This window comes from Pongo pygmaeus, chromosome 12, assembly GCF_028885625.2.
Source record: "Pongo pygmaeus isolate AG05252 chromosome 12, NHGRI_mPonPyg2-v2.0_pri, whole genome shotgun sequence".
In the NCBI taxonomy this organism is placed as follows: Eukaryota; Metazoa; Chordata; class Mammalia; order Primates; family Hominidae; genus Pongo; species Pongo pygmaeus.
This window is the reverse complement of record NC_072385.2, coordinates 95,430,276-95,574,454: the sequence shown is the minus strand read 5'-3', so window position 1 is coordinate 95,574,454 and position 144,179 is coordinate 95,430,276. Positions and strand designations below refer to the sequence as shown.

At 40.8% G+C, this 144,179-nt stretch overlaps 1 protein-coding gene and 1 pseudogene across 5 annotated transcripts; one reads left to right on the top strand and one right to left on the bottom strand.

The window, feature by feature from the left end:
- Positions 1 to 34,631: 34,631 nt before the first annotated feature.
- LOC129030230 (glyceraldehyde-3-phosphate dehydrogenase-like) lies at positions 34,632 to 35,634 on the top strand (annotated as a pseudogene).
- Positions 35,635 to 44,080: 8,446 nt separating this feature from the next.
- Positions 44,081 to 125,270, bottom strand: ATL2 (atlastin GTPase 2). 5 transcript variants are annotated; one of them, XM_054475335.2, is made up of 14 exons: positions 124,969 to 125,147; positions 91,973 to 92,217; positions 67,643 to 67,777; positions 67,293 to 67,397; positions 64,519 to 64,569; positions 63,844 to 63,900; positions 62,374 to 62,466; positions 59,546 to 59,684; positions 58,614 to 58,741; positions 49,478 to 49,534; positions 48,456 to 48,527; positions 47,343 to 47,774; positions 45,877 to 45,891; positions 45,310 to 45,781 (listed from the first exon to the last, which is right to left on the bottom strand). In XM_054475335.2, the coding sequence occupies exons 1-14, from the start codon at positions 125,084 to 125,086 to the stop codon at positions 45,674 to 45,676; spliced, it is 1,755 nt and encodes a 584-aa protein (XP_054331310.1). In that variant the 5' UTR covers positions 125,087 to 125,147; the 3' UTR covers positions 45,310 to 45,673. The 5 variants fall into 5 exon arrangements, with proteins under 5 accessions (XP_054331311.1, XP_054331314.1, XP_063504873.1 ...); XM_054475338.2 differs by lacking the exon at positions 124,969 to 125,147 and adding an exon at positions 123,884 to 123,962; XM_054475336.2 differs by lacking the exons at positions 45,310 to 45,781; positions 45,877 to 45,891 and adding an exon at positions 44,081 to 45,303 and having other exon boundaries at positions 124,969 to 125,270.
- Positions 125,271 to 144,179: the final 18,909 nt, after the last annotated feature.

The window sequence follows — 144,179 nt, the reverse complement described above, 5'->3', positions numbered from 1 at the left end:
CTGATTTTATAGCTTATGTTAAAGGAAGTGCAACAATGAGCACATAACCATGGGATCCACTGGTACATTCTGAACCATGCAGAAGCTGCCAGCCTGGTATGACGACGGAATGACCTTTTTAAAGTGCAGCAGATGTACAAGCTTGGAGATGCTCCCTGGGAAACTGGAGTGGCATTCTCCAGGACTCAGCATGTGCCCTAAATCAGTAGCCATTATATTGTGCTGTGTTTGCAAAAGATAGAATACATGGTTATGGAAATTAAAGGGAGGAAGGAGCCCCAATTACAATCATCTCCAGTGACCTACTTAGAGAATTAGTGTTTTCCATCCTCCAACTCTAGGCTCTGTAGACCTAGAGGTCCCAGTTCCCAGAAGGGCAACATCTCCACCAAAGGTGACAGTAAGAGTCAAGTTAAACTTTAAACTACAAATAGCCTCCCTGTCACACTAGCCTCCTTATGTTAAGAGATGACCAGGAAGGAAAGGAGGTGTTATTCTCACAAGGGTAATCGACTCTTACCATGAAGAGATAGGCTACTTTCACACAGTGAGGACAGAGAAGAATGTGTTTGACATTCAAGTGATCCACTGGGTGGCTCTTGGTACCCACTTTTCCAATTTTAATAATAAATGGGCAAGTGCAACAGCCACAGCCTGAAGAGGGCATGGTGACCTGGAGTTTGGAGCTCTCAAGAGTGAGAGTCTGGGTCACCTCACCAAATAAGCCACCTAGATGAGGAAAGAAGCAGACCAAGGCCGAGGGGCATCTACAATGGGTGGTAGAGAAAGGAGACAATGAGCACCTCTGCAGGTGTGAGACCAGCCACAGCTGCAGGGCATGTTGTTTGTCCTTTTAACCTTCTTATCATAATTTTCCCCAAAAAAAGAGATTAAACAGGTTCCTGGGCGAACTTTCCCAGGTGGAGCAGACTTACTATGCAGAGCAAACGGATCCAAACAACCAAAAGACAGACTCTAGTGGATGATGTGGTAGACCACTCAGATGTCCCTGTCAGGACCAAGACACTCATTCCATCATCTTCCAGGAAAGTCAGCTGCTGATGGCTTATAGGAATTGCGTTGGCCAAGGGGGTCCCCTCCCCAGGATTTGTGCCAGGCCAAAGGTTATGTTCTTTCCCCACTGGAGTTCACATATAATGATTGTTGGCTGCAAAGGTATGAAGGCATGGCCCCTTTGACTCAGTTCCGGACATGTTTAAAGGGTCATCCCAGCTGCAAAGCTCCCTGCAGATTGGCTGAGACCTCTGTTACTACTGCATCACAGTTCACTTCCTCTTCCTGCCCAGCCTTGGGTGCCTCAAGGCTCATAGCTGTTGCTCCTCAAAAAGTACCTAAGTGCAAATGTCTGTCTCAGAGGGCAATTCCTAGGGAAACCAATCTAGGAATCCTAACATTTTCGGAAAAAAAAATCACAATGATCATAATAAAATATTTCACTTTTTAAGCCTTATCTGGTTTGTACACAGTTAAATACACCATAGTTTCTGAAAGGCTGAAAAACAGTGCCTAGGAATATCACTTTTGGGAAGTAGGCTTGAATTCTTTAATTTACATAAGCAACACATGCACAGGGTTTGTGAAAATCTATTCAGATTTGTATGTATTATATTGAGTTCTGTGGTTACATGCGTCATCCAATATTTGGCTTGTAATAAATTCTCAAAATGATAGCTAATTCCATTTTCATCATCGTCTACATCACCATCACTTGGCATCTTTTTTGCTTGCCACGTTACCTGATCCTCACCACCTTCTCTACTCTTCTGCTGCCACACAGCATTCAACTGGGCATTCTGCTCCTACTCCAGCTATCCCAAGGGTCACATCTAACCACCTACCCCGTGCTCATAGTTCGCCTCAATCCCACTTTACCCTGCAAATAAGATGAGGCATTTTGCCTTGCTGAGATGACATAATTGCCTCCGTTAGTGCCACAAAATATAAACCCCCCAAAAAAGCTTAACATGATTTTAAAAAACAAAACCCAAGTAAGCAGTGATTTGCCAAGAAGAATGCGAAGTTTTAAATTTATTTAGTTTCCACAACTCTTTGTAAATCTCATTTGTAAACTTTCAAAAAAAATATAGTCGTCCCTTGGTTTGCAGAGGATGGTTCCATGAACCCCATGTATACCAAAATCTGAGTCTCGCAGCCTGGCCCAGCAGAACCCACATATAAGAAAAATTGGCCCTCTTGATAGGTGGGTTTCACTACCCAAGAATACTATATTTTCCATCCACATTTGGTTTAGAAAAACCCAAGTATAAGTGGACTCTTGCAGTTCAAATCCATGTTGTTCAAGGGTCAGCTCTAGTTTATTACTTTATTGCAGGTTTTGTGGGTTTTTTTTTGTTTTGGGTTTTTTTTTTTTTTTTTTTTTTGAGACAGAGTCTTGCTCTGTTGCCCAGGCTGGAGTGAAGTGGTGTGGTCTCGGCTCGCCGCAACCTCCGTCTCCCAGATTCAAGCAATTCTCCTGCCTCAGCCTCCCGAGTAGCTGGGATTACAGGCGCCCGCCACCATACCTGGCTAATTTTAGTATTTTCAGTAGAGACAGGGTTTCACCATGTTGGCCAGGCTGTTCTGGAACTCCTGACCTCAGGTGATCCACCTGCCTTGGCCTCCCAAAGTGCTGGAATTACAGGCGTGAGCCACTGCTCCTGGCCTGTTGCAGTTTCTTAAAAGAAATTCATTTTAAGATAGAGCTATAGTTAATAATATGGAAATATCTTTAATACATATTAAGTGAAAAAGCAGATTGGAGAACAGTATGTTTAGTATAATTCCATTATGTATATCTTTTACATTGTTTACATCTGTCATACCCATATTTATTTTTGTTCATTTGCTCTTTCAGAGACCTACATATATAAGTTAAAATGGCCTAGTATTAAAATGCTTTTTCCCATTTCTCCTTATTTTTTTTGCTTGAAAATGTTGATGTTATGCTTTTTGGCATATTTTAAATTTATATAAATTTAAGATATTCTGGGTGCCAAAAAGCAGAGAGTCAAAGCGTGAAATTCGATCTTTGACAATATAAATATTCTTATTCTTCTTTATCTCGTTTAATGCATTTTGGCCTGAATTCAGCCTTGTCTGAAGTTAATCATACCACTGATATTTTCCGTTCGGCATTTTGCCATTCTTTTACAGTCAATCTTCCCGAATTTTTAAATTTTAGTTATGCTCTTATATATGTCATAAAATTGGGTTTTGTCTTGTGATATATCTAAAAGTCTTTTTGTCTAATCGATAAAAGCAATGTGTCTCATTTTTATGTTTTTGTTTTTATTGCCTTTGTAAATATTTTATCATATAGAATCTGCTGTATTTTTGTTGTATGTTTCTTCTCATAATTAAAAACATGTGTGTTTTTATCCTAGCGGCTACCTTTATAATTCAAACTTCATCCGATACCCTATAACTCTATATTCGTAAGATCTATCAATTCCCTACTGTGATCAGTAAAAATAATGACACAGGATTTTTGTCTTGGTCAGTTTGCAAGCCAGGGACCTCTAGCCAGTGACACCCTGCCCGGGCCTTGCTTAACCACACTAGCTGCTGCAGGAGATGGCCCTCCCACTTGGCCTGCCTGGGGCCAGTCCTGGCTTGCACAGTTCTTGAGTTCTCCAGTTCTTGTCCTCTGCTAAGAAGAATGAGGATGTGCTGACAATCAGAGTGAGCAAGGTGGGGAGTTTTATTGAGTGATGAAACAGTTTTCAGTGGAGAGGGGACATGGGGGGGGTCTCCCTACCTGAAGGCAAGAGAGTCCCCTCAATGTGGCTGAGTCCGGGGCTGTTATGGGTTCAGAATGGGGGAGGGGCAGGCCATAGGTAGTATTGGACAAGGCAACATTTGATTGGTTAAAAGGCATTGTTCAGAAAGAATCAATCAGGAAAGGGAGAGCAAACAAGAACAGAAGTTCTCACTCTGGGTCGTGGGTTTCATCCTGGACCAGCAGTCCAGTCTTTCAGCCCTCAGGCTGTTTTTGGCTTGAAGGTTGGGTTTCACTGGGGACCCACCCTTGTCTGCCTAGGCATTTGACTGCCTCCTGTTGCTGCTATCAATAATCGTTCTCTTTCCTCCATTTCTCCACTCCTGATCACTCTTTTATTAGTGTTTTGTTTGTTTGTTTTGTTTCTTGCTTTTTTTTCCAGACAGGGTCTCCTTATGTCACCCAGGTTGGAGTACAGTGGCACAATCACGGCTCACTGCAGCTTCCATCTCCAGGACTCAAGCGATCCTCCCACCTCAGGCTTCCGGAAAGCTGGGGCTACAGGCACATACCACTACGCCTGACTAGTTTTTGTATTTTTTGTAGAGACAGGGTTTCGCCACGTTGCCCAGGCTGGTCTGGAACTCCTAGGCTCAAGCAATCCGCCTACCTCAGCCTCCCAAGGTTTTGGGATTATACATGTGAACCACTACACCTGGCACTCTTTTAGCGTTTACCTTACAATTGTTACATACACTTTTATTACTTAATTTGTCAGTTTTAAATAGCATCCTTTATCCCAGGGGATCAACAAATTTATTTCGTAAAAGATTAAATAGTAAATATTTTAGGCTTTGTGATTCAATCTTTATCACGACAACTTAACTGCCATTATAGCATGAAAGCAGCCATAAACAATCTGTAACAAATGAACATGGCTGTGTTCCAATAAAACTTTATTTATACAAAAACAGGTGGTGGGCTAGATTAAGCCTGTGAGCGGTAACTTGCCCATCCCTGCTTTAATGTAGCAATTATAGTAAGCACTTATATAACTTTTCACCTTCTTTCTCTTGTTACTTTCCAACTTTTGTAGTTACATATGGTTCATATCATCAAGGAAAATAATATTTACATTCTCTTATGTCACCCTAATTTCCATATTTACCTAGGTCTAGGTTCTACAGTTCGATGGATTCATTCAATGTTCACCACCAATGTTTTTATCAGTTTTCCAGGCTTCTTGCAGTTGAATATACTCTTTTATCTAGTAAATTACTTAAGAACAGTTCATGGGAACTATATTCCCTGAGTTCTTGGATGTTCAAATGGTAAGTTGCCTCTATAACTGAATAAAAGATTGGCTGGATATAAAATCTGCAAATCAAACTTTCTTTCTGGGAGGATTTTGGAGTCACAGCTGTTTTTTGTTTGTTTTTTGAGACAGAGTCTCGCTCTGTAGCCCAGGCTAGAGTGCAATGGCACAATCTCCACTCACTGCAACCTGTCTCCCAGGTTCAAGTGATCCTCCTGCCTCAGCCTCCCAAGTAGCTGGGATTACAGATGCCCACCACCACACCTGGCTAATTTTTATATTTTTAGTAGAGACAGGGTTTCGCCATATTGGCCAGGCTGGTCTTGAACTCCTGACCTCAGGTGATCCACCCACCCTGGCCTCCCAAAGTGCTGGGATTACAGGCATGAGCCACCGTGCCCAGCCTGTTTTCTAGCACTGAATGTTGCTGTGAAGAAACCAAAGATCAGTCTGCTTATGCTTTATACATGACTTGATCTTATTGCCTGGATGATAAAACATAGCAAAGCATCTATACAGTGAAATATTTACAGAAGTGATCAAAACAAAAACACGACATGAAATAACAGACCTATTTCTTGTGTAAATTAAAGAAAAAGACTTCCAGACAATCTCACAAAACAAAATCTAATTCCATCTATTGTTCATTTTGTTTATAAGAAAATAACTAAAATGTTTAAAATTTTAGGAAGGTTGACTATAAAAGAATGGCAAAATGCCAAACAGAAAGAACATAGAGGTTACAATTATGAACTCAGACAATGCTCCCAGGAGTCTTTAAATAGAGTTGAATTGCAGTATATTTATTAAGATCTGTCTTCATGTGGATCATTCTTGGTCAATTTTCTCTGAGACCCTGTTTACTTTTCCATTAAGCACATTCAAGTCACTTATTGCAGGAAGTTGAGTTGAATTATATCAATAAATTTGTGTTCTGTCCCATTAATTTCATAATTTTTCTCTCGGTCCTTCACTTATTCATATTTCCTTTCCCTGTCTTCCCATTCCATCATTTTCTTTCAACCTTTTTCTTTTTCATTCTCAAATTTTTTGTCTTTTTTGTTTTTAAAGTATTTGCTTTTTACTTTTTAGAAATTTTGCCTTTTTTATATAAGCGTGCCTTTACTTTTTATACTTCAAATCCTTAATATAGTACTATAAATGAGACTATTTTTAAAAATCCATACATCAATTTGTAGAAGGATGAAACTCATTTTATGGAAGGTAAAAGTTAAGAGTCTGTTCTAAGAGCACACAGGCTAATAGTGTCTCCTAGCCTTTGAAATCCTTTTTTGTTTTGCTCAGATTTCTCATGTATATCCTCTACAATCAACAGTGTCGGTTTTCCTTCATTTTCCTTCCAACAGAGCCCTAATTTCAATTATAAGGTCTGTTTTTGTTTTTGTTTTAATTCTAGGCTCTGTGCTTGTTGGGGATGATAGATGTTTGACAGTTTTCTCGCTTTCTTCTAATGTAATTGGTCTATATAGATATGTTATCATCCCTTGAAACTTATTTGGTAAATTATATTATCCCTATTTATATATTAGCAACTTCTAATTCAACACATCTCTCCCTGATCTTTTTGTCTCTTTGCTTTGGGTCCTTGGTTTAATTACTTTTTAAATTAATTCTAAAATGTTTGTCTTTTTTTTTTTTTTTTTTTTTTTTCTGACAAGGTCTCACTCTGTGGCCCAGGCTGGAGTGCAGTAGCATGATCTTGGCTGACTGCAACCTTCATCTCCCAGGCTCAAGAGATCCACCAGGTGCGGTGGCTCATGCCTGTAATCCCAGTACTTTGGGAGGCTGAGGCCGGTAGATCACCTGAGGTCAGGAGTTTGAGACCAGCCAAGCCAACATGGCAAAACCCTGTCTCTACTAAAAATACAAAAATTAGCAATTTTTACAGGTGGCACGCCTGTAGCCCCAGCTACACTCGGGAGGCTGAGGCAGAACAATCACTTGAACCCAGGAGGTAGAGGTTGCGGTAAGCCGAGATTGCACCACTGCACTCCAGCCTGGGCCACAGAGTGAGACTCTGCCTTAAGAAAAGGAAAAAAAAGAGAGAGAGAGATCCTCCCACCACAGCCTCCAGGCATGCACCTCCATGCCTGGCTAATTTTTTTGTACTTTTAATACAGACAGAGTTTCACCATGTTGCCCAGGTAGGTCTTGAACTCCTGGGCTCAAATGATCCACCCACCTCGGCCTCCCAAAGTGCTGGGATTATGAGCCACTGTGCCCAGCCATAATTTTTTTTAAATAGACTTTATTTTTTAGAGCAGTTTTAGGTCCACAACAAAATTGAGCAGAAAATATAGTATTCATATATACTCCCTGACTGCATGCACATATAGCCCCCAGCCCACTATCAACATCCCCCACCAGAGGGATACACGTGTTATAAATGATGAGCCTACAATGACAAATCAATATCACCCAAAGCCATAGTTTACATTAGGCTTTACTTTTGAAGTTGTACATTCTATGGATTTGGACAGATATATAATGACATGTATCTACCATGATACTATCATAGAGAGTAGTTTCACTGCCCTAAAAATCCTCTGTGCCCTGCCAGTTCAGCCCTCCCACCCCCAAACCCCTGACCACCACAGATCTTATTACTGTCTCCATAGTTTTGTCTTGTCTAGAATGTCATATATCATATGAGGCCTTTTGATATCATATGATATCATATGAAGGTATCATATGAAGCCTTTTCAGATCGACTTCTTTCACTTAGTAATATTCATTTAAGGTTCCTCCATGTCTTTCTATGACTTGATCATTCATTTTAGTGCTGATTAATATTCCATTGTCTAAATGTACCACAGTTTGTTTATCCATTCACCTACTGAAGCATATCTTGGTTGCTTCCATGTTTTAAATAAAACTGCTATAAACATTTGTGTACAAGTTTTTGTTCACTTGGGTAAATACCAAGGAGCATGATTGCTGGATCATATGGTAAAGGTATGTTTAGTTTTGTAAGAAACTACCAAACTGCCTTGCAAAGTGGCTCTACCATTTTGCATTCCCACAGCAATGAATGAGAGTTCCTATTGCTCCATATCCTTGCCAGTATTTGGTGTTGGCAGTGTGTTGGATTTTGGCCATTTTAACAGGTATGTAGTGGTAACCCCTTTTTTTTTTTTTTTTTTTCGAAATGGAGTATGACTCTGTTGTCCAAGCTGGAGTGCAGTGGCACGATCTTGGCTCACTGCAACCTCCATCTCCCAGGTTCAAGCAATTCTCCTGCCTCAGTCTCCCCACATAGCTGGGATTATAGGTGCCTGCCACCATGCCTGGCTAATTTTTTGTATTTTTAGTAGAGATGGAGTTTCACCATGTTGGCCAGGCTGGTCTTGAACTCCTGACCTCAAGCAATCCACCCACCTCAGCCTCCCAAAGTGCTGGGATTACAGGCATGAGCCACCATGCCCAGCCTCATTCTTTTTTTAATGTCATAGTTTTATGACCTGGGCTGCAACATTCTTCTAGAGTCTGCACTTCATTTGATATTTGTTTTTCCTGCTACTTTCCTTCTTTCTTCTTGTAACATCTTCGTATATTACCAGATCCTGTGATGGATCTTTTTATTTTATTACTTTTTATAGAAACAGGTGATTTTTTTTTTCCTGTATCAGCTTTTTGCTTTCTTACTCATGTGATTTTCCTGTATTAGCCAACCAATTGTGCTGAAAATGGTGACACAGAAGGACAGGGGGAAATGGGGCAACTCATAGTTCCTTTTCCCTTCAGTTGTTCTTTTTTCTTTTCTTTTCTTTTCTTTCAAAAAAGAGACAGGGTCTTGCTCTGCTGCCCAGGATGGAGTGCAGTGTTGCAATCATGGCTCTCTACAGTCTTGAACTCCTGAGCTCAAGCGACCCTCCCAGCTCAGCCTCCAGGGTAGCTAAGACTACAGGCCTGCACCACACCACACCAAGCTAATTTTTAATCTTTTTGTGGAGATGGGGTCTCACTATGTTGCCCAGGGTGGTCTCAAATTCCTGGCCTCAAGTGATCCTCCCCTCTTAGCCTCCCAAAGAACTGGGATTACAGGTGTGAGCCTGTGCACCCAGCTCAGTTTTCCTTTACTCATCAGTAACTCGAAGGTACAGACTGTTGGTAAAAAGTCCGCATCCAAAAAAATGAAATGAAAACAATCTTAGCTCATTTTGTATAGCATTTCCATTGTTCTGGTAAACACAAAATATATATGAATATACAAACTAAGAAATATAAATTGTATAATTTTAGTGATTCTGCATAAAATTTAAATGTTCTTCTATTTACATTTAAAATTGCCATTTTATGCTAATATTATTAAATTGTAATTTTTTCTTTTCTTAGAACAACAATAAATTTTAAAAACTTCATGACAAGTCAAGAGAGAAAGCACAGAGGAAAGGAAGGAATTTTATATTTTAGTAATTTTCATGTCATTTTTCCTTGATTTTTGAAGGAGGGCCCTGCATTTTCAGGCCCTGCAAATTATGTAGCCAACCTTGCATAGGTGGTTAGTGCTGGAAAGACCTTAGAGATTATCTAGCTCAATCCATTCATCAGGCATGAAAGATGGACTGAGAAAGATGAAATGATATTTTACTTAGGAAATTAAAAGGGGAGAGTAGAATGGGAAAAACTTCCTCCATCTTCAGATCTTCAGGAGTGAACTGGGGTTTCACTGAAAGACACTAAGTCCACAGGGAGCCGCACCTCTCTGATCTGTCTCTTTCCAGGTTCTCTAACGCCCACTCCCTCCCATGTTGATCTGGGCTTCTCTCACATTAGAGGGCAATAGAGACAAGTACCCAGCATCCTTTGCAGCTGCTGCATATTTTGGACCCATGTCCACCATCCTGGGGTTCCCCCTGTGGGTGTCCTTCCCACACATTCAACATCCAAGCAAGATCCTACACCAACAACAGAGTCCCGCCAGCCCTGGGCACCTACGGGGACTTCCAGTGGACACGCGTTCTATTCTTGGGAACATTCGGTTTCTAAGAAGTCCACAAAGCCTTTAAAAGTTTGGAAAAAGAGTTGAAAAGAATTGTAAGAGGTAAGATTTAGAGGAGAATGTGGAGTCCCGATGCAACGCCCTGAGTCTTCCTCCCTTGACAACTTTTTCCTTCCTATGAAGACAGTATGCAAGGAAAAAACAGAGTGCTAGAACTGAATTGGGAACAACGTAATGTCTTTTTCTATTGCTCTGGCAAAATCCTTGCTGAGAAACTGAGAAGTGTTGATTCTGAAAGTTTTTTTAGAAATTCTTTCCAAGGCAACTTGATTCAATAACACATTTAACAAGAGTCTTTTGTCAGTCATCCTGTCCTCTGATATTTTAGAAAACACCACACACACACACACGCACATGCATGTATGCACACACACTTTATTTTCACTTTTCTTCCCTTCCAGCCCAAGGCATGCCCAGAGCACAGCAAAGCAACGCTTGCAGCTTTGAAAGGACACCATGTCCTTTCAAAATATGATTTTGAATTCCACCCTGCCTTCTCTCCACCTGCATGAAAACTCTTGAAGGACATTTTCTTCTAATGATATCCTTTTTGGGACTCTTTCGTGTTGCCTACAAATTATCTCTTTTCGAATCACAACGTTTTGGGCACAGACCATCACTGCCCACAGAGTGATGAAGCAGACTGGGGCTGTGGTTACAGAGTCAGAAAGAAGGGTCTCCTGCCCCAGGAACCACCACACCCTCTCCCAGCATTCAAGCTGCCCAAGCTTTCTCAGAAAACATCTTTCCAGGCCATCACCAGCAGCAGGTTTTACCAAAAAAGGCCCTCTCTCCGGCTTCCTTGCTGATCTGTGGGCCTTGCTGGATCCACCCGCTCACGCACGGCCCTCCCCACAGACCTCTGCCTTGGCTGGATTCTTCCCTTCCACTAGCTCTTACTTGCTGGACTTCTGGATTCTCATTTGCTTCCTGAATTTTGTCGCCAGGACTCAGAATTCAGTCCTCCTGTCCAGTTCTGCTCTTGCGAAAGCCAACTCACATGCAAGCCCTCAAATCCTTCCTCGTTGCTCTGAGGCTGGTTGTGGATCACTTGAGCAGGGCCTGTGTTCTAGCATAGTATCATAGTGCTTGCCTCCCCCACTAAACTGAAAATCAGGAACAATGACTCTTTCTCCAGGCCTCCTCTTCCACCCAAATGCCTAGTGCTGGACTGGTATGCCAGTACACATTAGATGCTCAGTAAATAATTGCTGTCTAAAACAGATGTTCTCCACTGCAAGCACAACATTCCTTGTTAACATACCTGCACAAAAACCCAAAAAGTAAATGTGGTTGTAACTTTGATTTCAGTTTGATAAACGTCTTTCAGTTGTGTTTCCAGAACGCCTCCTCCATCAACTTCAAAAGGCTGTGAACCGGGAGGTTGTCACACACATAAGATCCAAAAAGCCACGTGGACTGCTCTGCCCAGCTGCAGGGCACTAGGGGCTGTTGTTGAGCTCTGAACAGATCCTGGGATTATTTATAATTGAAAAATCAGACTCCGAGAGCCTTTAGAGTCATGAAGGAATTTATTATTCTCCTTCCCCACGTGCTTCTCCTCTGTTTTTCCCACCTCCCCCTCTGACCTGACATCCGACCACACTCACAGCAGGCTCTTCAGATCCCCTAGGCCTCAGAGCACCTGTGCTTGGCAAACAGCTGCCTTCCTGCTGGACTGAGACCCGCAGACCACCTGCACGCCCACACATACCCTTCTGACTGCAATGGAGCATCAAAGACTGAGAGCGAGGACCCGGTGGCCAGCTGAGGCGGAAACTCCGCCAGGGCTGACTTATTCCCAGGCTTATCTCAGCAGGGGCCTGCAGAAGTGGGGACAGGGAATTGAGGCCACTGTGAGTTTTCGGTGTAAGCTTAGTCCCATTTCCAATCCACATGATCACCTCCCTGCCCCCTCCCCCTCCACATTCTTGGCCTGAGCCAGTACCTCCCGTGAACACAGCAAAGGCCAGGTGACCAAGAAAGTGGAATAATAAAGGATTTTAGACTGGGGGGAGGCAACTAATGATCTTCTAAGCCAGTGAATTAAAAACTCTTCTAGCTGCCCAACGCTTTCTTTAAAAGAACATTATCGGAAAGTCAAAAAGGCAAAACCTATAAAAACCCAGAAAGAACAATCCACACTTCTGCTTTCTGGTTTTGCTTCTATCTGGCCATGATGTTTTCATCATTTTACTCTTATGCCTTAGTTCCCTTTCATTCCTGACAAGCAGAGGCCTCTGACATCTCTGAGCCCAAACATGGGTACAGCAGTGCCTCTAAAGCCAGCAGTGCCAGACCAGCAGCAGAACTTCTCTTGCCCATCTGGGAATGGTATTTACTGAAAACCAGAGAAAACAGGCACATTGATGAGTGCATCAGTTAGAATATTCTTTCTTGAGAGTGGCTGAAACCTGTATTAGTTTGTTCCCAGATTGCTATAAAGAAATACCTGAGACTGGGCAATTTATAAAGAAAAGAGGTTTAATGGGCTTATGGTTCTGCAGGCTGTACAGAAAGCATGGTAGCATCTGCTTCCAGGGAGGCGTCAGGAAGCTTCCAATCATGGCAGAAGGTGAATGGGGAGTAGGCATCTCACATAACAGGAGCAGAAGCAAGAGAAGGACATGGGGGAGGAGCCACCTACCTTTAAACAGCCAGATCTCAGGAGAACTCACTCAGTATCAAGAGAACAACACCAAGGGGATTGTGACAAACCATTCATGAGACATCTGTCCCCATGATCCAATTACCTCCCACCAGGCCCCACCTCCAGCACGGGAATTACAGCTCAACATGAGATGTAGTGAAGACACGGATCCAAACCATACCAAAGCCCAATACAAATAAGTTTAATTAAAATGGGGCTTTATTGGAAGGATAGTGGAACATCTACACACATACCTGGGCTCCCAGTACCTAGAATCCAGCCTCAGTGCCATGAGGACCCCTCTTTCTCTGTCTCTCCTCTCTCATTCTCTCCAGTAGAGATGGGTTTTCTCTGTGTGACTGCAGACATAGCCTCTGGGACCTCTAGATTCCCATCCCTCCAGATTCCCATCCTCCAGACTCCCTGAGCCAAAAAGCTCTCACCACTAACTTCTTTTAAAACAATCCTAGGAAAGCCTCTGATTGGTCCAGATTCCGCCATGTGCCCATCCCTGAACCAATCACTGTAGCCAGAGGGATGGACACATGTTCTCCCCACTGCAAGGATGCAGAGTTCTGGGATTGGCAGCTCCTTCCTGGCAACCAGCAAGGAGACCGGGAGGAAGTAGTTCCCTGAAGAAAGAAGGGCTTGTGTTAGATTGATGGCGAACGGCACAGGTTCTTAATACTTTGATAGAGACTCTCTTGGAAACTCCTATAACTGAAAAGATGCCTTAACCAAAAAGATTGTACCTTTGACTTCAGAATCAAAGTAACTGTAACTGAATTCCATAACTAAGAATTTAGTCCTCCTGTCCAGTTCTCTCTATCGCTCTTGCAAGAACCAGCTCAAATGCAACCCCTCAAGGCCTTTGTCATTGTTCTGAGGCCTGTTCTGGAGTATTTGAGCAGTGCCTATATTCTAACATAGTATCTGATCTAATTAATGTTTGCCTCCTCCACTAAACTCTAACTCAGGAACAATGAGTCCAACTCCAAACATTAGAGGCTGGGACAACAGAGCCTTGCAGAGCTCCTCAGGCCACCCGCAGAGGGAGCCCCCACACTCCTTCCCTACACACCAGAATTAAAAACCAAACATTAGCTGGGAATCCATGTGTTGCTTTTCTTTTCAGACTTGATTCAACTTGAAAGGACTCTTCGTCTTATCTTGTACAAGTGAGCAAGGGGAAGAGTGTTGGTTCTGTGGTGCAATAAATAACTTCTCATTATGAGAAATGCGATGCCCCTCTCCACTTAGCCATTTGGAAACCATAATCTGACATTACAGAAGCTTTTCTTGTGAGACCAGAGATATCTGAACCACTTCTCTTTTCAAGCAACTTCAGCTAATGGCTTTCCATGCTATTAGTGGAACAAGTCCAAGCTATCTTTGATTTGTGGTCGCTTGATTGGGTCCTGAAAGGAGAGGCTCTGCTTTGTGAGGAGGGATAATTGCCTGGGAATCCTGCAGAGTAATTTAATTCCTGTGCAGTTTAGAGGGACCACAAATTTGGGGAAACTTAACTCCTCTGGAGAGATGACAATATATGCGAAGGTTCCTCTCCACCATATGGGCCCTTCCTTTCCTCTGACAGCTCACTTCATCCCTTTCTGCCTCATCAATTTTCCTGACACTGGGAATGTTTTCCTAGAAAAGAGGAGGTTCTTCTCAGATCCTGCCACACAAAGCCTGAGGCCACTTAGAAAATGATCCAGCTGCACAGCCTGTCTAACAGGTCAAACCACCATATCCTTAGGCACAATGTCAGCACCTAAACTCTGTGAATTTCAAACTCACTCCAGCAACCGTAGGGCAGTCAGAGTGGGAGGGTAGTAGTGTATGAGGCCAAGAAATTGACCATCCTTTACTAATAGGAAGGGAGAGACCAAAGCTGCCTGAACCTGAGGGCCCACAGGCCCATTATAAGAGTCTTTGGTACCATTTGAACCAAAAGAGATGATAGATCACTGCTATGGATGTTCACAGGTTGAAGGAAAGATACCAATGAGATCGCACTTGTTTTGACGTTGGAAACCTAGCTTCATTTTCAGAACCATAACAACCAAAGGTTATCTCAGGCTAGGAAGGGACTTTTTCTTCTCAATAAACTTTCTGTTTTGGAATAATTTGAGAAGTACAGAAAAGTTGCAAATATAGTACAGAGAGTTCCCATATGCCTTTGACCCAGTTCCCACTAGTGTTAACATCTTTCATTACTATGCTACATTTGTCAAAACTAAGAAATGAACATTGGTACAGTACCATCAACTAAACTGCAGACGTGATTCAGATTTAATCAATTTTTCCACTAATGTTCCAGGATCTCATCCAGGATCCCACACTGAATTTAGTCAACATGTCTCTTTCATTTCCTCTGAGCTGTGATAGTTTTTTAGTTTTTCCTCATTTATCATGACCTTCACAATTTTGAAGGATACTAGTCAGATATTGTGTAGAATGTCCCTCAATTTGGGTTTGTCTCATGTTGTCTCCTGGTTAGACTAGGGTTATAGGGTTTGAGGAAGAAAAGCCAAAGGTGAAGTGCCTGGAAGGGATTTTTTAAAAGAAGAACAGGTAGATCAGAAGTTACAAGCTGACTTATCTTCAAGCCAAATCCTGTTTTGTTTGTTCCAACCTATGTTTCTTAGAAATGTTGTATTAATTTTGTACTGAATTTTTCTACTTCACATTTCCAGTGTCTCTTAAAAAATAGAAAGAGCTAGTGACTCCAGGCCTCTGAGGTAGTCAGAGGTGGGCACTGAGAAATGGTTGGCCCCTCCAGGGCTGTGTCTTCTTTGGGTCGCACCAGTCCTGTGGCCTACTCAGTGTGGAGGTCCAGCATCAGCTACCATTGATCACGTCCATAATGCTGGTTTTCTTACAGTAAAAAAGAATTCTCTATATGTCTATAACAGAAACAGACTCTGTATTACTCCGTTTTCATGCTGCCAATAAAGACATACCTAAGACTGGGTAATTTATAAAGAAAAGAGGTTTAATTGACTCACAGTTCCCATGACTGGGGAGGCTTCACAACGTGGCAGACAGTGAAGGAGCAAAGTCACGTCTTACATGGAGGCAGGCAAGAGAGCTTGTGCAGGGGAACTCCCACTTATATAACTATCAGATCTCATGAGACTTATTCACTACCACAAGAACAGTATGGGGGCAGCCACACCCATGATTCAATTATCTCCACCTGGCCCTGCCCTTGACATATGGGGATTATTACAGTTCAAGGTGAGATTTGGGTGACACAGCCAAACCATATCAGACCCAGATAATCTCACCCTGCAAGAGGAATAAGGCAAGAGCAAGAAATGTGGGGAGCTCAGTCTAAGGAAAGTGCATTTAACAGGAAGTGGTGTGGATGCGCTCTCTAAAACCTCCATGTGATTCCCTGTGACCACTGTCCATATGACATGGTCCTCGCCTCTTATTTGGCAACAGGAAAGAGAGATGTGGGTCAGGAGGGAAACCAGCTGTGCAGGAAGTGGACGGATGAAGGGAAAGGATGGTGAAACTTCTACCTGCCCTGACTTCCTCCCAAGACCTTTCTCTAGGCCAAATCCATATCACCTCCCAGGGACAGCCCTGTGGCCTGCCGGGACACAGCCATCTGGCAGGGTCCACATGGCTGGGCTTCCTCTGGGCAGGGATTTCCAGTGCTGCCAGTTCCACCTCAGAAGCCTGTTAGAGGCATGGTGAGGGTCTGCCTGAGGTCTCCCCTACTCTCCCGCCCATGCTGCCTGTGAATGAGATGTGCCCTGTCACAGGAGCTAGACTTCTGAGCCCCAGTCTCCCCTTCCCAGGAAAAATGGTGACAAAATCCCCAACTTCTCTTCTTCCTCGTCCTCCTCCCCTTTCCCATCCTGCCCCAACACCCTAGCCTTGAAAGCTTTAGGATCCGCCTAGAATGTGCCCACAGCGGGTGCCAAGGCAGTGACCAAGCCAAGTCTCCCAGCACCCACTCATGTGATAAGGCCTACCCAGTACACCACAAAAGCAGACCTGGGGCAGCATGGGGGGTGAGTGGGTGGGGCTGTACCTCAGGTGAAAGGAGTGAGCCCTGGACCAGGAGTCTGAGGATCTGGACCCCAGTCCTTGTTCCAGTGCTGTGTGGTGCTAGGCAAATCATTTAACCCCTCTGAGCCTGCGTTACCTCATCTCTCAAATCAGTTGACATTTTTACTTGCCTTGCCAACCTCCTGACTTCTGCAATATGTAAAGATGATCAAGCCTGACTCGTTCCCCTTACTCCCAAGCCCAAGTTATATCCTTCTCTATCTGTCCATAGCAGCCCAACTTTCTCCTTCACTGCACTTACATCACATTCCCGCTTACTTGTTAAACCTGCACCCCTGCCATTAATAGAATTGCCTTAGGGACAACATACACATATTTAGACATGGGGCCTAGTGCAGTGATACCTGTTCCAGGACTTGATATAGGACGTGCTCAAGAAATGTTAAATGAACAAATGAATTCAGCAAGCAAGTAAGTAACACAGTGTGTATAAACGTGTCTTTTCAACTATCAGGCTTGATCTAAATGTGAAGGACCAGGGATGAGACCTAACTAGTTCCTGGGTAGCTGACCTGCCCTGGCTCACAGCCAATGCCAATTACCTGCCCCTGCCCTCCGGTCAAAAACGATTGGATTTGAGGTTGACACCTAACTCAAATCTGTTCATCTATTGGCTGACAAACTGCCAACCAGACTCTTCCAGTATTTGAACTGTCACAGAAATGATAAATCATGAGATGGAAGTAGGTGATTGAACAGAAACATTATGTAGAGTCATGGCTGGGACAGCCATATTGGTCCATTACACTAGAAGCAACCAAAGAGAGAGAAGACAGAGAGACAGAGATGAGAGAGATCATCTGGGCCTTAGAATTAGAGAGGAGATCTCAGTTCCCAACATTCTAGTCACATTTCCAGTCTGACTGTACTTTGTGTCTTGTCTTTGGAAGTCTGAGAGATTTTCCCTTGACATTGTAGAAGAAATCCTTTGCTTAGGCTGGGGTTGGAATGGGGGTTGGAATATCTGTTCCTTACACTCAAATAATCTCTCATTAAAACACTGGGAAAACAAGATACAACCTCTTATTAACAGGTACAGTCTTATCTACAAGGAGAAGAAAAAGACACCCACAAGGGCTGAGGCACATGTACTCATCGGAGGCAGGAGTAAATATGAGGGCCCCCCTCTGGCCCAGGGCAAACTGAATCCCAAGGCTGATGGTGGGAGTGGTCATTCTCTGAGGATTTCAAAGATACTTCTCTTGGATGAGCAGAGGAGATTGAGCCAGAAACCAGGAAAAAGTTCCAAAGAAATAAAGCATCAGCCTGGCATGTTATTGCTGGAGCTGAGGGCCAACAGTTGGTGGCCAGTGCAGGCAGCCTCCCAGGACCCTCTGCAGAGATTGGCTGACTTGAAGGGCTGGGAAACCCATCAAACCAAGAGATGGCCAAGCTCACAGTAGGCCAAAATGCAAACAAATCATATGCACAAAGCAACATAACTAAGAGATGGAGACATGGCCAACTTTGGGCGTAATCACTGGGAGCCTGGTAAGACTAGATTCCTCATCCAGAGCTGTAAGTAACTCAGATGGTATTTGTCATAAGATTATGAAACACTGTGGGACTTGTGGTTTCTGTAATTTGTCTGCCTCAGAAGAGCTAATGTTTATTGATTTTCTTCTGTACAACGCAGAATCATCCATTTGGTTTGCCAGTGTTAAAAGTTCTCAGGTTTCTGGAAGAAGCATGAACCAAAAGAATTAAAATGAGTATCTCTATATCAGTTTTCTTCCTAGTTACAGAGAGTGAATATTGCTATAATGAAAGCTTTCACAAACATCCAATATTTAATTCTATTGCAAGTCCTCAAAAATTGAAAATGATGGAAGGAAATGAGCATTTACTGAATACCTGACATGTGTCAGGCAGTGAGCTGGGCCCTTTTGCAAATTCACAGCAGTGAATTTGATCCTTTTAAGACCTCCAAGAGTTATTGTACTATTTCACTGAAGAGAAAACCGAAGTTTACAGAAACTAAATAGCTTGTCCAATGCCCCACAGCTGTTATGGAGTCAGGCTGAGATTCTGACCCATGTCTGTCTGTCTCAAGTCCCTGATTTTTATGTCATCATACTGCCTTTCTATGACTGGCTTCCCCAGGGCCTTGGGAACCTAAAGAGCCCATGAAGTACTTAGGCTGCTTGCAGGATGCTCATTCTTGACTTACAGTTTCATGTGAAAGTCTTGGGGTAGAAAGGATGGGAAACATGGAAACTCCCTTTATTAATATCCTTTTTCTAATATGCTATTTTTATTTCTTTTTTTTTTTTCCGAAATGGAGTCTCACTCTGTTACCCAGGCTAGAGTGCAGTGGCGCAATCTCGGCTCACTGCAAACTCTGCCTCCTGGGTTCAAGGGATTCTCCTGCCTCAAGGGACTACAAGGCCATCACAATTGGCTAATTTTTGTATTTTTAGTGGAGACGGGGCTTCACCATATTGGCTAGGCTGGTCTTAAACTTCCGGCCTCAAGTGATCCACTTGCCTTGGCCTCCCAAAGTGCTGGGATTACAGGCATGAGCCACCACGCCCTAGATTCATATTTTTAATCCACCTGGAATTTATTTTTGAATGGGATCTGAATTAGGAGGGTTTTATTTTTGTCTTAAGGCCTACCAATGTATGGTAGTACAATTTGTTTTTTAAAGTATCCTTTTCCCATTGAATTGAATATGTTACCTTTGTCATTCATTATGTTTTTATATTCATTCACTCTACTCCTAGACTCTCTTCTTCTCTCCACTGGTCTATTTTAGCACCAGTTCCTTACTGTCTGAATCCTGTAGCTTAGTTTTAAATTTAACTACCTGGTAAAGCAAGTCACCACTCTTAACTCTTCTCAGACACTTGTTCTTCCATATCATCTTTAACATCTTTTCGTCTATTCCTCTCTACTCACTTTAAATAATCATTTTTATTCCAATTAAATTTAATTATATTTGTATATTAATATGGATTATAAACAAGAATTGGCATTGTAAATTAAATCTTACATTATAAAATTAGTGTATATATCTTCATTTATTCAATTTTGTCTCATGTCTTTTAACACAATTTTATGTTTTTTTCAAGTGTGTCTTTTACTCATCTTATTGGACTCACTCCTGAGTATTTTGTAGTTTTTGTTTCTATCAGGAATAAAATTTTTTCTTATTTTCATTTCTAACTGGACGTGCTCATTTAGAGAAAAGCTATTGATTTTTTATGTTTCTTGTATTCAGCCATCTTAATTCTCCTCTCCATCCTGCTAAGTTATTTAAGTCACTAAATTCTAACAGATTATCTAAGTAACTGAATTATGTTTATATTTTCTGCAAAAAAAAGATAATTTATTTTGTTTTTCTGCAATATTTTACACATTGTACTATTGCATTATTTAAAACTTCCAAAACAATACTAAATAATGGTTAAAAGGGTGGGCACCGTGGCTCACACCTATAATCCCAGCACTTTGGGAGGCCGAGGCGGTCGGATCACCTGAGGTCAAGAGTTCGAGACCAGCCTGGCCAACATGGCAAAACCCTGTCTCTACTAAAAATACAAAAATTAGCTGGGTGTGGTGGCACACACCTGTAGTCCTAGCTACTCAGGAGGCTGAGGCAGGAGAATCACTTGAACCCAGGAGGTGGAGGTTGCAGCAAGCCTAGATTGTGCCACTGCTCTCCAGCCTGGCCGACAGAACAAGACTCCATCTCCAAAAAAGAATAATAATAATGGTAATAGCAGGCAATCTCTTGTTCCTGATTTTAAAATGGCTTCAGTATTTCATAACTTGCTATAGTGATTATTATGTTTAAAAAGTTTTATGCTTCTCCTATTTTACATGAAGTTTTTATTAGTAATTTTTAAGTTTTATGAAATGCCTTTTATCATCTACTGTTATAATAGTTATTTTCTCTTTTCATCTGTTAACCTAGTAGATATATTTTGCTGATAAATACCCTAATTTTAAACTATCTTTACACACCTAAAATAAACTTGATTCAATTTCTATGTATTATTTTTACAATTTTCTATAGGATTTTATTGACTAATTTTTGCTTAGAATTTTTGCTTCTGTATTTGTAGATGAAGTTGCCTAGTTTTTTCTATCTTTATCATGCTTTAGTATTAATTATTCTAGCTTTATAAAATGAATTTGGAGCTATTTTCATATTTTCCTATGGCCTAGGATAGTTTAAATAATAGCCTGCTACTGTTTCATGGATACTGACACAACACTCCTAGATCAGAGACAAAAGACGATTTACTACTCATAGCAATAGCAGTAGTCAGATATCAGCATCTGTGCACCAATTTCCTAAGCCCTATCTCCCCAGGCAGATGTGAAGAGACACAGCTGACACCTGCACATATAGAAGGTTGGATTACAGGAGAGGCATCCTGAGCTTAGGAATCTGACTGTTTTATAATAAGCATGAAGCATAACTACTCTTTGCTCCAGAAAGAGACACTGTATCTTCCAAGGTTGTAAGCAAACCTACCCTTTACTCTGAAAAGAAACACTGTCTCCTTCTTCCAAAGTTATTTACTGTACTAACAACCTTGAAAAGATAGTCCAGGATAAGGGACAGTCGGTATTTCGCTCACAGATGCACAAAACGGTAAGAGACCCATGAATAATTATTTCTCAGCCATGTGTAGCTGAGGCTGAAAGGACAAAACATTAGTACTTATTAATTATTAGACAGTGGGCATATGAATGTCATTACACTATTTTCTGACTTCTGAAATAGTTTTAAAACATCTCCCCCTTGGCCGGGCGCGGTGGCTCACACCTGTAATCCCAGCGCTTTGGGAGGCCGAGTCACTAAATTTATTTAAGTCACTGATCTCAGGCAGATCACCTGAGATCAGGAGTTGGAGACCAGCCTGGCCAACATAGAGAAAACTCATCCCTACTAAAATACAAAAATCTGCTGGGCACGGTGGCTCATGCCTAAAATCCCAGCACTTTGGGAGGCCAAGGCAGACAGATCACGAGGTCAGGAGATCGACACCATCCTGGCTAACACAGTGAAACCCCGTCTCTGCTAAAAATACGAAAAATTAGCTGGGCGTGGTGGCAGGCACCTGTAGTCCCAGCTACTCGGGAGGCTCAGGAAGGAGAATGGTGTGAACCCAGGAGGCAGAGCTTGCAGTAAGCCTAGATTGCACCACTGCACTCCAGCCTGGGCGACAGAGCGAGACTCCATCTTAAAAAAAAAAAAAAAAAAAAAAAATTAGCCGAGCGTGGTGGCACATTCCTGTAATCTCAGCTGCTCGGGAGGCTGAGGCAGGAGAATCAATTGAACTGGGGAGGCGGAGGTTTCGGTGAGCGGAGATCGCGCCATTGCACTCCAGCATGGGCAACAAGAGCAGAAGTTAGTCTCAAAAAAATAAACAAATAAATCTCTCCTTTGTCCCCAAAAAGAAAAAGAAACGAGACTTGTCTAATAATGGAGTAGTTGCCTCAAGATTTAGTGGCTGTTCCAATAAAATATGGGTGACTTCCCTTCAGGAATATTGAATTTGATGGGTGGGGCAAGGTAAGGGCCTTTTAATTCAAAGAATCTGCAATGTTAGATGGTCAAGTTAGAAGGCATTCCAAAGAGTCCCTTAGCTGTTCCTACTTAGTGCCTCATTTCAACACATTCACAGGTGGATCAGGAACAGAGATTGGAAAACTCTCGGAAATATCTCTCTCTCACATACACACACACACACACACCACACACTACACAATTACCAAATAAATCATGCCTGGGATTATTCATGTTTCTTAATCTCTTTAGACTTTTTTAAATGAGGTTAATAGGAGGGCTGTTATTTGTGATCTTAAAGCACTGGTATATGGAAAACATAATGGACATAGGAAAGTCAATGGTGAGCAAAAGATAAATGACCCTGTTCCACAGAATTGACTAGGTAGTGGGAAAGATAAATAATTTGATAGAATAACAAGACGTGATTGGATCTGAGATCCACTAGAAATTGATTTAACCTCACCTTCCACATGTACTCAATCACTAGCTCCCTACGAAGTCATAATCCGAGAGAGTAAGTACAGTTTTCTTGTGATTGTTTCTAAGACAGTAATAGAACAGCAGGGCCAGGGAAACCTTAGATTAAAAAAAGACCCAGCAGGACACTGGTTAACAAAAGGTGTTGCTTAGGTGACTTCTCTCTCTAGCTCAGATTTTCCTTTACAAAAGAAATTCAAATATGTAGCTTCATACCTCAAATAAATACTTACTGCTTTAAAGCACCAAGCAAATCTAACATAGCATTAAAATTCCAAAATTAGAAATATTCTTTTGAGGTCTCTGCCCAAAATGCAAGACCAGCATCCCCAGGACCTTCCTCTCTCCAGCCCCTTCAAATATCATGCGGACAACATTCTTGTGGACATAACAATATATAAAACACACACACACGTTTACTTTCTCTATGTTTCTGAAAATTTCCCCTTATTCACTCAAAGTCTGAGAATGTAGAGGGGGGGCTCTTATTGCTGAAACAGACAAAAGATTTGCTAATGAGAATGATGGTTTCTTTATCCATCCTCTTAGCAACAATAAAAATGTGGCTACAGTTCAATTTAAGAAAACGCCTGAATAAAAATTTAGATTTATGTAAAGTATTAAATTAACATTAAATCAATTTAATAGTCTTTATTTTTTAAAAGAACCAGAGTAGGCCAGGCTGCGGTGGCTCACACCTGTAATCCCAGCACTTTGGGAAACTGAGGTGAGCAGATCACTTGAGGTCAGGAGTTTGAGACAAGCCTGGCCAACGTGGTGAAACCCTCATCTCTACTAAAAAATATAAAACGCCTGTAGTCCCAGCTACTCAGGAGGCTGAGGCTGGAGAATCACTTGAAACAGGGAGGCAGAGGTTGCAGTGAGCGGAGATTCCGCCACTGCACTCCAGCCTGGGCGACAGAGTGAGATCCTGTCTCAAGAAAAAAAAAAATCAGAGTAGAATTATTTTATTTAGCAACCTCTCCTAGCAACTGTTTCAGAAAAATATTTACTCTGAAAGATGAAATGTACCTGCAGTTCATTGTTTTTCCCCAGATTTGATCCCAGGGATACCTAAAATGAGATAATGAATGAGCATAAATGCAAAACCAGATCCTAGTTTCCTTTGAAAGCTGGACTAAGTAACAATTACAATCAGCTACATCAGATATGCTGAACTACCACAAATGATTTTGAAAGATGGGCTTCATCTGCCCCCTGCTGTACTCTAGGTAAATAACAGGACTTACTAATTTAGCATTGGTAGACAAGATTATTTGGCATCCCTCACTAAAACGTAAAGGCTACGGCAAAAAAGACAGCACGTGTTTCACCACTGTGTCCCCCACCATGTAGCATAGTACCTGGGATATAGTAGGCACTCAATAAATGTGTTGAACGAATGAGCATACAGGTAAGGAAAGTATGCTTACAGACTGAGTAGACATAATACCAAGTTTTACAGGCCCAAGAAAAAAATGCAAATGTTTTGCAATGTTCATATGTTTTTGAAAATAACTTGGTGCTCATCGAGTATGCATTGTCGGCAATTCAAACTTGCTATCCTCTAATAATTCCATTAGGCTGAAAAAAACTAATTAGAATATTCAGACTTAACGATATAGATAAATTTTCTAAATGTGACTGTCGAGAAATAACTTTTTGAGAGCTCAGAATCTGAAAGCCTTAAGGTAAAAAACCATCGAATTTTCTCCAAGATGGCAGAACTTGCAGAGATCATGCAAAGTTCCCTGTGCCATCTCCCATCCCTCGCTCCGGGTGACCCCTGCAGCTGCCAGTCCTCCAGTGATTATCTCTATCTCTCAAGGATTAGTGAAGGCACAGATTGGAAGATAGGCATCATATTTAATTGGGGGTACATTTATTGAATATGAAAGAAGTCATGCGAGGGCCAAGATTTCAACATTTCATATACAGGCATACCTTGGAGATATTGTGGGTTTAATTCCAGACAACTGAAATAAAGCAAATACCACAATAAAGCAAGTCACACAAATTTTTTTGTTTCCTAGTGCATATACAGTTATGTTTACGTGATACTGCAGTCTATTAAGTGAAATAGCATTATGTCTAAAAATGGATTTACCTTAATTAACAAATACTTTATTGCTAACAAGTGGTAACAATCATCTGCGCATTCAGTGAGTCTTTTTGCTGGTGGAGGGTCTTGCTTAATGTTGACGGCTGCTGACTGATCAGGGTGGTGGTTGCAGAAGGTTGAGGTGGCTGTGGCAATTTCTTAAAGACAGTGAAGTCTGTGGCATCAATGGATTCTCCCTTTAATGAAGGATTTCTCTGTCACATGTGATGTTATTTGATAACATTTACCCACAGCAAAACTACTTTCAAAATTGGAGTCAACCCTCTCAAATGCTACCACTGCTTTACCAACTAAGTGTATGTAATATTCTAAATCCTTTATTGTCATTTCAACAATGTTCACAGCCTCCTCACCAGGAATAGATTTCATCTCAAGAAACCGCTTTCTTTGTTTATCATCAAGACGCAACTCATCATCTGTTAAAGTTTTATAATGAGGTTGCAGCAATTCGATTACCTCTTCAAGCTTCATTTCTAATTCTAGTTATCTTGCTATTTCCACATCTGCAGCTACTTCCACCACTGAAGTCTTGAACTCCTCAAAGTCATCCAGGAGGACTGGAATCAACTTCTTCCAAATTCCTATTGATATACTGACCTCCTCCCATGAATCATGAATGTTCTTAATGGTATCTAGAATGATGAGTTCTTTCCAGAAGCTTTTCAATTTACTTTGCCCAGATCCATCAGAGGAATCATTATCTATGGCAGCTATACCTTACAAAGTATATTTCTTAAATAATAAGACTTGAAAGTCGAAATGACTCCTTGACCCATGGAATGCAGAATGGATGATGTGTTAGCAGACACGAAAACAATATTCATACATATTCTTATACACATCCATCACAGCTCACAGATGACCAGGTGCATTGTCAATGAGCAGTAATATTTTCAAAGGAATCTTTTTTCTGAGCAGTAATTCTCAAGAATGGGTTTAAAATATTGAGTAAATAATGCTGTAAACAGGGGTGCTGTCATCCAGGCTTTGTTGTTCCACTTACAGAAAACAAGCTGAATAGATTTAGCATAATTCTTAGAGGCCTTAGGTTTTTTGTTTTTTTTTTTTTTTTTTTTTAGACAGAGTCTCACTCTGTCACTCTGGAGTGCAATCGCACCATCTCGGCTCACTGCAACCTCCACCTCCCCGGTTCAAGCATTCTCCTGCCTCAGCCTGTAATCCCAAGTAGCTGGGATTACAGGCACCAACCACCACACCTGGCTAATTTTGTATTTTTAATAGAGACGGGGTTTCCCCACATTGGTCAGGCTGGTCTCAACCTCCTGACCTCAAGTGATCGCCCACCTCGGCCTCCCAAAGTGCTGGGATTACAAGCATGAGCCACTGCACCCGGCCAGGATTTTCATAATGGTAAATGAGCATTGGCTTCAACTTCAAGTTGCCGGCTGCATTAGACCCTAACGAGAAAGTCAGCCTGTCCTTTAAAGCTTTGAAGCCAGGGATTCATTTCTCTCTAGCTATGAAAGTCCTAGATGGCATCTTCTTCCAATATAAGACTATCTCATCTACACTGAAAGTCTGTCGTTTAGTGTAGCCACCTTCATCAGTGATCTTTGCTAGATCTCTTGGATAACCTGTTGCCACTTCTACTTTAGCACTTACTGCATCACCTTGATTTTATGTTATGTAATAGATATGGCTTCTTTCCTTAAATATCATCAACCAACTTTTGTTAGCTTCAAACTTTTCTTCTACAGCTTCTTCACCTCTTAGCTTTCACAGAATTGAAGAGAGTTGGGGCCTTGCTCTGGATTAGGCTTTGGCTTAAGAAAATGTTGTGACTGGTTTAATCTTCTATCGAGACTACTCAAACTTTCTCCGAATCAGCAGTAAGGCTCTGTTTTGCTTCTTATCATTTGTGTCTTCACTAGAGTAGCACTTTTTCTTTCCTTCAACAACTTTTTCCTTTGCATTCACAACTTGGCTAACTGGTGCAAGAGACCTACTTTTTGACAAATCTTAGCTTTCAACATGCCTTCCTTACTAGGCTTAATCATTTGTAGCTTGTGATTTAAAGTGAGAGACATGTGACACTTCCTCTCACTTTTTGGGGAAAAGAGAGAGAGATCAGACTGTTACTGTGTCTATGTAGAAAGAAGTAGACATAAGAGACTCCATTTTTTTCAGTACTAAGAAAAATTCTTCTGCCTTGAGATGCTGTTAATCTGTAACCCTACTCCCAACCCTGTGCAGAAACATGTGCTGTGTCGACTCAAGGTTTAATGGATTAAGGGCTCTGCAGGCTGTGCTTTGTTAAACAAATGCCTGAAGGCAGCATGCTTGTTAAAAGTCATCACCACTCCCTACTCTCAAGTACCCAGGGACACAATACACTGCAGAAGGCCGCAGGGACCTCTGCCTAGGAAAGCCAGGTATTGTCCAAAGTTTCTCCCCATGTGATAGTCTGAAATATGGCCTCGTGGGAAGGGAAAGAGCTGACTGTCCCCCAGCCCGACACCCGTAAAGGGTCTGTGCTGAGGAGGATTAGTAAAAAAGGAAGGCCTCTTTGCAGCTGAGATAAGGGGAAGGCATCTGTCTCCTGCTCGTCTCTGGGCAATGGATTGTCTCGGTGTAAAACCTGATTGTATATTCCATCTACTGAGATAGGAGAAAACCACCTTAAGGCTGGAGGTGGGACGTGCTGGCAGCAATACTGCTCTTTAAGGCATTGAGATGTTTATGTATATGCACATCAAAAGCACAGCACTTTTTTCTTTACCTTGTTTATGACACAGAGACATTTGTTCACATGTTTTCCTGCTGACCCTCTCTCCACTATTACTCTATTGTCCTGCCACATCCCCTTCTCCAAGAAACGCCCGATAATGATCAATAAATACTAAGGGAACTCACAGACTGGCGCTGGCGTGGGTCCTCTGTATGCTGAGCGCTGGTCCCCTGGACCCGCTTTTCTTTCTCTATACTTTGTCTCTGAGTCTCTTTCTTTTCTCAAGTCTCTCGTTCCACCTGATGAGAAACACCCACAGGTGTGGAGGGGCAGGCCACCCCTTCATCACTTGAACACTTAGAGGTCATTGTAGAGTTATTAATTGGCCTAATTTCAATGTCGTTGTGTCTCAGGGAGTAGGGAAGACTGAGGAGACGGAGAGTGATGGGGGAAGGCCAGTGGTTGGAACAGTCGGAACACACACAACATGTATCAATTAAGTTTGTCATCTTCTCTGGGCACAGTTTGTGGTACCACAATTACAATAGTAACATCAAATATCACTGACCACAGATCACCATAACTGATATAATAATAAAGAAGACATTTGAAATGCTGCAAGAATTACCAAAATGAAACAGACACAGACTGAGCACATGTTGCTGGAAGCATGATACTAATAGACTTGCTTGAGGCAGGGTTGCCACAAATTTTCCACTTTAAAAAAAGCATGATATATGCAAAGAACAATAAAGCAAGGCACAATGAGATGAGGGGTGCCTGCCCCTATCTACACACCTTCGTTGGAGCAGCCTAGGCTTCCCTGAGGAGTCAACACAATGTGCATGTGTGGGGCAATACTAAAGGGAATATAGGTAAGTAGCAATAGATGTGACATAGACAACGGCTAGAGGACTCCACACAAGGGAAATATCGAATGGGCCAGACCTCTCAGGCATGAAGAAGCTGAGCCTTGGGAAACATGGATATGAATCACCTATGCAGAAAGCGAGCATTTCACACTGGGGGAAGTGAATGAGTAGAGACAGATGGAGCACTGAGCATGCCCTGAGCTGCTCTGGAGAGAGAAGCGGCTTTTCTTCTGTTTGATAAAGTTGATCCCACCTCGCTTTTTTTTTTCTTTTCTTTTTTTTTTTTTTTTTTTTTTTTTTTGAGACAGGGCCTCTCTGTCGCCCAGCCTGGAATACAGTGGCCAGGTTGGTCTCAAACTCTTGGCCTCAAGTGATCCGCCCACCTCGGCCTCCCAAAGTGCTGGGAATCCAGGCAGGAGGCACCGCAACCAGCCCCACCTTGCTTAAAGACTCTGTAATAGCTACCCTAATGATATGCCAATTTTCCTCATGTCATTTCTATTGGACCTAAAACTATAATTATATCCATTTATCCCATGAGGCCAATTACAAAGTCGAACCCTAGAGAAAATACATACCAAAACCAAAAAAAAAAAAAAAAAAAGCGTTTCAAATTTTGCTTATTTACTCAGAAAACCTGAGTAATACTATTTGTGAGAAGGGATTCTGTGGATGATAGATCATGCTAGATTGGGCTACATTGTAACAAGAATTCACTTTAGAGGTTCCAAAGTTAAATGATTAGGCAAACTAGGAGAGGTTCTAATTGTTTGCCCTAGGACATAATTCTAATTATGTCCTAAAATCTGGACTCAATAGCGGCCTACACTAAATAAAGTTGAGATGTCAGGAATTCCTGAGTACAATGTAAAAGACTGTTTCCCCAGCCACTCCAGTGCCTGCTCGATAGCTTCAGGAACCCCATCATTATGGAAGGAGGAGTGGAGGGGACACTTGGGCTCAGCAAACAGACTTCACACAGAAGCTAATCTGCCTACGAGCATGGCTAAGAGCCCAATCTGTCAACTCTGAGCTTCCAGTACGGTGCAGGAACCCAAGGAGATTACTTTGGCATCTGGTTAGATTACAAAGAGCCGGGCGTGGTGGCTCACGCCTGTAATCCCAGCACTTTGGGAGGCCAAGGCAGGCGGATCACCTGAGGTCAGGAGATCGAGACCATCCTGGCCAACATAGTGAAACCCCATCTCTACTAAAAATAAAAAAAAGTAGCTGGCTGTGGTGGCGCGCGTCTGTAATCCCAGCTACTCAGGAGGCTGAGGCAGGAGAATTGCTTGAAACTGGGAGGCGGAGATTGCAGTGAGCCGAGATCATGCCGCTGCACTCCAGCCTGGCAAGAGACCGAGACTCTGTCCAAAAAAAAAAAAAGGTTACAAAGAACCGCTTTCATCACAGAAAGGCTGCAATTTGTCTCCACCAAGACACTCATTCTGGCTATGGATTAGATTCCCCTGCATGGTATCCTTTGCAGACATACTAAATACCTTAATCATGACCATAATATTCCACCCAAAGGTGCTTTTATTTTTTTATTTATTTATTTTTGAGACAGAGTCTCGTTCTTGTCGCACAGGCTGAAGTGCAATGGCATGATCTCAGCTCGCTGCAACCACTGCCTCCTGGGTTCGAGCAATTCTCCTGTCTTAGTCTCCCGAATAGCTGGGGTTACAGGCTCCTGCCACCACGCCTGGCTAATTTTTTTGTATTTTTAGTAGAGATGTGCTTTCACCATGCTGGGCAGGCTGGTCTCGAACTCCTGACCTCAGGTGATCTGCCTGCCTTGGCTTCCCAAAATGCTGGGATTACAGGCGTGAGCCCACTGCGCCAAGCCCCAAAGGTGCTTTTTATGAAGAAATTTATTTTACAACGAAAGTAATAATGCAATAAGCCAGTGCTCACAGGATATATGGCAAGACCAGTGAATGCTTTTGCTGTGAAGCAGGTAACTTTATCGAACGGCAGAATGGCCTTCTGAACTCTCCACTACCAGCCAAGAGACAGCACTTTGTAAAACTGGGTGTTGTCCTACCACGTGCAGGACATGCTCTTAACAGGAATCGAATGGTATTTCACCAACAGCCAGAATGTACGTCTGGGTATCAATAAATAAAAGTGAGTGTGACAACTTCCACTTTAAACCTTTTGATCCAATTGCAAAATGTTTGTTTGCCATCCCTGTGATTTTAGATTCTGCTAGTTTAGAAATATGAATGTCCAAGAGAGAAATGTTTTACCAGAGGAATGCTTCTACCAGTTGAGGCTGGCACTCACCATTTCAGGTTCCTTACACAAAATCACTAAACAAGCAAATAATGGGTAGGGGCAGTGGGGAGGGGCAGTGTTACCATTTTATCTGAGGTCATTGATCCTGAACATCAAGGGAAAATAGGATTTGTACTACATGAAACAGGCAGGTAGGAATGTCTGGAAATTAGGGGATCCTTTGAGGGCTCTTGTCATACTGCCTTGTTTAATGGTGAAAGTTACCAAAGGACTAGAGCAACCCCAGAGAAGTAGAGGACCATCAAGGGCTCCAATCCCTCAAGAATAGAGGTTTGGGTCACTCCACCAGGTAAAACCAAAGGTGTGGCTAAGGGCAATGGGAACAGGAGATAAGGTCAGCTATGGCCTTATTTTTCTCCTTCCTTGGTGGGTTTTAAATATATAAGTATATATACTAATTCTTTTTATTCCCCTTCATCCTTCTCCAATTATTCTATATAATTGGTCAGTTACTTTTACAATTTATATATAATTTTTGGGATATAAAGATGGAATGGTAAACATCAAACAAAAATCTTGAATTTAGAGCTAACTGCAATAAATTGGGATCTGGGGCTTCCTCTTTTGTGGAGGGAGTAGCACGTTTTGTATAAGGGATAGTTGCATGGCTGTTCAGGTTGGAGATGTGAAGATAGAGTAAGGGTCTATGTTGACCTTGCACAGCCAGAAAGTGAACTGCAGGGAACTCTGTCATTTGAGCCTACTTTGAGTCTTTCAAACACACTCTCCCCACTTTAATCACTCCCCAAGTATGAATCCTTCCTCCCTCATATAGAATAATTTTTATACAGTACATTGAAATTAGGCTATCAATAGGTGTATTAGCTTCTACCAATCAGAGTTACATATACAAGACTTTATTTTGAAAATGAGTTTTCTATGGCCAGGCGCAGTGGCTCATGCCTGTAATCCAGCACTTTGGGAGGCCGAGGCAGGCCAATCACCTGAGGTCAGAAGTTCGAGACCAGCCTGGCTAACATGGTGAAACCCTGTCTCTACTAAAAATACAAAAATTAGCTGGGCGTGGTGGCGGGCACCTGTAGTCCCAGCTACTTGGGAGGTTGAGGCAGGAGAATCGCTTAAACCCAGGAGGCAGAAGTTACCGTGAGCCAAGATTGTGCCACTGCACTCCAGCCTGGGTGACAGAGTGAGACTCTGTCTCAAAAAAAAAATGAAAATGAGTTGTCTGAGAAGGCCCAAGACAGGTATTTCGCTGGCTCAGGGGCAGCAAAGGCAGCTTGGTGATGAAGTCAGTGGTGATGGCATCTGTTTCCACCACCCACGGCAGAGGCTATGTTATGGCTCCAGTTCTTTTGCATGCTCAATTTTGAGGTATGGTTCTGGGAGCTTTCCAAGAAGGTCGGCCTAGCTTCTCTAAAACTTCTGTGAGTTTCAAATAGCCTTTGTGCTTCCCTTCCTACTTAAATTATCTAGCGTGGATTCCACTGTTAGAACAAGGAAGGCTTATGCATCTAGGAAAGTTTCATAGCTGTGTGCCTATGGACAATTGGCCCTCCCTCTCTCGGCCTCAGTTTCCTTATCTTTGAAAACTTTCAAGCACTGTTGTAAAAATTGGAAATGTTACAGGCAAAGTAACTTATACCTAGGAAATACTCACATCATGACTTCTCAATTCATCAAAATATATCCAAAGTCTACTTCTTTTCATGTGACCCAGGGTCATTATTATCTTGTGCCTGGATTATTTCTCTCACTTCTTAATCTTTTTCTACTCTACCCCCTCCTCACCCTCAAGTCTATTCTCATCACAATAGCCAAGATGACCCAATCAAAATGTAAGTCCACTTCAGTCACTCTTCTGCTCAACATGCCCTAATAGTTCCCAATTTCTGTCCTACTAACAATTCCTTTCAACAGCCTGCAAGACCTCCAAGGCCATGCCCCCTAATACTTCTCCGATCTCATTACTTTCTGCCCCTTGTTCATTCCCTCCTAGTCAGAACTCACCTCCTTCCTATCCTTTTAACATGATACCCACACTCATTCTGCAGGCCTTAGCATGCCTGTTCCTTTTCTCTGGAATACTCTTCATCAAAATGTCTGCATGGCTCATTGCTTCATCTCCTCCAAGTCTTTGCTCAAATGTTGCCTCTCAAGAATGCTTACCCTCACCATCCTATTTCAAATAGTAAACCCTCACACCCCCAGCAATCCTCATCCTATTCTATTTTTTCTATAGCACTTACCACATTCTAACAAACCACTGAATTTACTTTATTACATTTTTGCCTGACTTTCTACAAAGACTGACATTTTGTCTCTTTTATTCTTTGACATTTCCCTAATGCCTGTAACTAGTACCTGATAAATATCTGTGAAATGAATAAATTGATCAGATGAATAATTATTGCTCCTACAACTGCTATCCTCCTGCATACAACATATGGTACCATATAAATATTTGGTATTTATATATGACATATGCTACCTAATAAATACTTGTGGAATGAATAAACTGAATGATCAAATGAATGAATGAATGAATAAATGTTGTTTCTATAATTGCTGTATTACTACTACTGCTACTACCACTACTGCAGCCCTCTTCCTTGGCCCTTCCAACTTCACTTTCTACATTCACCTTGAAAAATTCTGCCCGAGCAAGAAGTGAGATTCAGAGCAGGAAGTTACTGAGCCAACAGCATAATCTTTCCTCAGGCTCCTACAACTGTAATGATAACTATCTCAAGAACACAAAGCTTTTAATTCTGAAATGTAATTTTGTTTAGAGGATAGTAGAAAGAGAAGGTAGAAGGAAGGTACTGGGTGTTTTCATTTGTTTGTACTAAAACATGCCCTGATCAATGAAACCTAGAATGATTCATGCTAGATGTGCAACTAGTAAAGAATTAAGAGGTAAGGTAGATGGATCCTCCTTAAACTTTGAGAAAATCAGTGATGCATAGAGCTCGTGCCACCCAACAAGGCAATGCACATGAATAGTAAGTTCAACCTCTTGTAGTGGATGATCAGGGACATTGGTGATAACAAAGATATTAATAAGACAACTGGGGAAATTTGAATGCTGACTGGATATTTGATATTAAGTAACGATCTATTATTTTAGGATAAAGGTATTGTGGTTGCTGATATATGCTGAAGCATTTATGATAGAAATGATATAATATCTGGGATTTCCCTCAAAATAATCAAGCTTCAGATGGGGGGAATGGAAGTGTGTAGATAAAACCAGACTGGATATGTGCTGATAATCATTTAAACTGGGTGATGTGTACATGAAACTTCATTACACTATTCTCTCTACTTTCATATTTGAAAATCTTCGTAGTAATGTCTTTAAACATCCTTTTAAATCTACCAGGCTATAGGTAGATTTAAAAATTTTCTGACTGACAATTGGTTGAGTCTATCTGAAGACCTGGGATAAACAGAAAGGAAATGTCTGGGTTAAGATAAAAGATCATGGAGACCAAAGTTCTTATTTGCAGAGGAAGTCTTCAGGTAGCAGGCTTCAGAGAGAATAGGCTGTAAAATGTTTCTTATCAGACTTAAAGTCCGTGTTGATGTGAATGCCTGAGAGGTTTAATGAGGTATGTCCGACCCCCACTTCCCATCATGGCCTGAACTGGTCTTTCAGGTTAAATTTTAAGAGTGCCCTGGCCAAGGACAAAGTCCATTCAGATAGTTGGGGGAGGTCTTAGAATTTTATTTTGGGTTGACAGCTGAGTACCTATTTCAGAATTGTGGTAATGCAGTTGAAGATACTCTAGTCAGGGCTCTCTGCTCCTCCCATTTGACAGACAGCCACATCTTCTCGTGTAGCACCAGCCACATCCTGAGATACCATGGTGAAGGTGAAGGCCAGAGTCAACAGATTTGGCCATATTGGGCACCAGATCACCAGGGCTGCTTTTAACTCTGGTAAAGTGGATATTGTTGCCATCAATGACCCTTTCACTGGCCTCAACTAGATAGTCTACATGTTCCAGTATGGTTCTACCCATGGCAAATTCCATGGCACTGTCAAGGCTGAGAATGGGAAGCTTGTCATTAACGGAAATCTCATCACCATCTTTCAGGAGCGAGATCCCGCCAAAATCAAATGGGACAATGCTGACGCTGAGTACATTGTGGTGTCCACCGGTGTCTTCACCACCACAGAGAAGGCTGGGGCTCACTTGCAGCAGGGAGCCAAAAGGGTCATAATCTCTGCTCCCTCTGCTGACGCCCCCATGTTCATGATGGGCATGAACCATGAGAAATATGAAAACAGCCTCAAGATCATCAGCTATGCCTCCTGTACCACCAACTTCTTGGCCCCCCTGGCCAAGCTCATCCATGACAACTTTGGTATTGTGGAAGGACTCATGACCACGATCCACACCATCACTGCCACCCAGAAGACTTTTGATGGCCCCTCCAGGAAACTGTGGTGTGACAGCCACGGGGCTCTCCAGAACGTCATCCCTGCATCTACTGGTGCTGCCAAAGCTGTAAGCAAGGTCATCCCTGAGCCGAATGGGAAGATTACTAGCATGGCTTTCCGTGTCCTCACCACCAATGTGTCGGTCATGTGTCTGACCTGCCATCTGGAAAATCCTGCCAAATATGATGACATCAAGAAGGTGGTGAAACAGTCATCAGAGGCCCCTCAAGGGCATCCTGGACTACACTGAGCACCAGGTTGTCTCCTCCAGCTTTAACAGTGACACCCACTCTTCCACCTTCAATGATAGGGCTGGTATTGCCCTCAATGACCATTTTGTCAAGTTCATTTCCTGTTATGACAATGAATTTGGCTACAACAGGGCGGTGGACCTCATGGCCCACATGGCCTCCAAGAAGTAAGACCCCCAGACCACAAGCCCCAGGCCCTCAGCTGCTAGGAATTCCCTATTGCACTAGGTCTCCTACCACACTGAGAATCTCCCCTCCTCACAGTTTCCATGCAGACCCCCTGAAGAGGGAGGGGTCTAGGGAGCCCCACCTTGTCATGTACCATCAATAAAGTCCTCTGTGCTCAGCCAAAAAAAAGATACTCTAGTCAGCAGGATTCTATGATTTTCTCCGACAATATTCAGCTGCTAAGTATAGGTACAGGTAGGACTTGGGTTTATAAACAGAGCTGAAGTTTCATCAAGCGGGTACACAGAGTAGCTAAGGATATTTATAAAGGAATGGTTGTAGTGCTGGACCACTGCATCTTAGCCGAGTAAGAAGGCAAGGAGATGAGGGCAATATGTATGAACAAGCAGTAGGGTGAAAGGACAAGGCTTCAATGAGATTAGAAGATTGTTTGAAAGGAAACACTGCAGTCAATGAACTGAAAGGAAGCCATAACATCTAGATTTGGGAGGTAGTAATGACATAGTAGAAGGGTATGACTTATGAGTGAGTAGACATGGAGGAAAGGAGGTCTTTTGGGGGCTGAAGAAATCAAGGGATGGGATGGGTCATTCATGTGGCATTAAGGATCCAAGAATGACCACAGAAGGAACAAGAGAAAAAGGCTGGAAGCCAGGTGCCAGAGTTATCAACGAAGGAGGGGGTGTGGTAGGGAGGTCAGTAGATTGCCCACAGTAAGTTGGGGTGACAAGTGGAAAAGTCTGACAACTTTAAACAAGCTGTTTTATTTGTTGTTTAATAGAAAAAAGACTTGAAAGGGAGCAATGGAGCAAAGGAACATCACCTCTGTTAGGACCGGCAGTAGCTAGGGAGGGAGAAAGTCAGCCTTGAGAGGGCTGCAGGGGAGACCTTCTACTAGGGGAACAGAAGACACCAGGGTTTCAGTTAAAGTGAAAGATGAAGAAAATGCACACACAGAGAAAAAGTGTTTTGGCAAATTGCTAATAACAGACCATGGATTATAGAGAACACAAAAGACAGGTGTGGGAGGCCACGGAATAGTTGAAGGTGGGGTTAGATTAGGTAGTGGTTCTCAGTCCAACCACACAACAGAATCATCTGGGAAACTTTTGAAAATACTGATGCCTGAACACAGATCAACTGAATTAGAATCTCCAGGGGGTAAGGCCAGGGTATGTACAGCACAGTAACCAAACTTTCAAATACAGTCATCCCCCAGTATCCATGGGCGATCAGTTCCAGGATCCCTGTGGATACCAAAATCCACAATGCTCAAGTCCCTTACAGGAAATGGTCTGGTATTTGCATAGAAGCTACACACATCCTCCCATATGATTCAAATCATCTCTAGATTACTGATAATAACTAATACAACGTCAGTGCTATGAAACTAGTTGTTTAGGAAATAATGACAAGGAAAACAAGTCTGTATTGTACATGCTCAGTACAGACGCAACCATCCACTCTTTTCAATTTTCCATCCGAGGCTGGCCGAATCCATGGATGCAGAACCCACAAATACAGAGGACCACTTACTTATACACACTAACACAAATAACAGATGAGAAGGGGGAAAATGGCATCGGTGTTTATCTCTGATGAGTACATCAAAATCTTAAGGGTGAATGTCTTTATACTTTCAAATTTTCTTGTGCATATTTCAGATTGAATTTTAAAAACGGGCTTTTGTTTGTTTGAGTGGGATTGCTTAAAGAAAGGAGTTTATAATACAGTCTCAGTTTCTACTATTTACACATGGAATTTATTTGGTCTGTCTGACCCAATCTGTTTCTGGTAAAAGGAGCATGACATGAGCTTTGAAAAAATATCTAAAACTTAAAAATAAAGGAAAAGGCAGTAGATCATGTCCTTTCAAAGTCATACAGGGACATTGCTTAACATGCCTATCAAGAAGGCTTCTAGGCAAACTGCTAAAGAAATTTATATATTTCTTTATGTATTGAATCCTAGCAGATTGTGTGTGTATATATAGTGTGTATATATATATATACACACACACACACAATGAAATATTATTCAGCCTTAAAAAAGGAGATCCTGCCGTTTGTGACAAGGAACCTAGAGGACATTGTGGTAAGTGAAATGAGTCAAACATAGAAAAATACTGCATGATCTCACTTACGTGTGGAATCTAAAAGTAAAAGAAAGGGGAAAAAAATCAAATACACAGTAACAGAGAGTAGAATGGTGGTTACCAGGAGCAGGGGAAATGGGAAGATGTAGGTCAAAGGGTAAGTCTAGAGATCTAACGCACAGCATGAGGACTACAGTTAATAATACCGTATTGTATATTGGGAGTCTGCTAAGACAGCTTTTAGGTGCACTTAGTACAAAAAAAAAGGAGTAGGTAACCACGTGAGATGATGAATATGTTAATTTGCTTGACTATAATATCATTTCACTATATAAAAATGGCATGTTGCATACTTTTAATATATACAATTTTTAAAAGTTAACATATAACGGGCTTATTTTTTAATGTTTTAACATTTTTGTTTTAATTTCTAATAAGATAAATATTGGCAGATCATTTGGGGGCCTCAATTTTTAAGAGCCAAAGGGGATCCTGAGACTCAAGTCTGAGACTCACTGATCTAGATCTGTTTGGCGTTGCCATTTACTACTAAGGGCTCACATTACTCAGCATACTCATTTCAAAATGCCCTTCCTGGTGGACTACATAACTCCTATTTCTTCAATTCTGCTTTGAAACAGCCTTTTGCCATCTCTGGTTTCCTCATTAAGGAGTTGAATAAATTTTATTATGTATTCATTGTGTATTTGGACAACAGTCATGTATAATTTTAAGGATTATACTTTGATAGGAGGTACGATCTGCTGATTTATACAATTTAGTCCTGACTTTCTTTTCTCTGTATTCAAAAGCTGATGAAAGAACACAGAACATTATGAAGTCTCCTAATCATTCTTAAACACTTCCCTAATGAAATGAAAGAAGACTGCAATCATCAGATATGTCTAAAACTATTGTGTTCCTTCACAAAAGTATTTAAAAGGAAAGAACAAGTACAAAGTTTGTGAAGCAAAATGACATAGTTTTGAAAGAATACCCAAGCTTGAGAATGGTCTGTAATTTGAGAGACAACATTTACTTTAATAAGGAAGAAGAGCACACTTTCAATCTATTGCCAAGATCTTTCCTTCCCAATACAAGCTCCACCTTCCTCCCAGGGAAACAACACAATACAACAACATAATTTCAGCTGTCTGTGCAGAAAGCTTTCTTCGTCAGAAAAGTATAAAAACAGCAGGAGAAATCCATTATTCTGCTACTCATTAGGAAACACTTAACACTGATCTCAAGCTTCAGTATGTATTAGAATTATCTGAGAGACCTGGTAGAAATACAGATTTAAATTGACTCTGCAGGGTAGGAGGAGGGGACAGGGATAGCATTAGGAGATATACGTAACATAAATGACGAGTTAATGGGTGCAGCACACCAACATGGCACATGTATACATACATAACAAACCTGCACGTTGCACACATGTACCCTAGAACTTAAAGTATAATAAAAAAATAAATTCACTATGCAATGTGGGTGGGGCCCACACAGCACTCCAGGTGACTCTGATCGAAAATAAAAAGCAAGCCAGGTGGAGTGGTGCATGTCCATAGTCCTAGCCACTTGGGAGGCTGAGGTGGGAGGACTGCTTGAGCCCAGTAGTTTGAGACCCCACCCCTATCCCTTAAAAAATAAAAAATAAAAATAAAAATTCATACTTTGAGAAACTATACTAAAGTATTAGAATTGGCCGCTTAGCTGTTCTGTTTTTCTAAGAATCGTCCGTGTAAACTTAATATCTAAATGTCAAGCCCCTCTACCTGATCTGAAAGGCCCTTCACAATCTTGCCCAGGTCTTTAAACTTCAATTCCACTCCTACATCCATCTCTGCCCTTCAGTAACTCCCTAGTAGAGCCACGCTGAACCACTGCTGTATTCCTTCTTGATGTTGACCCTTCTTTCTCTTTCCTTGTCTCTGAGTGGGACTATTTATTCTTCACAGCGGTGTGATAGGGTGGGTAAGTACATAGCCCTCTGGACTCTAAAGCCAGTAGACCTGGTTTCCAATCCCAGAGCACCCTCACTTTGGTAAATGTGGTTGACCTCTCTGAACCTGAGATGCCTCCTCTATAAAATCAGAGATAAGAATACCCACCCCAAGGCTATTGCATGAGCACTGGCAGCACTCAGTACAGATACTAAACATGTTTATACCCCCTGACACACAGAAAACCTTCAGTCTTCCCAGGAAAAACTGCCCTGTCCTCTCTAAATAATATAAACATCCCTCTTGGAGATAAACACACATTATGCAGGCCTGTAAACCCAATTCTGGTAGGACTTATAAGCAGATACTTAGGAAACTGCATTAGACCAAATCAGTATACTAAAGTTTTAAAAATAACACAGGCCAGGTGCGGTGGCTCACACCTGTAATCCCAGCACTTTGGGAGGCCGAGGTGGGTGGATTGCCTGAGGTCAGGAGTTTGAGATCAGCCTGACTAACATGGTGAAATCCCATCTCTACTAAAAATACAAAAATTAGCCAGGTGTGGTGGCAGGTGCCTATAATCCCAGCTACTCGGAAGGCTGAGGCAGGAGAATCGCTCGAACCTCGGAGGCAGAGGTTGTAGTGAGTCGAGATTGTGCCACTGCACTCTAGCCTAGGTGACAGAACGAGACTCCGTCTCAAAAAAAAAAAAAAAAAAAATTGGGTTAACCCAAATCCATAAGGTAGCCTACCCTCACCATCCCCCAAAGTTATTTTACCAGAGGGTTTTTTTTTAATGATCATATTCCTTCATAGTTTGATTATTTTGATGCCAAGGGGAGAAAAAGCAACCGCCGATATTTAGGATCCCACAGTTGCCAAATAACCACCAAGCTTACCTACAGTAGGTGGCATATGCCTAAGTATGGAAGGCAGATTGAGGTGAAGTTGACTAATCCAGTCCATGTTAAAACATTCTGAGCATTTAGTATGCATACAAATGTTTGATAATGTAAAAAAAAAAAAAGTGCATAAAGTATGGTTTCTTCTTTCCAAGGAGCTCAATCCATTTAGGGGAAAGTACTGACAAATGCTTTCTTCCATAGACAAAAATAACAATGACCACCACCCTCCAAAATTCATCTTGTTTATCCTCTTCAGGAAACAGAGGAAGTTAAAAATAAGTACGATTTGGAAGATAGGTGTTTGTTTACAAATATCAATGCCATAAAAAAGATTTAAAAAACTGTCTGCCAGGATGTGGAAATTCTCATCACATCCTCCTAACATCCGTGAGAGGTAATATTATTCCTATTTTATAGATGAAGAAGCTGAGGCTCAACTGCTATATAAGGTTAGCACAAATTCATGAAGCTTGGGTGGTGGAGCTAGGAACAAAGCTCAGTTTTAACTATAAGGTCATCTCCTTTGCTTAGAATTGAAATTTAAGCATTCTTCCAGATCTAGGTTGAGTCTTTAGGTAGTCTTCATGTTTTGTAACCGGGAAGTCTAAACCATGCCGTTTTAGATGACCTGTCAAGGGCTGCAGACCCATTTGGCTCCAGAATGAGTATGTTGTTTACTAATTACCATATAAATTTGTCAGAAAGTTAGAGAACTCTTAAATAACAGCCCAAATACTGGGGACAGGGTGGGGGTGGTCGGGGAGTAAGTTATGGACAAGCTTCAAGTACAGGTGGCCAGTCAGCAGATGCAGCCTTAAAACAAGCAAAATTGAGGGCACGATTTTCTGTTCTTGTACCTGCTTCCCAAGCACCCTTCCTTCACATTTTATTTGATTCCCTCAACAATCCTATTACAGGAGGAAAACTGTCATAAAAAGAAAACTCTTAGCAGTTGTTTTAGTCCATTTTCACACTGCTGTAAAGACATACCTAAAACTGGGTAATTTATAAAGGGAGGTTTGACTCACAGTTCCACGACTGGGGAGGCCTCAGGAAACTTAAAATCACCGCAGAAGGCAAAGAGGCACGTCTTACGTGGCAGCAGGTGAGACAGATTGAATGAGTGAAGTGGCAACAGCCCCTTATAAAACCATCAAATAGATCTCGTGAGAACTCACTATCACGAGAACAGCATGGGGGAAACTGCCAACAATCCAATCATCTCCCACCAAGTTCCACCTGGTGATTATGGTGGTTATGGGGATTACAATTCAAGATGAGCTTTGGGTGGCGACACAGGGCCCAGCCATCTCAGTGATGATCCCAGGTCTAGTGTTCTCTTCTTAAAACTCCACCTACCGTAAGAATCAAAGTAACCATTAAATAATTACATAATGACCCAGGAAAATATCCCATTACATGAAAAAAAAAAATACATCATGTGCAGAATAATTCTATTTTTGTGTAAAACAAAAAACAAGAGTATGTTTTATGCATAGACATGTCAATAAGCAGAGGGAAGGTTTCAATAGCACACACCAAAGTAATGGTTCTCTCTCAGGTGTACAATCAAATGGACAGGAACATTTTCACTTCTTGCATCGATTCATTTTTTAGAGTGGTAACGTTATGGGTAATTTTCAGCTTGTTTCGGTATTAGCAAGATGTTACTTTCTCCACTTAGTGCCTCTAGGAATGCAGCCAAGACAGTCCTTGCATCTTGAGTTGGGAACATTACTTATCATGTCTGAAGCTTCAAATGGATTCAAACTTCTGGAGGTGTGTAGTAGAGAGTCCTAAGTTGCAAGCCTGAGATGCCCAAGGTTCTTTTTGATGAAGTGGTTTCCTATCTATCACACAGGACTGCCATGAGTATGGAGAGTAATAACATACATATGGAGGTGCCTTACTGAGCTATGCAAAGGCTGTGACTTCCCTCCTCTAAGCCCTTTCATGTGTATCTCTAGGCAGTTTGGACCTATTCAGCTGATACATTTGGCTGCAAATTTCACAATCCTAAAAGGACATAAAAGTTGTATTTCACTGAGTACATTAAGGGCAGCTCAATTCCTCGGTCTAACTTCCAGCAAAACGCAAATCTGAAAGACAGAAGTTCCTAGGATCTAAGACTTCAGTAGAGAAGGTAAGGGAGCAATTCTCTGTGCTGCTTGAGAAACCCCCAATCTAGCTTTGACAGGAACCAATAACTGGAAGACTCCCCAAAATCGCCATTGTCTTCATGGCAGAGGCTCCCAACAGAATCCAAGTACAACAGTCATTTGATGAGTAATCTCTGGCCAAGCGAGAAGATGGCTACCAGAGGCACAGCAACTCAAGCTAATTTTCATCCTCACTCCACAACTATGACACGAATGGAAAAACCTGAGATGTGCAGGTCCATTCTGGTCAAGTTAGAGGGAAGGAGGGAATTCAGGACATGAATGTTTAGGCTAAAGCTTTAAAAGTGTGAAATGGACTTAAATCCTGTACAGAATTGTCTTCTTTGAGGAAAGCATTCTTTTCCAATAAGAAATGTAAGAAAGCCAAGGGTCTAGATTTTATAACTTTTTAAAGGTAAGCTGTCTTTAATTTCAGAAAATCTGCTATTATACAACAAATTATTTTTTCATTCATAAAAAACAGTCCACGGCATTCATAAAACAGGGTGGCAGAAGAAATAAAGAGACACTTTTCAGGTGGATTCTTTAAGAACAAATAAGTTAGCAATTTAATACAGATGGAAAATACAATCCATATAAAAACAGAATCTGAATGGGAGTAGGAAGGAAGATGTATCAACCAAAGTAAATTCAGAGTTTTCACGCATGCAACTCAGCACCTGCATTCTCTTTGCTTAAAAAGCAAACTAAGGGCCGGGCGCGGTGGCTCACGCCTGTAATCCCAACACTTTGGAAGGCCAAGGCAGGCGGATCACAAGGTCAGGCGATTGAGACCATCCTGGCTAAAACGGTGAAACCCCGTCTCTACTTAAAATAGAAAACATTAGCTGGGCATGGTGGCACGCACCTGTAGTCCCAGCTACTCAGGAGGCTGAGGCAGGAGAATCACTTGAACTCAGGAGGTGGAGGTTGCAGTGAGCCAAGATCGCGCCACTGCACTCCAGCCTGGGTGACAGAGAGAGACTCTGTCTCAAAAAACAAACAAAACTAGGTACTTTAATAGGTGTTCATAAAGAAGACCACAAAAGTACTGAAAAAATGCTAGCCTTACATATACCACCAAAAAAAAAAAAAAAGAGAAAGAAATTAATAATCCCCATCTACAACTAGGCTAATCATAGGTTTTCCCTTATAGAGACAGACACAGAAAAGTAACTTTTACAAGCTTAGCTTTGAGGTACAATGCCTTAGAGCTCTCAACTGGGGTGTTTCCTGCTCATGCTCTTTTCACTATAAACAAATGTGGTTTATGTAGTGGAATACATACTTGAAAAATTCCTTAAAAAAGAATCACAAGTTTCATTTTATATATACAACAAATTTTTAATTATGTACTGAAAATAAATTACAGGAAATAACTTTAAAATGCAACAGAGGACAAAGTCACAATAAACATTCTCATTGAATTCCCTTGGGGGGGGGGAGTGAGATTGCAGTGCTCAAGATAAATATCACAAATATATCAAAAACTTCAAATTGTCTATGCATTCACACACTGACATGAGCCACAAACATTCCTTTCACAGGGACTGTACTTATTTAGCCTACCACAGGACCAGATTTTGCCATAAACTACAAAACTTTTAATACAAAATCGTATTTATATATTTATAAGTCATATACATGCCCTATCTGTGATTTTAGAAAATAAAAGCTACACACTGTACAGACACTCTTAACTCATAGCTGTAGGCAACATTTTTGGATGGAATTTCTTCCCCAATAAAATTAATGGCATATTTTATGTACATGAAGGCTAAACTGCAAAAAGACAGTTCAGTTTCCCAGATATGCATCTCCTTTTAGGGCAAGTTTATAAATTTAAAAAGGCAAGACAAATGTACACCTCAGAATTACTTTCTTAGCTACAAGAGTTGTCATGTAATTTCTGTGAAGTTTCTGATACATGCATTTATGTAATACTGGTATTGAAGGCAGTAAAGCAATATATACTTTTAATGTAGTGGCTCAATAAAGGCTTCATTGTCATTCCAATCTGGTTCTTGAAACAGTGATTCATAAATTCTTTAAAAATTAAAATTTCAATGGGACACACTGTGTTAAAGAGACTCTAAATAGATTTCTGAAAATATTTCCCTGAAATATCCTTTTACATAAGACAAATTCACTAACATTAGATTAAGTAAAAAGAAATAAAAGAATTCAACACGGCACAAAGGTGCATGATTAACCAATGCTCCTCAGTCCATCTGCATGTCTTAGGAGCCATTAAAAGAATGCTTAGAACTAACAATCTTCACACTCTGTGGCAGCCATCTGTGAAGCCAGTTACACTAAACTACTTCTACAGTTGATTGTAAACTTTGGTTTATTTTTATTTGAGTTCTCATTGTACAGCAAGCATGAAAAAAAAAAGAGAGTGGAGTCCGTGAGGAGATGAACTGTCAGTCTGTCTTTAATCTGGCATGATGAGACACCTGGTCAGTCAGGCCTGCTTTGATAGAGTTTGTTACAGACTGCCTTATGTTTTCCTCCATCAAATTATCACCCAGGGGCTTCAATACCTGTGGTATGAGAAATGTGCAAAACAAACAAAAACATGAGGTAAAAAAAGAGTTACATATAAAAATAGATATAAAAATTCAATTCAAAGCAATGATGAAAATAACCAGGAATATGGGAAATAAAAAGTTGCTTCTCTCAAAAAAAACTTATGATGCTACTAGACATTTTATAATGCAACAAAAATTACTTTCCTCTTATTCAAACCATTTACAATTCCTATGAGATGGATGTGCAATTCCATACCCTATATGCAGCATCAAATCTGGTATGTATACAGCATTTATGCAGACCGGCCCAGACGGTCCTGCTTATTGTCCTACATGTATAAGTGTGAACACTTCAGATAGAGAAAAAGGTTAAAAATACTGTCTAATTTTTCTTCTTGTTATTGTTGGATGACAGTCTCTGTCGCTGTGCTGATGAAAGAGCACGATGAACCATTCGACGTCTAGTAACTTCAAACAGTTTGGAAAACACCTAAAACATGAAGTGATTTGTTAGGAGAATGAATCAGAGTGCCTCGAAGCTAAAGAGTTTAAGACTACAAGAATTTGAGACTGTAGGTTTCTCACCTTCCTGGGACTCCTCTGAAGCAAAAGAAAAGAGAAATGCAAAGAAATTTAGACAAGGTTTGTTGACACAGCACAGATCTCTGACTAGTTGATCACCTTACCTAAACTGTATTGAAAATGATTTTATACACTTTAGATTCTTCCATTTAATTGTTTTGTAATAATGGTACCTCTAAAATCCTAGAATCAATGCTGTTTAAGAGATGAATATTTCTCAAAAGAAGATACTGTACAATTATTGAAAATTATATTGCAGAAAATAATGATCCAAAATTTTAAAATAGCTAATTTTTTCTTTACAGCAAAGTTGCGATAGCTTTGCATCCATCTTCTATTAGAAGATATCCAAGAAACATCAAGTAAGTGAGATTGAGATAAAAATTTAAATAGAATAAATATCCAAACATAAACTTCCCAACTGGATCTGAATAGAGCATTTCTCTAAAGAGTAAATACAAAATCCAAATTAATATAGTGGGTCACTTTATAAAATAACATCATTACAAGAAAAGTCAATATCCGATCAACTTTCTTCAAAAAAGTGGTCTTCTTCTTCAGTCTTCGAGTTTATAGCCAAAACAAACATGGACCTGCATATCCTAGATCTTCAAATAAGCTCAATATTTCATGAGCCCAAAAATGGCATCTGAAATGCCTATTACAAGGTTCGTCATTATTAACTGTAGCTTTCATTCTGGTCCTTGACATGATGTTCAAGTATTTCACGAAGATCATCTTAATGACATCCATAAGTGGAATTTTCTGTCCACAGGTAATTCCAGCACACAGGAAGCAGATACACAAAATGGCTTTCCTTAGCAGATACTTGCAGGCAAGAGTTCACAGCCTAGCTTTGAATTCTGGTTCGACGTAAAAGATTATGACGGAGCATGGTTCTCTGTTCATGGCACTTTGCTTTACTAATTAATAATTCCATAACACAAAGTTCAAAGTTTCCTTGGTAAGAAATCCCTACGGGATTGTTCCTCATAGTACATCAGGCAATCACTACTATCTTCATGGAAGGCAATGAAGACCTGTCTACCATCCAGCATTTCTCCTGCATTGCTGCTTGCCAATACAGGACGAAACTTCTTTTGCTTTCCCAAAGCACCACTTCCAAACTTCTTTTCCTTACCTTGAAAATCATTCATTGTTTATATTTTCTTTCCTCAAAGAAAAAAATCATTACAGACTCTGACCCTGTCCACCGTCTGGTATAATCAGGCCTACAACTAACAATCTATCCAGAGGATAGTACAGATTTAGGCTAACCAAAGTACATTAAAATTATAACTTTAAAGAAAAAATATTCAATTCATAAAGATCCTACATCTGAACAAAACAGAAGACATCCTTTTGACATTCCTCACGTGAAGGCAAAGTCCGAGTACAAATACTGCAAAGGATGGAAAGTCACAGGAAAATAAGATTAGTCACTAAAAAACCAAAAGATAGATACCAACCTGTTCCCATAGTGTTTCAGCAATCTGATCAATCATTGTTCCAATTTCTCTGAACTCCCCAGAGTATTTAACATATGCCCAAGTACAAAGAAATGTCAGTGCTAACCCCATGACAAGGTTACACAAGACGGCTATAGAGTTTAGGCCAATGAAGCCAGTCAGTCCTGAGATTATATACATAGCAAACATGACCGCAAACAGTGTGGCTGGGGTACGAGCAGCATAGAAGATATTTTTGCCATCATTGTGCTTTATAAAATTTGCATAGGTTTCTTCAATTTCAGCTTCAAGCTGGTCCTGATAACGACGGCAGAACTCATCTCCACCCATCTTTTTTACTGAACGAAATTGTTTTATCGCCACTTCCTTGAGATCCAAGTGTTTTCGCTCCAGATCTGAAGGTGCAATGTAAGGCTTGTCCCCTCCACATACCTGGACAGACAGAATTACAGTATTACATGCTAGAAATAATTAACACTTGAAAGAAGTTCCTGTTCATAGTTTTTAGTTTCAGAAAGTCAAACCACTTACATGACTGATTCAGTTTTAAACTCACTTACAAAACCTCACAGGTTATCATAATCTAGTTATTGTTTAATGTTGAACCTACTCAAGCAAAATAATTTTCCAAATATGACTAACTGAAACTGAAGACAAAAAAATTTTACACTGCGCTCTGTATCTGCCTTCACTTGACCATCCATATACCATAACAGTACACAAAATTGCTGGCAAGAGAGTGGGTAAAAGATAATGCCCCAAAAAGATATTTTAATGCTTGAGCAAGCAAGTACAGAAACTGCTACTGGCCTTAAACTAATGCTACTAACATCAGAAGTCACTAATAACAGCACTCTGAATCACACATTTGTCAGAAGATATTTCAGTAGAGTTTATATAATAATTTACTAACTCAAATTCTGCTCTCTAATAATGTGAATTATTTTCTTATAGTTTATTTCCAGCAAAGACCATAAAGGGGAATTAGGGAATAATGTACCATAAGCTGCACAAATTAGCTCAATTATTTAAAAATTTTTTTTTAATAATTTTTTTTTTTTAAATTTAAAAATCTTCTCACTCCAGCATCAAATTTAAATTTTAGGTACAAACCTGTTCCATACTTTTACAATAGGTATCTCTTGCTCCTGCAACTGCAGCAAGATTATTAGCTTCAGCTGTTGCCTAAAAAATAAAATATGCCATTATTATGCAAAAAATACTCTATGACTCTAAAAATTCTGATTAACACAATAAGTTATGTACAATAAACAAGTCTGAAAATGAACCAGAGAAAGTAACTTCCAGTTTTTCTTTCTTATGGAAGGCAATGTTGGTATAAAGGATATAATGGTAAGTGGTTCTAATAGGACTGCCTGCCTAATTTTGTTTTGCTTAGGTTGATGTTAAAGTGTGTCTGTAGAAAACACCACATATGCTCAGGAAATGGATAAAGATAAATAGATATAACCCTAAAATATGTGGATCTCCAGGTGTTAGGAATGGAGAATTACCCATATGTTTCTCTCTTTCATAATCAGTATTATACAAGACATTTTCAAACCCACAAACTTATTGCACGAAGTTTTATCAGAAAATACTGTTTAATCTACTATAAAATGGAAAAATAGCCTAAAGTAGTAAATCTTTTAAAATATGAATGGGTTAAAATGACATTGTCCCAAAAGAACACCATTTGAAAGAGAGAAAAAAAAAATGAGACTATATTCACTAGAAGTAGCTCTAAATCATTAACACCAAATAAAAATAAGACTTATTTCAAACAACATTCATTGTCAAAGACTCAGAACAGAAGCAGCTTAGTTCAGAGAGGCCCACATTAAGCCATCTTATCAAATAGAAATTTTCCTATACTTTGAGCATCTGAAGAGAAGGTATTGAGGACTCTTATTTCTGGTGGCCTGGACACATGGAAGGCCTACAATCTGCAGTTACAAAAAAAAAAAGAATTGTATGAAATCTTAGGACCCACGACACATACGGCCTTAAGCAAAATGTATTTGCATGCAAAAAAGCACCCCCCATTTTCAGCATTTCTCTCTAAAGCAAAGATTTTTATTCTCCCTCATAAATAAGTATATGTACAACACTTATCACTCTCTCACTCTCTCTACCTGAAGCATGGACTTTGGATGTGGAAGTTCTTCTCCTTGATAAATTTTGATGTATGCCTAAAAAGGGAGAAGATTTGTTAGACTGATGGGTTATGCAATTTGGCTCCACATCCCCAGAGAAAGAAAAGTCATTAAATATAAAAATAATTAACACCATTAAAAGTAAATTCTAGGCTTTAAAAATCACCTTATTCCAACAAAGTTAACCCTATTCTCAATATTATTAAATTATATGCTGCTAGATAATATCCTAGGTATTTCTATAACAAATATAACATAAAAGTTATAACTCATAAAGTTAGATATAAAATGCCATCTTCTTTATGAAAAGAAATTCACAATTACCCCCTATTGCCAGTGTTTTAATATTTTTTAAAAACTTTTTTTTCTCTTTCTTTAGAGATGGGGTCTCACCCTGACACTGAGGCTGCAGTGCAGTGGGATGATCACAGTTTACTGCAACCTCGAATTCCTGGGCTCAAGTGATCCTCCTGCCTCAGTTTTCCAAGTGGCTGAAACTACAAGGTGTGTGCCACCACATCCAGCTGAAGAAACCATTTTATCCAGTATTTTACTTTGACCAGCTTAAATTGTATTTCAGCTCAAGAAGGAAAAAAACAAAACAAAACCTAATTTGTGGTTTAAGAGGAAGAAGGAAAAGATGAGAGTTTGTTAGAAGTCCATATAGGGTCTTTCATCTCAACTTTTTTTTTTTGTTTTTTTTGAGACGGAATTTCGCTCTTACTGCCAGGCTGGAGTGCAATGGCACGACCTCAGCTCACCACAACCTCTACTTCCTGGGTTCAAGCGACTGTCCTGCCTCAGCCTCCCGAGTAGCTGGGATTACAGGCATGCACCACCACACCCGGCTAATTTTGTATTTTTAGGAGAGACGGGGTTTTACCATGTTGGCCAGGCTGGTCTCGAACTCCCGACCTCAGGTGATTCGCCCACCTCAGCCTCCCAAAGTGCTGGGATTACAGGCATGAGCCACTGTGCCTGGCTCATCTCAACTTTCTACTGACAAGATTCATTCATAACTGGGAAGGAGGCAGAGCAAGATGGCCAAATAGAAGCCTCCAGTGATCACCACCTCCAAGGAATATCAAATTGACAACTATCTACATAAAAAAGCACCTTCGTAAGAACCAGAAATCAGGTGAGCAATCACAGTACCTGGTTTTAACTTCAGATCACTGAAAGAGGCACTGAAGAGGATAGGAAAAAATAGTCTTGAATCACCTACACCACCCCTCCCCCATTCTCTCAGCAGCAACCACATGGTGTGGAGAGACAATCTATGTGCTTAGGGAAGGCAAAAGCAGTGACAGTGGAATTTTTGCATTGAAACTCAGCGCCGCCCTGCCACAGTGGAAAGAACTCAGCCAGCACCCATGGAGGGAGCATTTAGACCAGCCCTAGGCAGCCAGTCCTGCCACCATGGGCTACAGTGCTCTGAGGTCCTGAATAAACTTGAAAGGCCATCTAGGCCACAAGGACTGCAATTCCTGGGCAAGTCCTGGTGCTGGGCTGGGCTCAGAGCCAGTGGACCTGGGGTACATAGGATATAGTAAGACACCAGCTGGGGCAGCCAAGGGACTGCTTGTGTCACTCCCTCCACACAAGCCCAGGCAGTGTAGTTCACAGCTCTGAGAGAGAGTCTTTTCCTTCTGCTTGAGGAGAGGAGAGGGGAGAGTAAAGAGGACTTTGTCTTGTAATTTGGATACCAGCTCAGCCATGGCAGAATGCGGCATAAGGCAGAGTCCTAAGGCCCCAATTTCAGTCCCCAGCTCCCAGACAAGATTTCTAAACACACCCTGGGCTGGAAGGGAACCCACTGTCTTGAGGGGTATGACCAAGTCCTGGCAGGGTTCATCACCTGCTGACTCAAGAGCCTCTGGGCTCTGAATAAGCAGTAGTGGTAGCTAGGCAGTACTCACTATGGGCCTTGGGTGAGATTCAGAAATGTGTTGGCTTCAGGTGTGAACCAGCACATTCCCAGATGTTGTGGCTATGAGGAGAGTCTCCTTCTGCTTGAGTAAAATACGGGAAGGCCGGGTGCGGTGGCTCACACCTGTAATCCCAGCAATTTGTGAGGCCAAGGCTGGCGGATCACCAGAGAACATCTCTGGACCCACCCAAGGCCAGAGGGAACTTGCTAGATTTACCACCTGCTGATTATAGAACCTCTGGGCCTTGACTGACCACAGGCAATAACCACACAATAGTCACAATGGGCCCTGGGCAAGACCCACTGCTGTGCTGGCTTCAGGTCTGACCCAGTGAAGTCCCAGGGATGGTGGCCACAATGGTGCTTGTGTCACCCCCTCCCCCAGCTCCAGGCAGCTCAGCACAGAGATAGAGACTCCATTTGTTTGGGAGAAAGTAATGGAAGAGAACAAGAGTCTCTGCCTGGTAATCCAGGGAATTCTCCTGGATCTTACCGAAGAGCACCAAGGCACTACCTTTACAAATCTGCAAGAGCCACAGCATTATGGGCTTGAAATGTCCCTAATGCAGATAGAGCTGCAGTGACCAAGATCACAACACCCAAGTCCCTTCAAATAGTTAGAAAGCCTTCCCAAGGATGACAGGTACAAACAAGCCCAGACTGCAAAGACTATAACAAATACCTAACTCTTCAATGTCCAGACACCAACAAATACTCACAAGCATCAAGACCATCCAAGAAAACATGATCTCACTAAACAAACTGAAATAAAGCACCAGTGACCAATCCTGGAGAGACAGAGATAACTGACCTTTCAGAGAATTCAAAATAGCAGTCTTGAGGAAACTCAAAGAAATTCAAGGTAACACAGAGAAGGAATTCAGAATCCTTTCAGATAAAGTGAACAAAGAGACTGAAATAATTATAAAGAATCAAGCAGAAATCCTGGATCCGAAAAATGCAACTGACATACTGAAGAAGGTTTGCATCCAAACCTCTTTTTTTATTTTATTTTATTTTTTTGAGACAGGGTTTTGCTCTGTCTCCCAGACTGGAGTGCAATGGTGCAATCCTGGCTCACTGCAACCTCTGCATCCCAGGCTCAAAAGATCCTCCTACCTCAGTATCCCAAGTAGCTGGGACTACATGCATGCGCCATCGTGCCTGGTTAATTTTTGTATTTTTTGTAGAGACAAGGTTTCACCACGTTGCCCAGACTGGTCTCAAGTGATCTGCCCACCTCAGCCTCCCAAAGTGCTAGGATTACAGGCATGAGCCACCTCACCCAGCCTCAGAGCTTAACACAAGACCTGAACAAGCAGATGAATTAGTCAGCTTGGAGACAGGCTATTTGAAAATACACAGCTGAGACAAAAGAAAAAAGAATGAAAAACAATGAAGCATGCCTATAAGATCTAGAAAATAGCCCCAAAAGGGCAAATCTAAGAGTTCATTGCCTTAAAGAGGAGTAGATAAAGAGATAGGGGTAGAAAGTTTATACAAAGCAGTAACAAAGAACTACCCAAACCTAGATACCAATATTTAAGAACAAAAGATTATAGAACACCAAGCAGACTTGACCCAAATAAGACTACCTCAAGACATGTAATAATCAAACTCCCAAAGATCAAGGGTAAAGAATGGATCCTGGCTGGGCATGGTGGCTCATGCCTGTAATCCCAGCACTTTGGGAGGTCAAGGTGGGGGAACTGCCTGACCCTGGAGTTCAAGACCAGCCTGGACAACATAGAGAAATGACGTCTCTATTAAAAACAACAACAGGCCAGGCACGTTGTTGGTGAGCCACGCTCACACCTGTAATCTCAGCACCTTGGGAGGCTGAGATGGGAGGATCACTTTAGGCCAGGAGTTGGAGACCAGCCTGTTAAACATAGCAAGGCCCCATTTCTATTAAACAACAACAACAACAAGAAGAAGCACAAATGGATTCTAAATGCATCAAGAGAAAAGAAACAAACAACATACACAAGAGCTCCAACACAGCTGGGAGTAGACTTCTCAGCGGAAACCTTAAAGGCCAGGAGAGAGTAGCGTGACATAAAGTGCTGAAGGAAAAAAACATCTTTCCTAGAATAGTATATCTAGTGAAAATACTTCAAACATGAAGGAGAAATAAAGACTTCCTCAAACAAAAGCTGAGGAATTTTATCAACATCAGACCTGTCCTATAATAAATGTTAAAGAGAGTTCTTCAATCTGAAAGAAAAGGATTTTAATGAGCAATAAGAAATGATGTGAAGGTCCAGAACTCACTGGTAATAGTAAATACACAGAAAAACAGAATATTATAACATTAATTGTGGTATGTAAACTACTCATATCCTGAGTAGAAAGACGAACCTATAAAAAATATTAATCACAACTTTTCCAGACATAGACAGTATACTATCAATAGAAACAACGAAGAGTTTAAAAAGTGGGGGGATGAAGTTAAAGTGTAGAATTTTTATTAGTTTTCTCTTTCCTTGTTATTTAGTTTGTTTAGGCAATCAGTGTTATCAGTTTAAAATAAATATATTATAGTTGCAAATCTCATGGTAACCTCAAAAGACATATAATAGATACACAAAAAATAAAAAGTAATTAAAACATACCACCAGAGAAAATCACCTTCACTAAAAGGAAGACAGGCAGGTAGGAAGACCAGAAAACAGTAACAAAATGACAGAGGTTAACTCCTTACTTATGAGTAACATTGAGTGTAAATGGGCTAAACTCTCCAACTAAAAGGCACAGAGTGGCTGAATGGGTTTTAAAAAATGGTGATACACACTTCATCTATAAAGACACAGAGACTGAAAATAAAGGTATGGAAAAAAATACTCCATGCAAATGGAAACCAAAAAAAGAGCAGAAGAAGCTACACTTATATCAGCCAAAGAAGGTCATTATATAATGATAAAGGGATCAATTCAGCAAGAGGATATAACAATTGTAAATATATATGCACCTAACACTGGGGCACCCAGATATATAAAGCAAGTATTATTAGAAACTAAAGAAAGAGGACCGGGCATGGTGGCTCATGCCTGTAATCCCAGCACTTTGGGAGGCCAAGGCAGGTGGACCACTTAAGGGCAGGTGGACCACTTGAGGTCAGGAGTTCGAGACCAGCCTGGCCAACAAGGTGAAACCCCATCTCTACTAAAAATACAAAAATTAGCTGGACATGGTGGTGCATTACTGTAGTCCCAGTTACTCGGGAGACTGAGGCAGGAGAATCACTTGAACCTGGGAGGCAGAGGTTGCAGTGAGCCAAGATTGCTCCACTGTACTCCAGCCTGGGCAAAAGAGCGACACTTGGTGTCAAAAAAATAATCAAAAAAAATGAAATTATATCAAGTATCTTCTTTGACTACAATGGAATAAAATCAATAACGAGGAATTTTGGAAACTACACAAACACATGGAAATTATATTAATACAATAGGCTCTTGAATGACCACTAGGTCAGTGAAGAAATTAAGAAAGAAATAAACACATTCTTGAAACAAATGAAAATGGAAGCACAACATACCAAATATATGGGATACAGCATTAAGCAGTACTAAGAAAGTATATAGTAGTAAGTGCCTACATCAAAAAAGAGGAAACCCTTCAAATAAACAACACATCTTAAAAAACCAGAAAAGGAAGAGCAAACCAAACCCAAAATTAGAAGAAAAGAAATTAGCGAAATTGAAGTAAAAACAATACAAAAAAGATCAATGAAGCAAAAAGTTGATTTTTTAAAAAGATAAACAAAGTCAACAAACCTTTAGCCACACTAAGAAAAAAAGAGATGACCCAAATAAATAAAATCAGAGATGAAAAAGGAGACACTGCAACTGATACCACAAAAATCCAAAGGATCATTAGAGGCTACCATGAACAACTATATGCCAATAAATGGGAAAGCCTAGAAGAAATGTATGAATTCCTAGACATATACAACCTACCAAGATTGATCCATGAAGAAATCTAAAACCCATACAGACCAATAACAAGTAACAAGATCAAAGCCATAATAAAAAGTCTCCCAACAAAGAAAAGCCCAAAAGCTAATGGCTTCACTGCTGAATTTTATCGAACATCTAAAGAACTAATACAAATCCTACTCAACTATTCCAAAAACCAGGAGGAGGGAATATTTCCAAACCAATACTACAAGGCCAGTATTACCCTGATACCAAAACCAGACAAAGACTCATCAAAAAATTACAGGCCAATATCCCTGATGAACATCGTTGCAAAAATCCTCAACAAAATACTAGCAAACTGAATTCAACAACACATTAAAAAGATCATTCATCATCACCTAGGGTCAGGCAGGGATGCAAGGACAGTTCAACATACACCAATCAATCAATCAATCAATGAATGTGATACATCGTATCACCAGAATGAAGGACAAAAACCATATGACCATTTCAATTGATGCTGAAAAAGCATTGGATAAAATTCAACATCTCTTCATGGTAAAAATCCTCAAAAGGTACAGAAGAAACAGATCTCAAAATAATAAAAGCTATATACAACAGACCCACAGCTAGTATCATACTGAACTGGGAAAAAATTGAAAGCCTTTCCTTTAAGATCTGAAACAAAACAAGGATACCCACTTTCACCACTCCTATTCTACACAGCACTGAAAGTTGTACTTCAGTACAAACTTTGAGAAAATGACAGTGGCTTCAATAAATGGTGCTGGGAAAACTGAATATCCACATGCAGAGGAATGAAACTAGACCCCATCTCTAGCCATATACAAAAACCAAATCAAAAGGGATTAAAGACTTAAACCTAAGACCCAAACTATGAAACTACTAAAAGAACACATCAGTGGCCAGGCATGATGGCTCACACCTGTAATCCCAGCACTTTGGGAGGCAGATCACCTGAGGTCAGGAGTTCGAGACCAGCCTGGCCAACATGGTGAAACCCTGTCTCTACTAAAAATACAAAAATCAGCTAGGCATGGTGGCAACTGCCTGTAATCCCAGCTACTTTTTTGATGTGCAAAAGCTTTTTAACTTGATAATGTGCTTGCAGGGTATTACTGAAGAAATCTTTTCCCAGACCAATGTCCTGGAGGGTTTCCCCAGTGTTTTCTTCTTTTTTTCTTTTCTTTTCTTTTCTTTTTTTTTTTTTTTGAAATGGAGCCTTGCTCTGTCGCCCAGGCTGAGGCCAGGCGAACTGCTTGAACCCAGGAGGCGGAGGTTACAGCAAGCCGAGATCACGCCACTGCAATCCAGCCTGGGCGACAGAGCAAGGCTCCATTTCAAAAAAAAAAAAAAAAAAAAAGAAAGAAAGAAAAAAGAGAAAAAGAAGAAGAAAACATTGGGGAAACTCTCCAGGAAATTGGTCTGGTCTGGGAAAAGATTTCTTCAGTAATACCCTACAAGCATAGGCAACCAAAGCAAAAACAAACGAATGGGATCGTATCAAGTTAAAAAGCTTTTGCACATCAGAAAAGTGAAGATGCAACCCACAGACTGGGAGAAAATATTTGCAAACTACTCATCTGATAAGGGATTAGTAACCAGAATATATAAGGAGTTCAACCGACTCTACAGGGAAAAGAAAAAAAAAATCGAATAATCTGATCAAAAAACAGGCAAAAGATCTGAACACACATTTCTCAAAAGAAGACAAACAAAAATGGGACACAGGATATGAAAACATCACTGATCATCAGAGAAATGCAGATCAAAACTACAGAAAGATATCATCTTCCTCCATTTAAAATTGTTTTTATCCAAGACAGGCAATAACAAATGTTGGCAAGGATGTAGAGAAAAGGGAATCCTCGTACACTGTTGGCAGAAAGGTAAATTAGTACAACCACTATGGAGAACAGTTTGGGGGTTCCTCAAAAGACTAAAAATAAAACGACCATATGATCCAGCAATCCCACTGCTAGGTATATACCTAAAAGAAAAAAAATATATAGAAGATACATCTGCACTTTCATGTTTACTGCAGCACTAGTTACTACAGCTACAATTTGGAAGCAACCTGTGTCTATCAATATACGAATGGATAAAGAAATGTGGTAAATATACACGATGAAGTACTACTCATCCATATAAAAGAATGAGATCCTGTCATTTGCAACAACATGATGGAACTGGAGGACATTATGTTAAGTGAAATAAGCCAGGCACAGAAAAAACAAACTTCACAAGTTCTCACTTATTTGTGGGAGCTAAAAATTTAAACTGAACTCATGAGATAGAGAGTACTAGAATGATGGTTACTAGAGTCTAGGAAAGGTAGTCAGAGGGTGGAGGGGAGGCAGAGATGGTTAATGGGTACAAAAATATAGTTAGTATAAGATCTAGTATTTGACAGCATAACAATGTAGTTACAGTCAATAATAACTTACTGTACATTTTAAAATAACTAAAAGTATAATTGGATTGTCTGTAACATAAGGAAGGGATACATGCTTGAGGTGATAGACACCCTATTTACTCTAATATGATTATTAGACATTGTATGCCTGTATCAAAAATATCTCATGTACCCCATAAGTATATATACTACATACCCACAAAAATTAAAAGTAAAAATAAATTTTAAAAAATTCATCCATAACTAAACAAAGATAATATGAGAGTAACTATCAAGTACCCAGTAAGTGAACAAAATACACTCTTAGTTAAAACTACTACAAATAATACAACCTTCCACAACGGTGTTGTTCTGGCAGGCAAGCTATAAAGACTAGAGAAGAACAGAGGGGGAAAAAAAAAACCTAAGAATACTTTACTTGAACCAATATAAATACTTTCAGCTGTTCTTACCAAGTCCTCAGAACTCTGAGGGAGTGTTTTTGTGAGAACTTAGGATGTAAAATTATGCTTTCCATTCCTATTATCATTCACTAATGACAGAGTAGTATTAGAGTATGATGAATGGCTTGTTCTCTCCATATCTGAGATGGAGAAAAAGTAAGATAATTCTGTAAATAAATTAAATCACTGTCTAGGAGACAGAAATTTGCCATAATCTTTTAAACATCCTTAAATACAGATACATCTAATTCAAGGCAGAAAGATAAATTACAAATCTTACTCTTTTTTGTTTTAAAATAAAGACAAGGAATTTCTTATACATACAGATGAGTTTTAAGTCAACTACATTTCTATCTTAGACAAAGCTGTTTAAGAGCTCACCTACCTTAAAATATTCTACAAGATCTCTACAAGTGACTTTAGATCCACTTATCTCTTTTTCTACCAAATTTTCAGGGGCAAGCAGCAATGGAACCAGATTTCGAAGCTCTCGTTTAAAGTCTTCATCAATATCTAGAAAACAAAAAATTGAGCAACATATTAGTCCAAAAAAAATTAGGTCCCCATTGGTACGATTTCATAAAATTCTGTTTTATGAAATAAGAATACATAGTATTTATTACTGAAGTGGATTCATTTTTTAAAACAAAGCTCATCCAACATGCCATATCTCATAGGAAAAAATATAATCCCCCTTACTCTACTAGCCCATTTTCCCCAACCCCCTAGTAACACTGCCAGTTCAAATAATAAATAAAACATAAATAAATTTGTGGACTACCAAGACAAATTTCACATTTAGTATTAACGAAAATATCCTTTTCAAGAGGCAAACAATTCATAAAATTGTATTAAATTTTACCACTAGATTTTGTTTTACCAGCCATACTGTAAAAGTTTTGTCAATCCCCAAGCGTTTTGCCAACACACTCAAAATAATCCTACAACATACATAAACTATATTATCACTCCTGAAACAGAGACTTATATCTGATTTCATCAATATAATAAAATGATAAAGCCTTTTAGCAGACTGCAATCAATTGAAAAGAAATGCTCTCAGCCTTCAGAATTTTCAGGACATCAGTGCTAAGCAACAGACACATTATAAAATAGGTTAATCAATATACTAGACAGCTGCAAACAAATCAATGGAATGCTAGAGAAACAACACAGAGCATTACAATCACAACATGAACAATGCATCCGAACATTCTCCAGTATAAGACAGGACATTTAAGGCGTCACGTATTTTCTTAAAAAACTTTCCGCCTCTAATAAATAAGTTCAGATTTTAGCAAGAATGGGAATTCCCACCTTTCAATCTCCCATCAAAACTAGGATTAGTTGCAACTTTAAGACCAGGATGTGGCAAAAGGAAGCAACCAAGATTTGAGAAACAATTGTGTATGTGCTTCCTTACATTCTGAAGCTCTTCATGTTGATTTTGTTTTACCTGAGGGCAGAGAGAGACAGGTGAAATTGTAAACAGCAGAAAGAAAATTTTTTTAAAGAAAACACACACAGACTCGCATGCACACTTAACTCAGATGGTACTCCTAAGGAGTCTTTTTTGACAATACAAAAAATTACGAAAGCACATTTCTGACCACTTTAAGATCCCACTTTTTTTTTTTTTTTTTTTTTTAAGACAGAGTTTTGCTCTTGTTGCCCAGGCTGGAGTAAAATGGTGCAACTCGGCTCACCGCAACCTCCATCTCCCAGGTTCAAGTGATTCTCCTGCCTCACCCTCCCGAGTAGCTGGGATTACAGGCATGCACCATCACGCCCAGCTAATTTTGTATTTTTAGTAGAGACAGTGTTGGTCAGGCTGATCTCGAACTTTTGACCTCAGGTGATCCACCCGCCTCGGCTTCCCAAAGTGCTGGGATTACAGGCATGAGCCACCGCACCCAGCCAACTCCACATTTTCTTAAACCACAAAAGATGTTTTTCCCAGTAAGCTGCCCGGAACAGCAAAAACTACAAATAAGGTAGTTAATCACAGTATCTAATAACCAAACAACAAATTATGGCTGTGACTTATACACCAGTAAATAAATTAAGAATTTACCTTTAAAGTACTTATGACAGCAACAAAACAGAACAAAACAAAAAAAAGTATAAATTTGCCTACAAATAAAAAGTTTAGCCCCTGAGCAAAGTAAACGCTAAGATAAAAAAATTACAGTGCAGTACAAAGACCTTAGAAATGTGTTAGGATTTCAGGTCCCTCTCTACATGATTATTTATGATTTAGGCTAGTTACCAGAATTTTGAGAAGGGAAACTGCCATGTACTGGGGGGAAAAAAATCTTAAAACTTAGACACATTTTAGATAATTACTCATTTATCCCAATATAACTCACATAGTCTCCTAAACACTCTTCTGGAAAACAATTTTAACAAAATATGCGCTATTTATAATTAAAACCTGGAAACTACCTAAAATCTCCCATCAACAGCAGAATGGAAAAACTGTTGTCTATTCATTCAATGGATACTATACAGCAATGAAAATAAATGAATTAAACTATATGCAACATGGATTAATCTCAGAAACATAATATTGGGTAAAAAAAGCTAGACTCAAACAAATACATTCTGTATGTGATTCCATCCATATAAAGTACAAAAACAAAGCCTGTGAGAAGTCAGGATAGTGGTAGAGGGTTTTGGGGGAAGGTTGGTGTATGGAGGTGAGTGCTTCTAGGTGCTGGCTAAATGGCTATGTTCATTTTTTACAAATTCATCAAGCTACACACTTATGATTTGAGTAATTTTGTGAACATATGTATCACATTTCAATAAAAAGTTAAAAAACCTTCTTGTCTTTGAGTTACATAATTCTGAGTTTAGTTAGTATGTCTATTGTGCTTTGTGTTAATTTCTTCTGAACAAACCAGAGACAGAAAATGCCAATGACTCAAATTATTTCCAAAAGCGGAAATGCCTTTCAAATAATCTAAGAATGTTGAATTGGTTTTAATCTCATTTTAAAACTAAAAGAAAATTATATCATACCCCAAGTCTTTAATGTGGTTGAGAAACCAAATGCATCATTCCCATAGACAAATAAAATCTTATTAACCAAAGACAGCACCCTCCTACTTATGAATAAAGGGGTCTTTATGTATTCTTTGTGTGTGTGAGTAGATGGGTAGCCTGTAAGTATCTGACCTGCAGGTTTCCCAAATTAATATGGTTTGGCTCTATGTCCCCACCCAAATCTCATCTCAAATTGTAATGCCCATGTGTCAGGGGAGGGGTCTGGTTGGAGGTGATTCATGGGAGCAGACTTCCCCCTTGCTGTTCTTTTGACAGTGAATGAGTTATCACGAGATCTGGTTGTTAAAAAGCATGTGGCACTTCCCCCTTCACTCTCCATCTCTCTCCTGCCGTCTTGTGAAGAAGGTGCTTGCTGGCTGGGTGCGGTGGCTCATGCCTGTAATCCCAGCACTTTGGGAGGCCGAGGTGGGCAGATCACAAGGTCAGGAGTTCAAGACCAGCCTGGCCAACATAGTGAAACCCCGCCGCTGCTAAAAAATACAAAAAATACGCCAGGCATGGTGGCAGGCACCTGTAATCCCAGCTACGGGAGGCTGAGGCAGGAGAATCGCTTGAACCCGGGAGGTGGAGGTTGCAGTGAGCCGAGATTGTGCCATTGCACTCCAGCCCAGGCAATAGTGTGAGACTGTCTAAAAAAAAAAAAAAAAAAAAAAGAAGGGCTTGCTTCCCCTTCACCTTCCACCATGATTGTAAGTTTCCTGAGGCCTCCCAGTCATGCCTCCTGTTAAGCCTGTGGAACTGTGAGTCAATTAAACCTCTTTTCTTCGTAAATTACCCAGTCTCAAGTAGTTCTTTATGCTGTGTGAGAACAGACTAATACACAAGTACTTCCATGGGGGGCTACCTTTAGGAATAAAGGACCATGATCCTTAATTTTGATTCAAGGGCACTGTCTTCTTTGGTAGGAATGCAACCACTTTACTTTTCATCAATTACAAACAGAGTCACTTGGACTAACCTGGAATACTTTATTCCAACGACACGTAAATACTGGTAATGTGACCAGCAGTCCGGACAGCCCACCCGTTTGCCTGGCTTGGTGCTTATGTTCTCCTCTTTAAGCATTAGGGTCTTACCTGTAATCTCTTTTCAAGAAATTGCTTTCCACCTTCCAAACCATATGAATGTTCATAAGGATAGCTCCAATCTCGAATCAAAAACATTAATGTCTATACACAGAAAAAATAAAAATTGTTTATTTTACAATAAAGAAAATTTACAAAAAAATCACAGCTCTAACAATTGAAGCCTCTCTTACTCTCCTAAACAATCCTTATCAAAAGTTATAGTAACCAAATGGTCAGTACTGGTCATGGCTATATCAAGGACCCACTTAAACAACATTCCCAGGCCCTATACCAACCAATCGCCACCACTGGAAAACTTCACTAAATATAAAGAAAGAGTCACCACAAGCAATAACACAGGACTTTAAAAATGAAAAATGGGTTTATCAGGACACGCGGATCATAATTTTAAATCATGGTTGTGTAACTACAAGACCAACTAATTCTAGATGGCTATCTAGACTGATTGATAGATCTCGTGTCAATAGGGACATTTTCATTCACAGAGGATATTTTTACTCATATAGGGTTAGATTTCTCAACTTCAGCACTGCTGACATTTTGGGTCAGTTAATTCTTAGTTGTGTGTGGCTGTCCTGTGTATTGCAGAACACTGAACCATATTTCTGGCCTCTATGTGCTAGATACCAAGTGGCGCTAAGCTCCCCCCACAAAACTGTGACAACCAAAAATGTCTCCAGACATTAGCAAATGTCCCCTTGGGTGGCAAAATTATCCCAGTTCAGAAAAAGCTGATATAGGCTAAATAGGGTATATTTCACCTATATATCCAAAAATGAAGGCATAATCTGCTCAACTACTTAATAAAAGTGACCATACTACCCAGACAAGAGTGAGGCAGAATCAATATAAACCCATTAAGATTAACAATCAGTAGCAATGCTGTCATACTACTGTCACACATACTAAGTGTGCACTTAGGAGCAAATACACTTAGGAGCAAACATGGTAGAGTCATGCTCTCCTACTGTAACTGCAGCTCACCAAACAGTATTATTGATGGCAACTTACAAATTACACTTGCTTCAAAAAATAAACTATCTGGAACTTTTCTATATGAAACCAAAATAAAGAGTAACAGAACTAATTTCGACTTGTAGTAAACCACAAAAAAGAAACCTGTAACATTCTGTAGTTATCACGTATAAAAAAATTGGCATGACTGTCATATATTTCCTATTGTCTTAAGAGTAACACCTGTTAAGAGAAACATTACTCCCCTTAATCTAAGTGAAAGCATTAAGAATTAGTCTAGATTCATTTATTCTATTTATCCTGTTAGCCTATTACTGGTAAGTATGCTGATGATGACACTACCAAAGGTTAGTTTCGATTGCACTGAATCTGTTGCTAGCGATGAGTCCGTTGTAATATCCTGGTGTCTCCAAAATTAGAAACTGAGGTGGCTTCACAACTTCTCATAGGCAAATCTTTAAAATGTTAGAATAACTTTTTTACCTGAAATGGTTTCTGGTAGATTTCTTCCATCGCAAGTCTTCCATACTCTGTAAATAACTATTAAATTGAGTTAGTTAAAATAATGCCTCTAAAGAGATTGAAAGAAGACATGTTTAAACCTGTCTACACCAAAGCTCCAGGTACCAGAACCTTTAAAATCATTTGAAAGCCAAACATTTAATTTTCGAACACACTAGGCATGTAAAAAATTTCTTCCAGTTAAGAAGTCATACATCAGTTTAAACCCATATAACATTCAATCGTGTTACCAGTATTATAAGCTTCCAAGTGTAAATTCATAATAAAGTGAGAATTAAATTTCAACAGTTGGCATATTTTCTTTAAGAAATATGTGCTTGCAGCCAGGCGCAGCAGCTCATGCCGGGTAATCCCAGCATTTTGGGAGGCCGAGGCGGGCGGATCACCTGAGGTTAGAAGTTCAAGACCAGCCTGACCAACATGGTGAAACTTCATCTCCACTAAAAATACAAAATTAGCCAGGCATGGTGGCACATGCCTGTAATCCCAGCTACTTGGGAGACTGAGGCAGGAGAATCCCTTGAACTTGGGAGGGGGAGGTCGCAGTGAGCCGAGATTGTGCCATTGTACTCTAGTCTGGGCAACAAGAGCGAAACTCCACCTCAAAAAATAAAAATTAAAAAAAGAAATACGTACTTGCAAATGTTGAAGATCATCTTCTTGAATATTCTGAGACAGATTATATACCTGTTAAAACAAAATTTATTTTGTTTTTTATTAGTGTTTTGTTCTGAATACCCAGCTTGTATATAACAATTTTACTGGCCTGTGGAAGCTAATAAAAATAACAGTAGGTGGCACTCTTGCCCTTTCCAGAATTTTTTGGAGGGGACTAGAGTTGATAAAGGAGGGTCTAAGTATCCTCAGGAAACGGGGATTTTCATCCATTAATTCTAAGACAGATCTTTAGAAGGTAATCTACACTGCCACAGGAGAAAAGTGGCCATCAACAAATATCACCTCTGCTAAGAAATAACTTACATCTTAGGAACCAGGGTGACTCCAAAGATAGAACAATCTGTTCTAAGAGCAAATAAGTGATACTCTAGCTAAACCACTTGGAGGTCAAGAATATAGTCAATTTAGGCCAGCAAACCTAAAATGATATTCTTAGCTACTAATTCCAAACAAGGATTTAAAAAGTAACTGATGACTGAGGTGATTAAACTTTAGATTTTAACATAAACCCTGACACCATGACCAACCTATGTGCGCCTTTGCTTTTAGAAAATAGGTCTGGATCCTTTCATTGTCAGGGCCAGGTTGCAAACAGCAAACAGAGAAAGAGATTTATCTAACTTAGATCATTAGTACTTAGCATACTGTCTTGTATGTAACAGGTGCTCAGTATGTATTTGTTAAAGGAATAAATGACAAGCAGATCAAATTATCATTTATCTATCAGCCAGATATCTTACATAAGGAAAGAAAACTACCCCCCCCCCACCCAAAGGCAAGGAAGAAAATAATCATAATCTTAATCTTCTTGGTTATTTATACTTTACAAAGCACTTTCATATGCATTATCTCATTTAGCTCTCATTTCTGACTGCACACAACAACCACATCCAAGATAGGCAGGATAAGTAAAACTCATTTTACAAACAACAAAGTGGCTGCACAGCTTTAAGTGGCTGTCTAAAACCAGGTCTCTTACTATCAAAAAGTTGAATAAACAAAAAAAGACTAAGGGATAAGTTTTAGGACAGAGAACTCGAGAACTCCCTCTAGAGCCAGCTAACCTGAGGGGGCTTCTGCTTGCTTCAAGGGAATCACAGTTGGGCCATCTTGCAAGATCAGAGAAAAAAAGAGACTTAGAGGGTCCCCACCAGCATCACTTAGAGGGTAATGACAAATATCCCAAACCTATAATAAACTGAAGCCAAGCTGAAGAGTATTCTTCTTTTAGCTCATGTTAACAGCCAACCTTCTTTCCACTCTGACGGCTAGGTACTTCAAACTGAGGAAGGAGGAAAATGGGAGCTTAGAGAGACGAGTCATATGTTCCAGACATTACTGGAAAGCATAAAAAAATCCAAGACGCTGTGACAGCATCAGCTATGATCTACCATTGATAAGAACAATTTCTTATCTTGGGAGGATCACATACCCATTTTTAAAAAATATTTGCAAATATATTTCTTGATACACCATCACCAGCTGGGCCTAACCGCCATACTTCAATAATTCATTTTTCAGAGATGTATCAGCCACAGATGATCTCAGAAAAGAAAAAGTAAAGAAATACCAAATGACGTGTGGTAGTTTAATTCAATCCATTTCTAAATTATACAGAAAAGAAATGGCCTAGCCTGAAGAAACCAGAACCGGATAGAACACCAAACACAATTTGAATATAAGTGAAAAAGAGAAGGGATTTTATCCCTTCCTAAATGAAGGTGCTAAAAATCCTCAGTTTATTATTAAATAAGCCTTATTTGGGTTTCCTAAATTAAACATTAATTAATGATTCTGCTTTTATCTCCTTTAGTTCAAATAACTGAGTACCACTTGTCATAGATATAGAATAAAAAACTAAACTTCTAAGCTTAATTACCTGGGTTTTTTGTTTTAGCCAAAAAACAAAAATATACTCTCCATATTACTGTGTCTGGCAGCCATCTAACTGATTTCAATTACAGATAACATTTGATATTTTTTCCTTTAAAAAAAAAAAAGTATATATTCCATAATTAAAAACTAGAGACTGGTTGTTGGTTTATTGCATCCTTTGTAACTATCCAAAGTACAAAATTTCACATCCTAAGCCAGAAAACCATGCATGGAAATGTAAATAACCAATAAGAAATGTAAATAGCTCTCAAGAAATGTAAATAGCTCTCTTTCTTTTTTTTCCCTTCAATCAAAAGGCATTTTGCCAACACAAGGTGGCATATGCTCATAGTCCCAACTACTCAGGAGGCTGAGGCAGGATGATCACTTCAGCCCAAAAGCTAGAGTGTGCATGATCACACCCATGAATAGCCACTGCACTCCAACCTGGGCAACACAGTGAGAATCCATCTCAAAAAAAATTAAAAAGGCATTTTCAAGAGGGGCAAACACCAGGAGCAGTGGCTCACGCCTGTAATCCCAGCACTTAGGGAGGCCGAGGCGGGCGGGTCACCTGAGGTCAGGAGTTCGAGACCAGCCTGGCCAACATGGTGAAACCCGTCTCTACTAAAAATACAAAAAATTAGCTGGGCATGGTGGCGGAAGCCTGTAATCCCAGCTACTCAGGTTAGGAGAATGAACCCAGGAGGCAGAGGTTGCAGTCAGCCGAGACCACGCCACTGTACTCCAATCCAGCCTGGGCAACAAGAGTGAAACTCTGTCTCAAAAAAGAAAAAAAAAAAAAAGGGGCCAAATGATTACGTGAACTGATCGCACCACTTAATCTTGTATCTCACCTGGACAGAGCTAGTCATAGTGCTCAGAGCAAACACCGTTGCACAGTCTTTGATAGTTGACTGGCTATCAAAGGCACCCTGGGTATCCATAAGCAGCACAGCAACCTAGGAATTTGAGAGTTTAAAATACTTAGTAAAACAGTCACCAAAAATGACTATAAAAAAAATCAAATGATAAATTTGAAAATCAGTAATTAAATCAAGAAAAGTACTTATATCTCATACATTTGACATAATAATCCGTATGTTAAAGTTATCAAACATTAATAGTTCTGTGTTGTTTTGATTTTTAATACTGGAAAACAGCCCAAGAAAGAACACAAGGTAGAAAAGTATAAACAGAATTTTACTTTAGTTCCATTAGGTCTGTCAATCACAAATACTTCATTCCAAACTTGTATGCCTGTTGTTTCTCTTTCACAGCCACCTCGCCATGTAAAGCCTGTCAACGGTTCATTGTTTCCACCAATCCAACTTTGAGAATCCTGTTGAAGTCAAGGATAAATGTAAAATAAAACACAATTAAGAAATAAAAGAAACCAAAAAATCACCCATTCTTTATTTTACAGATGGGGAAGCTAAACCCAGAAAGATAAAAAACACTGTGTAACAAACAAGTAGTTACAAAGCAGTCCTTAAATCCCATGTGGGGTTATTTTTCTTATAGAGATGTAGTCTCCTCCAAACTTGAATCTTCTCAAATCAGCTCACATTACTACTCTCTAGGCTTCTAAATAAGTGGGGTCATACTCACTTTCCCCCTTTTTTGAAAGATTTCCTGGCTGGGCATGACAGCTCACGCCTGTAATCCCAGCACTTTGGGAGGCTGAAGTGGGCATATCACTTGAGGCCAGGAGTTTGAGACCAGCCTGGCCAACGTGGCAAAACCCCATCTTTACAGAAAGTACAAAAATTAGCCAGGCGTGGTGGCACACTCCAGTAGTCCCAGCTACTCAGCAGGCTGAGGTAGGAGGATCACCTGAACCTGGGAGGTTGAGGCTACAGTGAGCTGAGATTGTGCCACTATACTCCAGCCTGGGTGATAGAGTGAGATCCTGCCTCAAAAAAAAAAAAGAGAGAGAGAGAGAGAAAGATTTCCTAAAATGTTAAAAATCATAAAAAACTCGGCACCAATTATTTTAACATGTTGTTACATAGATAAGCAAAACTAAGTTCCAGGTAGAATGACTGTCAAAACAGCATTGCTTTCTTAGAATAGCTTATACTGTTTTCATACTGCCTCCATTTCCTCTTTAAAAAATAATCAATTTTAGGCTGGGTGCAGTGGCTTATGCCTGTAACCCTAGCACTTTGGGAGGACGAGGCAGGTGGCTCACCTGAAGTCAGGAGTTCGAGACCAGCCTGGCCAACGTGGCGAAACCCCATCTCTACTAAAAATACAAAAATTAGCTGGGTGTTGTGGCACACGCCTATAATCCCAGCTACTCAGGAGGCTGAGGCAAGAGAATCACTTGAGCCCGTGGGCGGAGGTTGCAGTGAGCAGAGATCGCGCCACTGCACTCCAGCCTGGGCAAAAGAGCGAAACTCCGTCTCAAAAACAAAAACAAAAAAAATCAATTTAAAAAATAACCCCAAGACTTGTTTGGAACCTGATTTAAACAAACCAACTATTTAAAATGCCTTTTTTGAAACCAACAGGAAAATATGTACCCAAACTGGTTATCTCATTAGATGGTGTTAAATTAGGGTAAAGAAGATTGTTTCGTGTGCTAATGATACTGTGGTTAAGAAAAAAAAAATAAAAGAGTCCTTATCTATTAGATACTCAAGTATCTGCAGTGAAAGGATATGCCTGGCATTTGCTTTAAAATATTCTGGGAGGTAAGGAAAAAAGAGAACAGATAAAACAAGACCAGCAAAATGTTGACAGGTACACTGGAGTTCATTATACAATTCTCTTTATTTTAGGATATGTTTAAAATTTTCAATGAAAGTTTTTAACTAGAACCACAGGGCTAAATTGTTATTATGAAATACAAAAGTTAACATATAAGGTAATTTTTCTAGAAAATTAAATGTGGGACATAATAAATGAGTACCTTTAACAGATGTCAAGATCCCTATACTTTACTATACTTAAAGCCCACATAGCCTTTACTCAATGTACCCCACAGGAAAAATGCCTTTGTTTCAGAAATACTTCTAATAAGCTTGGATATCTAGTCTAAAACAAATTACAAAGCGTGAATTAGGAGTGGAGAGACAGTTAAGACAGGACCAATGAAGGATGAAGCAATTTATGAAAAGCAGACACACAGTGCCAAAAACAAAAACAAAACAGTGTCAGCCAGGCACAGTGGCTCATGCCTGTAATCTCGGCACTTTGAGAGGCTGAGGCGGGTGGATCACTTGAGGCTAGGAGTTCAAGACCAGCCTGGCCTTGGTGAAAGTGAAACCCTCTCTCTACTAAAATGACAAAAAAAAAAAAAAAAAAAAAAAATTAGCCAGGCATGGCGGCACATGCCTGTAATCCCAGCTACTTGGAAGGCTAAGGGAGGAGAATCGCTTGAACCCAGGTTTCAGGTGGGTTGTGGGAGGTGGAGGTTGCAGTGAGCTGAGATCGCACCACTGCGCTCCAGCCTGGGCAACAGAGAGAGACTCTGTCTCAAACAAAACAAAACAAAACAAAACAAAGACAGTATCATTCAGACCATCACCTAACATAGCCTTAAACTTCAAACCATCTTTAATTATTATTATTATTCCACAAAACTCCCATCCCCAGTAGGACACCAATCCTATCAATTACAAACTTCTCTTGGATTCATTTCTTTTTCTTCAGTTTTCAATACCTTCAACTTAAAGACCTCATCTATGCTGGTCAGAAGGGGCTGCCACCTGAGACAATTCCATTCACAGTATATATGATGGACTTGTGTTTCAGGAGGCACCCTTCACAGGAATCAGAAGATTATTTTGACACTCCCCAGACAAGCAAAACTGGTGATCCTGCCCCTTGACTACATATTTGGATACTTCATATTGGTCTCTATGCAACTCCTGCTCTATCCTCTAACCCATTTTTCCATAGTCACTGAATGTTCACAAGAAATGTAATCGTGCCACTGTCCTGCTGAAAAGTCATCTGTGGCTCCGTACTACCAATAAGACCATCTGGAGATCTGCTGCATAACAATCCTTTTTTCCTTTTCCTTTTTTTTTTTTTTTTTTCCTTTTTTGACACAGGGTCTCACTCTGTCACCCAGGCTGGAGTGCAGTGGCACAATCAGAACTCATTGAAGCCTCATCCTCCCGGACTCAAGCGATCCTCCTACCTCAGCCTCCTAAGTAGCTGGGACTGCAGGTGCACATCACCACACCCGGCTGATTTTTGTATTTTTTTGTAGAGAGGGGGTTTCGCCACGTTGCCCAGGCTGATAACAATCCATCTTTAATTTACTCTTCTTGTCTGTGCTCCTGATACTCCCCATAGATCTCAACACACATCTTCCTGATTCTACCATACCAAAAAAAAAGTTACCATTCCCCAAATGCATGTTGTTCAGCTTAGCTATACCTCTGTTCCACCTGTTCTCTGCCTAGACTCAGCCAACAGTCAAGAAACTCCAACTTTTCTGTACTCTTAAAGCGTATTATTGATGGTGCATGGAGTTACCTTTATATTTTGCAGTTCTTATGTGAGTCTCTTGAGAGCAAAGGCTATAAAGAATCATCTTTGTTCACCAAACTGCTCCTATCAAAGTGCCTTACACTGTTGTAAGTTTTGACATGGAGAATCTCATTCCCCCACAATGTCAAAAAAAAAAAAAAAAAAATCTGGTACTTAATGAATTTATTATTTGTAAAAGTTACAGCCTACACAAATAACTCCTCCAAGAGAACTCTGGTTTTACTCTACCTTTTACTTATTTCTATCTCCTCTACAAGAAGGTAAGTTTCACCAAAGTTTTGTTTGTTTCATTCTTACAAGTATTCCCATCACAGAGAAGTGTGCCTGGCTTGTAGTAGGTACTCTAAGTATTTCTTAAACAAACAAAAAAGTTTACTTATAAGCGTCAATGTACTCCCTTTTGAGCATGGGTAATAAATCCAGAAGAAACATGATCTTTGTTATTATTCCTAGAAACAATACAATCACATAAAGAAGACATTAAAAATAAATTTTTAAAAGTACAGATGACTGAAATCATAGGCTTATATGTTTGCCAGCCCCCTCTTCCAAAGAAACTTTAAAAAGAATTGGTGTCTCATAAAAATCTACTATGTATCATCTCTTCCTAGGTTACCTTGTAACGGAAATGTTTAAAAAAAACTAAACTGATTAGTCAGCAAAAGGATGAAAGAAGCTGAGTGTGGTGGCTACACCTGTAATCCCAGCACTTTGGGAGGCCAAGGCAGGATGATCACATGAGCCCAAAAGTTCAAGACTGCAGTGAGCTATGATGACGCCACCACACTCCAGCCTGGATGACAGAGTGAGACCCTGTCTCCATTTAACAACAACAACAAAGACGAAAAACTAAATCAGAGAACTAATCAGATTCTTTAAAACTTGAAAAAGTCTATAATTTCTCTAACATAGTGAACACTGACAGCTTTCATAAAATACAGTCATTCATTCATTAAATATTTGTGGAACCTCTACCATGTGCCAGCCATTTTTCTAGGGATACAGCAGTGAACAAGAATAAACATTTCTGCCCACAAAGACAATTTTAGTGAGAGCTAAAGGCAGCCTTGCTGATAACAGACCCTATTTGCTGTGATAATTTACTAAAAGCAAACCTAAAAACTCAAAAACACTAATCTAATACTATTTACTACTATGGAGACAAAAGCCTCAAAACTCAGAAATGCAAAAGTAATCCTATTCCACCAGGAATATAAAGTAAATAGGAAAAAAAGAAGTACTTATAGAATAAATCTCAACTGCAAAAGGCAATCTGAAATCACCAGAAGTTTTTTTTTTTTTGAGATGGGGTCTCACTTGCTATGTTGCCCAGGCTGGTCTTGAACTCTTGAGCTCCAGCAATCCTCCCACCTCAGCACCTCAGCCTCTCAAAGTGCTGGGATTACAAGCATGAGCCACCATGCCCAGCCTGAAGTTTAAGTACAATCAAATAGTGAATAAATACAGCCCTTGCCAAAAAGACGTTCTACATAATATGATTATCAGCAATTAAGAAACCTTACCTATTCTAAACAGTAAGAAACAAATTCATATTTTACCAAAGGAAAGGTACATTCCCCAGCAACAAAGTGAAACAACTATGTAGCCATTTATTTAGTTAGTTAGAGAGAAAGAAAGAGACAGACAGACAGGGTCTTGCTCTATCACCCAAGCTGGAGAGCAGCGGCACGATCACAGCTCACTGTCCTCGACCTCCTGGGCTCAAGTGATCAAACAAAGGGTTGGTTGTCCTGCCAGGCCTACATGTATCAGAGCACACCTGCTCCTGATTGCTGGCAAGCTGACTCCCTTTCACAATGGATAGGCTGGAAGAATAAAGGTTCATACAGGAGCCATAAATCATCACAACTAGGAGTAAAAGGAATAAAAAGAATGAAATTAAGATCCAAGTGGGCTGGTGCAGTGGCTCACGCCTGTAATCCCAGCACTTTGGGAGGCCGAGGCGGGTGGATCACCTGAGGTTGGGAGTTTTGAGACCAGCCTGACCAACATGGAGAAACCCCGTCTCTACTAAAAATACAAAAAAATTAGCCAGGCATGGTGGCGCATGCCTATAATCTCAGCTACTCGGGAGGCTGAGGCAGGAGAATCGCTTGAACCCGGGAGGCGGAGGTTGCGATGAGCCAAGATCGCGCCATTGCACTCCAGCCTGGGCAACAAAAGCGAAACTCAGTCTCAAAAAAAAAAAAATCATCCAAGTAGTGCTACAATAATAAGCGAGATCCTCCCTAGTTGCATGGCATTCCCCACACCACCACAAATGAAAATCTTCACCTGTATAAAACTAGTACCTATTCAGGAGACAGGTTATGAACACTCAGCACCCAAACTGATGGAGAGAATAAATACTGCACACATTCTAACCACCAATTGTATTTACTATTTTCATTTGAATATGTGAGAATACTCTGCAAGTCCTGGAACAAATTATAAAACATTTAACTTTAAAATAGTTTAAAACTGTCTAACATCTTATCCAACCCCATCCCCACCCCATGCCCAACTCTTCCCGTCTGAGGCTGGACAGATCAATGAAATTATGACTGACCCAAGTCACGAGCCCTGAAAAAGGACAACTCTAACAACTTAGGTACATGCTGAAGAGGAATTTAATATATTTTGATAAAAGGTTCTGCTCAAAAGGTGTCTTTGACCTTGAAGACACTATGTTAAATGAAATAGGCCACACACAAAAGGACAAATATTCTATGATTCCACTCATGAGGTGCTTAGTCAAATTCATAGGGACAGAAAGTAGAATGGTGGATGCCAGGGGATCGGGAAGAGAAATAGGGAGTTAGTGTTTAATGGGCACAGAGCTTCAGCTGGGGAAGATGAAAGTAATTCTGGAGATGGATAGTGGCAATGGCTGCACAACAATGTGAACAGACTTAGTGCCACTGAAGTGTACACTTACAAATGGTTAAAGAGGTAAATTTTATGTTATGCATATCTTACCACAATTAAAAAAGTTGCCCTTGAGGGCTAACAACGGAAGGGGCAGACACCTCTCGTAATTAAACTGAGATTTGACTTTAGAGTCTTCCATTGGACTTCCAGTGTCAGCTTTCTCATGTAAAAAGTTTAGAAGTCATCAGACCTATCTTTACAACAAGAAAAAAGCTTAGCAAACTGAAAAATCAATAACTCTCCTTTCTTAGTCAAAGAATTGAGATCACAGGTCAAACCATCCCTGCAAAATCACAAGAGACAAACTAACACAAAGGATCACGAGTTGAGGTCAGCTTACCAGCAACTGCTGCAGCAACTGGTAGGAACACTTAAATGGCTATTTGAATGAATTGTCAGAAGCTGAGAGTGAACTAGTTTAAGCACTAAAAACCCTAGAGGCTCAGTCTTAGAAAACCCCCCACTTTGCTGAATATTATCTCAAAGAACTCCACAAAATTCTCAAAGTAATTACAGAAGAAAGTTTCCCTCATGACTGACAAGGGGAGGGGAAGTAACACTTTTTAAGTTCACCCTGGGAAAGTAACCACTATCTACACACACACACACCAGTACACACACACACCAGTACACACACACACACACACACACACACACACACACCAGTCCCCACAACAAAAGCCTGCCCTCCTGAGAAAACTACTTTACCAGAGCTTTATCTGACCCTAGGGAGGAGCAATTAGCCAACTCCAGCCCCATCTAGGCTTCCTGTCAAGTTTAAGGTTTTTTTGTTTGTTTAAAAAAAAAAAAAAAAGAGGGTCATAGACCAGGACTCAGGCCCACTAAAAAACTAAGGAGCCAGGTGCAGTGGTGTGTGCCTGTAGTCTCAGCTATTCAGGAGACTGAGCTCAGGAGTTCAAGACCAGCCTGGGCAACATAAGGAGACTCTGTCTCAAAAAGAATAAAAATAAAACTAAGATTTAACCATAAGGTGGCATATGATGCTTCTGCTCTCCTACACTTTACCACCTCATCAACAATGCTCCAATATAATGACAGTGGATTACAAATAAAAAAGCTGCAAGACACAGATTTCGAGTTCAGTAAAAGTTCTTGGGAAACCTCAAAGACAGTGAGAGAATAGGGAGAAACTGAAGCCTCTAGGAACTGCAGCTACAAAACACGTTAAACATAGCCGATCTCCCAGCTAGATTAACATATAACCTCATAATAAAAGCCTAAATCTTCAGTCTTTATTACCTGATACTTCATGTCTGGCTTTCAGCAAAAAATTACAAGCCATGCCAAAAGGCAAGAAAAAAATAGACTGAAAAGACAAGGCAAACATTAGAACCAGACTCAGATATGATATATTTCAGAATTATAAAATAGGAAATTGATCCAGGAAGAGGACAGAACACCAAGCAGGATAAATACCAAAAAAATCCACACTAGGTATATTATAGCCCAGCTGCAAAGTAACACAAAAAGAAAATCTTGAAAGAAGCCAGGAACAAAACACTTTTACCTACAGAGGAACAAAGATAAGAATTACACTGGACTTCCCATTACAAATCATGCAAGCAGCTGGGAGCCGTGACTCATGCCTATAATCCCAGCACTTTGGGAGGCCGAGGCAGGTGGATCACTTGAGGTCTGGAGTTCGAGACCACCCTGGTCAATATGGCAAAACCCCATCTCTACTAAAAATACAAAAATTAGCCGGGCGTGGTGGCACACACCTGTAGTCCCAGCTACTTGGGAGGCTGAGGCAGGATAATCACTTGAACCCAGAAGGCGGAGGTTGCAGTGAGCCAAGATCGCACCACTGCACTCCAGCCTAGGCAACAGAGCGAGGCTCCATCTCAAAAAACAAAGCAAAACAAAATCATGCAAGCAGGAAGGAAATAGGGTGAAATGTTGACAAAGCTGGAAAAAAGAAAAAAAAAAAAAACACCAAACTAGAATTCTGTATCCAGTAAAGTTATCCTACAAAAGAAGTAAAGACCTTCTTAGCCAAAAACCGAGGAAGGTTGTCGCCAATACGTCAGCAAAAAGGAAAATGACATAGGTCAGAAACTCAAATCTACCTAAAGAGAGAAAGAGTATCAGAGAAGGATAATAAAGTAAAATAAAATCTTTTAGGTGGTTATAGTATAGATAAGGGAAACAAATGACAGCAATGTATAAAAGGAGGGAGGAATTAGGAATACGCTAAGGTAACTGCACTATCCATGAAGCAGTATAATATCTGAAAGTGGACTTAGCTTAGTTGTAAATGCATATTGCAAACTCCAGGCAGCCACCAAAAAACACGTTTAACAGATATATTAAGAGAGTATAGAAAACGTAATCAAGTAAAATGTTCAATTAAAACTGGAGAAGGCAGAAAAAGAGGGGAAGATTAAAAAAAAGAAAAAAAAGTACAAAAAAAAACGACCAGAAAACAATTATATGCATGGCAGCTACAAATCCAATTATATCAACAATCACTTTAGATGTGAATGACCTAAATACACCAAGTAAAGGAAATTGTCGGCCGGGCACAGTGCACGTCTGTAATCCCAGCACTTTGGGAGGCCGAGGTGGGTGGATCACCTGAGGTCAGGAGTTCGAGATCAGTCTGGCCAACATGGGGAAACCCCGTCTCTATTAAAAATACAAAACTTAGCGGGGCGTGGTGGCGGGTGCCTGTAATCCCAGCTACTGAGGAGGCTAAGGCAGATCAATCATTTGAATCAGAGAGGCGGAGGTTGCAGTGAGCTGAGATTGCGCCACCGCACTCCAGCCTGGGTGACAGAGTAAGATTCTGTCTCAAAAAAAGAAATTGTTACAGTGGGTTTTTAAAAAATAGAGCCAACTATATGCTATCTATTTTAAAAACCCCACTTTACAAAGACAGACACAGGTTAAAAGTAAAGGTATGGGAAAAACATACCATGCCAACACTAATCAAAAGAAAGCTAGAATAGCTATATGTTAATTACAGACAAAGCAGTTTTCAAAATAAGGAAAGATAAAAACCACTTCTGAACAAAGATTAAGAGTTGCATTACACCAAAATATGTGAAGCAAAAATTGAACTCCAAAGAGTAATAGACAAATCCACTATTATACTGGGAGACCTCACACCTCTTTATAGGTAGCTGACACACCCAGCAAGTAGAAAACCAATAACATAGTTGAGCTGAACAGCATCAACAATCAAATGGATCTGACCTTATAGAATACTTCATCCAACAACGGCACAATACATACTCTTAAACTCACAAAGAACATTCACCAAGGTAGACCATATCCTGAGACTTAAATACACCTTTAAAAATGTTAAGGGATAGATAATACAAAGTATGCTCATACCACAACAGAATTATTAAACTATTACTAGAAATCAGTAACGGAAACACAGCTGGAAAACTCCCCAAATAGTTGCAGTTTAAAACAACTCACCTCAAAATAACACAGGAGTCAAGGAAATCTCAATAGAAATTTTAAAATATATTAAACTAAATGAAAATGAAAACACAACCTATTAAAATATATGAAATGCAGCAAAAACCATGATTAGAGAATTTATAGCATTAGATGCATATAGTAGGAAAGAAAAAAAGGTCTAAAACCAATACTCTAAGCTGCCATCTCAGGTAACTGGAAAAGAAGAGCAATATAAACCTAAAGTAAGATGAATAAAATCAGAGCAAGAACTGACGAAATTGAAACAAGAAAACAGAAAATCACAACAGAAAAAACAAATCAGTGAAACAAAAAACTGATCCTTCAAAAAGATCAATATAATTGATTGAAGAGAGAGGGGAGAAAAAAATAAGACAAACTAGTATCAGAAATCAAAGAAGAATCATCATTACTAATTCCTTGAACATTAAAAAAATAAAAGAATACTAAGAACTCTATGCCCACAAAGTTAGTAACTTAGTTGAAATGGAGCAATTCTTGGAAAGAAACAAACTACCACACTCACGCAAGGAGAACTAGATCATCTATTTTAAAAAAAAAAAAAAAAAAAAAAAGGCCGGGTGCAGTGGTTCACGCCTGTAATCCCAACACTTTGGGAGGCCGAGATGTGCAGATCACCTGAGGTCAGGAGTTCAAGACCAGCCTGGCCAACACAGTGAAACCCCCATCTCTACTAAAAATACAAAAATTAGCCAGGCATGGTGGTGGGCGCCTGTAATCCCAGCTACCCAGGAGATTGAGGCAGGAGAATCGCTGGAACTCGGGAGGCAGAGGGTGCAGTGAGCCAAGATCACGCCACTGCACCCTGGGAAACAGAGCAAGACTCCATCTCCAAAAAAAAAAGATCAATAAATAACCTTCCAAAAGAAGGATTTACAAAGCCCAACTGACTTTACTGGAAAACTCTACCAAGCATTTAAGGAAGAAATGGTACCAGTTCTCTACAAATTCTTTTAGAAAATAAGCAGAGGGAATACTTCCTAATTAATTCAAAGTATTACCCTAATACCAAAACCAGACGAAGATACTACAAATAAAGGAAAACTGCAGACCAGTATATATAGTGAATATAAATGCGAAAATCCTTGACAAAATATTAGCAAATCAAATCTAACATTAGCAAATCAAATCTAACAACGTACAAAAAGAATTACACACCATGATCAAGTGGGATTTATTCCAGGAATGCAAGGCTGTCTCAACAACTTAAAGTCAATAAATGTAATCCATCATAACAAAAGTCTAAAGAAAAAAAATCACCTGGGCATGGTGGCTCACGCATGTAATCCCAACACTTTGGGAAGCCAAGGCGGGCAGAATACCTGAGGTCAGGAGTTCAAGACCAGGCTGGCCAACATGGCGAAACCCCATCTCTACTAAAAATACAAAAATTAGCCAGGCATGGTGGTATGCACCTGTAATCCCAGCTACTGTGGAGGCTGAGGCAGGAGAATCACTTAAACCCAGGAGGCAGAGGTTGCAGTGAGCCGAGATTGTGCCACTGCATTCCAGCCTGGGTGACAGACCAAGACTGTCTCAAAAAAGAAAAGAAAGAAAAAAAAAAACACATGATATTATCAATAAATACAGGAGAACTATTTGACAAAATCCAACATTCATTCAGGATTTAAAAAAAAAAAAAACTCCCAGCACACTAGGAATAAAGAGAAACTTCAATTAAAAAAAAAATCTACAAAAAATTCTACAGCTAACACAGCAGTGAGAAACTAGGTGCTTTCTAGAAACTAGGTTAGAAAACAGACAAGGATATTCATTATTTATCACTTGTACTCAATACTACCGGAGGTTCTAGCTGGGACCATTAGCCAAGACACAGAAATAAAAGGTTCCCAGGTAAGAAAAAAGAAAGAAAGAAGTAAAACAATCATCATTTGCAGATGACATGATGTTTTATATAGAAAACTCTAAGGAATCCACTAAAAAAATTATTGGAACTAATGAACAAATTCAGTATTTGTTTCAAGGATACAAGATCAATATGCAAGTCAAGTATATGAACTATACACTTGCATGAACAATTCAAAAATGAAATTAAGAAAGCAATTCCATTCATAGTAACATCAACAAAAGGAATAAATTGAAGAAAAGTGCAAAACTTCTACTCAAAAACTATAAAAAAATTTTTGGATCTAAATAAATGGAAAAATATCCCATATTCATGGACTGTTACACTTAATATTGTTAACACAGTAGTATTTCCCAAATTGATCTTTCAGATTCAACCAATCACTGATAGAATCCCAGCTAATTTCCTGTAGAAACTGAGAAGCTAATTCTAAAATTCATATGGGATTACAAGGAACCCAAAATAGCCAAACAATCTTGAAAAAGAACAAAATGGGACTCACTTCCTCATTTCAAAATTTACTACAAAGCAACAGTAATGAAGACAGCGTGGTACTGGTATAAGAACAAGACATGGCCGGGCGTGGTGGCTCACACCTGTAATCCTAGCACTTTGGGAGGCGGGCAGATTGCCTAAAGGCAGGAGTTCAAGACAAACCTCAGCAACAAGGTGAAACCCCGTCTCTACTAACATACAAAAAAAAAACTGGCCAGGTGTGGTGGCTCATGCCTGTAATCCCAGCACTTTGGGAGGCTGAGGTGGGCGGATCACAAGGTCAAGAGATGGAGACCATCCTGGCCAACTCAATGGTAAAACTCAATCTCTACTAAAAATACAAAAAGTAGCTGGGCATGGTAGCACACGCCTGTAGTCCCAGCTACTCGGGAGGCGGAGGCAGGAGAATCGCTTGAACCTGGGAGGCGGAGGTTGCAGTGAGCTGAGATTGAACCACTGCACTCCAGCCTGGCAACAGAGTGAGACTCCGTCTCAAAAAAAAAAAAAAAAAAAAAAAAAATTAGCCAGGCATGGCAGCGCATGCCTGTAGTCCCAGCTACTTGGAAGGCTGAGGCAGGAGAACTGCTTGAACCCAGGAGGCAGAGGTCATTGCAGTAAGCCAAGATCGCACCAATGCACTCCAGCCTGGGCAACAGAGCAAGACTCCATATCAAAAAAAAAAAAAAATAGAACATGTATATAGATCAATGGAATAGAACTGAGAGTCAAGAAATAAATTCATGCATCTATAATCAACTGGTTTTCAATAAGGTACCAAGAGCATTCAATAGTGAAAGTGTTGAAAAGTCTTTCCAAAAATGGTGCTGGGACAAACAGATACATAACCAAAAAATGAAGGAAGAACCCTCTTTCACATCATTATTATAACATATATATAAATATATTTTATGTAATTAACATTATATATTAATATGATTATAGCATTATTCCTAACAGTCATAAAATTGCAAACCAACTGTCCATTAACTGATGAATGGATGAAGTGTGGTATATCCATACAAGAGAATATTATTCAGCCATAAAAAGTACTGATACATGCTATAATATGGATGAACCCTGAAAACATTATGCTAAGTGAAGCCAGTCACAAAAGACCACATTTTTTAAGATTCCACTTACATGAATGTCCACAGAGACAGAAAATAGATTAGCGGTTCCTTCAGGTTGAGGGTTTGGAGAAAGGATCTGGGGGTAACAGCTAAAGGGCTGTTACAGGGATTCATTTTGAGATGATGGAAACTTTGTTTCTTTTTGTGACTGTGACTTGCTCTCTCCCAGACTGGAATGCAATAGCACAATCAAGGCTCACTGTAACCTCAACCTCCTGGGCTCAAGACATCCTCCTGCCTTAGCCTCCTGAGTAGCTGGAACTACAGATATACACCACCATGCTCGGCTAATTTTTTAATTTTTGTAGAGATGGAGTCTCCCTATGTTGCCCAGACTGGTCTCAAACTCCTGGGCTCAAGCAATCCTCCCACCCCGGCCTCCCAGAGTTCTGGGATTACAGGCATGAGCCACCATGCCCCGCCAATGGAAACATTTTTAAATTAATTGGGGTAATAGTTGCACAACTCTGTGAATATACTAAAAACCACTGAACTGCACACTTTAAGTGAATGACTTATATGGTAAGTAAATTATATCTCAGTAACACTGTTAAAGGAAAAACAAACAATCAAATACCCTTAGTGTACAAGTTCAACAAAGACTCCTAGTCACACAAAACCCACTTGTATAACACTACCAGAGTCCAGGGGAGAACGAATGGCCCACTCAAGTTTCTGATGATTGTCCATATACTAGTACAATGTGACATAAATCTCATGGCTTGAACTTGCTTCTTGATGAAAGAATTATGGTATACATTCTCCAATTTATAGAAAACGTATCCTATTAAAGGAAATAAATTTGTGAGAACAAAGAAATTCTGAAGCCAGGCTCAATGGCACATGTCTTATAAGTCCCAGCTACTTGGGAGGCTGAGGCAGAAGGATTGCTTGAGACCAGGAGTTCAAGGACAGCCTGGGCAACAGAGTGAGACTCGGTCTCAAAAGAAAAAGAAAAAGAGAAAGAAAAGAAATTCTGAACTAAAATTTATAAGCTGGGCCACGCACAGTGGCTTACACCTACAATCCCAGCACTTTGGGAAGCCAAAACAGGAGGACTGCTTGAGCCCAGGAGTTCGAGACCAAGCTGGGCTAAAAAGTGAGGCCCTTCAGGGTTGATCACCTGAGCCCAGGAGTTCGAGGCTGCAGTGAGCTGTGACTGTGCCACTGCACTCCAGCCTGGGCAACAGAGTGAGACCATATCTCTAAAAAATTTAAAATAATTTTTTAAAAAATGTACAAGCTGAATAGCAAAATTGTCCTGGCAGAGTGAGGGAAGGAGGTAGGGAGTTAATTACCTTAAAAAAAAGTCTCCTCCAAAAACAGTTAGTATTAACATAAAAGGAACTTATATTATACAAGATGGCTTAACTCCCTAAATGTTCTAAAGCTGGTGGTTGAGTAATCAGTGTTTATGTGTAACAGTTTGTTGCTTGAGGTATTTTTCAATAAATAGCCTAAATAAAACCAATTACTTTAGAAACAGTTAATGTAACCTACTGGAACAAAGAGTTTGGAATGAAAAAAGATCTATAATTGATGTTCTCTCAAATCCAAAATGGAAATATGTGATGACAGGGGTGCCATAATATTTATGATACTGCAAAAAAGGCAATACATACATTTGGGGCTTAAAGCTGGAAAAGCTGCAAAGGACAGAGTATTTTCAGGCAACAGGTTCAGGAATGTAACCAAGAAAGTCTCTCCTAAAATACTGCAATAAGGACTTCAAACAATGTTGTAAACACTTCTATCTCGTTTATTTCTGATTCCTCTAGCTCTGGCAACATTTGATGAAATTTTTCTGACTGAAATCTAATCCAATTTAAAACCTGCATAGGGAAGAATTAAAACTTAGTTTTGATTCCAAAATCAAAGTCTCAGCAGCAGGGACCCCAATATGCTAAGGGGAGGATAGTCCACATAACCTCTGTATCCAATCCTCTTTTTTTTTTTTTTTGAGACAGAGTCTCACTCTGTCACCCAGGCTGGAATACACTGGCATGATCTCAGCTCACTGCAACCTCTGCCTCCAGGGTTCAAGAGATTCTCCTGCCTCAGCCTCCTGAGTAGCTGAGATTACAGGCACCTACCACCACCCCCGGCTAATTTTTCTGTTCTTGGTAGAGACGGTGTTTCACCATGTTGCCCAGGCCGGTCTTGAACTCCTGGCCTCAAGCAGTCGACTTGCCTCGGCCTCCCAAAGTGCTGGGATTACAGGCATGAGCCACCGAGCCCAGCCCAATCCCCTTATCTTATATTCAGGTAATAAGAAGAAGAAGAAGCAAGAAGCAGCCCACAATTTTTATTTCCTTATTGACTCTTAAAAATCTGGTCAAGGCTGGGCGCAGTGGCTCACGCCTGTAATCCCAGCACTTTGGGAGGCTGAGGTGGGCGGATCACCTGAGGTCAGGACTTCGAGACCAGCCTCAACATGGAGAAACCCCGTCTCTACTAAAAATACAAAATTAGCCAGGCGTAGTAGTGCATGCCTGTAATCTCAGCTACTCAGGAGGCTGAGGCAGGAGAATTGCTTGAACCTGGGAGGCAGAGGTTGCAGTGAGCCGAGATCGTGCCATTGTACTCCAGCCTGGGCAACATGAGTGAAACTCCGTCTCAAACAAACAAACAAAAAAATCTGGTCAAAGTCTGCCTGCTTCTCACACTGGCAAAAATAATAACATAAAATTCAAATTATCAGCATTTTGTTACATAAGTTTCAATTATAATATTCAATATTATAGTTATAATTTATATTAAATATTTATATATTATATAACATATATTTATATTTATATATTATAATATATAACATATTATATTTATATAATAAATATTAAATAAGCTAAACTTCTACCTTAAATCTGGCAAATAGTTTTATAAGCAAATGAACTTGTATACAGATGTATATAGATAATTTTAAATCAACAAAATACACATCAGAATAGCTAACATTAAAAAGACTGACAATACTGTTTACAAGTATACACCAACTGTAAGTCTCTCACACTGCTGGTGGAAGTGTAAAATTAATGAAACCACTTTGGAAAAAAATTTTGGCAATCCCTACTAAAAGTAAATGGGTATTTCCCCCTGTGACCCAGCAATTCTACTCCTGGGTATAAACCCAACAGAATTCAGTGCTTACATCACAAAGACTTTACAAAAATGTTCATTAGCAGTTTTATTCATAACAGAAAAAAACTAGAAACCCATATGTCTATCAGTAGAAAAGGTAAATTATGACATATTCATCCAATGAAATATCACTCAGCAATAAAAATAACATACAACATATTTCTGACACATGTAACACCATGCATACACCAGCCTCAATGCTTAGTGAAAGAAACCAGACACAGGAGTACATACTCTATGATTACATTTATGTGAAGTTCTACAGTAGGCAAAACTAATCTACATTAATACAAGTCAGAACAAAGGTGGCCCTTCAGAGCCGGAGATAGCAGTAACTGGGAAGGGGAATTAGCCTCCTAGAATGCAGGAAATGCTCTCTGTCTTGATCTGAGAGACAGTGGTTACTATAGCATATGTATATAAAAATGTACTGGCTATATTAAGGTTTATACACTTTATGCATGTAAGTTACACCCAATAAAAAATAAATAATAGGCCGGGCGCAGTGGCTCACACCTGTAATCCCAGCACTTTGGGAGGCCGAGGCGGGCAGATCACGAGGTCAGGAGATCGAGACCATCTGGCTAACACAGTGAAACCCCGTCTCTACTAAAAATACAAAAAATTAGCAGGGCATGGTGGCGGGAGGTACTTGGGAGGCTGAAACAGGAGAATGGTGTGAACGTGGGAGGCGGAGCTTGCAGTGAGCCGAGATCGCGCCACTGCACTCCAGCCTGGGCGACACAGCGAGACTCTGTCTCTAAATAAATAAATAAATACATAAATACATAAATACATAAATAAAAATGAAAAGATCCAAGGAAGCAGCATTTAAAAATATTGTTCCTCTTCCAAATACATTTCAGTCTTGAGAAAGAACATAAGACAAAGTTTTTCTTCATGTATTTGCACACTTCCCATGAAATCTCAGACACTGTTATCCTTAAAGAGGAAGGTAAAATCAAGTTCAACATCCCATAGGGCTCATTCTGAGATATTTATGCTTGTGGCAAGTTATATGTAGCAGTACGTATGATTCTTAAAGATAGTTTTTTACTCCTGGTCTCTGGCAACAGTTTGGGGAGCAGCTCTTTAAATAGCAAAGAATAAAAACATAAAGGACAGTTTTTTTAAAATGCCATTAGCAAATATGCTGCAGATGGAGTCAAAACTCTTGTGTAGCAAATACAGCAAGGATCCTTTATTTATTGAGCTTAGATACCAGTGCATAGCAAGAAAAGTTACATTTGTACTCACACATATCCTCCCATCAGTCTAGTTCAACTCTGAAGTAAACCAAAGTAAATATTTATAAAATAATAATTTAGTGTAGGTATAGCCTATAAATTAATCTGTACTTTACATATTGTAGATATATGAGAAAATGACCAAACATAATTTTACATAATAGTTTTTAGAATAAAGGCTCTGGCATCAAATTGCCTAGTCTCGAATTTAAGTCTTGCCACTTGAGTCTCGTATCTTCAACTACCAAGTTGAAATACAATTATCACTGCACAGGGTTATTTCTGAACACTAAGTAAGATAATGCCTGCTAAATGCTTAGTAATCAAAATACCTAGAATTCAGTAAAGATTCAAAAACCGTTACATCACAAAATAGTATGTGCTTCCTAATGGAAGAATACGTCATCATCTATGAAGTACTCTTGCCAAAAGAGTGTCAAACTTGAGTCTGATGAAGTCTCTAGATTCAACTAACAACTTACAGAAGATTCACAGAATGCAGAACATGTAAAACTACACCAATGGGATGCAATCTGCAAATCCAGAGTGGGAAACCCTATAACCAACAATCAGTATCTTCAACAAATAAATTGCCAAGAAAAAGAGAGGGAGGGAGCGAGGGAAACCTAAAATGCATTAAAACACTTTGAAGACAACCAATCACAATGTGGACTATTAAAAATAACAAAAACAAAAAGCAATTGAGGCGGCCAGGCACAGTGGCTGACACCTGTAATCCCAACACTTTGGGAGGCTGAGGCGAGAGGATCATTAGAGGTCAGGAGTTCCCCACCAGCCTAGCCAACATGGTGAAACCCCTATCTCTATTAAAAATACAAAAATTAGCCGGGTGTCGTGGTGCGCACCTATAAACCCAGCTACTTGGGAGGCTGAGGAAGGAGAATTGCTTGAACCCAGGAGGCGGAGGTTGCAGTGAGCTGAGATCACACCACTGCACTCCAACCTTGACGACAGAGCAAGACTCTGTCTCCCAAAAAAAAAAAAAAAAAAAGCAGTTGAGGCAACTTGAAAATTGAACACTTAAAAGACATAATATTAAGGGATTATTATTTTTATGATATTATTGTAATGTTCAAAAAAGTCCTTATTTTTAAGAGACACATACTGAAATATTTATAAATTAATTGATCACAGGGATTTACTTCAAAATAACATATAAGGTGTAGAGTGAGTTAGATTATAGATGAAATGAGATTGGAATTGATAAGTGCTAAAAATTGTTTAGTATATGGGCATTTATTATATTATTGTCTACTTTTACATGTATTTATTAATAAAATTCTTCATAATAAAGTTTTAAAAAGAAAAAACGGGAAATGGTATAAAAGTAGAAGCAACTCCATAGAGAATTAAGAATCCTTATCTAGGAGAATTTAGTAATAATAGCTATCACCATTACTTAGCATCAATATCGTAAGCACTGTGTTTAGTTTCATGTATATTATATAATTCTACTAAATTAAGTTTTGACCATTGTAAACTGATTCCTAGAATTCAAACTACAACAGCGAGATGTGACAATCTAATCAGCATTTTTCTAACAGTTCCTACTGACACTGGAATAATCTATTTCACTTTGAAAAGGTTTAAAATCATGCAGCCATAAAAAAAAGGATGAAATTAGGTTCTTTGCAGCAACATGGATGCAGCTGGAGGCCATTATCCTAAGCAAATTAATGCAGGAACAGAAAACCAAATACCACATGATTTTACTTAAAAGTAGAAGCTAAACAAGGGTACTCACGTACACAAAGATGGCAACAACAGACAACGGGGAGTACTAGAGGGGAGAGGGAGGAAGAGGGCAAGGGTTGAAAAACTAACTATTGGTTGCTACGCTCAATACCTGGGTGACAAGATCAACTATACCCCAAACGTCAGCATTAGGAAACACACCCTAGTAACAAACCTGCACATATAGAACCTGATTCTAAAATAAAAGTTAAAATTATTTTTTTAAAGTAAACATTTTGGATTATAACTCAAGTATAAATGAGCCCACACTGATATAAAGCATGGAATGAATAAATAAATAAATAGGGAGAAGATACAACTCTTCCCAACAGAAGAATCCTAAATAATATATTTAGATGTCTTCCTCCTATCAGAAGGTAGAGCTTAATCCTCCTCCTTCCCTGTTGAGGTTGGGGTGGAGTTAATGACTAAAAAATATCAAGTCTGCAGTGGTGAAACCTGGCAAACACTAGCTTAAGAGTACCATTCCTAGCAGTATCACGTGACTATACGTATCCCCAGATACAATGTGATGAGAAGGGTATTTGACCTCAGGAGTATTCTTTCCAAAATCCCATCACCCCAGTCTAACCATGACAGAAATGTAAGACAAACTTAAACTGAGGAACGTTCTTCAAAATAGCTTACCAGTACGCCTCAAAATAGTCAAGATCACCAGGCTCACGCCTGTAATCCCAGCACTTTGGGAGGCTGAGGCGGGCGGATCACCTGAGGTCAGGAGTTTGAGACCAGCCTAGCCAACGTGGTGAAACCCCATCTCTACTGAAAATACAAAAATTAGCTGTGTGTGGTGGCAGGCAACTGTAATCCCAGCTACTCAGGAGGCTGAGGCGAGATAATTGCTTGAACTCAGGAGGCGGAGGTTGCAGTTGAGCCAAGACTGCGCTACTGCACTCCAGCCTGGGCAACAAGAGCGAAACTACCTCTCAAAAAAAAGTCAAGATCATGAAAAAAGGGAAAGGCTGAGAAACTCACAAACCAGAAGAAACTAAGGAGACATGACAGCTAAATCTAGGAATCGTATTCTGTCTTAGAGATCCTGGAATAGAAACAAGAGCACCACTGGAAAAACTGAGGAAGCCTGAATGAAGTCTAGGACTTAGTTAGTAGTAATGTACCAATATTGGTTTCTTAGTTTTGCAAATGAATCACACTAATGATAACATTAGAAGAAACTAGGTAAAGGGTTCAGGTATACAGGCTCTCTTTGTTATATTCCAATATAAAAAGTGTGTTTGAAAACTTAAAAAACTATGACCTCTAATATCGTGTTAAAAATGAAAAAAAAACTTCTAAAAAATCAGCTGAATAAAAATTGTAGTATCAAAGCAAAAACCCATCAACAGTTAAAAGGATAAGCAAAATGTGGCATAATCATACAGTAGAATATTTATTTTTATTTTATTTATTTATTTTTGAGACACAGTTTTTCTCTTGTTGCCCAGGTTAGAGTGTGATGGCACAATCTCGGCTCACTGCAACCTCCACCTCCCAGGTTCAAGCGATTCCCCTGCCTCAGCCTCCCAAGTAACTGGGATTACAGGTGCATGCCACTGTGCCCAGCTAATTTTTGTATTTTTAGTAGAGACGGGTTTTCACCATGTTGCCCCAGCTGGTCTCGAACTCCTGACCTAAGGTGATCTACCCACCTCGGCCTCCCAAAGTGCTGGGATTATAGGCATGAGCCACCACACCCTGCCCTCATACGGTAGAATATTAAAGCAACAAAAATAACGCAAAAACATGAGTACATTTCAAAGTTATAATGTTAACAAAATAAGCCAAACACAGAATACCTATGGTATGATTTCATTCACGTAAAGTTCAAAAACAGTGAAATGAACCTGTGGTGAAAAGTTCAGAACAGCAGCTACTTTTGGAGGGGGGGGGGGGGGTAGATATTAACTGAGAAGGAACACAAAGTGGGGGTTGTTCTGTATTTTCATCTGGGTGGTGGTAGTAAGGGTGTATACCTATGAAAAATTTCATCAAGCTGTACACTTAAGATTTGTGCACCTTTTCTGCATGTAAATTATACTTCAAAGGAAAAAAATTTTTAAGGAAAAGATACATTTATCTAAAGCACGCCCCTAAATAAGCAAATAAGAATTAGAAGTGGGGGCGCAGGGCATAGAATATTTGAGTGTAACATTTATTTAGGAGGGGAAAGCCAACATCCCTCACACAATAACCATACCCACCAATTCTGTCTTTGATTACAGATTTTTATCTCCTTTTATAAAACTACTCACTACTTTCATCAACTGCATACTTACATACATTGACTCAGGTCAACATTGAAAACTTATACACTGTCAGTATGTCACTACTCTTCTACTTCTTTCAGCTAGCATCCCACCTGTGCAGGCATACAGGTTAATAAAATAAATCCAACTACCCCATTATTTCTCCTTCTTTACTTTCATCTCATAGGAAAAACATGACCCACCACATGATCAATGTAAGTGGAGGCACATTATCCAAAAATCAGATACCATTTAAATGCAATTTTTGATTGACAGAATAAGGTGATTTATATCAGGAATTCTATAGGGCAATACTATAAATGAAAGCCAATAAAGATATTTCAGCTTAGAAGCCACTAACTAGACGTATAACCTCACTCAAGCCATCATAACCTTTGCATGGCTTCTGCAACTCCCCCAGGAAAGAGAGTTCCGTTTGTGCAGAGATTGCAAATACATGGCAATGGGGGCTGCTACTCTACTCTGAACAGCCACTACTAACTGATCAAAGATGGAAACAGAAATGGCACCTGAGGTGAAACTTATCTGTCATTCCTAGATAAGTGATCTAAGCTTCCCTCCCCTTCTAACTTTCTACTGTCTGTGACCTACTTGGAACGAAATACATTTGCACTAAACAGCTTAGACACAGATAGATACAATATACACAAGCTAACTTAAGGACTTAAGAGGACCTCAAAATATAGAAATCCTTTATCATCTTTAAATGTAGTTTTTTAAAAAAGTATGCCACTACTTAAACATTTCTCTATTTCAGATGTAAAATTCTAGATCAAGTCTAAATGGGAAAACTTTAGCTGAGCATGGTGGCTCATACCTGTAATCCCAACACATTGGGAGGCTGAGGTGGGAGAATCACTTGAGGCCAGGAGTTCAAGACCAGCCTGGACAACATAGTGAGAACCCCAACTTTATGAAAAATTTAAAAATCAGCCAAGCATTGTGGTGCATGCCTGTAGTGCCAGCTACTGGGGAGGCTGAGGTGGGAGGATCAGCCTCTGCTTGAGCAGAGGAGGTTGGGCTGCAGTCTACTAAACTGACACTAAAAGCCATGTTCACACCACCGCACTCCAGCCTATGTGACAGAGTGAGATCACGTCTCAATCAATGAGAAAAACTTTAAAATGATGTATCTTTCTCAATGTCCCAAACATGTAAAACATTGTTCTCTAATATAAACTATGTTATTGATACTCAGGTATATTTGAGAATGCCTGAAATGATCCCCATGAAAAACTTTACTGAAAAGCTTCCTGGAAAACCAAATGAGAATGTTTACCTTATTTCTTATCTCGAAGAGAACTGCACACCCAATTACAAACGTCACAGAACTCATAAAGGTGAGCACCCTGACAGGTGTTTAGACAATTACCTAATTCTGTCAAAGTGTTATTTCTAATAATTCATATGGCTTCTGAATGTCAAAATTTCCCTATATAGCAATTCCACTAAGTGCTCTACTCCAAAATTTCCAATTCCTTCTCCTGTTCCCTTTCAAACTCCCATTCCCTCAGCCCAACTTACAATTATCAGAAAAACATTCCAATTCAAGTGAAAAAATTTTTTTTGCTTTTTTTTTCAGGAGAGAAAGTCAGAGTCAGGGAGAGATAGGTAAGTAGCAATTGTCTGGTACCATCTCAAAGTGAAAATGTATAGAAGGGAAACAGATTCATCAATTAAAATGTAAGTATCTCCTAAGACCCAATTCTTGTGCCAGGTGCTTGATAATCAACAGAGGGCCCACCCATGACAGAGATTAAAGTAGCCAGAAAAAAATAAGCAACTAAAGTAATATCAATGAAACATACAACCTGTACCATGAGTTAGGAAGAGGATGTAATATAGTCCTAGATGTCAGGGAAGGCCCCCATGAAAAGATGAGCCAAGAATACCATAATATTTGAGAAAAAAACATGGCATACTCGAGGAACAGCAAAAACTATAGTTTATTTGACATATGAAGGGCAAGAGATGAGATTCAGAGATCATGGATGGCTGCAGAAGCCACTCTAAGGAACTGGACTTTATCTCCAAAGGTAATGGTCACTAAAACTGACTTGTCTGAGGAACACAGATATACTTTTTCAAAGGTCTCTATCCATCTACTTTACTCACTGTAAAGGTGGCCAAAAGGAAAGTGTGAAGAAGTAACAAAAAGGGAAAGAAGATAAATAGTACTTCAGAGACTTCTAGGATATACTCAGACAACTTGGGTTAGAGCCACAATGCCTGGAACACAGATGCTCAATTATGTTTCCATATGCAGTATATGCAGAAGGGAATTATGGCGATGAAGAATCAAGAGCTCAAACTTACATTACTGTATTGACCAGGAAGTCCTATAAAGAATTATATTTCTATAGAATTAAAAATGCAGTTCTGTCAGCCTGGACAACAAAGTGAGACCCCCACTGCTACAAAAAAAAAAAAAGTTTTTTTTAAGAGTTGGGCATGGTGGCACACTCCTGTAGTCCTAGCTTCTCGGGAGGCTGAGGTGGGAGGACTGCTTGAGATTGGGAGGTTGAGGCTGCAGTGAGCCGTGATCACACCACTGCACTCCATCCTGGGTAACAGAGTGAGACCACTTAAATTAAAAAAATATATATATATATATATACAGTTCTGGTTTTTGTCTATTTTTTTTAACAGGCATGGTTGGTACTTTGTTCTTTTTAATTGGGTTCAATTTAAAAGACTATTCACCTTATTATACATGTATCTAAGCATGAAGTCCAGTAGAAATGACTTCCCTTTACGAAAAGCTCCTGCCACAGATACCACTACTATGTTAAGATCTCGTATGTGCTCCTGTAGCAATATCTGCTCCAAAGCTTCTTCATCAAGTTCAAAGTTATGGTCATCTTCATGAGCAAGAACAATCTGTACTGGACATGGTTTCTTCATAACCTCATCAGAATTTACTAGGTCATCATCTTCATAATTCTCACCTAGAATTTAAAAAGAAAGAAACTGGTTACTTTAATCCCTATATTACAAACTTTCATTAAGGACCACAACTAAAGCAAAATTTCAAATAAATAATTGCCCTCTCCCCCATTATAGATCATTATAATGTTCCTTTGGATTTCTCACTCCCTCTGTAACAGGACAAAGAATGCTGATAAGATTTCCCACTTGATACAGTTGGCTGTGTCCCCACCCAAACCTCATCTTGAATTGTAGCTCCCACAATTTCCACATGCTGTGGGAGGGACCCAGCGGGAGGTAACTGAATCATGGGGGAGGGTCTCTCCTGTGCTGTTCTCATGATAGTGAATAAGTCTCACGAAATCTGATGATTTTATGAGAGGTTTCCCTGCACAAGCTCTCTTCTCATCTGCCACTATGTGAGATGTGCCTTTCACCTTCGGCCATGATTGTGAGACCTCCTCAGCCACATGGAACTGTAAGTCCATTAAACCTCTTTCTTTTGTAAATTGCCCAGTCTCAAGTATGTCTTTATTACCAGCATGAAAATGGACTCATACACCATTATACATACAGGTAAACAATAATACTAAATATGGCCTCTATCTCAATGAAGTCTTAACTTCATTGAGAATGTTCATGTGAACAGCAGCTGTTTTTGAGCCCTGTATTATTCTGTAAATAACTTTTCCAACTGTATACACACACAAACTAAAGAGGGGAAAAATCAATTTCACCTGATACTTCAGATCCCAATTTTCCCTGTAAGCATCACCTAGAAAATTTACAAACATTACTCTACTTTACAAACATTAAAAACATAATATTAAAATTGTTCATGTGGCTGGGTGCGGTGGGTGTAATCCCAGCACTTTGGGAGGCCGAGGCAGGCGGATCACCTGAGGTCAGGAGTTCGAGACCAGCCTGACCAATACGGGGAAACCCCGTCTCTACTAAAAATACAAAAATTAGCTGGGCATGGTAGCAGGCGCCTGTAGTCCCACCTACTTGGGAGGCTGAGACAGGAGAATCGCTTGAACCTGGGAGGCAGAGGTTGCAGTGAGCTGAGATCGCACCACTGCATTCCAGCCTGGGCAACAGAGTGAGACTCAGTCTCAAAAAACAAAACAAAAAAAATTATTCATGTTATTTTTCATTCTGAAACTTAAAGAGGAAAATTAGGGTTCTAACAAGTTTCCAAAATGATACTTACAATGAGTCCCTAATTTAATAACAGCAACCTAGTACTACAGCCTCCTCATTAAAGCAAAGCACAGGATTAATGTTTCGGTAAAGAAAAGTCAGTGAGATGCATTTATATCTCAGAATTTCATCTCCCACTGGAGCTCTTTCTCACCAAACACTACAGCCACCACTTTAAGACTATATATAGCTCCCCAAAACAGCCATATAAACCCTTCCTTTGTTCACCACAACACACTAAAATAAGGTAACCTTTGCAGACATAACTTTACTGAATAGTGATGAAGAAGTACAGAAAATGTAAATAGCAGAGATAAACTTCCACAGTCTAGGTTTCTGTTCTTCTTTAAAAAAACACCTAGCTTCAGAGGACACATACCTTGTCTGACTTTCTTCTCTACCAACTGCTTGATCCCACGTAGCAACTAGTTACTCCTGGAGACCTTATCTTCTCCCACATCAAAATTTCTAAGAGATCCCCTCCTTGAGCTGTGTCTACTAAGTGTCAGGTTCCACTCTAAGGACACATACGGTAACCACTGTTTTCAATGCAATCAATGACTGTCCTACTCTGAGAAGAAAGCCAGTCCACTGAGGCGTAGTACATTACTAGTCAACAGTTCAGTAATACCTTATCCACATAACCAATATTCACAGAGCAAAGATTATATAACTACATTAGTGGATTTTTAATCTTATTACCAAAAGAAGCATCTCACTTATCCGATTTGCAAAGACTATTAGAGCCTCTACCTCCACATCACGAGGCACCTTTAACTGTATATAGCAAAGTCAACAACACTATTTCAAAATGTGCTGCAAACAATGACAATGCATTATAAAGAGCAAGCCACTTCAAAGGAGAATCTTTGAAAGTAAAAGCAATCAATATTTAGTTAAAGAGGATATTATCACTGCCTATATCAATGATATATAGCAATAGTCAGGTATGCTATGCATGCAAAAAGTGAACTTTCCAGGAAAAGTTGTAATACAGTTAAATTCTAAATTAATGTCTCATTAGGTAGGTCCAGATAAATAACAAAACAGGATGCAAATGGTATAAGTTTCTAAGCTTAATTAGTGGTCTAAGACCATGAAGTAGGGAGCAAAACTGCCTCGATGCATGTCACTTAACTTCTCTGCGCCTATTTTCTCATCTGGAAAATGGGTGCGTGTAAAACAGGCATAGCAGTACCTAACTCACAGGGTTGTCATCAGGATTCAATGAGTTGAAATATGTATGCTACGCAGTAAGCACCATAGGTGTAAGTTAACAGTAACTTCAAAATAACCAATCCAACAGGAGAAGCTTTTATTTTCCCCTTGAAATGCCAAAATGCTATGGTGATTTTCACTTGACCAGTGTAGCTGTGTACTGACACTGCCATCCACCCATTTGCGCTGGCACAGACTTGCTGGCTGTCCTTGACATACAGAGATACGTCTACGTGTCTTTTACTTACCCCTAAATCTAATCAATAACCACCTTCTTAATTTGTCTTCATTTCTGAATCTCTATTGATAACATTCCTGCACTTGTCACTGCCATCTTATCTCACACTGTAGCATCTAACTGGTCTCCCTTCATTAATACTCTTGTCCTCTTACCCAATCCAATCTAATCTCCACAGAGTATCAACTAAATAATATAGTTAAATGTAAAGTTGACCAGGTTACCCTCCTTAAAATCACTGTTACAGAGGACTAATGACTAAAATCCTACACATGCTCTATAAGGTCCCGTACTCACCGCCAATCTCTGTTGCCTCTTTTGGTGCTATTCTTCTCTTTAAACCAGTGGTCCCCAACCATTTTGGTACCAGGGACTGATTTCATGAAAGACAACTTTTCCACAGAAGGGGGAGCAGTGGTTTCAGGATAAAACTGTTCCATCTCAGATCATCAGGCATTAGTTAGACTCTCGTAAGGAGCACACAACCCAGATCCCTCACACGTGCAGTTCACAATAGGGTTCGCGCTCCTATGAGAATCTGATGTCACCGTGGGTCTGACAGGAGGCGAAGCTCAGGCAGTAACGCTCGCTCGCCTGCTACTCCCCTCTTGCTGTGCGACCCAGTTCCTAACGGCCACGGACGAGTACCAGTCCACGGCCCTAGGGTTGGGAACCCCTGGTTTAAACTAAGTAGCCAAGCTAACCTTTCATCAGATCCTCATGCTGCTAAGCTCTTTCTAGACTCTGCTTTAATATTCCTCTGCCTAGAGTACTCTTTCCTGTGTTGTTTCCTAATCAATTCATACTTACTCCTTAAATCTCAGCTTAAAAGTCACTTTTCAGGAACAAGAATCTTCCCTGAGGCTTCCAACCAAGTTTAGTCATTCTATACTCCCCAAATTTTAATCTATCACTTGAATATTTATGTAAGTACTTATTAAATGTCTCCCCTCTTGGATTGCAAATTTACCACTTAGTTTCCCATCAAAAGCAGAAAATAGACAAACAAAAGAAGAAAGCCCTTAAATACCTTACCATGGCTTCCATAGTCGTATGTGATCTGGGCCCAGCCTCCTCTCTATAGCAGGGGGCCTTATAAAGCATGTTTCATCTTACAACACACTCCTATTCATTCCCAAAGCCTGGACAATCTGGCCTTCTTGCTGTTCCCTGACGAAGCTAACCCTGTTTCCCACCTTAGAATTTTTGTCTTGTGTTGTCCCCTATCTGGAATGCTCTGTCCCTAGAAATTCACATGGCTTATGTCTCCATCATCCAGCTCTTCAGCTCAAATGTTATCTCCTCAGCATGGCCCTCCCTGACCACTCAATCTAAATCACAGATCCCTTTCCTTAACACTTTAATGAAACAGGTTTATTCATAGTTCTTTTCAATTCCTAAAACAACCTTTTTTCGTTTGTTTAAATGTGTACCTTATATCTCCCGCTCCACAGAATGTGTGTGCCACTAAAGTAAGGATCCCAATCACCCTGTTAACCATTCTCTACCAGCACCTAGAACAGTGCCTGACACCTAGCCTAGCAGGTGCCTAGTAAATATTTCTTGAATGAATGAAATTTAAGCATTTTACTCAGGAGTCTTACATCTGCCCTTACCTTTTTTTTTTTTTTTTTTTTTTTGAGGCAGAGCGCTCTGTCACCCAGACTGGAGTGCAGTGGTGCGATCTCGACTCACTGCAACCTCTGCCTCCTGGGTTCAAGCCATTCTTCTGTCTCAGCCTCCAGAGTAGCTGGAACAACAGGTGCCCGACACCTCGCCAGGCTAATTTTTGTATTTTTAGTAAAGACAAGGTTTCCCCACGTTGGCCAGGCTGGTCTCCAACTCCTGACCTCAGGTGATCCACCCATCTCAGCCTCCCAAAGTACTAGGATTACAGGCATGAGCCACTATGCCTGGCCCTGCCCTTACCTAGTTTATAAGCAAATGTGATAATCAAATAGCTTGGGGAAATACGTATACTTAATACTCTTGAGTTGCCAGAGGTAACACAAAAATTCCATAAAAATTATGAAGCTTGGCTAGGCGCGGTGGCTCACGCCTGTAATCCCAACAATTTGGGAGGCTGAGGAGGGCGGATCACCTAAGGTCAGGAGTTCAAGACCAGCCTGACCAACATGGACAAACCCCATCTCTACTAAAAATACAAAATTAGCCAGGAGTGGTGGTGCTTGCCTGTAATCCCAGCTACTCAGGAGGCTGAGGGAGGAGAATTGCTTGAACCCAGGAGACGGAGGTTGCAGTGAGCCAAGATTGCACCATTGCACTCCAGCCTGGGCAACAAGAGCGAAACTCCATCTCAAAAAAAAAAAAAAAAAAAAAAAAAAAATTATGAACCAAGTAAAACACTTTAAAAAAGAACTCAAAAGTAATAACTGCTAAAATATCACAATGACCAAATGTGGAGGTTGGTGATTTTGCTAAAACAAACAAACAGTTTTGTTCTTATTGTAAAGAAAGCATTAGTTGGTTTTTTAGAAGTTTAAGAAAAAGAAAAAAAAACACTGGGCAGAAAACCTTTGTTAACTTGAAAATTCACCTATATTAGTTGGCCATAGTCACTATGCAACCAAGTTTATTAGCACAAAGACAGGCCTTTCAAATAGACAGAATGTGTCTACATATTTGTCACCATATCTAGTCTACAGCCTTTTAAAGGGAAGGGTAGCAAATAGATTTCAAAAGTATAATGGAGCCTAACAATGATGTGATACACCTGCATCTATCTACTTACTCCCCATGGTGATTTCTCTACCAAATATGGACTAAATACAGATAAAGTACTCCATCAAACACTGATATAAGCAAATGAATAAAAGAGAATTGTATGTAAATTTCATTAGGATACCTGTAAATACTGTACTAGCATTTAGTGATTGCCTACAATTAAAAGTCTTTAAATTCCGCACTACTCTAAGATTTTAAACTGAAGTTACATCCTGTGTATAGAATAGTGATTTTATTTCCATTCTTCAATGCCAAAAATTGACTGAGACAAGTAGATTTCAGCCCTCCAACACATTTTTGTAAGGCACTTTTCCCTACGCTAGCCCCCACATGGGTCTTTCAAGGTCAAAGCTAAAAGACACCTACAGATGATCACCTGCTTCTCAAACATCTCTCCACACATTAACACTAAGGTACCTACCTAATATCTATTTGCCACAAGGCCTAACAAAAGAAAAGTGTCTTAGTAAAAAGACCTGTGATTGCCAGGGGTTAGGGGGATAGGGAGGGATGAACAGGCATAACACAAAAGATTTCTTAGGGCAGTGAAACTATTCTCTATAACACGAAATTGGTTGATACCTGTCATTATACATCTATGAAAGAAACCATTGAATATACAACCCCAAGAGTGAACCCTAATGTAAAACTATAGACTTTGGATGATAATGATGTGTTATTGAAGGTTCATCGATTTTAACAAAAGCACCACTGTGGGTGAAATGCTGACGGCAGGGGACAGTGTGTATACGGAGCGGCAGGGAGTATGTGAACTACACTTTGGCTTCATATTGCTGTGAAGCTAAAATTGCTCTAAAAAAAACAGTCTATTTAAATAAGACACCTGTCTTTTTGTTGTTTAATCACACATTATCTTAAATCTGCCAAATTCATACACTCAGCATGTATTCCAACAGCAAAATTTACACTTCAGGGCTGACCTAGATCCATCAGCAAAGTTCAAGCTTAATTATAAACTAAAATAATAAAAAAGTGCTACAAATCTTCATTATAACAAAATGTAGCATTAATGTTAGATTACATCAACCCAAAACTAAACTTATAAAAAGAGAACAAAGAATAATTCACCTTTCAAAAGGAATGAAAAGTATATTTTATTATCCACATTCCAAACAAAAACTTGAAACAAATTTTTATGGAAAGTAACCTTGATTCAGTCTATTCAGTCTACTTATAAAAATTGGTTATCCCACAAAAGCTAAGTAATGTGTTAGTGCCTAGTACTTGAACCTCAACATTTATATTTCATACCCAAGTGAAAACAGTATCTAAGTATTCAAGTTTATTCTAGCACATATTTTTTAAGAGCCTTAAAGAGGTTATACGATGGTTAAATATATTTCTAGGGATTTATTATAAGGAAATAAGGACGCTAATGAAGATGTACAAGTTTGCTTACCAATTTTATTTCTGGTGGCAAAAATTAATGTTGCGTACCTCAAAACTGGAAAGTGGCCCAACAGTTATTTTAGCCATATACTGACATATTATGCAGCCTAAAAACACATTTACACTCTAAAAAAATTATACATATACATATTTAATTTTTTTTTTTTTTTGAGACAGAGTTTTGCTCTGTCGCCCAGGCTGGAGTGCAGTGCAGTGGCACGATCTCGGCTCACTACAACCTCCACCTCCCGGGTTCAAGCAATTCTTCTGTCTCAGCCTCCCGAGTAGCTGGGACAACAGGCACCTGCCACCACGCCTGGCTAATTTTTTTGTATTTTTACTAGAGATGGGTTTTCACCTTGTTGATCAGGCTGGTCTCAGACTCCTGACCTCAGGTGATCCACCCGCCTCGGCCTCCCAAAGTGCTGGGATTACAGGCGTGAGCCACCTCACCTAGCCAAAAAATCTATGTATTTTTTTAAGCAGCATAAAATTGGCCGGGTGCAGTGGCTCACGTCTGTAATCCCAGCACTTTGGGAGGCCGAGGCAGTTGGATCACCTAAGGTCAGGAGTTTGAGGCCAGCCTGGCCAACATGATGAAACTCCGTCTCTACTAAAAATACAAAAATTAGCTGGGTGTGGTGGCGGGCCCCTGTAATCCCAGCTACTCGGGAGGCTGAGGCAGGAGAATCACTTGAACCCAGGGGTGGAGGCTGTAGTGAGCCAAGATCACGCCATTGCACTCCAGCCTGGGCAACAGAGCAAAACTGTTTCAAAAACAAACAAAAACAACAAACAAACAAAAAAAACAGCATAAAATCAAGTGGGAAAAGGGCAGACTACAAAGTAGTAAAAATCACCCCCAATTCTATTTTGCATTTTTTAAAACACAGGTATTTGGGGGAGGGAGGATATTTGAGACTTCTAGTCATTAGAGTAACTGGTACCAGACTGGCTCTCGACCATGGCTATAAAATTAGACGAAATATATGAAGCATTGTTTTTCAAGCAATGGACAACAAGTAGCACAAGGACACTTTCAAGGTGAGTGCCATGATCACTCCCAGCTCTCTGCCTGGGAACAATTTCCTAACTATAGCGTGAAGAACTAGAGCACAAAGATCTGAGTTCAAGATTGCTAGAGCAGTAGGAATCTGTGAGGCAGGATACCAGAGAAAAGGGATCTATGCAGAGGTGGAGCCCAGAAGTCCTTGGACAAGGACAACAAGCATCACAGGTGCAGGGGAACACAACACTATGCAATGCTTAACAGAAGGAAGCTACTACAGGGTTGAGAGAGAAACAGAAGTCAAACATTACTGAGACACTTTGGAGTTCTGGCCCAGCCAGAGTGGAAAGAAACATCTATACCTTAGGCATCAAGCTGAGACACTAGAAAGGACATATCTTAGAATTAAGGGTCAAGTTCTAGAGTAAGGCCTACTGACAATCCATCCAATCAAAGCCTAAATAAAACCAAGACTTGAAAAGATCTGCAGGATACACAGTTTGGAAGTTTAGTCCCACTAAATTAGGGAGATTTCCTCTAAGCTTTCCACAGACCCACACTAATGAAATATGAAGCAAAGCCAAGGTCAAGATCCATCAGTAATTAAACTGCTTGCCAAACCAAAAACAAGCCAAGAGAATCCAAAATCTCTACAATGCATAACATTTAATATACAGTATATAAATCAGAAATTACTAGACATACAAAGAAAGAAGGAAATGTAGCCCATAGTCAAGAAAGAAAAGCAGTTAACAGTACCAATTCTGCCATGACCCAGATGTTGAATTTAGCAGACAAATGCTTTTGACCAGATACTGTAAATACGTTCAAGGACTTACAAGAAAATAAAGTCTTAATAAATAAATAGATGAGGAGTCTCAGCCAAAAAACTATAGAAACTATTAAAAAACAAACGAAAATTCTAGAACTGACAAGTACAATAATTAAAATGAAATACTCACTGGATGGACAACAGCAGACTGCAGGTAACAGAAGAAAGTTTGTAAACTTGCAAAGAGATCAAAAGAGATTTTCTAATCTGAAGTACAGAGAGAAAAAAGAATAAAGAAAAGCTAAGAGAGTCTCAGGAACCTATGGAACACTATCCAACTTGCATTTAGAATCCCAGAAGGAGAACAAAGTGAGGCTGGAGCTGAAAAAATATTTGAAGAAGCAATAGTCATAATGTTACCAAAATCTGATGATAGAGATTTACAGGTCCAAAAAGCTCAGCAAACCTCCAATAGGGTAATACAAAGAAAACCACATCAGCCAGACTGCTAAAAACCAAAAACCAAAGATAACAGGACACAGAGCAGAATATTCAAGTAATTATTGTATAGTTGTGTAATAATTATACAATTATACAGAGCAGAATAATTCAAATAACTGCTTCTTATCACATCATCACTGAAGCACTGGAGGCCAGAAGACAAGGGATTGATAGCTTTAGAGTGTTTTAAAAAAAAGTGTCAACCTAGACTTTTATATTCAGTGAAACAAACAATCATTCAAAAATGAAAGCAAAATAAAGACAGCAAAAGCAAAGAGTACGGCCGGGTGTGGCGGCTCACGCCTGTAATCCCAGCACTTTGGGAGGGCAAGGTGGGCAGATCACGAGGTCAGGAGATCGAGACCATCCTGGCCAACATGGTGAAACCCCATCTCTACGAAAATAGAAAAAATCAGCCAGCGTGGTGGCACGCACCTGTAATCCCAGCTACTTGGGAGGCTGAGGCAGGGGAATCACTTGAACCCGGGAGGTTGCACTGAGCGGAGATCGTGCCACTGCACTCCAGCCTGGCGACAGAGCAAGACTCTGTCTCAAAAAAAAAAAAAAAGCAAAGAGTATCTGTCATTAGCAGACGTGCATTACATGAGAGCTATATAATGTTCTTCAGGCTGAAATGAGACATTATAAAATGGAAAGTCTCTTTATTCCTTCCTATTGATCTGAATCCAAAATAGTAAACAGATGCAAATATAAAAGACTACTTCTTTCCTCCAACTAATTTCCCTAAAAGATAATTGATCAACGTGGGGTTTATAAAGTATGTAGAAGCATAAAATTTTAAAAGACATATTATGAGGCAAAGTAAATGAAATTACACCCTAAGGTTATGATTTTAAAGTGGAAAGTGGTAAAACATTGATTCTAAATAGGCAGATATATTAAAGATGAATATCATTAGCCCTAGAGTAATGGCTTTAAAACAAACAAACAGAAAAAAGGTATAGCTTAAAAAGCCAATAAGGGGCCAGGTGTGGTGGCTCACGTCTGTAATCCCAGCACTTTGGAAGGCCAAGGCAGGAGAATCACCTGAGGTCAGGAGTTCAAGACCAGCCGGACCAACATGGAGAAACCCTGTCTCTACTAAAAATACAAAAATTAGCCAGGTGTGGTGGCGCATCCCTGTAATCCCAGTTACTTGGGAAGCTGAGGCAGGAGAATCCCTTGAACCCAGGAGGCGGAGGTTGCAGTGAGCCAAGATTGCGCCATTGCACTCCAACCTGGGTAAGAAGAGTGAAACTCTTTCTCAAAAACAAAAACAAAAAAAGGCCAATAAGAAACCAAAATAAAATACTAAAAAATATTCAATGAACCCAAAGTAAAAAATAAGAACAAAAGACAAAAGAGATGAATGAAAAACACGCAAGATGGCAACCTTAAACCCAACTAAATTCAATAATTACATCAAATATAAATACACTAAACACTCCAATAAAAAGGCAGAGACTGTCAGACTGGGTAATAAAAGCAAAACTATATACTGTATTTTTTTCTTGTTGTTGAGATGGAGTTTCACTCTTGTTGCCCAGACTGGAGTGCAATGGCACGATCTCAGCTCACTGCAACCTCCACCTCCTGGGTTCAAGAAATTCTCCTGTCTCAGCCCCCCGAGTAGCTGAGATTACAGTCACCCTCCACCATGCCCAGCTAATTTCTGTATTTTTAGTAGAGACCGGGTTTCATCATATTGGTCAGGCTGGTCTTGAACTTCTGACCTCAGATGATCCACCCTCATCGGCCTCCCAAAGTGCTGGGATTACAGGCGTGAGCCACCACGCCTGGCCATACTGTATATTAGAGGTGTCCTTTTAATAAAAAGACAGAGCTTGGTTCAAGTAAAAGTTTCAAAGTAAAAGGGGAAAAGGTATACTATACAGACATTAATCATAAGAAAGCTAAAGTAGCCACATAAACATCAAAGCTGGCTTCAAGACTAAAAGCATACCAGATATAAAATGTGTACTCATCAGAAAGACATAATAATGCCAAGTAAGAAACTCAAAACACATGAAGCAAAAATTCAGAGAACTAAAAAGAAAAACAGATAAATGCATAGTCACATTTGTTTGGATGTTTTTTTTGTTTGTTTGTTTGTTTTTTGAGTCTCGCTCTCTCACCCAGGCTGGAGTGCAGTGGTGCCATCTCGGCTCACTGCAACCTCCGTCTTCCGGGTACAAGCAATTCTCCTGCCTCAGCCTGCTGAGTAGTTGGGATTACAGGCACACACCACCACGCCTGGCTAATTTTTGTATTTTTAGTAGAGACAGGTTTCACCATGTTGGCCAGGCTGGTCTTGAACTCCTGACCTCAATGATCCAGCCACCTCGGCCTCCCAAAGTGCTGGGATTACAGGCGTGAGCCACCATGCCTGGCCACATTTGGGGAGTTTAACAACTCTAAGTAATCAATATAATAAGAAAACAAAAAATTACTATTAAGAATATTGAATAGACAGCCCTACCCACAAGAAAAATTAGCCACATATGTAATTTTAAGTTTTCTAAGTCACATTTTAAAAAAATCATTTAAATAATATTTTTATTTGCTAACGCAAAATATTATCATTTCAACCTACTCAGTATTTTTTACTTTTCTTTCTTTTTTCTTTTTTTTGAGACAGGGTTTCACTCCCATCAACGAGGCTGGAGTGCAATGGTGCGATCTCGGCTCAAGCAATTCTCCTCCCTCAGCCTCCCAAGTAGTTGGGACTACAAGCATGAGCCGGCTAATTTTTTTTTATATTTTTTGTAGAGATAGGGTTTCACCATGTTGCCCAGGCTGGTCTCGAACTCCTGGGCTCAAATGATCCACCCACCTCACTCAGCCTCCCAAAGTGCTGGGATTACAGGCATGAGCCACCACGCCTGGCTGGTTATTACTTTACACACAGTCTTCTAAATCTGCTGTGTATTTTACACCTACAGCACATTTCAACTTAGACACTAAATGCTTATCAGAAACACATAATCATTTAATTTCATAAAACTTACAAGTGAAAAAGTAGATTTATGTATAAAAATTGTTCCAACAAAGTTTTCCAGTATAACCAAATCAAATATTAATCATTTTCCACTTATATTTGTATCCATACTAACAAAACTGTTTTTAAAGTAAATTAATAAAATTAAATAAAACTGAAAATTAAGTTCTTCAGTCACACCATTCAAACTGCTTTAATACTTCTTTCACTAACAACCATTTCTATACATGTTTCCTCTTGTATGAACTGTCTATTCACAATCTAGATAGCTTTAAAGAAATGTTTAAATTACCATCCTAAAGTCCCTCTAATTCTACACTAAATCAGATGCTTAAACAATATTTTACGACAGGTTTTTTAATTCAAAAAACTTTGTGTTCGCTGTAAACTGGAGTACCTTGTATACAGTATATAATTTAAGGATGGAAATCTAATTTAAAAGGTTTAGCCGGCTGGGCGCGGTGGCTCACATCTGTAATGCCAGCACTTTGGGAGGCCGAGGCAGGTGGATCATGAGGTCAGGAGATCGAGACCATTCTGGCCAACATGGTGAAACCCTGTCTCTACTAAAAATACAAAAATTAGCTGGGTGTGGTGGTGGGTGCCTGTAATCCCAGCTACTTGAAAGACTGAGGCAGAACTACTTGAACCCAGGAGGCAGAGGTTGCAGTGAGCCAAGATTGCGCCACTGCACTCCAGCCTGGCAACAGAGTGAGACTCCGTCTCAAAAATAAATAAATAAATAAATAAAAGAAAAAATTTATAGTTACTATATATATGTTTGTTTAATATACTTACGATTTACTTCCTACAGAACCCTCAGTCAGAAATGTTTCCTATCACATTTGGGATTAAGGAAAAAAAAAGAAGTAGACATGGTGAAACCTCGTCTCTACTAAAAACACAAAAATTAGCCGGTCGTGGTGGCACACCTGTAGTCCCAGCTATTCAGGAGGCTGAGGCAGAAGACTCGCTTGAACCCAGGAGGCGGAGCTTGCAGTGAGCCAAGATCGTACCACTGCACTCCAGCCTGGGTGACGGAGCAAGACTCCGTCTCAAAAAAAAAAAAAAAAAAAAAAAACCTCTAGAGATACTTTTTTATATTGGTATATTGGGGAGGAAAAGCATTTTCCATGCACTACAAAGTTTTAGGAATTAATAGAATATACATATACACCCTAGAATATATATCAAGATACATGAGAACATTCAAGTTCTAGTACATATGCTTAAAAATTAGCCTCAATACTTAAAATTAAAACTATTACATCACTCCCACAGGCTTTATAGATTATGCCGCCCAATTTGCTCATTTTAAAAATAAGAAAAACATACAATTAAACCACTGTTTGGGGGGAAATCAAGGCCAGGTCTTATTTAGTGTTATTTCCTCTACAGCAGTGCTTGTCAAGCTTAACATGAATACACATCACCTGAGTATCTTGTTAAAATGCATATTCTGATTCAACAAAACTGGGGTTGAGCTTGAAACTGCATTATTAAATCCAAGATGATGCCAACATTGCTGGTCCTCAGGATATATGGACTAACAAGGGTCACTCTATTTCACAAGTGTTTAGGATGTAAGTGCCATTCATTTAATTCTATTTCATGTAGTTTCTAACAATATTAAAATAAAATTTTCAAGGAAGGAAAAAAGTTTTCAAGCTAAACTGTAATGCTCTTTTTCCTGGGAGACTGCTAATACTCTGATACAACCAACCACTCCAGGGTTGCTATCAAGGGTTTGATATACCAAAGTTCAAAACAGTCGAGGTACATAAAACAATCTCTACTTAAAAAAGGAAAAAGCTATAGAAATTATTTTTAAATGGCCGGGCGCGGTGGCTCACACCTGTAATCCCAGCACTTTGGGAGGCCAAGGCGGGCGGATCATGAGGTCAGGAGATCAAGACCACAGTGAAACCCCGTCTCTATTAAAAATACAAAAAAAGTAAGCCAGACACGGTGGCGGGCGCCTGTAGTCCCAGATACTCAGGAGGCTGAGGCCGGAGAATGGCGTAGACCTGAGAGGCGGAGCTTGCAGTGAGCCGAGACCGCGCCACTGCACTCCAGCCTGGGCAACAGAGCGAGACTCCGTCTCAAAAAAAAAAGAAATTATTTTATAATGTTAACATGATATACGGCTAGGATTGAAAACTATCAGCTAGTTTAGCTCTATTAAACTATTAGTCTAGCTCATCCAATCACCTGGGTGAGCTTCTATAACAGTGCTGGGTCTCCCCCAGACTGTTGCAGCCTGGGATACTAGTATTACAAGTACTGACAAAGACACAAACTTGGACTTCAATAAATTTTTTTGAAGGAAAAAAACAGCTATTAGTCAAACAGATACTACAAGAAAATATTTTAACTTATAATCTGGTCCTATAAAACATTAAGAACTTATAAAGTCATATTTCTCTCATATAAAATTAGAACTACAATGCAAATTACAAAAACAAAAATTTTAAAGACTCCAGGAAAGGACCTATTAACAATTTCAGTTATCAAATATTTTTTCCCTTAGCCTTGTCCCTTTCTAGCCAACAACAAAAGACCATCCTAAAATAGACTTTTAAAAATGCTTTAAAGAGGGCAGGTGCAGTGGCTCACGTCTGTAATCCTAGCACTTTGGGAGGCCGAGGTGGGTGGATCACCTGAGGTCAGGAGTTCCAGACCAGCCTGGCCAACATGGTGAAACCCTGTCTCCACTAAAAATACAAAAATTAGCCAGGCGTGGTGCCACACGCCTGTAATCCCAGCTATTTGGGAGGCTAAGGCAGGAGAATCGCTTGAACCCCAGAGCCCAGGAGACGGAGGTTGCAGTGAGCCGAGATCCTGCCACTGCACTCCAGCCTGAGTGACAGAACCAGACTCCACCTCAAAAAAAAAAAAAAAATGCTTTAAAGAGTATATAATGCCATTCATCTCCTTCCTTCATTACTATTAAATCAGGAAACAAAGAGTTGTTTTTCCTATAGGATTCACACACTATTTTCCACTTGAAATGTACCCCGTTTCCATAGTAACTGCCACTGATGTCACAGAATTTTTGCTGTTCCCACTTAAAGAACACAAAGGCAAAAAATGCTTTTATGCATTTATTAAAATACATGAAGAAAAACGTAAAATGGTTTATAAATGTATAAACTCAAAGTATTTCTCCCCAAAGTTTGTCATCAAATATTACCCAGTTCTTAAAGCACACACCTGAATATATAAGTGTACTTAAAAAAAATACTAAAGTTGGCCGGGCGCGGTGGCTCACGCCTGTAATCCTAGCCCTTTGGGAGGCCCAGGCAGGTGGATCACTTGAGGTCAGCAGTTCAAAACCAGCCTGGCCAATATGGTAAAACCCCGTCTCTACTAAAAATACCAAAAACATAGCTGGGCGTGGTGGCAGATGCCTGTAATCCCAGCTACTCAGGAGGCTGAGACATGAGCATCACTTGAACCCGGGAGGCAGAGGTTGCAGTGAGATGAGATCATCGTCCACTGTACTCTAGACTGGGCAGAGCAAGGCTCCATTTCAAAAAAAAAAAAAAAAAGAATACTAAACTAAATTTAAATTTGGTATTTTAAATGAGGTTGAAATTTATGAAGTCAACTTTGTTAGCTAGTCAGGAGATTCTAGAATAAATGACGGCTCAGGGGATTCTTTTTTTTTTTTTTTTTTTTTTTTTAAGATTTTGGGTGAAACTTAAAGTAAGAAAGTTTCAATATTGTGTACTCTCATTCTTGTTTGTTTTGAGATGGGGTCTTGCTCTGATGCCCAGGCTGGAGTACAGTGGCACAATCACAGCTCACTGTGGCCTTGACCCCCAAGGCTCAAGAGATCCTCCCATCTCAGCTTCCTGAGTAGCTGGGACCACAGGCATGCACTACCACAGTCAACTAATTTATTTTTTGTACAGACCAGGTCTCACTATGTTGCCCAGCCTGGTCTCAAACTCCTGGACTAAAGGGATCCTCCTGCCTCGGCCTCCCCAAAGTGCTGGGATTCCAGGAGTGGGCCACCACACCCAGCCTCGGGGAACTCTATAATCAACAAGACATAAATTCAGACATTTTATTTAGGTTCTGCAAGTCTCTTCATTTAAGGCTCTTCATTTTCTTCTACAGAGAAGTCTTGAAGAAAATCTCACCTCAAGTCAAGACCAAAAAAAAGGGTCTTAGACGGGCTCTTAGGTACTTTTTTGGGGGGAGAAGAGGGAGAACATACTTTTGTTATGTGGACCAGATTTTTAAAGAATGAGAGTACACAATATTGAAACTTTCTTACTTTAATATTTTTTAGGTAAGTTGTTTATATCCTAGAGAAATTCCTGCATACATATACAAGAAGAACGAAATATGGTTCCTTGTTCACCAAAGTATTGTTTGTAACTCCAAAAAAAAAATTGGAACAACCTAAATACCCATGGATAAATAAAAAATAAGTCAGAGAATTGAAATTAATGCATAAGATCTAAATATTTACATACGGATAAGCTTCCACACCAACGTGGAATGAAAAAAATTAAATCAAGCAGCCAGGCGCAGTGGCTCACGTCTGTAATCCCAGCACTTTGGGAGGCCGAGGCAGGTGGATCACGAGGTCAGGAGATCAAGACCATCCTGGCTAACGTGGTGAAACCCCATCTCTACTAAAAAATACAAAAAATTAGCCGGGCGTGGTGGCACATGCCTGTAGTCCCAGCTACTCGGGAGGCTGAGGCAGAAGAATGGCATGAACCCGGGAGGTGGAGCCTGCAGAGAGCCGAGATCGCACCACTGCACTCCAGCCTGGGTGACAGAGCAAGACTCCGTCTCAAAAAAAAAAAAAATTAAATTAAATTAAATCAAGCTACAAAATACAGTCTGAACCACTCACCATGTTTTAAACACAACAAAATACTGTATATTATTTATGAAATATACAAATATTATAAGCTATTTAAAAACCAGAAAGCATACACCACTTTCAGGACAGGTGTATATCTACAAAGAAAGGGGAAAAGAGAAAGGTTATTGGGCGAACCATTCAACTGCACAGTAACATTTTCTCTTTTAAAAAGGACTCGAAATCAATATGGCAAATATTATGTATTAGATTAATGCAATGGCTACTTGGGTATCTATTTTATCTTTCTCTGTCATTTTTGTAAGTTTGAAATACAATTGTTTTTAATGAAACATTTTAATTTGCCTCAAAATTTACTTCCACAGACAGGCAAGAAAACTTACATTTACTGAAATGACTCAATGAAATAATCCTCTCAACAACCCAGTAACTTAGCTATTAGTCCCATTTCAGAGAGGAAATGTGGATGTTCAAAGATTTTTTTTTTAAATTATTTAAGATTACACAGTTAAAAGGTAATGCATGCATCAAGATTTCTATCTTTTAAACCCATGCTGTTTCCACTATATCAAACTGCTTTTTGATGTTATAGGATAATTCTTAAACGGATCAATCACTGTTCTCCAGTGATACAGCCATAGAAAGGAGACTCAAATCAGTCCACATAATGATGCTTATCATTTAAAATAAATCCCTAGTATTAGCTAATCGATTCTTATGAGTAAAAAACTACAAGTGCAGAATAAGAATAGGTTTAAAGGGCTTGTTTTTGCTTGGGAAATGTGGATTCGCTAACATCTGGTATTTGAGATTTCTAGCTCCCTAAAGTTCCAGATTAAACTAGATGTTTGGGAAAAAACTAGAGTAACCAAAATAATCACAATTACAAATACACATAACCTTTCCTTACCATACATATCACAGGGCAAAAAACTGCTTACTAAAGAATGGTCAACACATTTGTAATTCAATTATTTATCATGGGCCTATGACTGAGTTAATACTGTCAATATTTAATTAGCCACAGCCACACCATAAAACAGTGAGTCTCACACCCACTAGAGTTTAAGAACCATCTGGGTAACTGACTCAGAATACAGATTCTTAGACCCCACCTCCAGAGTCTGATTCAGCTGATCCATGGAGTCCAGAAATCTACATTTTTAACAAGCACCCCACTAACCAGCACCATGGTAATTCTGACACAAGGGGTGAAAGGTCTAGAACTGGAGGTGCATAAATCTTTATTCTTTCAATAGTCACTGAACACCTACAACACAGTTCTGAGAACTACAGATTCAGTAGTAAAACAAAATTAAGAACAACAACAAAAATCCTGCCCTTAGGAGCTTACATCCTAAAGATAGAGCAATAGAAAACATGTGTGATGTCAGCTAGTGTTAAGTGCTACAGAGAAAAGTAAAGCGAGCCAATGGAAATGGAGGCAGGAGTTGTCATTGAAGACAATAGTCAGAGATAACTTCTCCTACAAGATGACATTCGAGCAAAGAACTGAAAGACATGGACATCTGGAGGAAAAGAGGAAAACATTATTAGTAACCTTCTCATCCCTCAAAATAATTTACTGTATGAAATAATTTTAGGTGTTGTAGCTTTTACTACAGAAGAGTGAAAAACACAGAGTGCCTACTATGTGCCTATTATCTCTTTAAACCTCAAAATCACTTTGTGGAGTAGCTATGAGTTTCCTTGTTTCCATAAAGGAGGACACTGAAGCTCAGATTAAGCAATCTGCAAGGATACACATTTTGTAAGTAATCAACTGAGGATGCACACACAACCAGGTCTTTGTAATTGTCAAAATGCATCATCTTCCAACTGAGCCAAACTGTTAGTGTCTTTATTATCAAATGAGCATGTTTGCTGAATAAACTCAGATCTGAATTCTTATATGCTCAGTACTTCTAGAAACCTGAAAAAAGTTACCAAAAATACAAGTTGTTTATTAAAAAGGTGGGGGGGGGGGTTATTTATCATCTTTACAACGAATCTTGGCATACATCTATTTTTCCAAAAATTTCCTAGTTAGTATTTATTTATACAGTCAGCAAATCATTTACACAGTCTCCCAATATTTGGGGAACAATTTTTTCTTCATAAACTTTCTAGAAGGGCAAGTGTTAAATTGCATACCTTTAAAATATAAGATGCAATAAAAGTATATTTGCCCATCTTTGGCAAGACAACCACATATATTTAAATATAAGTAAATGTGCAACTCACTGTTTCCTATTCAACCAACTCCAACAATTCTCAGGACACCTACTATCCAATGTGTCATGAATTACGAGGAAGATCTCCCACCCTACCTGCTTCACAATGGTAACTAGAGAGCAAGGCACTATCCTAGACAGAAGTATAATTCAATAGTAACTGTCTTTACTCTTAACGGTTCTAACACAAAAAATATAAAAGGATACTGTAATATAAAGGAAATGCTACTTGAGTACAAAAGTAGCCCTTTTTGGATTATCTAAACTAGGGTTGTCAATAAAGACATTCTGAAGACGGCTGCATCTCTTAGGACCCGAGGATCAGATTAAGGCTAACTTTAAAAATGTAGTCTAGGCCGGGCACAGTGGCTCACGCCTGTAATCCCAGCACTTTGGGAGGCCAAGGCAGGTAGATCATGAGGTCAGGAGTTGGAGACCAGCCTGACCAACATGGTGAAACCCCGTCTCTACTAAAAATACAAAAATTACCCGGGCGTGGTGGCGGATGCCTGTAATACCAGCTACTCAGGAGGCTGAGGCAGGAGAATCACTTGAACCCGGGAGGCAGAGGTTGCAGTGAGCTGAGATTGTGCCACTGCACTCCAGCCTGGGCAACAGAGTGAGACTCCATCTCAAAAAATAAAATAAAATAAAATAAAAATAAAAGTAATAGTCTGAGAATGCTGGACATCAACCCTGAGGAGTACCACTGACAATTTCAGAGCAGAGGAGAGAGAGAATCAAAGCTGTGTTGCAGAGATAAACTCAAAGTGATGAGTAAGAAGTGTAATGAGCAAATCAGATATAAGGCAATTTCAAGAGCCCGAATATAAAGTGAGAAGCCAAAAGTCAAGAGGTGACAGTAAAAATGGAAGAGCTAGTTCTTAAACATCATTCTCTGTGGCCTTAGGCCAAATTATTCCATATTTGTTATATGAAACACTCACTTTTCTTACATGCCTTATAAAACAACAATGTACTACATTCCTATTTCCAGAAGTATTTTTAGTACAATGACTCTAAGAGCTGCAAGATTTTGTAGCACACGGATCAAGAATTAATCAAAAACACAGGTTTCCTTGACTCAGGCATATAGTTTGAGCATTCTCTTTTAGGCTCAAAAAATAACTTTGTTGGCCGGGCGCAGTGGTTCACGCCTGTAATCCCAGCACTTTGGGAGGCCGAGGTGGGTGGATCACGAGGTCAGGAGATCAAGACCATCCTGGCTAACACGGTGAAACTCCATCTCTACTAAAAATACAAAAAATTAGCCGGGCGTGGTGGCGGGCGCCACCTACTCGAGAGTAGTAGGTCCCAGCTACTCGGGAGGCTGAGGCATGAGAATGGCGTGAACCCGGGCGGCGGAGCTTGCAGTGAGCCGAGATCGCGCCACAGCACTCCAGCCTGGGGTACAGAGTGAGACTCCGTCTCAAAAAAAAAAAAAAAAAATTACTTTGTTTAAGAGTTGTAAAATATCAAGCCCATAAAAGAACTCTGAAATTTGGGATAGCCAGTTAGCAAGGGAATCACACACACACACACACACACACACACACACACACACACACACACACACACACTGAAATTTGGGATAGCCAGTTAGCAAGGGAATCACACACACACACACACACACACACACACACACACACACACACACACACACACACTCTTAGAATATTTAAATTTAGAATAGACATTTAGATCGAATAGGGCTACCATGACAAATTTCAAAAAGCTTTAAGCCAATACTCTGGAAATTTAGACACTAAGTTCCATTCTGCCGCATCTCTCTACCTCAGATGACTGTTACAGCAGCAGTTTAAAAAAAGAGAAGGCCGGGCACGGTGGCTCACGCCTGTAATCCCAGCACTTTGGGAGGCCGAGGCAGGCAGAACACCTGAGGTCAGGAGTTCAAGACGAGCCTTGCCAACATGGTGAAAACCTGTCTCTACTAAAAATACAAAAAATTGGCCAGGCGCAGTGGCTCACACCTGTAATCTCAGCACTTTCGGAGGCCAAGGTGGGTGGATCAGGAGGTCAGGAGTTCGAGACCAGCCTGTCCAACACAGTGAAACCCTGTCTCTACTAAAAATGCAAAAAAATTAGCTGGGCGTGGGGGCAGGTGCCTGTAGTCCAAGCTACTTGGGAGGCTGAGGCAGGAGAATCGCTTGAACCCTGGAAGCAGAGATTGCAGTGAGCAGAGATCATTCCTGGGTGACAGAATGAGACTCCATCTCAAAAAGAAAAAAATTAGCCAGGTGTGGTGGTGTGTACCTAAAATCCCAGTTACTTGGGAGGCTGAGGCAGGAGAATGGTTTGAATCTGGGAGGCAGAGGTTGCAGTGGGCCAAGATCGCACCATTGCACTCCAGCCTGGGCGACAAGAGCTAAACTCTGTCTCAAAAAAAAAAAGAGCTAAGTATTCACTCAAATTCCAGACTTGGCTCAATACAGACAAAATTCCTACTACAAGAGCAGCTGTGAAAAGAAGGGAATGGTGCCAAAAGGAGACAAATAAACATCCTTCCAACTAGATAAAATGTGACTAATTTAAAAAAAAAAAAAAAAAAGATAAAGTCAGAGCTTCGCACTATACTCTCCTTTTGTCCCCTCTCTCTAGTTTGGCAATTTGAGGGTACATGTCAGGATTCCTTGTAGTAAATAAACACACTCAAAAACAGGAGGAAGGAAGGAGACGTTAGCACAGTTTTTAAGTTGCATTTTGAGCTCCTCAGATAATTTTTCCAGGAATTATCCAGTTATTTAAACCAATTATTTGCTCTATTTGGCTAACAGAAAAATAGCCCCATTCCTTTTTTTATTAAACATACTCTAATACCATTTGGTCTTTCAGTTGCCTCTATCTAATTGCTTTTACGTATTTTTAAGCATCTCTTTTAGATTGAAAATTCTCAGAAATCAGGGTCAAATGCTTAAATTATGTCATAAAAAGTTACCAAAATACTGCCTATCTTTTTATCTTCAAACCAGTGGCACAGCCTACACTTCGCTCTCTAAGATCTACCCATTTGTCAAAGCGACAAAGCCTCCCTCTTCCATGAAGTGTTCCTCAACAACTCTCTAGCACATGGCAATTTCTACTTCAGAACATATAAGCTTAATGATAAACTTAACTCACAAATACACATAAAGTCTCTATGATCTACGTGAAAGCTTAGAACAAGCATCTGTCTACATTATTTTTTGTAGGTATTCACTATAAGCAGCTCAAAAGCCCTTTTATAAGGTAGGTACACAGTACGTCAACTAAAACTATCAAGGGAAAAAAGCTAATTATTTGTCTAAGTATGGTCCTGTATTTGCCTGTCCCATTCCGGCCTCTAGTCCCTAAAGAAAACTAACCCCAACCCCTTCATGTCCTATCCTCAAGAGAAGAGATGATAACTTTGTGCACTCAGTACATGCCAAACGCTTTTAAGACATTATCTTTATTACTATTATTATTTTTTTTTAGCAACAGTCTCACTATGTCGCCCAGGCTCAGCTCCATCCTGCAGCCTCAGCCTCCCAAAGTGCTGGGATTAAAGACACGAACCACCGCACACAACCAAGACATTATCTTTTCATCTTAAAACTTTCCGGGTAGGTTTTTTTTTACTTCAGGAAACTAAAATTTATTTGTAGAGATCTGAACCTAGCTTCTAAGCTTGCTTTTCTTCTACCACACTACTAGGCACTGAAACAGATGCCCACTCTCTGACAATAAAAAGAGATACAAATAAACAATCAATATATCATTAACAATTTAAGGCCGGGCGCGGTGGCTCATGCCTGTAATCTCAGCACTTTGGGAGGCCAAGGTGGGCAGATCACGAGGTCAGGAGATCGAGAACATCCTGGCTAACACGGTGAAACCCCGTCTCTATTAAAAATACAAAAAAAATTAGCCGGGCGTGGTGGCGGGCACCTGTAGTCCCAGTTACTACAGAGGCTGAGGCAGGAGAATACCGTGAACCCAGGTGGAGCTTGCAGTGAGCCACTGCACTCCCGCCTGGGCAACAGAGCAAGAATCCATCTCAAAAAAAACAACAACAACAATTTAAAACAACTTTTTTTTTTTTTTTTTTTGAGACGTAGTTTCACTCTTTTCACCCAGGCTGGAGTGCAATGGCGCGATCTCGGCTCACTGCCACCTCCGCCCCCAGGGTTCAAGTGATTCTCCAGCCTCAGCCTCTGGAGTAGCTGGGATTACAGGCGCTTGCCACCACGCCCGGCTAATTTTTGTATTTTTAGTAGAGATGGGGTTTCACCATGGTGTCCGGGCTGGTCTCAAACTTCTGACCTCAGGTGATCTGCCCACCTTGGCCTCCTAAAGTGCTGGGATTACAAACGTAAACCACCACGCCTGGCCTAAAACAACTTTTTTTTTGAGGCAGAGTCTCGCTCTCTCCCCCAATCTGGAGTGCACTGGCGCGATCTCGGCTCACTGCAAGCTCCACCTCCCGGGTTCACACCATTCTCCCGCCTCAGCCTCCCGAGTAGCCGGGACTACAGGCGCCTGCCACCACGCCCGGCTAATTGTTTGTATTTTTAGTAGAGATGGGGTTTCACTGTGTTAGCCAGGATGGCCTCTATCTCCTGACCTCGTGATCCGCCCATCTCAGCCTCCCAATGTGCTGGCATTACAGGCGTGAGCCACCGCGCCTGGCCTCTAAAATAAAGACATAATTTTTTTTTTTTTTTTATTTGAGACGGAGTTTCACTCTTGTTGCCCAGGCTGGAGTGCAATGGTGCAATCTCAGCTCACCTCAACCTCCACCTCCCAGGTTCAAGCGATTCTCCTGCCTCAGCCTCCCTAGTAGCTGGGATTACAGGCATGTGCCACCACGCCCGGCTAATTTTGTATTTTTAGTAGAGACAGGGTTTCTCCATGTTGGTCAGGCTGGTCTCGAACTCCGGACCTCAGCTGATCTGCCTGCCTTGGCCTCCCAAAGTGCTGGGATTACAGGCATGAGCCACTGCACCCAGCCATAACAACTTTTTAAAAGTACTCCAATAGCATGCCTAAAGACTAAGACTACCACTAATAAGTTCAAAAAAATTGCCAATTTATTTAAGAAAAACATGAAAGAAACCAACACATACAATTCTCACCAAAAAAATACAAAATTAAAAAGCAAATATGAAAAATAATTTCCTGCATGTAAACAGGCTTCTACAAAACAATAAAAGAAATACTGGGAAATGCTCAAAAAATATTAAAAAGCAATTGATAAAAAGAAGTCAGGGCTGGGCACAGTAACTAACGCCTGTAATCCCAGCACTTTGAGAGGTGGAGGTTGCAGGATCGCTTAACCCCAGAGTTCGAGACTAGCCTGGGCAACATAGTGATACCTCATCTCTAAAAAAGTAAATAAACTAATTCACATTTTCAATTTCCATATTACTATTCCAACATCAACTACAATCAAAAAATTGCAACTTAAACTGTAATATGCCCATTTTTACCTATATGTTGGCATTTATTTTTAATTAACAACACCCACTGTGAACAAAGGTACTTGCAAACAAGCACAAACCTAACCCTGATGAAGAACAAATGGGTAAAACCTTTCTGAATGGATCTAGCTTTACTCTTGAAAATGTACATGTCAGGCCAGGTGCAGTGCCTCACACCTGTAACCCCAGCACTTTGGGAGGCCAAGGTGGGTGGATCACCTGAGGTCAGGAGTTCGAGACCAGCCTGACCAACATAGTGAAACCCCATCTCTACTAAAAATACAAAATAGGCTGGACGTGGTGGCACATGCCTATAATCCCAGCTACTTGGGAGTCAGAGGCACAAGAATCACTTGAACTCAGAAGGTAGAGTGAGCCGAGATTGCTCTACTGCACTCCAGCCTGGGCGACAGAGTAAGACTCTGTCTCATAGAAAAAATAAATAAATTTTTTTAGTAGAGAGGGGGTTTCACTACGTTGGTCAGGCTGGTCTCGAACTCCTGACTTTGTCATCCACCCGCCTCCGCCTCCCAAAGTGCTGGGATTAAAGTCGTGAACCACCATGCTCGGCCAATTTTTTTTTTTTTAATTAGCCAGGCATAGTGGCACACACCTGTAAGTCCCAGCTACTCAGGAGACTAAGGCAGGAGGTTCGCTTGAGCCCAGAAGGTGGAGGCTGCATATTTGAGACCCTATCTCAAAAATAAGTACATAAATAAAAAATAAAAATTAAAGTGCTGATAAAAAGAAAACAGCAATTTATGAAGATGCTATTAATAGCCATCTTGAAAAAACTCTAAGAACAGGGGTGTTTTCTCGTCAAAACTTCTCTCGGATTTGTCATTAAAAAAAATCAAGGCCGGGCGCAGTGGCTCACGCCAGTAAAATCCCAGCACTTTGGGAAGCCAAGGCAGGCGGATCACGAGAGGTCAGGAGATTGAGACCATCCTGGCTAACACAGCGAAACCCCGTCTCTACTAAAAAATAACAAAAAATTAGCCGGGCGAGGTGGCGGGTGCCTGTAGTCCCAGCTACTCGGGAGGCTGAGGCAGGAGAATGGCGTGAACCCCGGGGGGCGGAGCCTGCAGTGAGCCGAGATCGCGCCACTGCACTCCCACCTGGGCGACAGCGAGACTCCGTCTCAAAAAAAAAAAAAAAAAAAAAAAAAAATCAAGACCGGGCGATCGCTCACACCTGTAATCCCAGCACTTTGGGGCCCGAGATGGGTGGATCACCTGAGGTCAGGAGTTTGAAACCAGCCTGGTCTGTCTCTACTAAAAATACAAAAATTAGCCAGGCACGGTGGTGAGCACCTGTAATCTCAGCTGCTCGGGAGGCTAAGGCAAGAGAATCACTTGAACCTGGGAGGCGGAGGTTACAGTGAGCCAAGATCGCGCCATTGCGCTCCAGCCTGGGAGACAGAGTGAGACTGTCTCAAGAAAAAAAAAAAAAAAAAAAAAAATCAACCCAGCCAGCACAGTGGCTCATGCCTGTAATCCCAGCACTTTGGGAGCCCAAGGCGGGCGGATCACTTGTGGTCAGAGGTTTGAGACCAGCCTGACCAACGTGGTAAGACCCATCTCTACTAAAAAATACAAAAATTAGGTGTGGTACCGGGCGCCTGTAGTCCCAGCTACTTGGGAGGCTGAAGCAGGAGAATCTCTTGAACCCAGAGGTGGAGGTTGCAGTGAGCCAAGACTGTGCCACTGCACTCCAGCCTGAGCGACAGAGCAAGACTCGATCTCAAAACAAAACAAAAAAATCAACCCCTGGCCCAGCAGGGTAGTGCAAGCCTGTAGACCTAGCTACATAGAAAGCTGAAATGGCGGGGGTGGGGGGTGCACCCCAGAAGTTCAAGGTTGCAGCGAGCTATGATTGAGCCACTGCACTCCAGCCTGTGCAACAAAGCTAGCCCCTATCTCTGGGGGAAACAAAAAATTAAGGAAAAAAATACAAAAAGATAAAAAAGATTAGGAAATGGCAAAAATCAACTCCCCCATTCTGATAAAGGTGAAATTAAACCAACTTTTGGCATCCCACAAATTCATTCACTGAAATTTTTAAAAAGCTCCCATTTACCGTGCCAACTTTCCTCCTTTAACGACTTTATAGAAGGCTTTCAAATTTCTAAATGGCATTTATAGGTTTTATCTCTTTAATTTAAAAAAAAGAAATAGTTGGGTGTGGTGGCTGATGCCTGTAATTCCAACACTTCGGAGGCAGAGCTGGAAGGATCACTTGAGTCCAGAAGTTTGGGACTAACCTGGACAACACAGGGAGACCACATCTCCACAAAAAATTTTAAAAACTAGCCAGGTGTGGTAGCACACTCCTGTAGTCTTAGTTACTGAAGAGGCTGATTCAGGAAAATTACTTGAGCCAGGGAGGTCAAAACTGCGGTGATCATGCCACTGGACTCCAGCCTGGGCAACAGGGCAATACCTCGTTTGAAAATATATAGAAACAAAACAAAATTTTTTTAAAAAATTACTGTAAGTTTGCTAGGGTAGATATTAACCACTGGAAAGGAAAAAAAAAAGTTACAGAAAAACATTACAGACCCAGGCAGGGTGCAGTGGCTCATGCCTGTAATCTCAGCACTTTGGGAGGCCAAGGTGGGTGGATCACCTGAGGTCAGGAGTTCGAGACCAGACTGGCCAACATGGTGAAACCCTGTCTCTACTAAAAATACAAAAATTAGCTGGACGTGGTGGCACGCGCCTGTAGTCCCAGATACTCAGGGGCTGAGGCACAAGAATCGCTTGAACCCACGAGGTGGAGATTGCAGTGAGCCAAGATCACGCCACTGTACTCCAGCCTGGGTGACAGAGGGAGACCCTGTCTCAAAATAAAAAAATACATAAAAATAAAACATCACAGACCTAGTATTAAAATCCAAGCCTCCATTCTAAATCCATTTCAAAATCATAGGAAGTTTACAGAACTCAAGTTAAAATGTTAAAGATGGATGTAGTTCTAATCACTGTCCATGACTCTATTCTAAAGGATTAAATGAAGGGAAAAATAAGTTTTTTATGAGATTCACTGTTAGTATGGTTTCATGTTAATTTTTTTTTTTTTTTTTTTGGCAATCCTGTGCATAATAGACCCAAGTTAGATTTTGCAGATTTACTGTTTGAAAAGCCAATGCACTATACAGTCAAGTCAGCCCTCCATATCTATGATCTACATCCATGAATTCAACCAACCAGGAATAGAAAAATTCTTTAACTGCATCTGTACTGAACATGTACAATTTTTTCTTGTCATTATTCCCCAAGCATACAGTATAACAATGATTTACATTGTATTAGGTATTATAGTGTAGAGATTAAAGTGTATGGGAGGATGCACATAGGTTATATGCAAATACTATGCCGTGTTCCAGGGACTGGAACGACCTTGAATTCTGTCATCAGAGGGAGGTCCTGGAACTAATTTCCCATGGATACCAAGGGACAACTGTACTTGGAAACTGCCATAACCTTAAACTATGAAATTAACTCATACGAAATCCTGCAATTGAAATAAACAATTCCAGAAGAACTACTTTGCCACAGGATTAAATTGTCTAAAATGCACATTTATTAAAATGAAGATAGCTAAGAAGCATGAATAATCACATCTTATGTTAATAACTGAACAAACACCTTCCCAGTTGCCTATTTTGAAAATTACTTTTTAGTTCAAAGTCTCATCTTAAATAACCACCCATTATAGTAATAACCACCTCTAGCAGAATATTTGGCACTGGGTTAAGCACTTTTAACACATTTGATACTTACAATAACCCTATCATGAACATATTATCAGCATTTTACAGCTAAAATTTAAAACTTGCCTACCACCCTTGCCTAAACTAAATCTCTGTCCACAGGAAAAAAGTATAACTTTTTATTGCAAATATACACATTATATATAATAGCATAATAACACAAGTAGCCACACTGGTACATTCTTACATATATGTTACTGTGCCTTAAGACAGTTTTACAAACTGTAAAGTACTACAAAACACTTGCACCCTATCATCTGTTTCCCACGACAGCCTTGTTACCGATTATCACTACTGTATATGAGGGCTCAAGGCTCAGAGAGCTTAAGTGAAATCACTCATTTGATTCCTTGTTCTTTTCCCACTACATTATCCTCCCTATGATTAAAGAAGCATTGCCGCCACAATCAGAGCATCTTTGCAATAAAAGATAAAATGTACTAGATACTAGAGATCCTAGATAAGTATCCTTCACCAGTTACATACTTCTCCAACAAGTTATTAGAGTTACTGGCCAGCAGGATATCCAGCTAGCCTCTAAGTGGTTGTTTGGGTATCAATCATAAAGTTGTATGAACAGGAGTTTTATGAATACTTTTTATTAAGCTAGTAGCTTAGCAAGGGAATCCCCTACATTCTACTTGTACTGGTCAGAAGACCAAATCCAAGGTCAATCAAAAGTACATATTATCTTCTCGGGAAAACAGAGGATGTTAGTCTTTTATGACTTAAAAGTTGTTTCTAGTAACTATCATCCGACCATACACCCGACAGCCATTTGTCTCAGAGTAGGTAGTGAAGGTGGCTACTTAAATACACACATTTTTAAAAAAACTGTATCCAAGTTTGGCAATATGTGTATATACCCAAACACACAGAGACACATTCCATACCTTGGAAAATCATTTGTAAAAGTTATTTTGGCTTTGCGCTTCTGAATACTTCATGCTTCTCCATGACCATAACAAACAGAATTGTTCTACTTCCTTTACTAATTGTTCTACTTCTTTCTATAATATCTACCAAGTATTATCCTATTGCCATCATATTTTCAGGTTGGTATTTTCTTCCTGCTATCCTTTTTTTTTGGGAAGACAGAGTTTCGCTCTTGTTGCTCAGGCTGGAGTGCAATGGCATGATCTCGGCTCACCGCAACCTCCACCTCCCAGGTTCAAGCGATTCTCCTGCCTCAGCCTCCCAAGTAGCTGTGATCACAGCCATGCGCCACCACACCCGGCTAATCTTGCATTTTTAGTAGAGAGGGGGTGTCTCCATGTTGGTCAGGCTGGTCTCGAACTCCTGACCTCAGGTGATCCACCTGCCTCAGCCTCCGAAAGTGCTGGGATTACAGGCATGAGCCACCACACTCAGGCTGCTATCCATTTTTAACGCCATAGAGAAAGCCCTGGAGTGCTGTGTATCATGTGTGGTGTGGAGGACTAACGGACAGGAAGAAACCTACTAAAGTAATGAATTCACTGTGGAATCAAGTTCAGTTATTCTATGTTCACATCTACGTTCCTTAAAGTAAATAACTCTCAAATTTTCTAGAAAGTAAATAATACACCTGGACTTTGAAAACCCAAAATGTCTACAAAATCAGAATACCATTACACTTTAAAAAGAAAGAAAAGAAGAAAGCTGCTTCCCTGCACCTATCTGGAGAAAATCTTTGCGCTGTAAAGCTCTAAACCACCATTACCAAAAAAAAAAGTTTAACTTCTACTCCTATGCCTTACATTTCTGGCTCTTAATTTTAAGAGCCTGACAAACAGCTTTGCTGACAATTGTGTGTGTCAAACATGTCTTCCAAATGACCATAAACAATTTTTTAATACGTCTTGCTATGAAGTCCCAAAATTTAAAAAATATATGTTGAACTCCATCCAGCATTATCAAACTAGTTAATCAGTCTCCCTGTACTGTTAGCAGCTAGCTGCCTAATACTAACTGTGGAAAAAGCCTAATTTTGGAAAAGGTCTAACAATTTCAAGAAAGTTACTTATACTTGTGAATATTCCAAAACTTTAAAGTTACAATACAGTCACAGAAAAACAAATCCTGAAATACACCTATGTGCACTTAAGGCCATAATCTTATTTTCACTCAGGGTTTCTTTTCCCTATAATATCTTTACTGTAAGGCAGCTCCTTCTCCCTAAATAATTTCGAAGAATTTCAAAACACTTTACTAAATAGATTTAATCATATCTACAGAATCCTATCAACTTAAAAAGCCAATAAAATGAGTACTTATTTGCTTTCTAAAGATCCTACATTCCTAAAAGAATAAACACAAAGCCTCTTCCTAACACTAAACTACTAAAGTGACACTTGACCCCAACTTGGTTTTTGAAGCTATTTCTCCAGGAAGCAGAGGGAGACAGAGTTTCTACACGGTCAAAAATAGATGAGTCCTTTTCATTCAGTCTGTTTCTTCTCACTTTAAACACAAATCCTACCAAGCTCATTTAGTTTTTAACTCATTAATGAGTGACTCGGAGCAAATTAGCAGGTACAGGGACTGTTTTAGGCAATCATTTGCTAGGAATGGCTATCATGTGAAGGTCTTCCTGATCCGTCCTAAAAAACAAAGGACAAAAACCTATGAGTAGCAGACAACCGCATTTATTAAATAATAAATGGTGGGCCCTATTTCAACAACAATCTGAAGAGTATCATCTCTTCTCAAGATACCACAGCACAAAAACGTTCACAACCATAACTAAAGTATAAATTTATGTTTCTTCTAATAAGGTAAATACATAGAATATTTTGAAACTGCATCTAAAACGCTTACCTCAAAAAAAGGAAAGAAAGAAAGAAAGAACAGAACACACACTTCTTCCCCTAGGATCCAATCAAAAGAGCGAAATTAATCCATCCGCATTCCCAAACAACTAATTACTTAAGAAATCCAACCAGCACAGATCTAAGGCGAAGCTGCTTCTTTGGTAGTTTTTTATTCTACAGAGTGCTACCACTGTACAAACAGTCCAGTGTTTTGGTTGGCAGACAATAATAAAATAAGCTTTATTTCCTTTTCTTTTTCCCTTAGCAAAACTCCAGTCTGTCATCACCTCTGACATGCGCCAAGGACTACCAGGAATGATGAAGTATATTTCAAATAAACTTTCCTATACTTCCTTGTGGTTAATATCATACCAAAATGTTTTACATTTTATCCAGCAAAACCTTTATACACTGTAAAAAAGGAAATCTTAAGACACGAGCTCGTATCTCTATTTAATAATAAACTCTTATCTTGGCCGTACTTACCAAATCGTAGGCTTTTACTATTTATAAGCCTTTGAAAAAACTTTATGCCTTTCTTAAGTACCATCAAAAATTTCAATCAGGATTTCATGCGATCAATTCGCACCACAGTAAGAGATCAAATGCTAAACTCCTATAAATAGGGGTGTTATGAGTGAGAGGGATACACAACACTGCGCTGCCAACGCAACTGCGTCTTCGAGGGGGCAGGGGCGCTCCTGGTACACGTACAGTAGGAGCGCACATTCAGCAAAACCAGGGAGCCAAGGATCAGGTGACTTCACACCACAGACACTTTCAGAGTGATCAGGCCTTACTATCGTCCAAGTGACTTCACACCACAGACACTTTCAGAGTGATCAGGCCTTACTATCGTCCAACTGACTCGTAAACGGCTCATAACCCCAGTTTGACACGAAAATCTGGACTTGCACCCTACCACGCACAACCCGCGCGAATGGGTTAGGGAGCCGAGGAGCCCCGAAACGCGAGCCCGGGGACAGAGTCCTGGCCTGCGGACTGCGGTTCCCTCCAGGAAGGGTGTTTAAGGAGCTTTCGGACCCGGCAGCAAGGTGTCTGCTCCCCGCGCGACCTCCTCCTCCGCGGGGCCCATCGTGCCCCGGCCACCCCTTCCTCCCTGTCCGCGCAAGGGACAGCGAACGCCCAGCAGCTAACGGGTCGCCCCGCCGCGTCCGGAGCTCGCCGGACGGAGCGGAGCCGCAGCCGACCTCCCCGCGCCCGGGGCAGGCGGCCACGGCTCAAGGCCGCCCCCTAAGGTCGGGGCGGACACGGCGGCAGCCACGCGGCGGGCTGGCGGGCAGGGGGCCGGGCCGGGCGCAGACGCGCGCGCCACTGGTTCTCCCAGCAGCTACTGGAGCCGCGGCCCACGAGCCGCCCTTTCAGGCCGCGCGCTGCGGGAGCGCTGGGCGCGGCTGAGGCTAGGCCCGGCGGGCAGGCGCGGCGGCGGGAGGAGACCTGAACCAGCCGTGGACTCCGACCCCGCCGCCTGCGGCCGGTGCCCGCGAGCCCGAGCAGCGAGCGTCCTCTCCCCATCAGGGCCCCGCGGCCTCTGCCCCGCTGGCCCGTACCTAGGGAGGTCGTGGACGAGACGTGGTTAACCGCAACGCTTGGGTCGCTGGTCCGCCGCCGGCGCCGCAGCCCCTGGTGCGGTTGCTGCCCTCGCGCTGCCTCGTCCCCCTCCGCCATCTTGTACCGATTTAAAATTAACTCCCCACTGACGTCAAACGCCGCCGCCGCTTTATCAACCTCCCTGGAGCCGGAGGGGCGGCCGGCGGGTCCTAGCGCCGCCCTCCGCCTCTATCTCCTCGCCCTCCGCCTCTATCTCCTCGCCCTCCGCCTCTGTCTCCTCGCCCTCCGCCTCTATCTCCTCGCCCTCCCTCCGCCCCCGCCCCTCCCATCGCTCGCTCGCTCCGCCCCCGCCCTGCCCGCCTGCAGATCCATCTCCCCAGCTCCAAGTTTCTGGTTGGACTGGGGCGGGGGTGTCCCTGCCGCCGCCGTCTCACACCCCCACCTCCCTGAGCTCAGCACCACACCCCCTTAGCGCTGGGCCAGGCTCTGCAAACGCAGAAGGGATCTCCAGAGAACTAAGTCCCTCCCTCCCAATTCGCTTTACATCTCTAATCATTGATTCGTGCGTCCTGCACGTGAGGTGGCTTTCGCACCCCTTCTCTCCTTTTCATCGCCCCCTCCTCATCACAGCCATTCCCCTCCTCTCTCCCCATCCACCCCCCAAGCAGTTGCCAGTGCCCTGCTTTTCCTCTTGATCTTTTCTTTCCTCACCCAAGTCCCTACTGTTGCTTCCCCTCCCCCCCAACCATCCTAAGGTTTGTTTGCATTCGCTCCCCATCTACTTATGAGACCTTCCCCCATCTTCTCAACTGTGTATACCCTGGCCCTGTGCTCCTAGCACCTTGCAGAGGCACGCCAGAAAGCACTCTAATCGGAAAATGAATCGTGGCAGGTTCTTTCCTAATTGTGATGAACCTTCTTCTGGGGATCCAGTGACATCCAGTAGAAAGTTCAGGTCACTTTTTAAAATACAAGTCAGCCCATGGAGGCGTCTGTGAAACATGATCCCTTTGGATTTTTACCATACTGCCAGCTGCATTAAAAATTCCTCTTCTCCAGTAAAAACAGATGTCCGGGTGTACAAACAGCTGTTTTGTCCAGGTCTTCTCATAAGTCTAAAATTCACAGCCTGCACGATCTCTAGAAAAGCATTGGTGTTATTGAAGCTTTCAAAATACCATTCTAGGCAGGGCGTGGTGGCTCACGCCTCCTGGGTTCAAGCAATTCTCTGCCTCAGCCTCCCGAGTAGCTGGGATTACAGTCCCCCGCCACCACACCCTGCTAATTTTTGTATTTTTAGTAGAGACGGGATTTCACCATCTTGGCCAGGCTGGTCTTGAGCTACTGACCTGTTGATCCACCCGCCTCAGCCTCCCAAAGTGCTGGGATTACAGGCGTGAGCCACTGTGCCCGGCCCATCCAAATATATTTCAACAGACTATGGAGTTTGTTCTCATTGTCACATAAATCTAGGAGAATAACTGTATACATGCTCTTGGCAATATTCTTTGAGTTACTAAGGTTCTAGTTCTGGGACTTGAACCACCTGCACAATCCAAAGAACAGTTACCCTTCCCCCTCCTTCATATTGATGGCAGACTCTTTATCAACTTGTTAAGTGATATTCCTCTTATGTCCTTGTGATATATGATTTGGAGAGCTCACTTTGTCAAGACATTTTCTGTTTTATCATTGGCCTGAAAAACGTAGTATTGAAAAGGAAGAAAAAGAAGAAGCAGAAGCAGAAGAAGGAGGAGGAGGAGAAGAAGAAGGGCAAAAAAATCTTCACAAGGATTGTTCTACAAAGATTTATTTACTGTCATTTACTCACTAAAAAACATTTGCTTAGGCACATAGAAAAAAGAAACCATTTACAAACAGCACAGCATAGGCCGTTTGCTAAATTAAGGTTGATACAGTCGGTGACAACAAAAAGCTACCTGAATCCTTACCAAACTGCAGTGTTCACCTAAGCCAAATCACCCTCTATGCTTAGTATAGGCAGTCCTTTGGAAGATATTGAACATCTTACATGTAATAAAAGACCTTATGGTTTCCCTCACTGTGCCTTCGATTTTAACGACTTCAATTCTATCTACTAATCTAGGCTGCTACCCCATGTGTTTCGTGTTTTGCTTTGCTTTTCTCTTTTCTTTTTTTTTTTTTCCTTGCCTATGTTCTTCTCTTTTTGGTGATCTGCCTATCTTGGCTCCCAAACCCACTCTTTCCCCCATCTGTGGTTTCTATGCCTGAATCAAGAGAGGTCTTGATCTTTAAAAAAAAAGGCCGGGTGTGGTGGCTCACGCCTGTAATCCCAGCACTTTGGGAGGCCGAGGTGGGAGGATCACCTGAGGTCAGGAGTTCAAGACTAGCCTAGCCAACATAGTGAAACCCCATCTCCACAAAAATACCAAAATTAGCTGGGCATGATGGCGGGTGCCTGTAATCCCAGCTACTCGGGAGGCTGAGGTGGGAGAATCACTTGAACCTGGGAGGCGGAGGTTGCAGTGAGCTGAGATCGTGCCATTGCACTCTAGCCTGGATGACAGCGTGAGACTCCATCTCAAAAAAAAAAAATAGGCTGACCCTGACCCTGGGTACACTGCCTGTGAGTTAGCCCTGCTCCGCAAGAAGCAATACCATTCAAAAAAGATTGCTGCCTAACACCACCAGCTCAAAAAAAAAGGAATTAATTAATTTTTTGCTGTCCAGAAAAAAGTCAGTGATTCCTAAGGAAAATTTTTCCTTGCCACCTCTCAGGAAGACATTCCTTCTTATAACTCTTCTATGGGAAAGCATGGGGTACTGAGAATATGAGAACTGACAAGAACTTGCCCTACAATCATTTTAACCTTCATGGAGATGGTGTAAGATAGAAGGAATGGGCCAGGCGCGGTGGCTCATGCCTATAGTCCCAGCACTTTGGGAGGCCAAGGTGGGTGGATCCCTTGAGCTAAGGAGTTTGACACCAACCTGGGCAACATAATGAGAGCCTGTCTCTACAAAAAATACAAAAATTAGCCAGGTACGCACCTGTAGTCCCAGCTATGGAGGAGACTAAGGTGGGAGGATTGCTTGAGCCCATGAGGTCGAAGCTGCAGTGAGCCAAGATCACACCACTGCACTCCAGCCTGGGTGGCAAAAAAAGAAAAAAGATAGAAGGAAAGTTCCTCCCTGTGAGAGGTAGAGATTTAGATATCCATTAGTGGAAACCACTCGCTTGCCTGGGGTGATATCAGATGGACGGGGCAAGGTTAGAGTAGAGAAAAGCCAAAGACAAATATAAAGCAGTGTTGTCAATAGAAAAGGTGTTGGATATTGCTGAGGCTGAAATGAGATAAATTACACTCTCCGAGAATGAAAAAGCCTGTCTATGTTGTGGGCAAACAGCATCTCTGCAGACCTTGTTATCTTTTCAGTGATGTGTTTCCTGGAAGTTTTGTTTAAGCTACACCATGCTTGCAAACTGTTGCTCCTTTTCTTGTGCAAGAATGGTTGACAGAAATGAAGAAGTTGTTTCTCTGAGACTATGTGGAGTTCTGGATGCAGGCAGAGCTGCTTCAGGGCCCAGGTTACAAAAAGCAGAACAGGGCTAGGAAATTGGCCTCAGAGACCTGAAGCACTGGAAGTACTACAAAGCAATGAGCTTGACTCAGTCGCCAATATTCTCATGATGGACTCTGTGGGCTCCGTTCATTGACCTGAGGGGTACAGACCATTGATTTGTCCCAGAAGTTGTACAGTGACTGTGGCTAAGGAACTGATTTGCCACAGGCGAGGCTTCCTTTTGGGGGAGGGGACAGGGAGGAAATATTTTGTAGGGACAGAGGGAAATCGGAGTTCCTGCTGGAGTAGATGTGGACAAGAAAACGGACTCTAGTCTTGGCTTTATCTTTGTACTTGAAAACTAAGTAAATAGATGAGAATAGAATAGGGACTCTGGGTTATTGACTGGCAGAAAAATTTTATTTATATCCAAAGCTAGTGATTCAGGGTCATTTGGATAGACCTTCTAAAGGAGATTAAATTAAGAACATCAAGAATTGCCGGGTGCAGTGGCTCATGCCTATAATCCCAACACTTTGGGAGGTCGAGGGGGGGGCGGATCACAAGGTCAAGAGTTCAAGACCTGGCCTGGCCAACGTGGTGAAACCCTGTCTCTACTAAGAATACAACAATTATCCAGGCATGGTGGCACATGCCTGTAATCCCAGTTACACAGGAGGCTGAGGCAGGAGAATTACTTGAACCCGGGAGGCGGAGGTTGCAGTGAGCCGAGATCCCATCGCTGCACTCCAGCCTGGGCAACAAAGTAAGACTCCATCTCGGAAAAAAAAAAGAAAAGAAAAAAAATCAAGGGTTTCTGTGGCTAATATTTGTTGTAGGAGCCTGGACATGGGCGCATACCTCTCTGGCACAGCCGTTCGTGTTGAGACTTGTGGGCATCTTCAAAGGCATGTATTAGCCCCATATGGAAACGCTGTGAGTAGATGGGTTTCTGCGTGGGTTTACTGCTTAATATTAGGTGTTCTTTTTTTTTCTAGAGCAAGGGATAGACAGCTGTCCCTTGTTAATACAAGAGGGAAATAATGATCCTTCTTAGCTGTATTCCTCTGCAGAGGCAATGACTTAAACTGGGATACATGAGCATCAGTAGGGCTTAGTGGAAAGAACAGCAGCTTTGAGTTTGCACCCCAGCTCTATCTACCTCTTGGTTTTATGACCAAGATCATTAACCTCTCTGACCTTCAGTTTCCTCTGCTGTAAAGTAAAGGTCTCTTCCTTGCATTTTTCATTATGATTATAGATCACGTAGATAAAGTATTTAGCCTAGTGCTGGCACATGGCAATAACTGATAGCCATCATGATTAATGCTCCAATAAAACAGCTCTTTTAAGTCTAAGAAGGGATTAAAGAGCAAGAACACAATTAGTAATAATACCTGTTCATAATTTCATTTAATCTACAAAATACTTTCATGAGGCAAGGATTGTTGACATCATCCTCACCATCAGCATTCTACAGAAACGGGGACTTTAAAATGTTACTTAATTTCTTCAAGGCCATATGACTAGTAAATTGAAGAGCTGAAATTTGAACCACCGAATTCTGTCTGTTCTGAGAGCCCATGTTGGTTTTGGTTTTTTTTTTTTTTTTTTTTTGACCGAGTAGCTGGGACTACAGGCACATGCCACCACACCTGGCTAATTTTTTGTATTTTTAGTAGAGATGGGGTTTCACTGTTAGCCAGATGGTCTCGATCTCCTGACCTCATGATGCACCTGCCTCGGCCTCCCAAAGTGCTGGGATTACAGGCGTGAGCTACCACGCCTGGTGAGAGCCCATGTTCTTTTTTTTTTTTAAGACAGGGTCTCAGGCTGGGCGCGGTGGCTCACACCTGTAATCCCAGCACTTTGGGAGGCCGAGGCAGGCGAATCACAAGGTCAGGAAATCGAGACCACCCTGGCTAACATGGTGAAACCCCGTCTCTACTAAAAATACAAAAAATTAGCTGGGTGTGGTGGCACGCGCCTGTAGTCCCAGTTACTTGGGAGGCTGAGGCAGGAGAATCACTTGAACCTGGGAGGCGGAGGTTGCTGTGAGCCAAGATTGCACCACTGCATTCCAGCCTGGTGACGGTGTGAGACTCCATATCAAAAAAAAAAAAGACAGGGTCTCACTCTTGTCACCCAGGCTGGAGTGCAATGACGCGATCTCGGCTCACTGCAACCTCCACCTCCTGGGTTCAAGCGATTGTCCTGCCTCAGCATTCCCAAGTAGCTGGGATTACAGGTGCGCACCACCACACTCGGCTACTTTTTGTGTTTTCAATAAAGATGGGGTTTCACCATGTTGGTCAGGCTGGAGCCCATGTTCTTAACTGTGTATCTTCAGATAACACACTGGCATTGTGGCTAGGCACTGAAAACTCTATAATCACCTTCTACAGACAACTAAATAGCTAGAAGTATATCTTCTGGATGTCCAGAAGACTGTTTTGAATAGCTGGAGAGGATGAGGTCCAGATTTAGGGCACCCATGATCAAGATAACCGGCACTGTCCTAGATGCAATTGGTAGCTCCTACTTGAACGACTGACATCTATAGAGTTCATAGGTGTCTTGTAGTTACTAAAATGATTTAGTAGCAGGAGGAACAAAAGTTCAAATCCAGAAACTGGACTTGTTTATGTTTGGAAAAGTAGATAGATACTGGTTTTTTAATTACAATTCTCATACAAAAGAACACTGGCAGGAACTCTAGGCACAATATAATATCCTATAGTACATTTTCAAAAATAAAAATGAAGGAGTGGCCAGGCGCAGTGGCTCACGCCTGTAATCCCAGCACTTTAGGAGGCCGAGGCAGGCGGATCATCTGAGGTTGGGAGTTTGAGATGGGCCTGACCAACACGGAGAAACCCTGTCTCTACTAAAAATACAAAATTAGCTGGGCGTGGTGGTGCATGCCTGTTTTTCCAGCTACTTGGGAGGCTGAGGCACAAGAATTGCTTGAACCCGGGAGGCGAAGGTTGCGGTGAGCCGAGATTGTGCCATGGCACTCCAGCCTGGGCAACAAGAACTAAACTCAGTCTCAAAAAATAAGTAAATAAAAACAAAAAAAAAGGAGTGAAAGTAAACACCATGACACAGAAAATATGCTTGTAGCTTGAAGCGAACATGGCCATGTGCTTTAGGATCCTCTGAAAACGGGGTGGTGAATGGTATCCTCCTTGGACAGCCTGTCTGGACCACGCCTAATGTGTTTCTCATAACTGGCCTGCCTTTGAAATCAGTGGGAAATCCAGACTTCATAGAAGGAACTGTATATCTTGGCCTCTTTTAAGATTAAGACAATATCTACATTGGCCTTATTACAGCCAACATACTGTTCTTGTAACTGGAGAGCAGCCAAATCTTTCTTTCCAACTCACACTCAAGCTTAATTTCTAACTTCTAAAAACTGGCTGGCTGGTTGGTAGGAAGAAACACTGCACCTTGACAATATCCTTAGAGCCACTGTCCATGTTGTAACCTATTTAATTCTTGGATTCACAGCCACTAGAGTCATTTCGTTATTATACTTTGATGGTGAAATCTGTACTCACCTCAAACACTTCCTCCTAGACTCACACCATTTCTCCCCTTCCCAAATATTCTTGGGGTCTGTCTTCAATTATAAATGCTCAGAATACGAGTTCCATCTTTTCATTTTCCCAACAGTTCTTTGCTCAGACTCGAATATTGCATGTAATGCCACTGCCACTCAGTCGGCCTGGCAAATATTTATCTTTCAAGCTTATCCTGATCACCCTCCAAGAAGGCGAGCTATAGTAAGACATAATAAAATGATTGTTGTTTTAAGACATTTTGTTTTGTAACTGGAGAGCAGCCAAATATTTCCTTTCATCCCTGTAATTTGCTATAGAGCAACTGGTAACCAGAACACATATCCATGATGTCATACCAATATATAAACATATATATGTGGTAAATGCATAAGCAAATACATAGCAATAATAAACTCTGAATTCAGATAGTGCTAATCACTCTCTGTTAAAGTTACTTGTTTGCTTCTGCTGCCTAAAGCAGTGGTTCTTAATTTTTTCATATTGTTTTGTTTTACAATGATACAAATGACAAATGGCACTCACCAACAGGACATGTTCCATAGATGTGCCCCAATATCCATTGGTGGCCACTGTAAATGAGACTATGCGCCATGTAGCTCCCATCAGGAACAGATTTAGTATTTTGGGGGTCCTGAAGCTTCTACAAGTTTGAGGAATTTCTTTAAGAAAACAAATTGTGAGGCTAGGCGTGGTGGCTTATGCCTGTAATCCCAGCACTTTGGGAGGCCGAGGCAGGTGGATTACTTGAGTTCCAGACCAACCCAGGCAACATGGCAAAACCCCATCCCTACAAAAAATACAAAAAATTAGCCATGTGTGGTGGTGCACACCTGTATTCCCAGCTACTTGGGAGGCTAAGGTGAGAAGATCACTTGAGCCCAGGAAGTTGAGGCTGCAGTGAGTCGACATTGCACCACTGCACCCCAGCCTGGGCAATGTGAGTGAGATCCTGTCTTGAAAAAAAAAAACCAAAAAAACCCCACAAAAAACAAATTGTGAATTGAAACAAATTATATAAGTAAATGCATATTTAGCAAAAGAAAAGAAACCCCCTCAAAATCCCAAATTTTATCTAACACATACTACAATACAGAAAAATAATTTTTTTATTTATTAACTTCATAGCATACCTTTCTAAAACCACATTTCCTTTTTTTTTTTTTTTTTTTGAGACAGAGTCTTCTCAGCTCTTTTGCCCAGGCTGGAGTACAGTGGTGCGATCTCAGCTCACTGCAACCTCTGCCTTCCAGGTTCAAGCGATTCTCCTGTCTCAGCCTCCCACATAGCTGAGATTACAGGTGTGCACCACCATGCCCGGCTCATTTTTGTATTTTTAGTAGAGACAGGGTTTCGCCATGTTGGCCAGGCTGCTCTCGAACTCCTGACCTCAAGTGATCTGCCCACCTCGGCCTCCCAAAGTGCTGGGATTACAAGCATGAGCCAACTTGCCCAGCCTAAACCATTTTTTCTGATCTTTTCACTGTATGGTCTTTGACTCTTCATGTTATGCCAATTTGGGGAAATCATTTTCTGAAGAGAGAATAGAAAGGCAATTCAGTTTTTCCTGTAGTGTAGTGAATAAAGTTTTTATTTATCTGTGACTTAGAAAATTCTCTTTCAGTCTGGGTGTGATGGCTCACGCTTGTAAATCCCAGCACTTTGGGAGGCCAAGGCGGGCTAATTGCTTGAGCCCAGGAGTTCGAGACCAGCCTGGGCAACATAGAGAAACCCTATCTCTCCAAAAAATATATAAAAATTAGCCAGGTGCAATGATGTGCACCTGTAGTCCCCGCTACTCAGGAGGCTGAGGTGGAAGAATTACTTGAGCCAGCGAGGTTTAGGTTGCTGTGAGCCATGATCATGCCACTGCACTCCGGCATGGGTGACACAATGAGACCCTATCTCAAAAAAGAAGAAAGAAAGAAAGAGAGAGAGAGAGAAAGAAAGAAAGAAAAGAGGGAGAGAGAGAGACAGAAAAGAAGGAAGGAAGGAAGAAAGGAAGGAAGAAAAAAGAAAAGAAAAGAAAAGAAGGAAGAGAAGGGAAGGGCAGGACAGGGCTCAGCAAATTAAAAATGATGGTTCATGGTGGTTAGGTGGAAATGGGCCTTAGTCATGCCTTCTTAGCTTCCCTTGGCTGGGACCCAGAGGTCACCACACACACTATAGAGGATTAGGGAGGTAGCTGAGTTAAGAACCAGAGGTCATCATAGTGGTACAGGGGTGTTCAGTCTATGCCAGGAATCAGATGGATGCTGGAGGTGAGATTCAGACAGGTACACCAAGGAGACCTGAATCACAAAAAGGAGCACCAGGACCTGAGTAAAAACCAAAGAACAAAACAGAGGGTCAGCTCCAATTCCAGGGATATGAGTGCAAGGGACCCAGGAACCAGACTAGCCAACCCACCTCACAGCAGAGCCCACGGAAGCCCCACACAAGAGCACTAGGATCCAGGCACACATCCCAGGCCTCCTCCCCGCTGCTAAGTGGTCACACGAGAAAGCTTCCCACCCTGTCTGCAATCTTGTTCCTTTAGCTGTTGTTCTAGGAGGGAGTAGAAGCAACGAAGCCTAAGATACCCAGAATCAGATTCTCAAGTCACAGAGGAAACTCTCTAGAATCGTCTGCTAACACTTAAAATAACATCTAACATTTATCAGATACTTATATGTGCCAAGAATTCATATGAAGTAATAATTTTTTACTTTTCTTTTCTTTTTTTTTTTTTTTTTTTGTGATGGGGTTTCACTCTTGTCGCCCAGGCTGGACTGCAATGGCATGATCTGGGCTCACTGCAACCTCTGCATCCTGGGTTCAAGCAATTCTCCTCCCTCAGCCTCCTGGGTAGCTGGGATTACAGGTGTGTACCACCACGCCCAGCCCATTTTTTTGTTTTTAATAGAAACGGGGTTTTGCCATGTTGGCCATGCTGGTCTTGAACTCCTGACCTCAGGTGATCCACCAGCCTCAGCCTCCCAAAGTGCTGGGATTACAGGCCTGAGCCACGTTAAACCACACAATAACTCTAAAACAGAGACACTATTACATTTAACACTTTATGCAAAGAAACCTGAAGCCAAGAGAAATTAAATAATTTTCCCAAGACTACCAGGTGTATAAAATAGTGGAGTTGGGCTTTGACCCCACAGATAGAACTCTGGGGTTCACACTCGGACTACTAAACTCTGTTGCCCATAGTAGCTTGAAGAACTCCAGAGGTATGATACCAATAGCTCCTTGGGGTTGGCCTAACCATTCCCAGCCACAGTTCCCTTCCTTGAATTAGGATTTAGGTGATGAACAAACCATTCCAGGGTTCAGAGTTGTCAACCCTCCACTGTTGAGTCAAAGATCATGTCAAATACCTACAGTGTTTCCACTGGGCTTTTTTTTTTTTTTTTTTTTGCAACCACCATCACCATGTGACATCAATGGCAGATCTCAGAAGATAAAATGAGTGCTGCTCCAATGTATTCAGTGTAGTCTGTTTCTCAAATTCAGAGCGCAAGTTGCTCGGTTGCTGGAGAAGCATTGTATTGCTGCCATCACTACTCTGTGGATACCACACTGGGGCTGTTACCCATTGCATTGAGTCACAAAGGCACTGCAGGGCCTATGTGACTTAGGTGGACCCCTACCCTGCTTTTATTGCCCAATGCAATGCCTATGTGACTTAGCAAAATTCCTACTCTGATTTGACTCTGCATATTTTCAGAAAACAGGGGCCAGGCGCGGTGACTCAGGTCTGTAATCCCAGCACTTTGGGAGGCTGAGGCGGGCGGATCACGAGGTCAGGAGTTCAAGACCAGCCTGACCAGCATAGTGAAACTCTGTCTCTACTAAAAAATACAAAAATTAGCTGGGCGTGGTGGCACGCGCCTGTAATCCCAGCTACTCAGGAGGCTGAGGCAGGAGAATCACTTGAACCTGGGAGGCGGAGGTTGCAGTGAGCCAAGATCGTGCCACTGCACTCCAGCCTGGGAGACAGAGGAAGACTCTGTCTCAAAAAAAAAAAAAAGAAAAGAAAAAGAAAACAGGATGTCTGTGGTCAGCTTACCCCACCTCTGAAGAACCTCTAACTTCATTATAATCCAATTTCCATACTAAATGACACTCCCAGGGGCGCCATGACAGTTGACAATTACCATGACAACAACAGGAGGAAACCAAAACAGGACAAAAGGGAGGCGGCTCCTTGATTCCAAGTAAATCTCTGTCCCTTCCCAAGAAAAAGCATAAATATACCTCTCCTCGATCTTAATGCTCAGCCTCTTCATGAAGAATACCTTATATGAGGAACTTCCCAGTTCCCAGGAGCCGAGAAGTTGATCTGTGAGCTGTGCTCCCACTTATCCCATTCCGTGGCCATGAAATACAGCCTGCGCTGCTTGACACTCACTTTCAGTTTTGTGTGCACTGAGCAGGAAAGAGCCCCTTTTGGGGTAACAGGAGACCTGGTAGTGAGGTTGTGCTGGCAGCAGCAACCCACCCCCTCCATCTTGTACCCATTTTCTGCTCCATTCGAGAAGCCTCTGCAGCATCTCCAGGACACGCCCTCTCCCAGCACAACCATGTGTTGCATATTTTTAGAAATAACCACACTTGCTATGGGTAACCCAGAGACTGGAGCAACAGGGCTCCAGATTCCAATTCTGAATTTGTGATAAGAACCCTTGAAAATGTGTTTAACCTTTATGTACCTTCATTACCACAAAAATGAAGGGAGTGCAACATACCGGTATCATTTATAGGCTTGTTGGTTGGTTATTTCTTGAGGAAGTGTTGATGTTCATGTGATTCTCCAACACCCTCTCCATCAGCATCTGCTTCCCTCAGCACTCTCAAGACAGAGCCATATCCTTGCTGTTGCTGACAGTGCCCATAAATAAAGCCAGGTCCGTGCCAAGCCTGCAGACTGCTGATGCTCCTAGAGTCTCTGGTCCACTGGGTACCACAGCGGAGAAGAATTCTGTGCACAGCCTTGCTTTGTTCCTAAGCAATTCTGCCTGTGCCTAAAGATTCCCAAAGTCTCTCATAAATAGTTTTGCAGTTTCTTGCTCTCACCTCTTGCTGGGAATGCCTCAAAGTCTCATGAAGCCAACTCCTCTGTTTCTGGTCTCACTGTTCTAACCATGGGTCTCTGACACCTTCCAAGAGGGCAGGCAAAGAACAGAGACTGTGCCTCTCCCCCACCATTCACCTCTCAGGCCTTGCTTGCAATGAATCCTACCTGTCTTCCCCACAAGGGCCTGGATGTTTGACCAACCCAGCACAAAACAAGGAGACAACAACAGGTGCAAATTGACACTGGGAAGAGGGAGGCAGGAGCTGAAAGGGACCTAAAAAAGAAATATTGTCCTCATTAGCTATATTTTGGCCCCAGCTTGGTAGGTCAAAGTTGCCCCATAGCAGATGTTTATAATAATCATAGCTAGTAATTTCAGCATAGATTAAGTATTTTCCTCCTGTTCTTATTTTAAGTAGCGAGAACCAAGAATATACAGGTCCATATGGGAAAACAGCATTTTTAGATTCTAGTTCATGGGCATATTTAAATCTGAAGGTCAAGACCTATATCACCCTTGTATCCCAAATTAGGGCTCTCTCCTTACATACGTTCATGTTTTCCTTTATTTCATCCTTAATTGATGGTGACTGAGAGGATTTTATCACATACAGGTCAATGACAAAAAGCTAGAAGGAATTCACCATGTCTGTAGGTTGGGTACTTGTTCTCTACAAGATTGGCAGGTTATTTCTCTCATAAAAGTTGCAATCGTGTAAAAGAACACAGACTCTTTCAGTCTAATTCTTTGACAAGGAGAACTACTGTTGAGTGGTTTTAATATCATAACGCTTACATGAAAACTGGAGAGCTGGTAGCCATTCTGCAGGGAGCCGAAAGCAGTGGAGATGAAGCACTATATTCAGAAGACTGCTATGTGGCTATATCCCCCAAGTAAATCAGGAGAGTTCCAGGAGACCACTGCAGTTCCAGGTACACACCCAGACGCTCTCAGAAGGGTGGAAGCAAAATAACAGGCCTCTGATGAAAAGTCAGGAAAATGAATACTATGGGATAAAGGAGCTCCTTGTGAGAAGTTGAGAATGGGAAGAGGGACTAAGAGGAAGTTAGGTTTATGAAGGTGTAACTGAGGCAAAGGAGTATCCATTGTGTGTCCAGCGGGAGGAAAGAGAAATTAGGCACCAAAAATTCTGGAATTAAAAAAAAGAAATAATGGAATGTACTCAAGTCCAATATGATTCTGGAGAATCCAAACCCAATCACTAAATAATGGAGGTCCCAAGCCCCACAAGCAAGGAATGAAGAATAACATCTTAGTTTCTGGTCTATCCTTTCCAACATTCACTAAAGCAATTCCCCAAAGCAGTAATTTGGCCAGCTATTCATTTCCCCTTGCGGGGCAGGGAGAAGGACGCAGACAATGAAGGTGGGAGGGAAATAGAAAGGACAACAGCAGCAAATACTTTAATAGAGGAGAGATTTAGGAGGTGCTGCTGAGGAAACAGAAAGAAATGTAGGAGCTACAGGGAGCGGGGATCTGGTAGACCCAGCCTGGGGGAGCAGTGTCTGCACTGGGCTTGCAAATAGTGATCACAGCCAAAAGGTACTTTGTAGGATTGAGATCCTTTGATAATCTGGACCTTTTACAGTTCAATAAGCATGGTGATTTAAGTCTAAGACTGCAAGGTCAGTCTCAGTGGCTCATCCTGAAACCCCAGAAACTTGGGAGGCTGAGGCAGGAGGATCACGAGGTAGGAGAACTGCTTGAGGCCAGGAGTTGAAGACCACCTGGGCAACATAGAGAGACTCTGTCTACACAAAAAATATAAAAATTAGTCCAGCATGATGGTGTGAACCTGTAGTCTCAGATACTAGAGAGGCTGAGGCAAGAGGATCACTTGAGTCCAGGAGTTTGAGGCTACAGTGAGCTATGACCACACCACTGCATTCCAGCCCAAGTAACAGAGACCCTGTCTCAAAAAAAAAAAAAAGAAAAAAAAAACCTCCAAGATGGCACTCGATTCCTCAATTAGTACACCTAGGGATATGGTATGGAGCACAAGCTCCCAGTCCACCACAAATACCCAAAATAGCTCTCCTCTCCCACCAGTGAGACCTCTGATCACACCCACACCTTCAGCAGGTTCCTCCACACACAGACAGTTGTAACCTGTGGAGGCGTTTTCTTTGAGCATAAAGGCCAACATTAGCATTCATATCCCGCCTCTAGTAAGTTCTTTGTGGACACAATCTAATCTTGAGGGGAAAGCTGGTTTTTTCCATATATTTTTTATTATTTTTTTTTTTTTTGAGATGGAGTCTCACTCTGTCACCCAGGCTGGAGTGCAATGGCGCGATCTCGGCTCTCTGCAGGCTCCGACTCCCCGGTTCCAGCGATTCTCCTGCTTCAGCCTCCCAAGTAGCTGGGACTATAGGCGCCTGCCACTACACCCAGCTAATTTTTTGTAATTTTAGTAGAGATGAGGTTTCACCATGTTAGCCAGGATGGTCTCGATCTCCTGACCTCGTGATTCACCCGCCTCGGTCTCCCAAAGTGCTGGGATTACAGGCGTAAGCCACTGTGCCTGGCCGGTTTTTTCAATATTCTAAGTGGAAAATCATTGATAATACATTTTTCAGTTAGGATGCTTTAGGAGAAAGTAACAGAAAACCCAACCAGAAACGGCATCAATAAAAAGGAGAAGGTAGGCTGGGCACTGTGGCTCACGCCTATAATCCCAGCACTTTGGGAGGCCGAGGTGGGTGGATCACAAGGTCAGGAGTTCCAGACCAGCCTGGCCAATATGATGAAACCCCGTCTCTACTAAAAATACAAAAATTAGCCGGGCGTGGTGGCGCCTGCCTGTAGTCCCAGCTACTCAGGAGGCTGAGGCAGAAGAATCACTTGAACCTGGGAGGTGGAGGTTGTAGTGAGCCGAGATCACGCCATGGTACTCCAGCCTCGGCGACAGAGCGAGACTCCATCTCAAAAAAAAAAAAAAAAAAACAAACAAAGGAGAAGGTAATATGTCATATCACAGCAAGTTCAAAGGTAGGATGGTTTCAGGGTTGAGTTAACTCACTGCTCAATTACAGCATTAAGGCACCTGTTTTGTTTTGTTTTCCAATTTTCTGCTTTTTTCTTCCTCTATAGGTTGACTTTTGTTTGCATATTTATCCTGCATAGCTCAAAGTGGTTGCCGTAGTTGTAAGTGCCCCATAAAGATACAACAGGGGAACAAAAAAGTGTCACTTTCTGCCTTGAATCTCTTCTTATTAGAAGGAAAATTTCCCAGAAGCCCCCTTAGACTTTTCCTCAGTCTCTTGTGTACTCACAAGTGAAATACACGTCCACTCCTAAACTAATTTCTGGCAAGGAAAATGGACTCACCATGATTAGTTTGATGTAATGAAGGTCCACACTGCTTTGGGCCGGAACCAGTTTTCCCTGAAACATATTAAGTGGCCTGATATCTGAACAAAATTGGGATACTGTTAGCAGGAAGACGGGTAGAATGGCTGACGGAAGGGCAGTCCGTAATGTCTGGCATTGATGAGAACACTGGGCATGACTTCCAAGCACACTCTGACCTACCATCTCCTCTTTTTCTCCTATAATCCACTTGTCACGACGTAAATGCCCCTTTCACTTGGGTATAACTAAAGTGATGAAGGCCTTTATACAACAGGAACCCCCGAGAACCAGTCAAGAATTCTACAGTTCCCAGAGAAATTAATGTGAGTTACATGTGGTTTATATTGAAACATGCCACCAATTGAGAAGCTTAAGTTACACCACAGATGGCGAGAAAGGACCTTCCAGTTATCACTAAGCATCAGGCATGTGCTGTCCTTGTTCTTCCTTTGACCTGAGTTGTGTACAGAGTTCCTGGGTTTCAAAGAGGCCTTGCTGCATGGTTGAAAATCCTGTTTATCTTATTGTCACATGCATTCTTATAATATAGCCCCCCATAAATTGAAGTGACTTGAATAAATGTTGGGTTTTTCCCTTCGGAAAATCAATTCAGCCAGGAGACAGGATTGGGAGACTGAATGAAACCTGAAGCTTCGTTTTGTTTGATACTCTTATAGTTGGCTTACAAAGTGATTTTTTAAATTTTTAAATTAATTACAAACAATTAAAATCAGAAAATTACACACATTTTTAAAAGTGTGTCCCATCTCTACAAAAAAATTAAAAATTACCTGGGTGGTACATGGCTATAGTCCTAACTACTTGGGAGGCTGAGGTGGGTGGATTGCTAAGCCCAGGATGTCAATACTGCAGTGAGCCATCATCGTGCCACTGCATTTTAGCCTAGGCAACAAACCAAGACCCTGCCTCAAAAAAAAAAAAAAAAAAAAAAAGTAGATTTCTGGTTTAAAAAACTATCTGAAGATCTGACCACCGGAGCCAGTCTACTTATATAGGGACCACTGTCTGAAGCTGACTAGTGGGTCCCCCTTTGATCAGAAATAGATTCTCCAACTTGCCACAGACTCCATTCACACTTGTGCTACCTGCCTGGCCCATCTCAAGCATTTGAACTCATGGCCCCTGGCTACCTAATCAAAAATGCCCATGTAGTTACCTAATGGACCTAACTCAAGAGTCATAGCCAGTACAGTAACCAAAACAGTATGGTAGCAGTACCAACACAGACACATTGACCAATGGAACAGAATAGAAAGCCCAGAAATAATGCCACACACCTACAACCATCTGATCTTTGACAGAGTTGACAAAAACAAGCAATGGGGAAAGGACTCCCTATTCAATAAATGGTTCCAGGATAACTGGCTAGCCATATGTGGAAGATTGAAACTGGACCCCTTCCTTACACCATATATAAAAATCAACTCAAGACCAATTAAAGACTCAAATGTAAAACCTAAAACCATAAAAACCTTGGAAGATAACCTAGGAAATACCATTCTGGACATAGGACTGGGCAAAGATTTCATGACAAAAATGCCAAAAACAATTGCAACAAAAACAAAAATTCATAAATGGAACCTAATTGAACTAAAGTTTCTGCACAGCAAAAGAAACTATCAACAGAGTAAACAGACAACCTACAGAATGGGAGAAACTATTTGCAAACTATACTCGTGACAAAGGTCTAATATCCAGAATCTATAAGGAACTTAAATTTACAAGCAAAAAACAAACAACCCCATTAAAAAGTGAGCAAAGGACAAGAACAGACACTTTTCAAAAGAAGACATACATGTGGCCAACAAGCCACAAAATGCTCAACATTACTAATCACTAGAGAAATGCAAATCAAAACCACAATGAGATACCATCTCACATACCAGTCACAATGGGTATCATTAAAAAGTCAAAAAATGTAGCCATAAAAAGAAGGAGATCATGTCCTTTGCAGGGACATGAATGAAGCAGGAGGCCATTATCCTTAGTGAACTAACACTGGAACAGAAAACCAAGTCCTGCGTGTTCTTACTTATAAATGGCAGCTAAACCTCAAGTACACATGGACACAAAGAAAGGAACAACAGACACTGAGGCCGACTTGAGGATGGATGGTGGGAAGAGGATGGTGGGAAAAACTACCTATCTGGTACTATGGTTATTACCTGGATGATGAAATAATCTGTAGACCAAACCCCAGTGACATGCAATTTACTTATATAACAAACCTGCTCATGTAACCCTGAACCTAAAATAAGAGTTAAAAAATTAAAAAAAAAACACACAAGTTGGCCAGGCTTGGTGGCTCACGCTTGCAATCCCAGCACTTTGGGAAGCTGAGGAGGGTGGATCAGTTGAGGCCAGGAGTTAGAGGCTAGCCTAGGCAACGTGGTGAAAATCCCATCTCTACTAACAATACAAATATTAGCTGGCTGGGTGCGGTGGTTCACGTCTGTAATCCCAGCACTTTGGGAGGCCAAGGCGGGTGGATCAGCTAAGGTCAAGAGTTTGACACCAGCCTGACCATTATAGTGAAACCCCATCTCTATTAAAAGTACAAAAATTAGCCAGATGTGGTGGCAGGCACCTGTAGTCCCAGTTACTCGGGAGGCTGAGACAAGAGAATTGCTTGAACCCAGGAGGTGGAGGTTGCAGTGAGCCACGATCATGCCACTGCACTCCAGCCTGGGTGACAGAGAGGGACTCCAACTCAAAAAAAAAAAATTGCCATATGTGGTGATACACACCTGTAATCCTAGCTACTTGGGAGGCTGAGGCAGGAGAATCACTTGAACCCAGGAGGCAGAGGTTGCAGTAAGCCAAGATCACACCACTGCATTCCAGCGTGGGCAACAGAGTGAGACTCCATCTCCAAAAAAAAAAAAAAAAAAAAGTTAAAAGTTATAGCCAGTTCAGAGAATGAAAAGCAAATACATTGATGAAGGGATTTCAGGAGTTCAGAGACATGAGTCCCATTCCCAAAGAAAAAAACACTCTGAACCTCACAGCCCTCCTCCCTCTCCCCACAAATCTTGGGAAGCTGGCCAACCCTGATAGTACAAGAGTAGAGAATAAAACATCCCCTTGTTTCTAGTGTACAACAATCACTGAGTCATGGGAAGCCCCAGAGCGCTAGATCTGATTACCTGCTGATCATGATTTCAGCTTGCAGAACAAGCCTGCTCCCATTAGTGACAGTATACAATTACTAGCTGACATGCTTACAGGATCTTACCACAATATTCTTTTTAGGAACGTATTTCTTCTACCATCCCCTACCCACAGACACACATATATCCCATTTTGATATGCCTGTCCCACATGGATTCTGGAAACTGGCTCAGATAGACTCTGTTTTATTAGCTCTCTCTATATGTTTCTCAAGGTCCAATTTTCTTCCTTCTTTAATCCCCATGTAATGATTATGACCATTAAAAACCATCTTTTTTTTTTTTTTTTTTGAGAGATGGAGTCTTGCTCTGTTGCCCAGGCTGCAGCGCAGTGGCGTGATCTCAGCTCACTGCAACCTCCATCTCCTGGGTTCAAACGATTCTTCTGTCTCAGCCTTCCCAGTAGCTAAGATTACAGGTGCCCAACACACCTGGCTAATTTTTG

Coding starts and splice junctions, on each gene's coding strand:
- ATL2 (XM_054475335.2), bottom strand. CDS start 125,086: ATGGCGGAGGGGGACGAGGCAGCGCGAGGGCAGCAACCGCACCAGGGG. Junction 67,398..67,642: donor ACAGACCTAATGGAACTAAA/GTAAAATTCTGT, acceptor TCAAATTCCTAG/GTTGCTGTGCTGCTTATGGA. Junction 48,528..49,477: donor ATCCAAAGTCCATGCTTCAG/GTAGAGAGAGTG, acceptor TTTATTTTTTAG/GCAACAGCTGAAGCTAATAA.